General features: G+C 34.5%; 5 protein-coding genes and 1 long non-coding RNA gene across 21 annotated transcripts in view; all 6 read right to left on the bottom strand.

Moving 5' to 3' along the window:
• LOC128234730 (uncharacterized) overlaps positions 1-45448 on the bottom strand; it is a 49657-nt gene extending 4209 nt beyond the window's left edge. The window contains exons 1-9 of one of the 4 annotated variants that reach the window (XM_052949175.1): positions 45313-45448; positions 26744-26935; positions 26523-26632; positions 22989-23136; positions 21828-21971; positions 7169-7357; positions 6274-6378; positions 4747-4866; positions 3598-3690 (exon numbers count right to left, since the gene is read on the bottom strand). In XM_052949175.1, coding sequence (XP_052805135.1) covers positions 3598-3690; positions 4747-4866; positions 6274-6378; positions 7169-7357; positions 21828-21971; positions 22989-23136; positions 26523-26632; positions 26744-26935; positions 45313-45361 — 1150 coding nt within the window. In that variant the 5' untranslated portion in view covers positions 45362-45448. Of the gene's footprint in view, positions 1-3597; positions 3691-4746; positions 4867-6273; positions 6379-7168; positions 7358-21827; positions 21972-22988; positions 23137-26522; positions 26633-26743; positions 26936-42050; positions 42182-45312 lie in introns of those variants that run through there. The other 3 variants (XM_052949174.1, XM_052949176.1, XM_052949177.1) reach the window with 3 other exon arrangements.
• A 15911-nt stretch (positions 45449-61359) lies between these two features.
• On the bottom strand, positions 61360-76807 carry LOC128234731 (uncharacterized). Of its 2 annotated transcripts, none has more exons than XM_052949180.1 (10): positions 76551-76807; positions 70887-70999; positions 70428-70573; positions 68462-68600; positions 66625-66768; positions 65126-65314; positions 64818-64931; positions 64036-64173; positions 63393-63483; positions 61360-63246 (listed from the first exon to the last, which is right to left on the bottom strand). In XM_052949180.1, exons 2-10 carry the CDS (start codon positions 70966-70968, stop codon positions 62568-62570), a joined length of 1722 nt encoding a protein of 573 aa, XP_052805140.1. In that variant the 5' UTR covers positions 70969-70999; positions 76551-76807; the 3' UTR covers positions 61360-62567. The 2 variants fall into 2 exon arrangements, with proteins under 2 accessions (XP_052805140.1, XP_052805139.1); XM_052949179.1 differs by having other exon boundaries at positions 61361-63246; positions 70887-71078.
• Positions 76808-87479: 10672 nt separating this feature from the next.
• Positions 87480-95931, bottom strand: LOC128234732 (uncharacterized). Of its 5 annotated transcripts, none has more exons than XM_052949184.1 (11): positions 95816-95931; positions 95215-95437; positions 93519-93695; positions 93050-93210; positions 92788-92911; positions 92117-92263; positions 91459-91647; positions 89917-90036; positions 89596-89736; positions 89126-89216; positions 87480-88978 (listed from the first exon to the last, which is right to left on the bottom strand). In XM_052949184.1, the coding sequence occupies exons 2-11, from the start codon at positions 95291-95293 to the stop codon at positions 88309-88311; spliced, it is 1899 nt and encodes a 632-aa protein (XP_052805144.1). In that variant the 5' UTR covers positions 95294-95437; positions 95816-95931; the 3' UTR covers positions 87480-88308. The 5 variants fall into 5 exon arrangements, with proteins under 5 accessions (XP_052805144.1, XP_052805141.1, XP_052805142.1 ...); XM_052949181.1 differs by having other exon boundaries at positions 95706-95904; XM_052949182.1 differs by having other exon boundaries at positions 95711-95904.
• A 2446-nt stretch (positions 95932-98377) lies between these two features.
• Positions 98378-123441, bottom strand: LOC128234728 (uncharacterized). Of its 6 annotated transcripts, none has more exons than XM_052949166.1 (13): positions 113773-116099; positions 112992-113105; positions 112575-112665; positions 110277-112441; positions 108029-108205; positions 107112-107218; positions 106869-107010; positions 105805-105951; positions 105347-105541; positions 104872-104982; positions 102366-102431; positions 102112-102202; positions 98378-101940 (listed from the first exon to the last, which is right to left on the bottom strand). In XM_052949166.1, exons 4-13 carry the CDS (start codon positions 110335-110337, stop codon positions 101307-101309), a joined length of 1731 nt encoding a protein of 576 aa, XP_052805126.1. In that variant the 5' UTR covers positions 110338-112441; positions 112575-112665; positions 112992-113105; positions 113773-116099; the 3' UTR covers positions 98378-101306. The 6 variants fall into 6 exon arrangements, with proteins under 6 accessions (XP_052805126.1, XP_052805129.1, XP_052805130.1 ...); XM_052949169.1 differs by having other exon boundaries at positions 105805-105948; XM_052949170.1 differs by having other exon boundaries at positions 108029-108202.
• A 57-nt stretch (positions 123442-123498) lies between these two features.
• On the bottom strand, positions 123499-130987 carry LOC128234736 (uncharacterized). 3 transcript variants are annotated; one of them, XM_052949193.1, is made up of 6 exons: positions 130848-130987; positions 125589-125807; positions 125266-125391; positions 124818-124847; positions 124467-124551; positions 123499-124056 (listed from the first exon to the last, which is right to left on the bottom strand). In XM_052949193.1, exons 1-6 carry the CDS (start codon positions 130906-130908, stop codon positions 123603-123605), a joined length of 975 nt encoding a protein of 324 aa, XP_052805153.1. In that variant the 5' UTR covers positions 130909-130987; the 3' UTR covers positions 123499-123602. The 3 variants fall into 3 exon arrangements, with proteins under 3 accessions (XP_052805153.1, XP_052805154.1, XP_052805155.1); XM_052949194.1 differs by lacking the exon at positions 124818-124847; XM_052949195.1 differs by lacking the exon at positions 125589-125807 and having other exon boundaries at positions 130848-130982.
• A 7632-nt stretch (positions 130988-138619) lies between these two features.
• LOC128234738 (uncharacterized) overlaps positions 138620-144179 on the bottom strand; it is a 6515-nt gene continuing 955 nt past the window's right edge. Inside the window, exon 2 of the long non-coding RNA XR_008261023.1 lies at positions 138620-139221. This is a non-coding gene — a long non-coding RNA (uncharacterized LOC128234738). The remainder of the gene's footprint in view (positions 139222-144179) is intronic.

The raw sequence follows: 144179 nt of genomic DNA, 5'->3' as shown, positions 1-144179 counted from the left end.
TGGCAAGACTTGAAAAATCAAAGACATTTTATTATGTATAACAGTTTGAATGATGTATTGTAGGAACTGTACATAACCCTTCTTTTCAAATAGAATGGCGGTTTCGAAGTCATATTACAATTAACAGTGTGACTATGTATTTTTTGCTATAAAAATATTTAAAAGAATAACTAAATATGAAAATTATTAGTATGTAAAGCAATATGGTATATTTTGCATTAAGAGAGTTTATGTTATGCAAATTTCGTAGTGATGTTGTGTGCGTTAAACTTAGACTTTAATATTGATTTATGGCATGTATATTACTATGATTTCTATGTTTAAGTAGTTTAAACATCTTAAAGTCTTTATGTATTTTTGGAAATATATCACTTTTTTATATAAATAATTGAAAATATTTAAATTTACTTAAGATGCTTCTGTAATACGGGCCTTGTTGTACTTCATTGCGCTCAATACAGTACAGTTTGTTGATTGCAACTATTGTAGTCTTGCTAACTTTTGAGTATACAATCGTGTGATTTTTATTTTAAATATCATTAATGCTCATTTTACCATTACAATTGTTATAATTACTTTGAATTTCTTTTCCTCATATGCTCTTGTTTTTATTATCATATCCCTTGGAAGAGTATAGAACTTCTTTGTATGCTACTCGCAAAATACCTGGCTCATAGACGCAGCGACCGTTAAAGTACACCTTAACACCGGTATCCTTGTCGAGAGAAACAGTCAACGAGGAAAATGCTTCAAAAAAGCGAATTTTCACAATCCCTAGCCAGTCACTCAACACTTTCCTATTGACTATCGGTGCCTTACCAGGGTTCTCTGCGTCGTTGATGTATTTCATAGTCATAAGCTCCTTTATAGATTTGTCATGCATCTTGTCGCTATCAATTATGAATATTGATTTACATACATATATAAGGTACGTTATGTACATGTATAGTGACTAAATTTCGAAGTGTTCTTTGAGCGGAAAAGACATTGTCATGGTTTTCTTTTAAGCGTAAAGAAATACCTTATCGTTGTGGATATAACAAGAAATGGTAAAAACTAAATTTTGAGGAAAAAATACAAAAAGCAAAACAAATTATACAACACTAGAAAAGAAGGAATCTAACATCTTTCGGCAAAATTGCAGTTTAAGAAACAATTATTTTACTTTTGGTTATTAATTTATTAACTAATTTACCGAATCATAATGACATGATTCACGAAGCATTAACACATTGATTTTAAATGTTTCATGGGGCAGCAATCAAAAAATGAAAAATACAATGTTGTTAACAAAGATTACACTGAAGGTAGACTGAAAATAGGGGGTTAAGGCCCCTTCATGAAGAAATCAAATATTTGTTAGATTGAAAAAAACTTGAAAAGCTTTACTACATAGCATATGTAATTTTGTTGATGCCATTTTTAATTTTAATTTTTAACGCCAACAATCAAAAAAAATATTTAAAATGTTTTCTTTATTATAAAGTAATCTTGAATCTAGAAGTTGTAGTATAATCTCACAAACATAATAAATTAACATTATTAATGCTAGCGCTTTTTCTTCAAGTTTTCATATAAATATTTATGTGTATGAACCTTATGATATCGCTTGGAGACTGTATAACTATGAAAAATGATGAAATATAAATATGGTTAGTTAGACAATATCAATACCATATTGGTTAAAAAGAAATACACAATGACACAGTAGTGCATACTTGTATATGAGTATCTAAGCAACAAACAGTCGAAGTTGAAATAACTTACCCATCTATCTGAACCTCTATGGATCTAAGTTTCACTGTTATCTATCTTTGATCTATCGAAGGGCATAATAATTAAGAAAGCATGAGTGTAAAATACAAATACTCTAGAAAACATGCAAACACTGAAAGGGGAATCTATTGATCTACAATTATTTATGGTTATTTAGGTTACAGTTAAAACTGTTATCCCGAGGTGAATAGGATGACATCTTAAAAGGCCTCGGCCAACAGTTCAGAATTCCCAAACACCAAGGACACCGGTTTTGACCGTTAACCCAATAAACATCATATAACTGTTATATTGCGTGAAAAATAGTTATTCAAACACAATTTTAAGAACAACATGTATATGTATGTATTCATCTTAAAGAATTTCAACAAAATCAAAAACGGAAACCGTCGAACCTTAATGATATGCCGTTTTAAAATCATATTTAGAAATTCGAACGACGTTAGAGCGCGAGATTGGGAACAGTTCATAAGGTTGACCGGGGAGTAGCTCAATCCACGAAAAATATATACATTTCTTGTTTTGCTTTTAAACAGGGAATCAGATTATAACTTGTACTAATACTCAAGTTAATGCATGCTAAAATCAATTTACTTTTAGAAAGCAGACACCACTCTAAAGCAGACAGCACAGTGTGAAACTAACGTGCCAGTTGAAAATCAAGGGTAGGTGAACCCGGAGCGTACTCTCTGTGTTTCGTGAACATGAAGGTTGTTGCTAATAACGCCCACTACATATTCTATGTTTTTACGGTAATGTAACAATTGCAATATAAACAGCTTACTAACTTCAGAAAATGCAAAGTATATGACGGATTAAATAGCCGACAAGGTTACCGATAGTCTATGTACAAGCGTCAAGTGTTAGCTGGTTCCTGTCCTTCATTAGCTCTCTCTTAAATCGATAAAGGCGAGCGGGGTTCAACGGCATTTTGACAAGAAATGGTTAGCCAAGGAGTAGGATAATTCGCTTTTTAAAGCATTGTCGTCGTTGACTGATTCGCTCGACAAGGATACCGGTGTCAACGTGTCCGTAAGGGGCCACTGTATCTGGGAGATATTTTGCTAATAGCTTACAAAGATGTTATAATATTCAACGCGAATTGGTCTTGATAAATGGATTATATTGATGATATACATGTCCAAGAATGTGTAAAATATTATGTTTGCTAGTTGAACGAATTCATTACAGCTAGATCGACTTAAATGAGCTCCTATCATCAAGCCACTGTGTGATAAACAGTACCACATAATGGTTTCTACCGAATGATGTTAAAGTGTTTATTTAGGTGATCATAATCTTAATTTTGACCCACCTGTTATATACTTAACTAGAAATCACTAAATATTTGAATTCGACATTTTAAGAAAATATTTGATAATCAAGTTACTTTATGATGCATTATTGTTGATGAATATGTATTCTCGCTTTCTGTCCAAAAATAAGATCTTTATTTTTTTTATAACTAACAATGTTTTTCTTTTGCGCATAAATGTGAAAGTGTGTTTTCTGGTCATACATTATACGTCAACTTTATCTTACATTTCAATGACACATATGAATTAAACTTAAAAAAAGAATAATGAAGAACATGATTTTGATAAGATCACCATAAGTGTCGGAAAGGTATATACAACAAGGGGTTTGAAAATATTTTATCGCTTGTACTCAAATATGTGTGTAAATGGTACACTGTTGAACAATTTTACTAGATAACTTTTTCAATGCTAATTTATGGTATCACACTATGTAATCCCATCACACCATTTATAATCACTTTGCCTTAAGTTGTTTCATGAATACGGATTTCTATATAAATACCTCCTGCGTCTTTGTCTAGGGTCGATGATATATCAGGTACAGCAGCCGTTAAACCTGTTGATATCATGCGAGATGCAGGTGTCGTAACATGGTCTACAATAGAAAACTGTATGTTTAATTCCAAATATAACATTTGAAATGACGCATGTAATGCATGAAAACATGAAACCAAATATAAAATAATTATGCTCGGAAGACAAACACATAATTCGTCACACGTCGCTTTTTTCCTTTTTTCATTTGTATAACCTCTAAGTCACTAACGTCTGGGATCAAGAATTCAAAAATATATATCATATGTGTATGTTTGTGTGTGTTCAAATTAATGATTCTCCGATACCCATGTTGGGTATCATATTCTAAATTTAAACATGTATCTGTCGCCATTTCATTTATGTTCATTTTATATTTCTGATTTGCCATACATTATGGTATGAGAGAATAAACGTTGTTTGACTTCGACTTGACTTGGATCTGGATCGACCATATTGACATTGTTTTATGATAATGAAGATACAATATTATTAACCCGATCGATATTTTTGTATCTACAGACCGATGTAAACGTGCCAATTGAGGTGATTAGAATTTTATTTTTGGCCCTCATGTTAGATGATCACCAAGAGTAATAAGAATAACTGAATATTTGTATTTGAAAATCTGAGCAAATGTTTGACATTCAAATTTCTTTTGATGAGTTATTGGTGATATATACCGTTTCCAGTGTCTTTTCCAAAATATGTTCTTTATTGTTAAACTAACTTTCTTCTCGTTTGGGCAACTGAATATGTGAATCAATAGTGTACTTCCTTGTTTTACATTTTACGTAAATTTTATCATAAATTGTAATGATTTTGCGACAAACTACGAATTAAACTTTAAACACACGAAGCAGAATATTTTGATAAAATCACATATATTGATCTTGAAAGTTACATTCGACAACAGGTGTGAAAGGCCATGTTTCATCACTTGTATTGAGCTATGTGTTTAAAGAGCACATGTTTGCATAGTTTTACTGATTTATTTTCATACTGCTTAATTATGGCTTAAAACATGTTCAATATGCTTACATGGTAATCATCATAACATTTAAAAACACTGTGTCTGAAGTTGGTTCATGAATACGAATTACAATGAATATACGACCTTCGTCTTTACCCAACGTCGATGTTCTGTCCAGTACCGGAGCCGTTGTGTTCAGTGTTGGTGATTGCGACGTCGATGTGTAGCTTAATGTCGTTTGGGATGAATGTGTCGTAGCATGGTCTACAAGAGTAAGCTTGTCGTAATCAATTTAGAATGTTACATAGTTTTCTGTCCAACATAAGCACATGGAAGGACGACCCTTTGTGGAAGTCCCTCGACGTCAATGACGTTTGGGATCTGGATTGACCCAAGCTTGCCAATGAACGCTGTTTTATGTTAAAGTATTAACAAAAGTCATGAACGATATATAAGTCTTAATCAAGGCGATTAGAATTTTGATTTTGACATTCTTGTTAAAATATAACCAATATGTAAAGGAATAGCTTAATAAATGTCTTCGAAATATTAAGCAAATGTTTGATATCTCAGAACCGCTTTGTAGAGTTATTGGTGATGAATATCTGTTCTCGTTTCCTGACCAAATTTATGTTCCTTACTGTCTTTTCGGGCATGTATGCCACTTAGCACACATAAGAACTTACTCATTGTAATAATCAGAAACGACAGTGTATTTTTAATTTACATTATACGCCAACTTTATCATGAATTTAGTGATTGTAGGTCAAATGTAAATTAAGCTTTATATTTGGTATATGTCTTTCGTGTTTACCCTGTTCCATTAAAAGGGAATTATATTTAAACTTCTGGCTACTGAGCTAGATTCTGTAGTTCTTCGTATAAATATCAAACACAAACAAACGAAGCTTTATGTTTTGAAAATATCAAAAGTACGCAAAAAGAATTATTTTATGACTCAATTTAATTTTCAGGACCAAGACCATAGGCCACTAATGTACTATGACATAGTTGTGCTTGCATATCCCACAATCAAAATACATATATAAAATAAACCAAATACATACAATCCACATCATTGTAAATTGTGCCCGTTTTGAAGCGTTGAATTAGTTATGTGGCTTTTTAAATTATGAAGTATAATGCTGTCAATAGGGTATCACAGTCGTTGTCACATTCATGTATTACCTAAACTCCTTATGAAACGATCACTCATGTAATATCCTTGAAAATATAGCACAATTAGGAATTACTGCTATCAAAACTATTAAGTTATAGTTCAATGCAACATCAAAAAGGGAAAGTCAACCACGATCGACAACATAAAAAGGACACCAAATTATGCAAATCAACAAAATTATAAATCAGTGATTTGAATCAGAATGCTTTTTTGTTCCTTTAGCGCGTTTGTTAAAACAGTAAAATCGCATTATGTGTCTCAAAAAAACGTTTTGTTCTCTCGACTGATGCTGTTGTTAAGCCTGAAAATTTGTTTGGATGTGTTTCTAGTGTTAATATAGTCGCTGTTATCACACACAATTTCAAATATATTCATTGTAAGGAAAATATGGAATTTGATTAAAATGAAATGCTGTTCTTCATCGCTGAAATTGAATGTCGTCTTCAAAATGTGTTAAATTAGTTCTCACAATTAACAAAGTGTTTACTTACATTGTTGACATAATGTTTGTCTGTATTCAGGATCGTCTTTAAACACCACAGTACCATTTTGCAACAGAATAGCGACCGAATCAGGTATATATGGCATGTTGCTGTCTGTAAAAGTATCTTTAGATGTACATGTTTAGACTGTTTTATGATTTCGAATTTTGAGAAATCGAACTCTTGTATTGGCTATCGTTTATAATAAGACATTTTGCAATCAAGCATATAAAATAAAAAATCACTTCATCCATCAAGTCCCAAATCTTCTTGAATATTCAATTACTTTTGTTGTCTTCTATTTTTTTTATTAATATAAACATTGAAGAATATGGGAAAAACGGATTTTTTTTTAAACGTGAGAGCATATAATAGAACTTTACTTGATGAAATCAATACATGCAATCAACGTTTGAAAACAGACGCCGTATTTTCGGTGCTGTAAGGTTATATTTTTTTTTTATTTATGTATTGTTGTTTTGCTGACATATAAAACACATCTGTTTTGGTGGAAATGTGTTTCAGTGGTGCATTTAATTTACTAATTAAACCCAACTGCTAATCTTCGGAAGTGCAAACTTCGTTACGTAGTAAAAAACGAAATACTTCTTTAAAACGTACGTTATAACTGTCAGTGGCATATAATTGTGGTCCATATGTGGTCTAAATCAAATGAATACTTAACGTCATGTCATTTAGTTGTTAAACATTAAGCCATCTTGCGAAAAACTGGTATTTTTGAAGCGTTTGAAACGAAATTGCATATACATGTATCTCATACTAACCCTTTAAAGATTCAAGATACAAGATACAAGAATCTTTATATAAAGTCGGGTATGTGTTAACAAGAAACATTAGCTCAATGAGCTATTTTCCGACGAAAATATATTCCCAACATTCATACCGTTTGTGTTTATGATGGATATTTTCCGAACTATCCCAGTCCACTGATCAAAGAATTCCGCGGGTAAGAACTTTTTGTTGATTATGCTTTTATACGTTGCAGGGTATAGATGTTTCCTCAAACAAAATGTAGACGCCGATATCCAATTCCCTTCGGTTTGTTGTAGAACAACGGCCGTCTGGGCGTCATCTGAAAGATTTTTAATCTAATGATATATCGTTAAAGATCATAAAGTTAATTTCTGATTGCAGAATGGCTATAAATCTCTAAAACTTGTTGATGCATTTGTGCAATTTTAAACAAATTATATAAATTCGATATAAATGAATAAAAAAATACGTTTTTGAAAAGCGTAGTTACACTGACAATAAAACTTGTTTTATTCGTGTACGTAAATAATGACTACTAAAATGAGGATTGGTGCGCATAGAAGGCAAAGGAAAACGTTTTTGTGTTTATTTCTAGGGCTGTTTTTAAAGTTTTAGAACAGATTTTGTTGTAATATATTCATAATATATTGATGAACTACTGGATTAAAATTTAATAGAAAGACTCTTTACGTTGCATTGAAAACACCTTAGCAAAGGAAACTACGGGTCTAAAGTATGGATCCATTTTGGCTAATAACAATCCTTAAACAATGTTAGCATGTAAAAAAAATGTTTTATATACAATACAACCTATAATAAAATTGTTATTTTATTATCAGAATCTCTCGACACACTATTTACGATAGCAATAAAATCAAAGGCGCCACACACGAAGCAAAATCCTTACTATCGAATGTCTTCGGGGTTCTATTTCGACAGTATTGACTTGCAATTGAAAAGTTTAAAGGGACTGTACACCAGATTGGCACCAAACGTAACGAATCTCAGGTCAATTATCTAATAGAATGTGTAACGCTTTGATATCATAATTGTAAAAAAAAAAATGCTGTCCAGCGTCGTATCCACTGAGCTAAGACGGCTTACTCTAATTGGGTGACATAATTAAGCTATACACCTACTTTGGTAATATCACGTGATAACACCGACTAGCCAATCACGCATAAGGAATCAAATATACCTGGTAGACATACACAGTAAGCTTTTTTAATGGAAAAATACAAAATAACTGCTAAACTTGAATAAATTGTAAACTATGTGGTACTTCAGTTAGTAAGTTTCAATGCATTGAACACATCGATGCCAAGTTTATGTCAGTGTTCAACAACTTTTTTTCGCTATTTTATCATACGGAGTGCATCCCCTTTAATGTGTGATACGAATGTGTATATTTTTTTCACTTGTTATATATAAAATATAAGTTTTTGTTTATATAACAAATAACGACCTTGAACCTTTTTTCTAAATTCATATAATCATTTTGGTTAATTTCATGTAGTCGCCTGTGAGAGTCCTCAAAAATATAAGACTGTTTCTGTTGGAAGTTAAACATATTTTGTAAACCTTTGCTGAATCAATTTTTATAGAAAAATGTGGTATCGTTTTGTTCGCTTATGTTAGTCTCCATCTGCCTTACTATCCCGGGCGATAACACATTTTTCTATACGAATTACTACAAGGGCTGCTGCCTAAAGGCTTTTTTGGTCTGGGACTACAACGTTTTTGAAAAATGACAAAATTTAAATTGCCCAAAATGCAATAAAAACAGGAAGCAACTCACATTGAACAACTCAAAAGTTTGTTTTATTCGCGTTTGAAAAGAAAATCATATTTTGTTAAGCGTAGAACAAAGAAGCAAACGTTTAAACTCTAATGCTTAAAAGTGGTTCCCCGAGTTTGCTAGTGGTGAGTTGTCTAGCGCAGATGGTATATAACAATAATTGCAAGCGTTTGCAAAATCAAACAACGGCGTAGGTTTTGAAAATGAATGAAAAGATACCAGCCCAGTTTTTCCCGACCCCAGGATGACAGTTCGAAATCAAAGCTTTTGGAATCCACATGAACTGGTGTAGGCTACTTGTTTCCATGAAGGTAAATAGATATATTGAAAATAGCCAATGCCATAGCACAGAGGTGCTTAAAATTATCGTATGAAGAACGGGTGTATCTCATTGATAACATTAAAGTGTAAGTGTCGTTTTACTAGTTTCATAGGATTTCATCAAAGGTGTAATTGTTGTAGTTTAGGCTGACATGGATTTGGTGGAAGCTGTTCACGTGTAAGGGTTAGTGTAAGTGGCAACAACCATCATCTAGAGCGAGCGAGACGACTAATCTGTGTATCAGTCACTGTAAAATACATCCGTCGACATTGCAGCAAAGCTTAAGGTAAACGTTTGTTTCAATACTTATTTACACGAAAATAAATATTTTACTTCATAGAAGCATATTACTTTATTAAACAGTAAACGAACAACTTTCACTATGGTCGCACATTCTTGTATCTACATACTTATGTACTTTGAGTTTTGAAAATATGTTTGTCGTTTACACAGGTCCTGAATGGTATCTTGTAGTCATTTCTAATTTAGAATTAACCTTATTTTGATATTCATTAGTTATATTATTGTTCTCATATATGTAGGTCGAGGTACCCATGGTTCATTCGGTATACATATATATTGAACTATGGGTACCTCGATGGGCCAAAAGATCGTGCCAACTATGGCATCCGGGCACCCGAGGATTACTAGCGGGTGCACTTATATAACGACTTTCTGGACCATCAGGTCGCAGAATTGAAGATCATATGAGAAATAGCGGTCACTCGGTTTTTGCGCAACAACTCATACCTCACAGTTGCACCACTTAACAGACGGACGGTTTAACAGTTTTTGAGGTATATATGACCGACCTGACATGCCATGTTGAAATGTTCCTCGATGAGATAAGACGCTGGAAGGCCCGATGACCTACACGGGAGATTGACCAGAAATTGACCGCTTAACCATGTGTACAGCTTTTACTGTGTACGTTAGTAATTATTCCCGCTACATCCGCAACAGGCTAAAGATTTTTCAGTTGTCTTTTGCACACCAAAACCTATTTTAGGAAACTGTGTTTCCAGATTCAACATCTCGTCTTCTTCTGCATTCCTAAATGATGATCTTTTCAAACCGTCAACAATGCGTACAATTAGGCGATTTTGGTAGTGAGTGAATATTCATTACTTAAGGAGTGCCTCAGGGATCAATTCTGGGTCCTCTGATCTTTAGTATTTCTCTTTATGATTTTCTACTTTGGGAAAAAGGCCAAATGTTTCAATTATGCAGATGCTACCACTCTCACCTACTGGAACAAAAGTATCGATAATTTGAAACTTGTTCTAGAAGGTGAGAGTCCAGTTTTCATTTCATGGTTTAAAGCAAGCCATATGCAAGCCAATCCTGAAATGTTTCAGGCAATATTTATTGGTAAAGAAAAAAGTGATTGTATTAAGGTTTTTAAAATTGATGACTCCATTATTTCATGTAACACTAGTGTCAAACGTCTTTAATGCTAAGTTTTGAACAACATGTGTTTTCTGTTTGTAAGAAAGCAGCAAGACAATAAAGGTATTGGCACGATTGAATAATCATTTAGACAGGTGATATTAGACTTCTGATTAATACATGTTTTATAAGATCAAATTATAATTATTGTCCACTTGTCTGGATCTTTTGCAGTAACGCCTTGAGATTTGCTTTCAATGATTTTACATCTAGCTTCACACAATTGTTAAATATGGTAAATATACCAGCACTTCATGTCAGTCGCTTGAGACAAATTGCAATGGAAGTGTCAAAATGTCTTCAGGGAACTATCCTATGTACAATATGTACAATAACTTGTAGATGCACAATCTAAACATTATTCTTACATGTGTAGCAATGCTCATGAGTTCCCTCGATTCAAGACTGTAGCCTATGGTAAGAATTGTTTTCGCTATGGAGCCATTCAGGTATGGTACTCTCTTCAAAATGACATCATAACGATAACAGACAATGGTGTATCTAAGAGATCGAAACCAACCTGAATCGGTTTCAAGTGTGGCTGTTCTATGTATACATAGTCTGTGTGGTATGTGTGTACCTGCATGTTTGATGTGCCTGTAATATATATGTGTGCATGAGTTGTTTAAAAATGAAAAAAGTAGCTGCTGTCTCTGTATTTCGTTGTTTCGTTCGTTGCTTTTTATGTATGCTTGCTTTCCTTTGTATTATTGCACCATGCTTTATATATATATTTTTAGGTGCACTATTTTTTTTTCATAGCTACCTGTCAATGCTGCTCTTTTATTCTGTCTTATCTTATTCAAGTTAATGTACTTAAGCGATTATCAGTTACTTTAGCTATGCCAAAAGTTTTTTTTTTCTTTTTAATATTTTATGTTTTTTGGCATATTTTTACTTTTACCATGTAAAGTTATCACTTGTATATAGGTTTGTAGTATGTGCCTTGCATATATATACTTAGAGTTTCTATGACAATTTTATGTTTTAATCAACTTAACTGTACTCTTGTGATAAATATATTAATATTACTCCTCTTTTTACAGGACGTTTGTTTACTTGTTATTGGATAATCTTGTTTGTCGCACAATATCTTGTAGCTTATGTTACCCTGATTGAATGTAACCGAAGTAAAAAATTATATTATCATATCTTCTTCCGTAATCTTCCCGGATTGCACCATTTTGCTTCTAATTAAAAAGAAAATCGGGGCTTACAACTCTTTTAGGCCTAGCTACGCCCTTGTTGATCTAAATTTATTCCTAACTATAAAGTATTTTTCACCGCTATAAGTTACACTTGCCCATGATGGAACAATTCCAAGAAGGAATTGTAATTTAAATTTAAGTTTTAAGTATATATATTATGCTATGATGTCCTTTCCAAATTGTTAATCATATTTTCATATAAATACTTCTCTGTTTTTATGACAAAAGTAGTTTAACCCAGCTAGATTTTATTGCACATTTAAAAACTTCCATTTTTATAATTCTGCATAATTTGATTTCGCGAAACTGTATCAAGTGTTTGCTCCATGAACGATTTCTGTTTAATATCATTTTAAAATTGTGATTGTGACTATAGTACTTCCATTTTTCTAAACAGGCTTCTTATGCAAGCATTTTATCTTGAAAAGTTACTTCAGTAATGACTTTGGTATTCTTACTGAATATAATTCATAGTTCATTCGCTTGGTTTATGTTCATTTTTTATTTTCCGAGGTAGTATTTTATTTATTTTTTATCTTTCAGAGATTCTCAAAATTCAACACCTCGATTTGCCAAGAGGTAATATATTACCATAGTTATCTAAAGTTTTAATGAGAGTGTCGAATTATGATTTTGATCAATCTTTAAAACTAGCATCGTCAGCAATTATTGTTTTATTTAAAATCATTTTAGTTATTGTTTACCATATTTTGTTTGTATTTGTGTATGTGGTGTACGTTTGTTTTTGGTGTTTGTATTTGTGTATTTGATGTTAATATGTTTTTGTATATAGTTCATTGTGGTTTGGCCCCTTGCCCCTTGTATTATTAATACCTTTAAAATTCTCATTTGTATTAACTTCAACAGAAAGTAAGTCGATGCTCCCCGTTGACCGGATGTTAATACAGAAAAAGAGAGCTTGTGTTCAAGTACCAATATTTTATCAATGTTGAAAGAACGATACTAATGTGTGCTCTTTTTGCATAGAGCTTAACATCATTTGACATTGTACTGTAAAAACTGATAGTTTACAAAATCATTGCCTTTGAACCTGTGTAAATTGGTTGTTTATAGCCTTATTCCATCTTGACTTCAGGTTCATGTATTTCTACTCAAGTTTGTGAGACACTGAATGGGTGAACGTTATGTTTTCTTGTGATTAAATTCAGTGTCTTGGATTGTTCTACAGCAGCCAGTTACTTATTTGATTTAATTGGGACTGTTTTAAAGAGAAAAATCAGGTTAGTGTCTATATGAAACATATTGTAAAAATAAAATAGATCTAACGCAAGAAACGCTACTTCAGGTTAATATTTTGCTCATGTCTAATGTAATGTAATATTTTATACTTTGTATCAAGTCTAAAACCTGCAATCAGAAAGAAAAAATATATATAAATGTCTCAGAGATTAATATATTGTAGGCCGGACTGGAAATACGATAACTTTAAAGAAGAATGACTTTTCTTAGGAGAGAAATTATATATATTTTCAGTTGTTAAATCAATTTGATTTTAACTGTGTTTAAAGGAAATTTACGGTTGTCACATACGTCAAACACCAGAAATGGCATTTGTTCCAGTCTGAAGTTTGCCTTTTTCCATTGAAATTTATAAGAAAATTAACAAGAAGTGTTTAGCCTGAATAAACTGACCCATAACCAATACAATATTTCATCTATTTATATAAGTTCCTATTGAAATATTTTACTGGTCATGAACATTATAATGGATGGTTTGGTAATGACAAAGCTATTATTGATGTTTGTGGTTTGACCTATATATGGCAGAACCAATATTATTCTGCTTCAAAGCAATCTTTGTTGAATGTAGTCAAAAACTGTTTAAAAGACATGGACTATTGATGTTTTTAATTCCTCCAAATGTTCCTATTACAGAATTTATCAAACTGAATTGGAACTTAAAAATGTTTTCTTAATGTAAATGAAAACCTTATCCAGTCTCTAATACATTTAAGACTTTGTTTTAACCATTTACCAATTTAAAAAGGAAGAGGGCTCGGTATAGACGGTAACTATAGAAAATGTCAAATGTACTTCAAATGAAAATTGGGGATGAATTCCACAATCTTTAATTTTGTCCATATTTCGTTAATGATAGTTCAAGATATTTCCTGTAAACATGCATAATACTAACATATTTACATTCAAAAATGTTATGTGTGAAAATAATCCTTTTAAGTTGAATAACCTGAGCAAATTTGTCAAAATTTTATATTAATATTTATGCGAAAAGCTACAGAAACAAGTTCAATAGCAGCAAAGAGTTTTAACATAAACGCAGTTTAATGGCACTGGGTAAACGCCAAAGACATGGAAGATAAAATCACAAACATGAATCATGGAAGAACAGCACAAAACTCCACAAGCAGCACAGTGCATACAAACTATATACCAAGCTTTTAAAACCCCACCTGACAACCCTTTATCATAATTACTTGAGTTTTCACTAATTATAACATCCACTGTCCTTATAAATAGTTATGTTATATTTGTACCTACTCAGTACTGCATTTATGGTCATACAGCGTGGTTAATACACATGTTACTTTATATAGTAACACATTTGTACAGGGATTTCGCGATTATTTGCATGACTCAGTGATTATCTGTTTTGCGGTCCGGGCCGATTTTCGATTATTATTTTGCGGCCCGTAAAACGTTCGCACGTTAATTCAATTTTTGCCTTAAAATCAATTTTGGCGACTGCAATATAATGTCTGGACTAAATAAATAGAATTTTATTGATCTGCTTGAATTTATTTATTATTAAAATCCTAAATGGAGGCAAACGCGAACGCAGTTTGGGGAGATATGCAAGTGTTTGATAACCAGTGTGGACCGTTAGGGCGGCGTTTTTTATTCTGCGTTGACATTCAAAAAACAAAACAAAGGAAGCGGCAAAATTGAACTCACTTGAAAAACAGCAACTGTTTATTCATGTTGACATCATTAATACGAGATATTTGTTTATCTAAGTACAAACAGTCGTTCTACTTGCTAAGTGTTTATGTTTATTGAATTGAATTCAGTTATTCAGGACATGAACAAACAATGTCAGTGATTCGTACAGAAAATTTCGGATAGACGTGTTGTGGAAATTTCAAAGTGATCAATTGAAATTGGAATGGGGACATAAAAGTGACAACAAAATGTTGTTTGCCTGTTTGGCTCACTCTCAAAAACTTAATAATAAAAAGTAAATTTAACTTGAGAGTGAGTTATCTCATCGAAGTCAAGCCATAGCGAAGTGAGAATGCACAACTGGATTGCAAGTAAACTTTAAAACGTAAACTTTAAACTTGCAAAATAAAACAAAAAACATATGTATTAAAGAGGTCCGGCCACGCCGTGTATTAACCTCTAATTTATATATATTATTGTTCTTTTACATGTGTATATACAACATTTTGCATTGTTATTTGTGTTGATGAACCCAAAAAACATATTTGTATTATGTGTTGAGATTAAATAAAACTGTGAATTATGAAAATTAAATTACACTTGGGCAATTATTCTAAACATTGGGGCAATTATCAAGAAAAAGCCATTGTCAACAATGTAATATTCTTTAAGTATGTGTCGTTAATAAAACGCGCTTTTAACAGTTTTTCTCTTGTTATTTTATGTTTAACAACGTCAAATTTTTAATTCACCATTACTTCCTTAGATAAGCATCCAATTTTTTGAATAGCATTTAAATTTTGAAGAACGCAACAACTTATCTTACAAAAGTGACGTTTAATTGCGTTCAAAAATCCGAGACGGCGATAAAACGTGTAACCTCAGTAACGATCCAGCTTTGAAAGGAGCCGAATTAATACAACTACTTATTATCAGTTCTTCAGCGATTATCTAAGATAAATAAAAAATTAAAGTGACACACTTATTCAAAAGCAATACATACAGGTGTATTAATTTAACTCGGTATCCTTCCAAAGAACCATTGTTTTTGACATTTATTGATCCTTTTTTTAATATTAAAACTAGTGATGAACTTTCGGCTTAGATTTTCATAATCGATAAATCGGAGACCCTGATCGATCGATTATCCGATTAATCGGCTGTAATCGGACAGTATCACAAAAGCATCTTTTTCTGATGTATATATCAATAAGGACCTTAGTTTTCATGTGTATTTCATTTCTTATTTGCTTCAGTCGGAAAACGGGTATTATTTCTGGCCTATTGAATAATTCTAAAAATAATTCCAAAGTTTCTGGAGTAAGACATCATTTCATAGTGAGGTTTACTTAAGTTGACTAATTAATTAATATTATTAAAATATTATATTATTACATTATCTTATTTATAAAATAATACATGGTTGACAATGGCTTTTGGTCGATAGGTGCGAAGAATAATTGACCGAGGGTAAATTTTCATTGGGGAAACTATCGACCATGTCTTATCCTGTATGATACATATGTTTTGTCATTTGGACAAATGTGTCAATGACTTAATCTCGTTTTGAAAATTAGATTCAAATAAATGATACAGAACAAATTGGTTTTGGATGGCATTGGCTATTAAAATTTACGCGTATTTGGAAATTAAAAGAGCAAAACTTGTCTCACGTATTTTCGGAGTTGGACGGCAAACATTCCCATTCTTCAAATATTTCTTGTTGTTACGTCGACTCACAGATGGGGTCGATCAAGCCTAGTTTCCTAAGAATCTGGGCTTGAATTATCCTCATCATTTCGCTGGAATTATTTGCACTTTTCCTGCACCTAAACGACCGATTACCAGGGTAATCAAATATTTTGAGATCGATGTCCCCCCCCCCCCTGACAGCCTGCCATCATAAAGCGATTTGAACAAAGAAAAACCAAATGAAAGTACTGTTAAAACTCAAAGTAGCGGTAACTTCCTTTAGCTCTAAGTTACTGCGCTTTATAAAGTTTGAAATTGACTAGACTCAAGCAAACTATTTTTTTTCGATTTTTCGATTATGGAACGATGAGGTCACCGATCGCCGAGTTACGAATGTCTGCCGATATAATCTATTATCGGCGATCATCGGCCCATTAATAATTAAAACAATATTATTAATTATGGTATCTCTTATCTGAGAGTAAGAGTGCATCTTTAATATTATAATGAATTTAAACATTGAATATCATAGTTTTGCAGTAGATCTGTTTTGGTTAGTCCTTCGGACTGAACGTACTCTACACTGACCAAATAGTTAATCAAGCGATTAACTGCAATGAAAGATTAAAAGTCAGGTTAGATTTAAGGGATTATTGTCCGAAAACATGGTACTTTTACTCAAAAACAGACATACAAAGTCTCGAAAAGGTATTGCATTTTACATATTCTAGTAAGAGCGCATTCAGATTAATGGATAGCTGCAAAGGTATCTCTAAGACTATTGTCAATGTGTTAATTTTCTAATGAATTTAAGTGCCTCATTTATGACAAGACAATACTCTCGCAACTGTGAAATGTGTTATCTTAACATCTCTGCCAGAACATATCATGTGCTACTGTTATAGGATCGATCATGTGGGAACATCTATTTGACCTTAAAGTTCGGGTTTATTTTAGAAAATTCATGACTCTTAGCTAAGAATGAAATACTCTTCATTAAATTGAATTTCGTGTCGTTGTTGTTGTTATTGCTTCTATTAAAGGGGCTGTACTCCGTATAATAAAATGATAAATAGCGAAAAAAAATTGTCAAAAACTGACATAATTTTTGCATCGATGCGTTCAATGCAATGAAACTTACAAACTGAAGTACAACATACTTTACAATGTATTTAAGTTTAGCAGTTATTTCGTATTTTTCTATTTAAAAAGATTACTGGGTATGTCTACCAGGTAGAATTCATTCCTTATGCGTGATTGGCTAGTCGGTGTTATTATGCGATATTACCGAGGTAGGTGTATAGCTTAATTATGTCATCTAATTAGAGAAAGCCGTTGAAGCCTAGTGGATACGACGCTTGACTGCAATTTTGGCGACACGGGTTTGGACCCGGTCTCCGACCCATTTTTTTTATTACATTTTGGTGCTTTTTTTACAATTATGATATCAAAGCGTAACACAGTCTATTAGATAACTGTCCTGAGATTTGTTACAGAAAAAAACGTTTCTTGGGGCCAATCTGGTGTACAGTCCCTTTAATGCGCAATAACTGTAATAACTGCTATTTTGTATTGACTTTTTATCTGAACATTTAGTTTTAGTCTGCCACATTATTCAACACACAGAAATCTTGAAGATATATACGAGCAATAATACATCAAAATAAGTTAGGTAATACAAAGAACTTCAAATTGTTTTAACTCAAATAAATAAAATACTATTTCACATTTGTATTTCCATTTTAATTTAATCATTTACATTTGATTCTCATTACGCAGTTTGGAATTTAGAATTTTGCTTTAGACTCTAGGTTTCAAAACACTGCAATTATTATCAAATAAAACATACACCTTGAGCAATTACTCATTTATATTTTAGTTTTGATAATTTAGTAGTTATCTTCGAATACCTTGCGAGTATAGGTTGCTGTATGTATGTTATGCTCTACACGAGGGAAATAAAAGTTATATATATTTATCCATCTATTGAACACTCTGACTAAACGCACACATCACTAAAATATTGATTACAAAAATTAACTTCTTTTGTACTTCCATTTGTACGTCAGCTTCCAACTTGTACTGTCATTTTCAGTTAAGTAGAATGAGGTTGGAATGTGCGCATTGTAAAGCCCTGGTCGTTCTCCTTATCGAAGCACGGTTAAGGCATAGTTGGCAAAGAATTAGACGAAATCCAGCAATACATGACGCAATGGCTAAGGTAATTTACCTTAATAGAAAACAGCGTACGGTAAGAATGTAACGATGACTTATAACAGTCACAGAACATTTTCTATGAAAACTATCAGCGTTAGTTTAGGCATATTGTAATATAGAAAGCTTGAATTATGAGTGTCATTTCATTGTTGGCCTATCTTTGCCAATTCGTGTTCTCTGTAATGTGTCGGTGGAGCGGTTATGGTGTTCATCACTCTGTAAATGAGGGACGTGTCTGTGTGTTACACTGTTTATTGAGAAAATCACAGCTATTTTCGCGAAATAGTTTCGTTATTTAAAAAAGCATCTGACGATATTTGCCAAAAAGCGCACCCTAGAAAAGTGCAAAAGCTTCTGGGTTTGTTTTTTTTACAGATGAAGCGCAGCTTTTGCAAGGAACTTCGTTTTTACTAGAAAAACACCTCGCTCATTACAGCTTTAAAGGGAAAACTCCCAAAAAAATATTTTAAATAAAAAAAACATTTAATCAACATATAGCAATGACATGTATTATCATTGTTACAATACTTCAAATATAATATGAATAAAAATCATAATGAAAGCCCTTTTATTGATCTGTAATGAGAAACTGTGAAATACATTTTTCACTTATTAAGCTCAATACACAACGGGAAAGCATGTATTTTATAACTCAATATTTTATTTTATTAACATTGAAATAACTTTTAATACATATTATAATAAACATTATCGTTTTAGTAAGATTTCTAAATTGTGAAATAATTGATTAAACTTTAATCTACAAATTATAAGAAATGAATGTCCTCACATTTTGCCTCGCGTTGCCTTTTTGTTAAAATTCGAGATTCTTAACAGCTCTGTTATATTACACCTTTTACTTTTTTCAAGATACCAAATTATTAATAGGGAATCTGAGAATAATGCTCTTAGAATCTTTATTGATTAACCCAATTTCTAATAACTCGTGGGACACTTGAGACACCAGATAACAATTGTTTAGTCTCTATAACACCAACACTCTAATTAGTTGTATTGCTTAAAGCGTAAATGTTATTACTGATGATCTTTAAGCAAAGTCAGCATTATCTTGATATTTTAATCAATTTATAATATTTAGGGGCAAAGCAATTTCATCATTAATGAGATTTAAAACTACATATTCTACATTGCATAATCATTTTTATCACATATATGAAATGGATAACAATTTAAAACAAGAATCCAACATGCAAACACATGTCATGAATGTGGTTGTATACAAATAGTGAGTATTAACTTCAACAAATGAAATAAGAATAAGAAAATATACCAGAACTGTCATGTTCCAAATCATAGTGCCTGTTCACCTGATGTTAACTATTGATAGTTAAGTCATAAATTATTTCACAAATCGTTTTAATTATCAAAGGTTGTTATTGGTGTAAATTCATTTATTCATTAAAACATTATACTTCATTCCTGAAACCAAATAAAATGGCTGCTTGACTTGCTTGATTGTATAATCAATATAAAATAATTATAATGAATTAAAACTATGAGTTTTTAATTGAATAATTAATTAATATTTTTATTGTGTATTAAATCATTGTTAATTTGTTTTCGTCCTATTTCCCGTCTGTCCGTCCGTTCCTTCGTAAGTATGATAGTTCATTTGATTCGTTCGTTCGTTTGTTCGCTCATTCATTCCTTCATTCATTTAAAATTTACTTCATTTATTTCGTATTTAATTAATTCAACCACAGATTAAATTAGTCATTTATTTATGCATGGTAAGTAAGTTTGAATGAATATTCATTAATGCTATTGTTTCAGTTTGTGTATTTAACAATGATTTGTATTGTTCTTTATTGTACAAGGATGCCCTGAAAATACAGTTATTTACAGCTGATCAAAATTTACCTAAATTTTAATATGCACTTCTTAATACAATAGAATCAGCTTCGATTTCACTGTTTTCTTCATATAGGTGTTGCTTTATTTCATAAGGTCACCCAACAGACTATTTAAAACATATTTTGTTCATATTTATTAATGGCGTTTCTTGGAATATCAGGTCCCGGTAGTAAAATCGTCATATTTCACTTACTGGCTGGTGAAATATTTTAATACTTTGAAATTTTAATGCAGTAACTGTGGAAAAATGCACTTAAGTTCCGATGATTGACTCAATCTTTCAAAGGCTCATATGGAACTCCGCATTAAAGCCGGATTTTTTTTGATAATGGCATTTTTAAACAGGATGTTTTGTTAGTGGGCAGTAGTTAAACGTTGCTTTTTTATTACCGATTATTAATCGCAGCCCCGAGGGCGTGTCTATAGAGTTACATGTTTACAATTTCAAATGAACAAGTGTCGATAGATAACGTTTTAGATTGTAGAAACGCGAATACTTATCAATAACATATTTCTTTTAAGTTTCTTAAAATGATGTTGTAAAGGAACCGGGAATATAAAAAAATGATATAAAATATGTTTTTTGTAAGGAATATTAGCTAGACGGCTGTAACGAAACACAACAAAGTATTCTATTATTCTTTTTATTGAGATTAGTCGCTGGTCAGATGCATTGGTTAAATCCGTTTGTCAAGGGAAAGCACTGTGTTTAAAAATCACGACATATTCACAGGCATACCTGTCGTAAGTTTAACGGTAAGAAACACAGGGTTCAAGTTTAGCGCTTACCGCGATTCTCAGATTGCTGATATAGGCAAACAATTATTAACTAAAATAAGGCGATTAATCACTGTATGAAACATGTTTCACATATGTCCTAAAATGTCTCGCAGACATGCGGATTGACTTTTTGGTTACCATTCGGGTAGTGTTGGCTTACATGTTTCTGACACCATGACACTCTCTTGATGTAATATGTTTTACTGGTGTATATCAATTCCTGTCATTTCTGTTTATTTCCATCAGTTGTAAGAACGTTTAAACTTATGCTTACCTTCATTCGATCTATGATGAAAAATATATACAATCAACTGCGTCTTTTATGTGTCTTTTTAGTTTGATCTTATGTTTAAACTTTCGACTACTGAACTTGTTTCTGCCACGATTTCATCATTCGTTTCGATGATTAACGGTTCTGCTGATGAGTACAGTGTATTTGTTAAGAAGAACAAAATTCTAAGACCAAGCTGATTTTGAGAAGAAGCATGATAACAATGAGTTAAATGACATGTATAACTAAACATACCTGTGAAGTTTCTATCACTACACATAACTTTTATGTACTGATTTTCGCATGTTGTCCATTTAAATTTGCTTTTCACTTCCTCAAATTTCGGATTGAAAGACAGACAGCTGCTGTTAGTCCAACTATAACGACTGTTGTCAGTAACTGAAATATAAGTGATGTTAAAATACCTTTGGGAAGTAATGACATGCAGTTATTGTATCGACTATCTTTACTGCTACTGCTACTAGATCTAGAAAACTTTGTTTGTAAGAAGTTACCCAAGCCCCTCGTCATCCAGATGTCATTTACTGATAACGTGATTTTAGAGCGTTCCAGATACTGACTTTGCGTCGGACATAAACGACCAGAGTTATGGCTAAAACTTAACTTTAACATAGACTATGACGCTGCAGCCCTGACGTTTAATTTTATAAACGTTTAATTATAGTTACACTTATACCCACCTTAAAAAAGACCATATTACGCATCAGCACATTTGAAAAAATCGTGGACAGTGACTCGAATAAATTTGAGAAGTTATCTTATTTTTACATCTTCCATTTTGTTTCGTTTCATCATCATTCCTTACTTCTTCGCACGGTATTAAGACTCTCAGTCCTTTGAATTACAAATCAATGTCTTGGTTTGTATTGCAAACTATTCTTGTTGCGAAGTATATTTACTGTATGTTAGTTTGTTTGACTTTTAACCGTGTATTTTTCAATGCAGTTATAATGTTGTTGTTTTTGGTTTGGCTTGTTCGTGTTGATTCATGTTTTATTTGAATCAGGTTTACGTTATATAAAGCCTATAGAAATTAGCAATATTTGTGATTGAAGCAATTATTCATAAATAGGTATGATTTATGATTGCAGCAATTATTCACAAATAAGTATGATTTGATGCTATATAAAAATGAAAAACTTGTTTCAATTATAGCGTTTCATATTCTATATATGGACGGCCTTCCCTCCTAAGGTAAGGAACTCACGTTCCTCTGTCGACAAAATGGATTTCCTTAAACATTATTCGTATATATAAAAAACTACCACTCGTCCGTTGTCATAACGCTAAAATTATAAGTAATTGTTTAATACATAGAAAACACATATAGTAGTTGCATTTTCCCGGCCTGTTTGTAGTATGAAGAAAATAATCTAAATATGTTTTAAAACATACCTGTGTCAGTTTCTGTGTTATATACTGATAAAAGATTGGCTGTCTCTGAACCACAAGGATATGTTAATTCCGCATGGGTACAAGATGTATTGCATTCTGTTGCTGCTGAAGTTATGTGCAATCCTGTAGCACACATACATTTAAGGCCCTGAAACATGAATGTTCACATGATAAATCGCACATGTAAAAAACAATCTCTACAATTAATCGTGCGGACACTGAGTTCAAATGAAAATTAGTCTCCAAAGGATCGCCAATAAAAAATATGAGCACAATTTCTATAAAAAAACGAAAAACGAAAAATGCAGTATTTTTCGACTGATTGCAAATGTTATCGGAAACAGTTTTGTTCTCTACTCTCCAATATCGGTATTGAATGAAACATTTAAAACTGAACGTACGCGTGACGTACAGCACTCTACAAAACAATAATTAATGGTAAAATGTTCAAAAGCCAAAAGACGAACAAACACAACCAAATTTAAGACACAACACACTGTTTGTTTAACAATCAATATCTTGTTATCTATTTAATCATATTTTCGCTAAGATTTGAAACCTACAAGCCCGCTTATCGACCGAATATTAAAATTAATGTTCATGCAGGACTTAAAATGCAAAAATAATCAGTATTCGCCGTTTTAATATTTTAACGACGGCTTATTTGACGTCATATTCTCTCATATATATATATATATATGCGCTTTTCTGGTGACCTGTATCACGTCTCGTTCGATGAGTAAACATGTATCCGTCTCGACCTGCGGTATCGACGGATACGTGTTTACACACCGAAATCAAACAGAAAAGCGTTTTATCGTAATATTCGATTTATTATATACCTACCTATTTAATTATTTCTTTTTATTTTTCGGTTTCAATTTGATTTAAATTTACCGCCATCTGTCAAATGCGCGTATGGATTCGAATGTGTTACGTAGTTTTGTATAATGAAGTCAAGGGAGGCTATTACAGCGATACGAAGTCAGCAGTTACAGAATTAATTTTATTGGGCAAAATAAGAACCAAATATGATGTGTTTTAGCAAAATTAACAAATTGCTTATACGAAAACAATTATTAAATGTTACAACACAAAAAAACAACAACAAAATTAACGGTACTTATTTTACGAGTATACACTAATCGCCATTTCCTGTAGACGTAACGCGGCCATTTTTAACAAAGTTAATATATTCGTGGAATTTTTTGACGTCGATCATAATACGCAGACTTGAGGGAAGTTCGTGATTCAATCGCTATTCTTATCGATGACGCGAATTCGCCTTCTTCTTTGTGTAAGAGAGCTGCTGTCATTAATGATAATAAAGATGGAATGGTTTATGCAACAATTTATGAAGTTCGAAATGGCAAACAACTAGTTCAGTGAACTAGCTGTCTAGATAGATTGGAATTGTTCTCTCCTTCGTGCTTATTCTCATGGTTCTTTGAAGAACATGAGAACCATGTTCCTGAATATGTACATGCTTCTGGAGCGTGAATAAAGTTAGATAAATTAATGTATTTAAGGGTTGACAGCTTTCACCAGTTTTTTTGGTCACGCTATTTTTAGCAACGCGAAAGTAGTTCCGAGATTACACATGGTACTCGCATGATACGGAATCAGAAAACGGCAGTATCATGATACGGATTTTTCAATACGTCGTGCTGTATTTTCACTGTTGGATAAGGAAAGGGATTTTTATAGGCATATAATAATACTTAATATCATTAATGATCTCAAATTGCATTGGTTTGTTATGTTCCTATTCTTATTCCTGCTTTAAATATAGCACCCGTTAATACTGGTATCAACATATATAAGGAAACTTATGCACCAGGTTGGAGGATATATCGGGGATAGCGGAGGAAATGGGCCGTGTTTTAACCTTTCAGGTGGCCCCGCAGTGCCGAGTGCATGCGGTGGTTTTATTTTCGCGCCTAAAATAGCGGGGTATGGGACTTACTTGGGTATCCCGGGTGCGGGGGCATTTCGCGGGGATTTTAGCAGCAGTTTGTCCCCGCATGACGGGGATTTTACCCGAAGTTGGCAAAGTCCCCGCTATTTCCCGGACCTAGGTCGGCGTGGTAACAATTGACTGGTGCATTAGTGCTCTCAGAGCTTACACGAATAATGTCATATCATGTCCGACATGCATTTGACTCTTACGTTTAGACGTCATAAATCCCTTATTACGGAAATGACGTCATTCTTTAAAGAAAACTATGTTAATGGAGCGTTTTTTCTTATGTCGTTTTTAAGAATTGCTTATGATATTCTCTTCCTGGTTATCTGGCGAATTTGGATAAAGTGATATTGGCATGTAATAAAACATTGACTAGAGAGCAAAAAACACAGACCTGATATTCCCTTGCCGTCAAACATATTTACGTGTGCTGTCCTAACGATCAGATCATTTTAATGTTTCCGTAGTCATTACCTCTATTATCTAACAACCGTAAGAATTGTGAATATACAAATGTGTGTGTGTGTGTTTGTGTGTATGTGTGTGTGTGTGTGTGTGCGTGCGCGCGCGCGCGCGTGTGTGTGTGTGTGTGTGTGTGTGTGTGTGTGTGTGTGTGCGTGTGTGTGTGCGTGCGTCTGCGTGTGTGCGTGCTTGAGTGCGAGGGTGTTTCCGTAAGAATCCTAATCTAATAGCAACGGGATTATATTGGCATTCATCTTACAATGTTTTGCTTTATTTTTATGTTTAACAATCATATTAAAATGTTATTTCAAAATACTCACCACTGTAGCATAATGGCTTTTGATAGATCGTATTGAACTTGCACGATATCTTATCTACAACAACTGAATGGCTTAATTCTTCTAAACATCTTCCATTTACCTTTTTGTACAATAAAGTTTTATCTAAATGTTTGATGACGTATTTCCATTCAATCACATATTTTGTTCATTTCCACACGAACTGTATTTGATGTACATGTCGCAGTGTCATTTGTTTATGTGTATGTTAGTGTTTGTTTGTCTTTATATATAAAGAAAAAATAACACTAACAAACACATGATCAAATGTAATAGTAATACCATACCCTTTTCATTCACTTTCACTTTTATGTTTGTCTTCATAATGCTTTACCTTTTATTTTCACTTTATTCTTAGATAACCTTAAACTGTGTTTGTTTGTTGTTTTTTACTTTGCATGGCTTTTCTTCAAGTACATTCCATTTTTTTATTCTACATTCGTTTTGTGTCTTACATTGTGTATTTGTATCTTTATGGGTACATGTATATTACATTTTGGACAACACAGACGTGTTTTGTTTGTCTGTTTTTATGCTTTGCGTGGATTTTCTTCAGCACCCCTGGGTTTTGAATCTTCCTTACCTTGAGTACCACAACATATACTACTTTAACACAATAATAATCCTGTATAACACAGTTTGTTCGAGAGTTTTCTCCTCTGTAAAGAAATCATATCCGATCAGGTACTGGAGCTAAACTAGCAGAGCATTTCTCTATCTTTAAGCTCTCATCTTTGGAAAATGTTGGTGTCTTAGATGTACACTTACCATTTTTGAATTCCATATTCCAAATAGTTTGCAACCGCTAGCAGACATACAGTCTCCAAGGCTGGTCACATTAAATATACCCCTTTCATCCCGTATAATGACACTGCAACCTAGAATAAAATAAACAATTCAAATTCGTTATTCTCTATCTACTTAATAATATAATGCACGCGCTTTTAGGTGAGGCAATACATACAGTAACAGCTCGAACAAATACTTACCGACGTATGTGTAGGTCACCCGGGCTTGAAAATATCCAATCCAAACACCATGTCTTGATATGTTAAGATTTGAAATGTTTTCGGTTGAATCTAAAGACAGGGTGTTGTGCGAGTAGTTGAGACTTGGCACCGCTAATTGACACGTATTGTTTCCCCATGGCGTTTGTTGTTCATCAATGAAATAACTGTGAACTAAAAAAAAAAAACATGTAATACTCTCAGCACTCACAGCATGAGTTCAAATCATATACGAGCGCTTCACAATTTTATTGAGTAATTATCTTTCTGATTTTTAAATACAGTTGAACACCGTTAATCCGCAATCGTACGGACACAAAAAAATATTTCGGAATAGCGATATTTCGGATTAACAATTTTTAGAAAATGACAGCGTTCGCGATTTATAGATGACATGAAATATTATGTCGTAAAGATTGTAATGTCGGTTACACGTAACCAATACGATACATTCGGTTTGAGTGATTTTTCGTATACAAAAATATCTGTTGATTTATTCTTTCATAAATGACAAATAATTCGTTATTATATTAAAACCTTTAAAACAAAATGACAACACATGTATGCCTTCGGAACATAGCACGGATTGTTCGGTAGCGGGTCGAGTGAGCAATGCGGCAATCAAATCTGATGAAATAGATATTTTCGAATGATATTCAGGTTGTCTTAACTCAACTCAACTCAACTCAACTATACTTTATTGTTAATAAAGGCCTCCAGCCCAGAATTCAACATAACATTGTATATAGTATATAATTGAAACAGTGCCCCCTTGCTATATCGATTATCTATCGGTTTTCAATAGCAGACAGACAGACAGACAGAAATGTTTATTGTCGTAAACATGTTATGTAACAGTTTCTTGACAAAAATATAGAAAATATAAACACACATATAAATATTCAGTATGGTCACAACGATTCATGGCCTAAATACAAAGAAAAGAGAATACTATAAGTGAGTTAAATTAAAGAGCGAACAATAATAATAAAAAATAAGGTATCAAAAAAAGGGAAACAAGATACATATCAAAATCAAACTGTGGGGTATATATTAAATACAGTAATGAAGTATTATGGGAGGCTATTCACAAATGTCATAATACTTGAAAGATCTAAACGGTGTTATTAATTAAGGAATTTCTTAACAGAAATGCTTGTTTTATAAATTTACTTAAGCTACTTAGTATGCTTACGTTTTTTGATAACATTAGTTCGATAAACTTGTACATACTTGGGTTTCTAATATAATATCTTTTAATCAATTTTTTTCTGAAGTCATTATATACCGGACATATTATGATGAAATGATATTCATCTTCTAAATCATTAGAGTTACACACAGTACAATAACGTTGGGCTCTATCTGTTCTATTTCGGCCATATCGACCGGTTTCTATATGCAGTTTATGAGATGACAATCTTAGCTTAGACAAAGACATTCTTAGTTTCTTTGGTAAATACTCTAGGTATAGTTCAATTTCAAAATGTTCCTTAATAAGTTTATATATGCATAAAGTACTACTATTGTTTATTCCTTCATACCATGATTGCTTAAACACATCGAGCACTCTATTTTTTAACATAATATGAAAGTTTTTCAAATAAACTGAGTTTGGATTTAACCACACATATGAAAAACCATACATATCTAACAAAGATTTTACCTTATTGGCCCAGTTGTTACGATAATCAAGGTTCCCTAACATGTCATTATATAATTCTTTTGTGATAATGTTGTCGGAAGAAATAGTTTTACACCAAAATTTTATAATCCTAGCATTGACGTATAGAGGGTATCTACCTATTTCACCGTAAACGGCCATGTTGCATGAACTCGTATTAACACCTAGAATATATTTACAAAATTTAAGATGAATTCGCTCGATCTCTTTCGATTTTGAAAATCCCCATATCTCAGACCCATTATTCAACGTGGCCCCAACAAAGGCGTCAAACAATTGACAAAGAACGCAAGGCTTAAAATTGTAATGCTTTGTATTATTCATAAGTACATAAAGAGCCTTAATACCTTTCCCTGCTATGGATTCTTGGTTTAAAACAAAGGACCCGGTGTAGTTAAAAACTGTTCCAAGGTAATTAAAATCATCAACTGTTTCAAGATATTTATTGTCATATGTCCATTTTTCATTTTCACGTAGATTGCCCCTTTTCCGAAATACCATTATCTTTGTCTTTTCTATGTTAACTTCTAGTCCCCATTTCAAACAATAAACATGCAACAAATTTAAGCTATTTTGTAATTCATCAACAGTATTGCCAAAAATTACCATATCGTCGGCAAATAACATTAGTATAACAGTGATATCATCTAAGGTAAGTCCGCTTACAGGATTATCTTCTAAAAATAGCTCAAGATCATCGACGAAAAGTGCAAATAAAATCGGGGACATTATTTCCCCTTGTTTAAGGCTGACAGCACAATCAAAGTAATCAGACAACGAGCTACATTCGCATACATATTCCTGACTATTCTAAGCATTTTCCCATCAACTCCTGCTCTAAAAAGCTTTAGCCAAAGGCTATGTAAACTGACACTATCAAAAGCACGTTTCATGTCAATAAAAGAGCAGTACAATCTTTTCTTATCATGTAGCAGTTTTTGTACAATTGCATTTAATATGAAAATTACATCTGTAGTAGACCGACCCCTACGAAATCCAAATTGAGAATCGCTCAGTATATTATTATTTTCTGCCCAGTCAGTTACTCTTTTATTTAATATTCCGGTAAAAACCTTTGCAAAACAGCTTACTAATGTAATCCCACGGTAATTACTTGGGTTGCTTGAGTCGTTCTTTTTGTATACAGGAACAATAATAATAGCAATCATTATTTTGAAACATAGTATGCTACTTGCTTTAAAGTGTATGCATCTTGGGTACTCATTAAGTTAATAAATGTTGACTGACATGTTTGACAATTGAACCAATTAAAAAGGTAATTTGTTCTTATTTCAATGATCTGTACGTTCAGACGTGTGAGACATTAAAAACAGATGCGATCATTACGCTGAACATTATAATGTCTGCCTAATTCTATATTTTGTTTACAGTTAGAGCATCTAAATCGCGCTAGTGATCGTCTTATCTGAAATGGTATGTCAGTGAATTATTACTTTTCAGGATTTTTCAGGATTCAATAACGATTTAAAGCATTTACAAGTATTGCAGCGCGAAGAGCTATCGATATCGTTATGCCAACTTTGCGCCATACAGTCTGTAACGCGCTGTTTGAATGAATAAGAAGAAGATTTAACCTATTAACTATATGCTTACAGCCCATCAGTTACATATAATATAAACATGTACAGTATATAAACATTTCCGATAGAACAACTTTCAAAATCAATCATAATATATAAACAAAGTAAAGTTATATCACATTTGCTTAAAATACTGAAAAATAGTTAGTCGAGAAAAGTGTCTAATGTCTAAACTGACGCATTTCAAAGCCCTTATAGACAAAACAACATAGTTTTCTAATAGTTGTTACATTTTCGCTCGAAATCAGTTCGATAAATTTAGGAATATTTGGATTGCGCCAATAATATCGCTTAATGTATAAGATTCTTAATTCATGATATAAAGGACATTCTAAGAGAAAATGGAATTCATCTTCAAGTGTATTACAAAGTTGGCATTTTCTTTTATTTCTTGGAATTATTTGGGGCTTGTGCCATCTGCCCATTTCTATTTCTAATTTGTGTGATGCTACTCTTAGTCGTGTTAAAGCTGTTCTGAATTTATTGTTTTGTCTGGTGTCTAAATATGACTGATAATTAAAATTTGCAAATAGTATGTATGTTGACGCTCTTGATGACTCTCGTAATTCTTCATTTCATTTTTGCATGAAACAATCTCTAGCCCTCATCTTAAAGGTGTGTATAAAATATTTTGTATTTACAACCTCTTGGTTAAGCCAGACTTCAGCGAATCCCATAGATTCTAACAGATTTTTAACTTTAATTGCCCAATTTATTTCCGTTGCGTTGTTTTGTATATCAGTTAACATCGAGTTATATGTAAGTCGGATGAATTTTCTTTCATCCGTCATTGTTATTTTCAACCAAAAGCGGATGATTGATGTCAATCTATGGACATACAATGGGACTCTACCTAATTCTCCATATATAAAGTTGTTTTGCAATGAAAGTTTAACGCCTAATAGTGTTTATAAAAAATGGAGGTGGATTTTTTCAAGTCCATCTGCTTTCGAAAAAACCCATACTTCTGAACCATAATTAAGTATTGGAGTTATTAATTTATCGAATAATGATAAGACGTGGCTTACTTTCAAATTTGTAAATGTTGATAAGTATTTTTTTAAGTTTAAATATGGCTTTGAGCGCTTGATCTCCAAGGGCTTCAAACGTTTTATTAAATGAGCCCCCAGTGCAAAAAGTTATTCCAAGGTATGTAAACTGATTTACTATTTCTATTTCTTTATTATCATAAAAGAATTTTAAATTATTTCTCAATCTGCCCCCTTTCCGAAACACCATGTTTTTTTTTTAATAATAACAACTAATTTCCATTTCTGACAATAATTTTGTAACATATTCAAGCCATTTTGTAGGTCTTCCTCTGAATTTGAAAATATAGCGATATCATCGGCATACAATAATAGCAGTAGTTTGAGTGTGTTAATAATAAGACCTTGGAACCCTTTTAGTAAGAATTCTTCTTCTAAGTCATAAATATACATAGAAAATATAAATGGAGACAAGCAGTCCCCCTGACGTGTCCCTATTGAACATTTAAATGTCTCACTTAGCTCATTTTGAAATTTTATGCTTGATTTTACATTGCAATATAACGACTGTATAGTATTCATCATGTTGCCATGTATGCCGTATTTAATTAGTTTGTAAAATATATAACCCCTAATAATAAATCAAATGCTTTGGTAAAGTCAACAAAACATACATACATTTTTTTGTTTTGTTTAAGAATACTTTCAAAGATATTACTAAAGACATATATATTGTCAATCGTACCCATATTTTTTCTGAAACCGGCTTGTGACCCGGTGTAAACATAGTAATTTTCTGCCCATGTATTCAATCTACAGTCGAAACTCGTTGTCTCGATATCTCATGGCTCGATATCCTCGTTGGCTCGAACCAAATTAAAAGGACCGATTTTTATTTACTCTTTGTTCATATAAATTTCGATCGGATGGCTCGATATCTTGAGGGTCGATATTTCTCCACGCTCGAAGTCGTTTTCGCGGTCCCAAACAAGAATTTCACACTTTGATTTGGTTGCTTGGGTCGATGTCATTTTCGCGGGTTCAGTTAAGAATCTCACGCCTTGATTTGTTTGATTGGCTTCATTTAGCACAAGGCGCTAATCGATTAAAATTGCTTGACTGATATTATAATTATTATCGAATTTAAATGGTTTAACAGTTTGAATAAACATGCCATCACTTTAAGTTATGTCTCTAATTGTTATCCATCCCTAAATTACTATGCATTTTGATATAACTTTTAAGCTATGTTTGTGTTACCCACTGTTTACAATTGCTTGTTTTCGCATAAATGTATTTTTATTATAAATAAAAAATAAAATGATATTTTCTAATAATCGAATAAGTCATATTACGAAATTTAGGGTGCGTAACTATGCCCAATAAATACTCTTCATTCTCTTGCGGAGATAGCGTAGCTAATAACAAACGAGGTAAATAAGACTTTATGTATCAAATGAAAAAATAACATTCTGTTAGCTATCCCGCTTGGCTCGATATTCTCGAGGCTCGAAGTACTTTGGCCGGTCTCTAGAATATCGAGCCATCGAGTTTCGACTGTATTATTAATTATACGGGTAAATAATTTGCTTAATGTGCTTAAAAGAGTTATACCCCTATAGTTTTCAGGCAGATTTGGGTCCCCCTTTTAAATAATGGTACAATATAGCCCTCTGTCCATTGCGAAGGGAAATAACCAAGTTTTAGGACACTATTAAATAAAGCATTAAAATATCCCGATAAATGAGGAAATCCATGTTTAAGAATTTCGTTAAAGATAAGATCAGGTCCACCAGAGCGACCGCTGGTTAGTCTTTATTTCTTTAGTTGAGATATCGATGTCTAGTTTTGAGAACATGACTTGTAGTTCCCCATTTAAGAATCTGTTGTTAAAATATTCGGTTTCTTCATCTTCCTGATAGAAAACCGAATCTGGATTATTGATGGATTTAAAATATTGCTCAAACTGCGAGATTGATATATTGCCTTATGACTTATTATTGTTATTATTTTGCCTATTTTTGAGCATATTCCAATATAGTTTTGCATTTTTGTATCTTGCTTGAACCAGTTTTTCTGTAGCATTTTTATCATGTAGGTATCGTTTTGTCCTCAAAAGAGTTTTATATTCTGTTCGCGACTTTGTTAAAAGTGATCTATTTTCATCCGAGTCGTTATTTCTGTAGCTATTTAATTGTGAAAAGAAATACTTTCGTTTTTCTGTACAGTCTCTATCAAACCATTCGTTTTTGTTTTTACTTTTGTTAGTCGAGGTAGTACCATGCAGTATATTTCTTTGGAATAGCGGATTACAGATACTCCCCATTTCCTCATAAAATATATCCAAGGTGGCTTCTAGATTTTCAGTAGTGTTAACATTTTGTAGATTATTTGTTAACGAATCTAATTTTAAAACAAACGAGTCTTCAATGAGATTGCTTTTAAAGGTATCCAACATTTCATCATTCCATTTGTATATAAAATCTACCGTTCGACTTTCGTGATTACTTTCAGCAAAATTATTATAACTATTTATTTCTACCTTTTTTAACAAAGAAAACGATATTTCACAATGATCGCTTAAAATATTCGGGTCATTTACTTTAAATAACGAGAAATGGGGTATTCGGTTTACACAATACATAATCCACAACGCTACGACCCTGACCTTTAATACAGGTAAAATTTCCAATATTTCAATCGTTTCCTACCCTGCCATTCATTATGCGTAGACCCGTCAGCTTACAAAAATTAATAAGTAACCTTCCGTTTTCGTTTACCGTTAAATCTTTAGTGTTTCTCGGAAAGATATAAATACATGATCATGTCCCCGACATCTTGTGTAACCCAAACACACCCAAACCCAAACCTAAACAGCAAATCTTTAATACAAGTTGCCCATGTTTGTCTTCCAATGTCGTCTAAGGATTTTAACATTAAATAACAGTTTACTGGAAATCTATGGTTTTGCATTTGCAGCAATGTACACCAATATTTGATACATTTATAATAATATATAGTGCAAAATGGAAGACGTCCGCATTCATCCAATACCATGCTATTATTTATACTAGAATTAACACCCAAAAAGTATCTGCAAAACTCTACATGTAATCGTTCAATTATTTCACTGTGTTCATAGCCCAATATTTCAGACCCAAAGTTGAGTATTTGGGTGACCATGCTATCAAACAATTTAAAAATATCGGAATGGGTAAAATATCCAAATGGTTTTTGGTATTGTCTGATAGAGAGGCTAGCCTTGCGAACCTGTGATGCCAATTTTGTTTTAGCTGCGGTCCATGATAATATTGGTGTAAATAATAACCCCATGTATTTATAAATAGACACAGTATTGACTTCTTCACCGTTTAAAAACCATTTATCGTAATTGACCAATGGCACCCCATTCCTAAAGACAATAATTTCTGTCTTTTTTAGGTTTACTTGCATCCCGGTATCATGGCAAAATCTTGAAATTGCATCGAGTTGTGATTGAAGGTTCTTTGCTGTATCCGCACAGTTTGCTATATCGTCAGCATACATGAGACAATAAATATCTGGATTATTATTGGTAATGAAAATGCCATTCCTGCATTTTTCTCTTATATATGCAACTAAATCATTAATATAAAGAGAACATATTAATGGAGAATTCAAATCACCTTGTCTGGTGCCTATATTACATATAAATCAATGAGTAATAGTATTTCTGTCAATTTCAACATGTGCACGTAGTTTCGAGTACATGGATGTCAGTACTACTAATAATTTCCCATTCATACCTTTCCCTGCCAAACTAGAGAACAACTTAAAGTGTACTAATAAATCAAACGCCTTTTTAAAATCGACGTTAAGAACACAGAAACGACCACGTGGCTTTGTAATATACTTTTGAACCATACTTTTTAGGCAAAATAAGTTATCCACGACCGAATACCCCGACCTAAATCCCGCCTGTGATTCCTCAATAATATTCTGAGTATCCGCCCAAGCATATATGCGGTCATTTATTATTCTTGAGACTACTTTATACATAGCATTTATTAATGATATGTCCTTATAATTGTTTGGGTCTTGCTTGCAACCTGATTGAAAGATCGGGACAATAATACTTTCACTCCAAGAATTTGGAAATTCACCTGCGTCAAGAATGCGATTGAATAACATATTGAAAATCGGTGTTATACTAGGGATAGTGTTTTTATGCATTATAGTATCATCCCCTTGTTGTGCACCATCAATTGGCTGCTTCTCAACAAATGCTAATTTCGAGTATAATGGATAGAGGTCAGATATATCATAGGTTTCAACATTAAAATATGCGATACATTCAAATAATTTTGAAGAGACTATGTGATAATCAACAATACAATGGCCTTCGTTTGCAATACAAGTGAAATTGCCATCACAATCGCCGGGCAATCTACCATTTACCAGGTGTATATTATGTGTACAACCTACATCAATTAAAGTCATACCAAAACGGTTGACCTCCGCATCTTTACTTTTACGTGGCAAGTCAAACTCATCTTGACCATAATCAACTTCCACATTATACAAATAATTTGAGTTAACTGATATAATATAATCATTTTGATCTTTCGTTGGAGCATTAAAATCTCCCGCGAAATAAAAATAACCTTCCGGAAATCTATCTTTTAATATCGTAATATTACTTTCAAATAGTAATATGCCATTAGTCTCTCCAAGAGAATGGTAAATGGTAGATCCCTCCGGTGAGATATATTCAAAATATATGATAATATCCTTAAATTTTTTATAAACACTAGAATTCAAATAAAGTACTATACAGTCTTTAAAATCAGTGCATATCTGCTTGCTAAAGCCTGATATAATCAAACTGTCTCTTACAAAAACACTTACTCACCCGCTATTTCTAATTGCATTATAATGCTTTTCTCGTACACAGTCAAAATGACAGTAAGATGAAAGAAACGAATCGTACTCCGATTTAAAATTACTCCATGTCTCAAATAACCCGATAATATCATATGATTATGATACATTTCTGGCAATCTCGGGTTTTCAGTCTATGAGCACGCTCAATATCGACATGCTCTAACTCAGGCATGTTAAGGTCGTCACGAATGAATGATCGCACTTTCTCTTCGGTATCACTCCGCTTTTCATCAACATATACCTTCTATTCCACTAAATTTCAAATTGTTTCTACGAGAATGAGATTCCAGTTTATCAACTGCAGTTTTCAAAGAGCCAATCTCTCTCCGTAACACATTATTTTGGGCCTTAAGATCTTCGTTTTCCAGCTTCAGTTGATTCAGAGATATATTAACATCAACAATGTTCTGATTAATGCATGAAAAGTCATTTCTCACCTCTGCCCTCATTTCCTGCAAGTACGAAATCACATTAGCACTCCCTGGATCGGACCTATTTGTGGTGACTGACCCAAAATTAGGTGACGGCTGTGGTACGGTATACGATGACATTGTCCGCTGTCTAGTTGTGACCCCCTCCTGGCGGGAGGGTGTGCCATCTACAGACCCCCCGCTTGCACCTCCCGTATTCTACTTTTGTGCGTCCTTATTCCAAGACGGGTCATGTATAGGCGGTCCGGGGTTACTCTCAATATCTCCGTACATGAGAATCAAAATGGCCGCGCACGTGCTCATCCGGAGGAGAAAAGAAACATTCTTTTTAACACTCCTGGTAACAGTTAGCACCCGAAAATACTTCACACATTTCGCCTTTGTAATATAGATAATCTATGTGTGCACGATTTTTGTACCTTGCTTTCCGACGTTCATAATCCAGTGAGCCTTGATCTCATATTTTGTTGTAAACAAACAATTAGTAATGAACGTAATGGTTGCCAAATACATAATGCGAATTTATGGGATAATACCAAACCAAACGAATTTGAAAATAACATAAAAAGAAATGATATATACAATATTATACATGAATTAGACCATTTGCAAGAGCAAAATATTGTTAACCATGAGAATATAAATAATGTTGTAAATAAAATTGGACAGGTCTTTCACGACAGTGCCAAAACGTATTTCGGTCCGACTAACTTATCTAGACAGAATATAACCCAAAACAAAGGTAAAAATAAAATTTGGTTTAATAGCGAATGTAAAAGCGCAAGAAAGAATTTCCATAGAGCAAAGTTTTTGTATAAACTTCGCAGGGATCCCCACCATAAACAAAGTTTTAATATTGCAAGTAAGTAAGAAAGTATTAAACACAAACTGTAAAACAAAACAAAGATTAAACGCTTCTAAGTTAAAACAGCTCAGCAAGTCTGACCCTAAAAGCTTTTGGAAATATTTAAACGCTCGAAAGCGTAACAACTGCTCTGCATCACTAAATGTAATGTTTGATCATTTTAAAAACGCCAACTCCGGCGATATAACTGAAAGTGCTGTTAAAAATTTAAAAAATAACAAGGCATCTGGCGATGATAAAATAATAAATGAATACCTGAAATATTCCTGTGATATTATGAAGATTGTGTATCTTAAGCTATTTAATATTGTCTTTACAACTGCAACTATACCCGAAAATTGGACAATTGGTGTTATTAACCCAGTGTATAAAAATAAGGGTGGTATGTGTGATCCCGCTAATTATCGCCCAATAACACTGCTTAGTTGTTTTGGTAAGCTATTTACTACAGTTTTGAATAATAGACTATTAAAATGCATTGAAAAATACGATATGTTAAGCGAATTTCAAACTGGTTTCAGACCAGCACATTCAACAGTCGATAACATGTTTGTTTTGAATATGCTTATATAACACATGTACACATCTCGCAAGAAATTGTTCTGTGCCTTTATTGACTTAAAAGGTGCCTTTGATTCCATTAATAGAAACATGCTATGGTTTAAACTGCATGGACATAAGATACAAGGAAACTTTTTAAATGCTGTTAGGAACATGTATGAACAAGCAAAAAGCTGTGTTAAGGTGAATGGAACTAAGTCGGACTATTTCCCTTGTTGTGTTGGGGTCCGGCAAGGAGAAATTTTATCTTCTTTACTGTTTTCATTCTTTGTAAATGATTTGCATCAATATTTTCTAAGTAGCTTGGTTGTAAATGGTATTGTTATTAACAAACATGAACATGATTACAGGTTAATTGATTTTTTAAAGTTATTTGTTCTCCTTTATGCGGACGATACTGTTATATTGTCTGAATCTGCTATAGATTTACAGAATGCACTAAACCTGTATGTTTACAGTGGAATTTAACTGTTAATACCTCAAAAACTAAGGTTGTCATTTTCTCTAGAGGTAGACTAAACCACCATACGTTTTCTTTATGTAATGATACAATAGATGTTGTTACGGAATATAAATATTTAGGAGTTATTTTTACTAAAAGTGGCTCGTTTTGTAAAACAAAGGACTATATTTCAAAATAGGCAACAAAGGCAATGTTCTGTTTGCTTAAAAGGTCAAAATATTTATGTTTATCTATTGATTTACAAATAGATTTGTACAACAAAATTATCAAACCTATATTACTATACGGTTGTGAATGTTGGGGTTTTGGCAACAATTACATACTCGAAAAGGTCCAATTGAAATTTCTAAAATATATATTAAATGTTAAAAGTAGTACGCCAACATGTATGATATATGGTGAAACGGGTGTTAAGCCTTTACAAATAGATATAGATTCACGTATGGTCAATTACTGGTCCAACTTGATCGTTCCATCATGTCATAAACTCTCAATCTCAGTATACAACGTCACATTGAGTTAATTCATGTATTCTGCCAATGTTAGAGCTAATGACTTCAAATGGATTAAACATGTTAAGAATATTTTCATCAAATGTGGTCTTATTAATGTTTGGCAAAGCCACGAATTTCCAAATAAAAAATGGTTACAAAAGAGTGTTAAGCAGAAATTGTCTGATTTGTTTTTAAACGAATGGTACACTACTGTGAACTCTTCAAGTAAATGTGTAAATTATAGATTGTTTAAAGAACGTTTTGAATTTGAAAACTATCTTGTTAAAACACCGCCAAAATTATTGAACTATGTTATACGATTCAGAACAAAAAACAATCATTTTCCCATTGAAGTAGGTAGTTGGAGGAATATAAATATAAATGACAGAAATTGCCACCTTCGTGATTCAAATCGTATTGGTGATGAATTTCATTATTTGTTAGAGTGTAGTTATTTCACTAACGAAAGGCGACTTTCATTGATAACTGTAATTTTAGAACTCCGAATATATTGTCATTTAAACGTGTTTTGAAATTAAACCCAGAATGTATTATGTTTTCAAAGTTGTGTAAATTAATGAAATGTATCGTTAAAAAAGTCAATTATAGAATATAATGTACTCCTCTTTATACCATAATGTTAATTATTATTATGATTGAAGTTCATTTTTCAAAGCCTCTTTATGTGTAACTGTATAATATGTTCATTGCAATTCTCATTTTGTCATGCATGTATGACATGAGTTTACTGAATAAACTTAAAACTTGAAACCTTAGGTTGAAAGCATCCAATTCTCACACGCCAAATGTTAATATTCACTCCCATTATCCTCAAATATTTAATTTCCACACCTGTGAATTTTCACCTGCCATACTATCCAAGGGAAGCAACTCTTAACCAGCTATTACATACACGCTGCATCACCCAGATGAATCGCTCAAGTTCTGACATCGATGTTGGTAACATACGCGTGCATTCTTGTGTCCATTGTCACCTCAAGCCGATGCCAGAGTACAATCGAAGTATGGTGTGAAAAATTATGACATGATCGAGTTCGAAATAAGAATTGATAAATAGGTGTGAAATACCAAATCGGGACCGTAATTTTTATTTCGGATCAGCGATTATTTCGGACTAGCGATTTCGGTTTAAAGATTAAAAATTTAAAAACGAAGAAGGAGTAAAATAATTTCGAAATAGCGATAATTTCGGATAAACGGTGTTCGGAATAGCGGTGTTCAACTTATTATTGATTGGATAGTCTGAAACATTTTTACACAAACTTTTAAAATCGTTTCGATATGGACAAACCTTGTTACTAATGCTTTAATTATTTCCCCTTCGAAATCATACATGGTAATGGACTCACATTATAGGAACTTTTTTATGTATTCATTATTTTATTTCACTTTCTATATTTGTATTCAATTGTAATTTATTTCGGCATATTCATTTCACCGGTACTATAAATCAATAATTCCGCGCTTAACAGCTCTATTGAATCATGTTTGTCTTTACGCCTCACAAAGCTATTGATTTAATGTTTGTATCTCATCACATTTTATAACCAAACCAAATGCCAAGTGAATTTTGATTCATTGTATGTGATAACCTCTATAATAATCTTTAATAAAATGCAATAATAGGCTCAACAGCCGACATTGGCCGTATAAGATGATTCCATTGCAGTACATTATGACATATTTATTATATTTAATGCTTGCATTGTGTTCATGTTTCAATATATTACCTTGATTACCGACAAAATCAAACAAATAAAAATAATAACAAGACAATAATTACAAGATAACTTTTAGTGTAATACTAAGTTTTGGCACTAGTGGTATACCGATTTTCTCTCATATTTCTTCAACGCAGTATCTGGTAGTTAGTGCATACAATATAGTTTCAGAGTTTAAGCTAACGCCATTTTGTCATTAAAAGAAACAAATCAAACGCCCAGAGAAACATTTCCTGAGAGTTATACTGATACATATTTTCTATTGGTGTAATAGTATGTGTTCTCGTGCCTGTATCACTGATAATTGATTCCATCATATGAATCAAAGGTAAAATTACGGCCATTAGCTTTATAATAACATTATAATAACACTGTAATTATTTTATAATGAAAAAACTCACATGAACAACACTTACTACACACTACTATCAAAATTGCAACTTAAAAATAGATACTTCATAATCTAGCAAAATATATTTCCTTGCTAACCAGATAAGAGAGACTGATATGAATCGATTTAGAAAACACATTATTAGTATTGAGCAATACACAAGACATTTGTTATAATCATGAATATTTTTGAAACATTTACTAACACACGCATACTAACTATAATAGGATGTTATAACATTTCAATCATTAGCTCCTGAAAAAATGTGTTTGTGTACTTTTTCTCCATTCATTGATTTATTTGATTATATGCTATGAACATTGTATAATGTTTATGCAATAAACATATCGTTTGATATCGAATCATAGTAATATATAAATTAATGTGGTGGTATATGTCTTGCTACTTTTTTAAACTCACTTTTCTGACCGTTTTTGCTTGGTTTGACTAGTTTAGCACATTCTTATGATGAAACCTCTAAAGAAGCAGTGGTTGTGAATTAAATGATAAATTTAGTTGAATTTATTTTGTATCAAAACTACATATCTACATTCCGTGATAAAAAAAGAGAAATAAAGTAAAATGTATTGCCCACTGAAGGTATGCGTTATAGTATACTATCGCGACTATTTTGAGTCAAAGGAAACTACAGGAACAACCCAGCAGCCGACATGTATACGGTAAAAAGCTTTAAGTATCGGAAATATCATTGAGTCATGCTCTCATACATTACAAAATACAAGACACAAGATAAAAGGATCTTTTTTAAGTCGGGTATATATTAACAAGAAACATGAGCCCAATGAGCCATTTTCCGACATAACACCTTTGCATAATTCGCTTAATATTTTCGAAAATATAATGCCTTTGATTGACAGTACACGCTCTTTGCTGGACAATAGTTTATTGATAAGTTAACATTTATCATGTCCTGCGTATGTCGGCATGATTTACCATTAAAGAGAACAGCTTTTTGAAACAGAATTGAACTATTATGATAAACCATGTTCAAACTTTCAAAATGTTTAGAAACTCAACTACTTTGATTGTTTTGGTTTTCACCTCAAACAAATTTTAACTGTGTTTCTCTAATCTTAGGTGTTATTTAAGACATATATAAATTACAAACAATGTAGCCTACTCACCTTCAATATGTACACATGTTGCAAAAATTAAACAAAAACATAACATCCCTTGCCCAGTCATTTAAAGTGTTTGAGCTGCTATACACTTAACATAAAAACAATTTTTCTTCAAACTCAGCGTAGATCTGCTCAATATGGTACATACGCACAGGTTTAATTTAATTTTATCTTCCTTGTCGACAAATACGCTTTTTTGCATGTTAACGAATAAGGCTCTATCTTGTTGCGGAAGTAAATGAAATATTTTTTGTAATACTGTTTGTCTTTTTTATACGATTGAGTGAACTCATCTTTATGCTATAATTTAAACATAAATTACCATAAACAGTGACTGCGAAATCACACGCTGACGAGAGTGTTTTGGACAGTCTTAAACAAACTGATATTCTTTCAATAAACATGTTAATATAATAGTTTGATTGTTTTATGTAAGGTAAGATGACCAGTGGTGCACCTACTTGTGACAATACTGTTACACAACTTAAGTTCCTGGCCCCAATTTCTCGAAACTTCTTAAGTCCCTTATAACAGGATTAAGCTAAACTCACTATTTTTGTTGTTCTATAATATGCGTTATATTTTCTTCTTTGAGAGTATTTAGAAATTATATAAGAAAATTCTGTATGCTTATTAGAAGAAACCATATTTCATTTATCAAAATCCATTATTAGTATGTATTTGGCCTAATTGAAATAAGCGACTTAAGCCTGTTAAGCTTAAGAAGTTTCGAGAAATTGGGGCATGGTATATTTGTTAATATTTATTGGGATAAGTGTAAGGTTGCAAGCCCTCATAACATATTAACGACCCTAGTGTCCAAAGGCGGTTACGAGGATATGTTAAATGATATTTTGACATTGATGCGGACTGTTTCTTTGTTAATTTGCGTGTCTCGTGTTTAAGGTCTTACTAGCTATTGCTAACAAACAAGATCAAGTCAGATCATGGCTGCTTAGCTGGTTTCTAAATGTCTGAACAGGTTTTATAGTTAAAATGTCATTGTAGTTGCAGGTTAGAATGAAAATACTATATAACATGCCATATATTCACAGTGCTCAAGCTGGCTGATAAAAATAATGAAAAGAATAAAAAAAACTGTGGTTTCGATCAGGATGCATTACTGCGGCGATATTTGGCGAATTTGGTCGTTACTCATTATCAGTTATTTGTAAGGTGGGTTATCTGAAAGGGCAAAGTTATGAATTCGGCACACATTCGCCGCATAAAAATAATTAAAACACATACTGGTACAATAGTGGTTGATACTTTTCATCAAGATCGGACTTTGAACTGGACGTTTAGAGGGGTATTTAGTAAGATCGGTTTAAATGTGAACCAAACCAATTGATCTTTCTGCGAAAAGGTTTTAAATGACGTTTGGCCCGACTGATGTACATGTGATTTGTAACAACTGCACCCACCCCGGGGAATATTGGGGCTTTTGAACCAATCCCTTTTGAATATTATTCTGAAATATATCTTAATTTTGACTGAATCAAGGACCATAATTATTTCGTTACTGGAACAATAGAAATAAAATAATTAAAGCAGGTACACAGCTTCATACACCAATGAATAAATGTAAGTGACTCTGGTGACTCCCATGTCACAAGGTTTCGGGACTGCCGGACGGACATCACATCATCATCATCATCATCATCATCAACAACAACGTTATCAACATCGTTTATGTTGAAATATTAGAACTCTATTTTTTAGCTTTATAATAAATGGTTGATAAAAAGTTAATCCTCTTTATGTGGCACAAAGGCACAGTTGCGCCAAATATAAGCAATATCTGCTTTATACGTTGAGCGTCGCCGCATAAACGCCCCTGTTTATGCGTTGAAAATCATCGATAAAAGAAAAAAAAACACGTTTATGCGGCGATGCTGTTATGCGGCGTTACATAGAAATACCTGTATTCTTTGGTGTTACATTTGTATTACTTAAAACATGTACCTTTTCCAATAGTTCACTCCATTTTTGCATACGTATTAAAACTTCCAAATGTCTCGGGACTTTTAAATGTTTACTTTAATGTGTATTATATAATTATTCGAACCGCGACATGTAGAAATGGGTCTACTGTGTAATGTCATGGGTAATTTTACGGTCATATCGTTTCAGTTTGTAGACACAATTTGAATTTTATGCTAAACGACTAACATTTTCAAAATAAATAATTCGCTATATGCGATTTTTCTTCATAAAGTTTCACATCTTTGTTGAATGCTTCTAATTTGCTTACAGTGATATTTATTTTGTGTGTTTTTCTTATCAAGTTTTAGAACCGATCCCAATGAATTGTGCATTTCGATTTACTTCATAAAATAATCCACTGAATACGTTTTAATAAAATGAAATATGATATTGAAAAGCCGGCATTAAATTGGTACTTAACATTTTATGATACTATTGCAACAATTGTGTATGTAAAATCACGTTTTTTACACTGGTGACACAGACAGCCCTTTAGCTTTATAGATACATTTCTACTGGGATCAAATTTGACACACACACACGCACGCACGCACGCACACACAGCACACACACACACACATTATTACGAACCCTCCATCGAAAGGTAGTGAAAATGAAAATATAACTGTAGTTTGACGGAAGTGTTATAAATACAACTTGTATACATTCCAAGATAAAATAACAGTTATAGAGATTGCCACTTAATATACTAGTTATAATGTTTACTGTTAAGAGCTGCATATAAAGGAAATAACAGTGAGTCATTCCTTCATGCAAGTATGTGTATTTCTTATAAGCTTAAATATGTTATGGCATTGATAATAGTATAGTAAATGCACTTTGCATGGTTTAGTTTTATCCAATTACAAAATAACTTATATCAGTTCCATTCCCGGCCTTGGCGCATGTGAGTTTGGTTTGTGGTCACCAAGCCAGACAAATGGATTTCTTCCGGGTAGTCCGGTTTCAACCACAACACAAGACCACACTCTCGCGTAATATCGTGCCAACGAGAGTGATTAATATAATGATGTAATAACTTGTTTCACAATCGTTAATAAATAAATTTAACTATTAGTCAGTTAATATCACCTTTAAAGGGAATAGCTTATTGTAATGGTATTGAAGTAATGATAGACCGATTTAAATTCGCTAAGGAATTAATTACTTTTTTATTGTTTTAGTATTCACCTCATACGTATTTTAACTGTATTTATTATATCTTTGGTGTTATTTTATACTTATGTAAGACAAATGACAAACAATGTATTTTACTCACCTACAGTGTTTACACTTGTCGCAAAAATAAACAAAAACAAAACATCCATTCTTCAATCATTTAAGATCTCTGAGCTGCAATACACTTAACATGAAATCTCTTCTCAATACACTCAGCGTAGGTCTGCCCATTATGGTAGCCAACACCGGTTTAATTTAAGCAACTTCCTTGTCGACAGATACGCGGTATTACATGTAACCGGCTAAAGCTATCTCGCACTATCTTGTAACGGATAAATAATAATAATATAATGAAACAAATATTGTTATTCTATTCGTCTTCATTCTTACGTTTGAGTCTACATGTAATTTGTATGAAAGAAAAGCCATGTGGCATACTTTTAACATAGGCATAAATTTATTGTAAACTCATCTGTATGCTAACATTTATACATTAAATAACAAAAACAATAACCGCGGAAATCACATGCAGCCAGGTGAAAGCGCTGCCTTTTGATAGTGTTTTGGACTATCATAAACAAACAGATATTCTTTCAAAAAACATGTTAATTTAGCAGTTATGTTTCTTTCCTTTTCCAGCTAAGCTTGCCAGTGGTGTACACGCTTGTGACAACACTCATTCTATGTTCTAGTAATCTTTGTTACTATATATTGGGATAATTGTGATAATGCACGCCTGAAAACATATTAACGACCCCAGTGATCAAATGCAGCTACGAGAATATAATATACGGTATGTTCTCATGGACGCGGACTTTGTATTTTTGCATGTCTCGTGATAAAGGTCTTACTAGCTATTGTCAACAATTTAGATCAAGTCAAGCCATGGCTGCTTGACTGGTTTCTAAATGTACGATTGCATAACTGAACAGGTGATAAAATGCCCTTGTAGTTGCAGGTAAGAATGAAAATACTACAATGACATGCTAGAAAGTTTTTACAGATTTTCACAATCCTTAAGCTGGCTGATATAAATAATCTTGTAAAATCAAACTGTGGTTTCGATCAGGATGCATTACTGTGGCGATATTTGGCGAATTTGGTCGTTACTCATTATCAAGTATTTGTAAGGTGGGTTATCTGAAAGGGCAAAGTTATGAATTCAGCGAAATCGTTCATAAGATGTGTATATGGTAATAAAACAAATAACAATTGAAAATGTTTATCAATGAAAACTTAAGCTGTAACGTCTACTTGATGGATGATTTGATTAAAGTATTTTGGAATTTCCAATTAAAATTACTTTCTTGCTGTCGTTTCTCTAATGCCTTAATGCCCAGCCTAGTGTTAATGCACCGAAATCTGACCACGTAAAGGACAACGGTACACGTTTAACCACTGTTAAATAATTCGAACGTCAACCAAGCAAACAATTTAAGTTAAAAACATTTATGAAACCCGGTGCCTAGCGTGTCCATGTATTAAATCTCACACTTGTCCATCCTACCTTTTATTGGAGAAGAAACAACATAACAAAACTGTTGTGTTTTTTTTAAATGAATGAGATTTTATCCACGGGCTAAGTATTATTATTTTTGTTTCTATTTCAACCCAAGAGGCTCACAACCATGGCTTTTAAGTTCAAAACACCCGTTTAATACCATGCCCTGTTAATATTGCATAACTTAATGACATATTTAGTTGAGGTTTTTCTTCTGGTAATGCTTTGAGTTTTTTACCTCTCGATTTTATCGTTTGTAAACTGCTCGTTGTATCTTTACTTCATCATGACTTCCTTGTTTTAATGTTATATCGCATGTCTGAAGTGAGTACATGAAAGATAATATGAGTGATACATTGGGGAAAATACGAATTGATTAAAATGTAAACATTAGCGGGTGGTTTAGAGGTTATTTATACTCGAGTGCCCCGATAAGAATGTTAGCCATATTAGTTTTTTTAGCATAATGCACATATAGCCGTATAGATGTAGCCCTGGTTAGAGCTACCCTTTAACGTGTGCCAGTGTTTAGCATTGTAACGCGGGACCACCATTTAAAGTCTCTCGCAGAAGACAATTAGTATTTTATTTAGTGGTGCGACGGGGAATCGAACCTATGACCCCTGGATTGACACTCAAGTGTGTGTTACTACTAGACTTAGGATCCGCACCTTAGACATTAGCGTTTTTAATCTTTATACTCTTCAAAATAAGTGAGGACCTTGTAAAGAAACGTGTATAACTGAATAGTTATATAACGTTAATCATTGCATTTCAGTTAATTGTTGTTCCTATCGTTTTCAAACGTTTTAAAAAATAATACTATTAAGCCGATCGATTAGGCAAATGTTTTACAAATCATAATCAAAATATTGCATCCATTTGTGTGGGTTTATAGTTTGCATCTGGAGCAAAACCAGCAAAACCATTCGAATATGACAACAACATGTTAAACATGTATGTTCATAACCATTGAATCCATCTTCGTTAAAGATTGGAGGCGTGAGACCAAGGTAGAATATAACCATATTCAAAGCTTAAGAATGGTTACTGAGTGTTGAAGTCATGATCGACTGTTTATGCTCATTAAAATAGTTACTAGGTTTGGTAAATAATGCATAAGAGAGTTAGAGAGCGTTAAGTAAACTTTCGAAGGGCTATAAGTGCCGATTTGCGTGTGCTATCTGGCTGTTTATCATCCTATGTCGAGATATCATTTTTATACACATTATGACCTCATATGGTAAAACTTGGATAAGAAAGGCTTAAGTTCAGGTTCAGACATAAACATGAGAAGCTACGGACGATGATGGCAATGCAAACTACGACGGCGCAGTACAATATGACACTTGTACGTCTGCCATGGTATACAGGCGACAATAATTTAAGATCATCTCTGATCATATTTAAACTTTAAACTTTATAAAAACTTTAAATTGAAAAAAGGAAAAGATAATGTACAAAATAGCTTTAAACGATCGATACATTTCAAATTGCCAACATAGGGGAAGTTTATCTGGAAAGCTAAAAAGATTTGGCTAACACTATTTCGGATACTTTAAGGACATTTCATATTCCGCCTCATTTTGGGAAACTTATTTTAAAACCTGCCTTTTGTGTTATTTGCCAGAAAACATTTGTAGAAACGTGCCCCTTTGTTGAACCATGCATGTTTGTGAGTCCTACACATATGCACACGAATACACATTCTGTTGATAGGGGCGTTGGTAATGTTTACACATGCATAACGAAAAGTATTTATATGAACTTGACGTTGCATAAAAGATGTCTTATAAATATTTTACCAAAAATAAGGTCAAACATGCTTAAAGCTGTACATTACTTACAAATAAAATATAAATAAAATGCACTAGCATTTAGACTTAACATTTATTTACAACCCATACTACTTAAGAACGACACAAATGGTACTTAACTCTAGATTTATATGAATAGGTTCAAACTTCCCGATGTACTGCTGCGAAAATGGGTATTTCTTATGCAGCTTAATCCTTTTTTAAGATTTTTTATCCAAGATTGAATATAGCAAGGGAGATAAAAGTCAAACATCGAAAATGACAAATCTTCTATTTAAACTACTACTCGGACATGCCCGCAGCCACAATTATAACGTTGGCTTTGTTTAAAAGTCTAACATAACAGACATACGAGAGAAACTTCGTTATTGTATCGTTTTAAGAAAATGTTGGGTAATCGGCCTGGGCATTAAATAGTGCAATCATAACCATACTGTGGACATAAATAGTTTAACAAGTACTTAACGTCATACTTTGCCCCATTAGTGATTCTCCCATTTTGAATAATGTATAATGTGCCCATTTTTTTCTTCATTTGATTTTTGTACAATATAAGCCGTCTGATGATACAGATTGACTGTGTTTGCATACAAGAGAAATGTGACTAATTCTAAAAGAATTTTATCCGAATGTACGATGATTCACGCGCAACGACGCCCCAATTTCAAATAGTTTGATTTAATTCTGTATAACTGTGGCATTGCTAAAAACCAAATTCAGATTAAAAAAACAACAACATACTTTTAAAGAAAAGAAAGGTTTTTAAATTAAATTTAAGGTTTTTTTAATTTGGTGAAATAATTCTTAGGAATTCTTAGTTTGTGATTTTATGTTCTATGTTATTCGTGTTTGCCCAATGCCACTAAACCGGGTTCATGTTTAAACTTTTTGCTACTGAGCTTGTTTCTGTAGCTTTTTGCATAAATATTCAAAGGTGATTTCAAATTATGTCAATTATCACGTTACTAAACAACGGTGCATGTTCTTTTTGGTAAGAAGACAGTGTTTCTGAAGTCAACTTTTATCACGTTTTAAAATTTAATGAATGCAAAAACATAAATACCAATCACTTGGAAAGTCACGGTTAAGATTGTTTCAATTCGAAATGGAAAAAAGTAAATATACGTATGTACATAAACTTATTATTCATTAATTAAATAAAGGCCCACGTCTGCAATATTGTCTGGAATAGAGAGATGGTTGCAAGGGCGGCAGTCATGATTAACTTTTCATAATTAAGTGCCTCAGTTTTGTTTCCATGAATGTCGTTGTTAGCTGTGTTAACATATTCAACATGTGATGTTACTATGTTTGTGTCTATATTGCATTGTCGTTTGGGCCCTTGCCTTATGCCCCTTATCAGGGTTTATTTTTTAATTTTTGACTACTGGGCTTGTCCCGGTATTTTTTCATTATATTATCAAGTCTAAATTTAATTCTAAAATTTTGTTGTGGACGCATCGAAGAGTTCTTAGAACACGATGTTGCAAAAATATGGAGCTGCTGCTACTTCCACAAACTCGAGCCTTGAAATAGAAAGGTAACAAGCCGACCAAGTCATTCCATTTGTTGCTGATAATGTCGCAATTTTGCTGCCGTTGATGGCCATAACACATGTCATGGAATGAGAATAATAGCCACCATAACAACAGGAGTCAAATCCAGCCGGGTTATTTAAAGAATCTCTTCAATCACTGAGGATTTGCTATCAGTCGGCAAGATAAAGGTTACATTTTATAGCCTATTGATCAACAACGTTGATGCTTTAACATTTAAATATCTTAATGAGGTGAATGATGTTACCGATCAAAACCTTGATCAGTTAGAAAATATATCAAGACCGTTGAAAACGCAATGCCCTAGCTGGTCAGGCTTCATGCAAACAATACAAACTGGACACAATCTGGGACAATGAACTCTTTTTTCCCAATGATCGACGTGAATCCCAATATTTGATGGTGTATTCAATCTAATTTGGGAAATCATGTGTGTCGAAATCTATATTAGGATTAAAGAGATTAGAAATAGTTAAAATTCTCCCACAAATAGGCCAATCTTCGGATCTATTTATTGCTATATGTATGTATAGAAAAATGGAGTTGTTGAGATGGCCCTTTTTATGTTTCCTGTTACATTGCCATAAGTAGGTCCTAAAATTATTTTGCTTTTGAAGTCATTTGAAAACATCCGATTGCACAGTTTCCAGATGCATATTGTAATTTCTTTCTTCATTTGCATTTTTTTAAATACTGATTTTTAAAATAAGCTTTGTTCCTTTTTAAACATGTGTGAACTGTAATATTCTTATGCATATCTTTAATACACTCAGAAGGAGAACTAAAATATTTGACTATAAACGCTTTGTTAAGTATGAATTTTATGCTAACGTCAAGTAAACTCCCTGTTTTTATATTCAATAATGCATCATTAAGTTCAAATTTTCATTTTCCAAGGTGGTGCGACTGCCAGGCAACCGAAACCCAGTATGTGTTTAATATTTTCAAAAAGCATTATCAGACATGCTTATCGATCATGTTTCTTATCTTGTATATACATGTTTTTGCCAACCGGTTTGGTTTCATGCTCTTCGAAGAAAATTATAATAACAAAATGATCATGGATTATGTTCATGCATTGCACTTTTCCTCTATATGATTTTTTAAAGTTTATTTATTGTTTACCGTCTCCGTGTCATATCAAAAGACGTTATAAGTTGGTACAAGTAGCTCCCTTGTATGGCGCTCGGCATTTATAGGGCAGTGCTTGTAAAAGTGGTGTAATCAGTACTGGTTTAAGCCAGGAAAGTTGTTACCCGTATATCGGTGCTTTACACCGAGCACGTAAAAGAATCAAGGGGTCTCTTCGAAAAAGAGCTAGGATATAGCATCCGGACTACCTTGTATCCCACCACTGTCTTTTCAGCGTGCTGTCCCTTCAGCAGAAACAAAGGACCCCGTTGGAAATAAGTGCTTTCACTTTCACGGGTTATCCTTGACCGCAAGGTCTAAGGAAATACATACATACATACATACAAAGTATGAAGTTTGAAGTTGTCAAAGGATCAGCAATAGCGCAGAGCGGGGGGGGGCAGTCAAATAAATAGAGAAGATCCACAAACAATCCAAACAAAAATGTTTTTTAAATAATAAAATTATTGTTAAAATATTATATCATACAATAATGTGCATACGTAATAAAAATAGAAAATAAATGAAAAGCTACAGTCATTCAAAACAATAATTTTGCTTCTTTTTGTAATATGTTTTTATTCTGTGTAGAGATGAGATTTTAGTCAGTTCCTGAGTACTTAATATGGTTAATCCTGGTATAGTTAACAAGCATCATATAATGCCGACACAGGCCTGAACAATTACAAGGATAACAAACACTCCGACGTCAACAAACATACCAATGACGATCGCACAGCGTCCCCTATTCCCATACTCCGATGTCACACGAATGTTGACGCTCATGGAAGCCCAACTTGAAACCTGTTTATTGAATTAAACGCATAATTCTATAAATATACTCAATGACGTTGTACACGGTAATGTAAACAAATATAAAATCAACATCAATACAATTTCATAAAACACACGAAATATACTTAAGACAGGTAAATGCGACATTAAACAAATAAAAGGCAATTGTGTGAAAATAAAAGGAATTAGTTAAATTAAAACTTATGTGTATCTACTATAAAACATGAAAGCGTCATACCCCCAAGCGTCATATACCACTATGTGAGTACTGTGTGGCCAATTTTAAAGATTATCATAGAATATATTTCCAAAATATGTATGAAGGGATTAAATGATACAAAAATAAATGCTGAACAAAACAGAAATTGATTGTGATTAAAACACCAACATTATGTTTATTTAGAACAATGCATAGTAGTCCCTTTTATTGAATAATATTTTATAACATCCTGAAGATTGTGTTGAGCGTAGATTGCGCTTGGGTCGTCGTTCTTCAAGAAGTTCGGTAAGGTACCCTGGAGCGTTTGCAACTGAGCAGCTGTACAAAAAAAATTGAACGTGATTCTAGCTTTCACGGGTAACCAGTGCAGATCGTAGTAAGCTTGTTTGGAACTATCATATCGAGAGCAAGATAGAAAGAGTTTTGCGCACATATTTTGTATACGCTGCATTTTTTGTGTATCGCACTGGGCTATCCCATAGAGAATGACGTTGCAGTAGTCAAGGTGGAAAATGACTAGGGATAACACTTGCATTTCTGTTGCTTCTTTCGTCAAAAACTGTCTAATGCTCTTTATTTTAATGTAATTCAAAATAGCGGTGCGGCATTTTCGTTTCTCGTATTCTTTAAAACTCAATATTTCGTCAAGAAATGCCCCTAGGTATCTAACACAGTTTTCTGATTCGATGTTATTACCAACAACTTTGATTGAATTTGTTTCGCTTTTATTTAGTTGAGGTTGACTACCAAAATTGATAAACTCCGTTTTGGAAGCGTTCATCTTTAGTTTGTTCTGATGCATCCAGTCATTGATTATTAAGGAACATTGTTCGAGTTCGTGTTTAGCATTTTCTTCGGTGCCAGGATCGCTCGGACAGAATTGTTTATCGGCAGTGTGATCATCTGCGAAGCCACTCACTGTGATAGATGGCGGTATGACGTCGAATAACGTCCCCGCATATGCTAGGTACAGCCAAGTGCCGAGACAGCTTCCTTTTGGACCACATTCAAGTGCACGTAACCTGGAAAAGGCTGAACTGACATTGACCCTACAATTTCGAGGACGCAAATAGGAGTCGATCCAGTTCAGTGCTGTAGAACAGATTCCATACAGTTTGTTCAGTACGTCTGTTAGAATGCCGTGATCGACTTATCGAAAACCGCACTCAGATCGATCGCTATTAAGGCTGCCTTCCTGTCTTTCCATGCCACCAAGTATGCCATTCACCAGACGCAAAAGCACAGATTCACATGAATAGAAACGTCTGTAAGAACTTGTTTGGCAATAAGTTATGTTCGTTGACATGAAAATTCAATCTCAGTAGCGCAGCTTTTTCGATGACTTTGGGCTACTAAGCTTGTTTCTGTAGCTTTTTGCATAAATATTGGAGAGAAAAGAGAGATTGCTTACTGGTCGATAGTTGGAGTATATCAATTCAAGACCAACCTTCTTAAGTAAAGGTCATACAACAGTCCGCTTCCATTTCTCAGGAGAGATGCCCTGACTGAGTGAAAGATTAATAAGCTTGGTTATTAAAGGTAATAGTTCATTCAGGAACATTTTCAAGATACTGGTTTGAAGAATGTCAAGTTCACATGATTTTGATTGCATTTGATTGATCAGTTTTCGTATTTCATCATCAGCAAAATTTCAAATGATTCTACATTTTTTTTTTCTGGTTTGTAGTTTTCAAATGTTTTAAGCGAATCTCGTATTTTACTTATTTTATCCATAAAAAGTAAGCAAACTTGTCTGCACAAGTGGTGTCGTTTCGCCGCTCGGTATTAGGTTTTCTGTTTTTGAACCAGTAATCTCAGAAACAAACTTGTATAACCTTTTTAAGCCCTTTAAAACCAAGATATATTTTCCTAAGTGTTTGTTGTTTTTCCTTTTTCAATTAAAATGGTTCTTATTTCGTGCATTTTTAAGCAATTTAAGCAATTGGTAGTGGTCTGGCTGGTTGTAGCGTTTCCACAATATTTCAGCTTTACAGAAATTTTCTTTTCATTTCCTGAATCTTTTCATTAAACCATGGTTTTGGAACGTGGCATATACGATTTTTCTCTTTGGCCGGGGCGTGCTTGTCTACGACTTTCTTGATTTCAACTTTCAAATTGATCAACGACTGTGTCTATATAAGTTTCATTAATGTTCTTAAGGTCTACAGCAAAATCATCATTATTCATGTCTTTCAAATTTCGAAAAGACACAGACTTGCTTTTAATGTCTTCCTTTTGAACTTGTGTTACACAACACAATGATCCGAGATAAAGGGACCTTGTTCACATGAACGTATATTAACACCATTTTCTACTTCAGAGATGACAAGATCAAGAACATTGCCTTCATCTGAAATCAACGTGTTGTTCAAGTCCAAGTGCATATAAAGAGTTTGTGAATTCAGATGTTGCATGGGTTCCACCATTTAAATGTTAATTGAAATCTCCCATTATCATCAAGTTAGAATGTTGAGGTATTATGTCTTCTAAGAATTCACAGAAATCGGAGACAAATTGAGACTCTGTGTAAAGGGACGGTGATTTATATACGCCCACGACGGTCATTGAGATGTTCTTAAATATGACCAGTTGGTCCGACCACACAGACGATCACACAGCGTAACGGGCTCCGCAGGACACGTCCTCCGACGTCAATCGATGTAAACGTCCATAGAAACTGGCATCACCGACGACCACACCGCGTCACCTGCCACTGATTCCACCGTGACAAAACAAAACTTCCAACATCAACGTTAAATTCTACGCTGACGTCCCGCACACACAGACCGGAAATACGTATACTCAATCGCCAAAGTAACCTGATGTTTTATAGGAAGCTATAAGAACGTTATTGCCTGAATATCAAAGAATGTTATTGACAAGAACATATTAAGATCTTGCAGGCTAGAATGACCTTTGAAAATTATTTCAACGTTATATTTGTGATATTATATACAAGAACACAATTCCTATCGAAAATGTGTATACAATAAATGTTTAGAAGAAACAACCAAAACATTGAAATACAATTCAATGCATAACAAATATCCCAAAATATAACAATATACCAACAATTATTAATAAAAATAAAGTATTCAATTACTTTTGAAAAATGTTCGTTTTAAACATATTTACCTCACTGATCAATGATAACTAAACAAAATAAAAAATGTAATAAAACATTGTACTTATCCTGGTGTCAGGTGTTTTTAAATTTTAAACATTTTAAATCAATTCTTCAGACCCCATCCCACTTCACAAAGACATGCTCTTTTCAAGATGCCCAACAACTTGTCCGTTCAACTGTAAGTGTAGTTCTCCTTCTATAACCTGTTCCTCGTCCATTTTTTATGTTCTACTGTTTAATGGTCAAACTGACCAATCAAACAGTACTGTCCAGTTGGAAGTACAGTGATATTCAAGTATAGTGATCAAGTATAGCCAAGGAAATCATTAAATCGGTAGATAAACCTCTCTACCTAAACAATAAAATTAGTAATTTAAATTCACTTTAAATCATGATTAAATAAATGATTCCCTTATAACTTAACTAAAAACAAAACAAACAAAATGCTGATAAAAAACGATTTGTGACATTCGCTCAACGTTAAGTAGGCAGCAATTCTGAAGCGGTAGGGTTGTAGAAGTATTGCCCATCGCATAAATCTGGCATTAGCAATCATAGCCTTACCCATAAGAATCAACGGCTAATAACACGTTTCCAACGTAAATTCTCGGCCGTACAGATACCTTTGAAACTTCAGTATAGCCAACACACAAGCCAAGCATTCCTTCTCAATTGTTGAATATGACCTCTCCGCGTTGTTCAACTTACGACTTGCATAAGCGACCGGCATTCTGTCATCGCCGCTCATCTGCAACAACACTGCTCCTACACCTGTGTCACTGGTGTCTGTCTTAAATATGGGGAAAGAACAAAGGGCCCTTTTTAGTGAAACAAAAGCCTTCTCCTGTGCCTTACCCCACCTTACCTTGTTAGGTTATCCTTTCTTTGTCAAATCCATAAGCGACACCGTTACATCTCGTGCAACTTATGTAACTATAGTAACGATGTAGCTTACTTGTCGTGCAACATACATAACTATATTAATGATACAGCTTACATCTCGTGCAACTTATGTAACTATAGTAATGATATAGCTTAATTTTCGTACAACTTACCTAACTACAGTAGTAATATAGTTTACTTCCAATGCAACTTCCATAACTATAGTACTGCTACAGCTTACTTCTCGTGCAACTTATGTAACTATAGTAATGATGTAGCTTACTTCTCGTGCAATTTATCTAACTAAAGTAATGATATAGCTTACTTCTCGTGCAACGTACCTAACTATAATAATTATATAGCCTACTTTCGCGCAACTTACATAACTATAGTACCGATACAGCTTACTTCTCGTGCAACTTACCTAACTATAGGAATGATATAGCTTACTTTCGCGCACATAACATAACTTACTTCTCGTGCAACTTACCTTACATAAGTTATGATACAGCTTACTTCTCGTGCAACTTACATAACTATAGGAATGATATAGCTTACTTTCGTGCACATAACATAACTTACTTCTCGTGCAACTTACCTTACGTAAGTTATGATACAGCTTACTTCTCGTGCAACTTATCTAACTATAGGAATAAAATAGCTTACTTTCGTGCACATAACATAACTTACTTCTCGTGCAACTTACCTTACATAAGTGATGATATAGCTTACTTCTCGTGCAACTGACTCAACTACAGTAATGATATAGCTTACTTCTCGTGCAATTGTTCTAGCTAAAGTAATAATATAGGTTTCTTCTCTTGCAACTTACCTAAGTATAGTAATGATAAAGCTTTTTTCTCGTGCAACATATTTAACTACAGTAATGATGCAACTTATCTATCGTGCAACCTTACTATAGTTCTGATATAGCTTACTTTTCGTGAAACTGATTATACTGATACTTATACTTATAAAATACTGATATAACTTCTGATATAATTTCTCGGGCAGTTTACCTTTATATAGTACTGTTATAGCCTACTTCTCGTGCAACTTACCTTACTATAGTACCAATATAGCTGAGTTCTGGTGCAATTTAAAGTAATGATGTAGCTTTCTTCTCGTGCAACATATTTAACTATAGTAATGATATAGCTTGCTTCTCGAGCAACTTACCTTTCTTAAGTAAGGATATAGCATTCTTATCCGTGCAATTTACCTTACTATATTAATGGTAAAGCTTACTTCCAGTGCACAAAATTTAACTAGTTAAAATTAGTTATAATATTGCTTGCTACTCGCGCAACGTATATAACTTTAGTAATGATAAAGCTGACTTCTCGTGCAACCTATTCATTTCCGTGTCAACATATTTAAGTAGAGTAATGGTATAACATACTTCTGGTGCAACTAACTTTACTAAAGTATTAAAAAAACTTACTTCTCGTGCCATTTACCTTAATAAAGTACAGATATTGTTTACTTCTCGTGCAACTGACTTAACTACAGTAATGATGTAGCTTACTTCTCGTGCAACTGACTTAACTACAGTAATGATGTAGCTTACTTCTCGTGCAACTTACCTAACTGTAGTTATGATATAGCTTATTTCTTGTGCAACTAAGCTATCAATAGTAATAATAAAGCTTACTTTTCGTGCAACATAGCTAACTAAAGTAATAACAAAGCTTACTTCTCGTGCGACTTACCTTACTATAGTAATGACAAAGCTTACTTCTCGTGCAACTTAGCTAACTAATGTAATAATAAAGCTTACTTCTCGTGCAACATAGCTAACTATAGTAATAATATAGCCTACTCCTCGTGCAACTTACCTTACTATAGTAATTACATAGCTTACTTCTCGTGCAACTTAGCTAACTAATGTAATATTTAAGCTTACTTCTCGTGCAACTTAGCTAACTATAGTAATGACATAGCTTACTTCTCGTGCAACTTAGCTAACCATAGTAATAATAAAGCTTACTTCTCGTGCAACTTAGCTAACTATAGTAATGACATAGCTTACTTCTCGTGCAACTTAGCTTACTATAGTAATAATTAAGCTTACTTCTCATGCAACTTAGCTAACTTCCCGTGCAACTTAGCTAGCTAAAGTTATAATATACCTTACTTTTCTGGCAACTAACCTTTCTATAATTGTTATATAGATTACTTCTTGTGCAATTGGCCTAACTCTGATAATGATATTGCTTCTTTACGTGCAGCTTAATTTACTATAGTTATGATGTTGACGAATGAACATATCTTGAATAAATCGTCTTGCTGCGGTCATTGTTTGGTGCTTTATTTTTCTAAAATTTATCCAAATTAAATATTCAGTTATACTCCTTATGTTGACGTATCAATTGAAAAAAAAATCATTAATTATTCATATGTCCAGTTACGTTATGCATACACAAGTCCCTTTTGCCCACCTAATTGTTTAACTAAATTGTATATAAAGGCTTTTAGGATTTAGTGTTGAGTACATTTATACTATAATATTAAAATCTACTTATTCTTAGATATAATACTTTGGTGTAAAAGCTATTGTTAAGACATGAGTGTCACTGTACATCGAATGACGATTTCTCACACCCCGCTGCTTAAATACTAGCCGTGCGCACGTAACTGACCATGTTCATGAATGGTCATTAACGTTACTGTTCGTTACTCATTCATTTCCGTTACAATCCAAAGTGAACAGATATAAAAACAAAATATGTTTTTTGCTAAGCTCCTTCATCCAAACATATTTTGCTTATACATATACACTGAACAAAATTTCTAAACGTCCACTTCATGAAATTCATTAATATGAAAACTACACAATGTATCGACTCTATCGGTTTTTATAAAGAAAATCACACCTTACGGTCGAGGTTAGCCATGCGAGACGATAGGTGCGATTTCCGATTTTTTGACAAAAAAATCACGAGGATTGTGAAGTTATCGTTAATTTTCATGTTAACGCAATACATGGCTAGAATGACCTTTGAAGAGTGGGCAAGGGCCATCGGCATAATTGATGCAGTTACCCCGATTCGGGAGGTATAACCAATTTTGTAAATTGATAAATAAATTCCGATATAATGTGCAAACAAATATCAAAAATGTTCTGTTTAAACCAATGACGCATAATAATAAATGAATTTTAGATTATGCGGCTGTTTAATAGTCGACATTTAAGTATCCTTCAGCTGTGGGAGAAATTTAGAAGAACCGGAAGTGTTGATGACACCGGAGGCCAAAACGCAGAGTAACAACTCGCCACCAAGATAGATATATAGTTTTTTCTCACCTACGTAATCGTTTCACTCCCGCTACGTCAACGGCACGGCGGACCGTTGGCACGCACAACCAGGCAATTTGCCTACAGACCGTCCGCATCCGGTCCGTCGGTAATCGCGCCCGTCGACCACGGAAGGTTCCTGTCCTTACTGGGGGCACGGCTAGCATGGGCGAGACGGAATCTACGTTGACAAGAGCTGATTGGGCTAATGTCTTTTGTGGATGAAACCAGATTGAAGCTCCGTGGGTCAGACGGGCGCGTCCGACGGAGTGAAACAGGGAATGTTGTTTGATTGACGCAGACCAGTTCGGTGGTGGTTCCGTGATGGTCTGGTCAGGAATTTCGATCAGTGCTCGATCAACTTTTTTGGAAAAAAATTGAAAAACGCTTCAGAGTGATAATTTTTGCATAAAAACAGTAAAGACATCATTGTTTTAGAAGAACAGGCATGTTTAATGCTTTGAATTAGCTGACTGCTTTATCGACGTTTTTAAAAAATAATGTTGATAATCGCTTCAATGTGTTAATGTGTGCATTAAAACAGTTAATATGTCATTGTTTTAGACGAAAATGCATGAATACATGCTTTGAAATAGGATTCAATTTAGGCCGCTAGGCCGCCAGGCCGCTTATTTCACGACACTAGGCCGCTAGGTCGCTGAAGTGCTTGATCGATTTTTTTGAAAAACGAGTGATAATTTGTGCATGAAACAGTTAATTTAAAATTGTTTTAGAATAAAAGGTAAAGAAAAATGTTCTGAATAGAAAACAATCAATTTAAGGCAGCTATGTAACTGTATGAATAAAAAACTATATTTTTAAATCAATAAATATCATATATATCAAAATAAAAGGCGATAGGTCAAACTGTGCCACAGAAATTATGGTCGCGAAACATTTGACTGCTTTTAAAACACTGGTGATATCTGAAATTACACTTACATTTCGAATTTTAAACACTTAGATTTATTTTGCTGTGTCTGGCATGCATAACTGTTGTTGTTAATGTGTTAAAACGGAAATAAAAACTTAGGAAGTAAAAACCATTCGAATGACGTATTTTAATGACGACGTAAACCAAAGCAGAAGTATTTAAAAATAAAATCAAAAATTAACACTGGTTCATCAAAAGAACATTTTTTCGTTAGGTATTATTGAATGTCTTCATCAAATAACAATCCTTGTATGTGTTTCAGGTTGACTTTAATTACACAATACAAGTCGTTATTACGTTATATCTCAGCCAAATATATTTTTGGCACTGACATATTCATTGATATAATTAAGGAATGAATTGCGGGGTCGATGTCATTATTGGGGTATGAACACAATTGGGTTGGTCAAAGTGTGTGGAGTCCAAAGGACTCCACGCGTACTTTGACCAGCGATTTATTACTTATATTTGCACCAATAGTTCCTTATTTCATTCAAGAATTGTTAAACAAATACTTCATTTAAGGAATGAATTGCGGGGTTGATGTCATTATCGGGGTATGAACGCAATTGGGTTGGTCAAAGTGTGTGGAGTCCGAAGGACTCCACGCGTACTTTAATATAATACTTTAATATAATAATAATTCAATATAATCATCGACTGATGAACGCAATTGCCGAAAGGCAGTCCATTTAAGGAATGGAAGTTGAGGTGTAAATATTTCATTTAAGAAAACCATTCATTAATCCTTTCTTACCCATTCTGTAAATAGAACAACCCAACTGTAACTGGAAACATTATTTTCAAATGACGTCACAATAACGTGGGAAAAGATCAACCACTTGAAATCACTTTTTAAACGTAAACTTTAAACACTTATGGCAACAATACATTTAAAATATAATAAATTAACACTTTCTAAAATGTTTATTTATATTTTACGGGACCTGCTGACACAATACAAACAATAACAAGATCAATAGTTTTCATGTATATTGTTATGCGATGAATTGCGATCCGAACATATCCGAAGATGTTGCGTTCATCGATTGATGAATGCAATTGCTGAAAGGCAGTTCATTTAAGGAATGGAAGTTGGGGTGTAAATATTTACTGATAATGACGATTTTTTGGCGTTACTGTCACATTGCAATGTAAGGGGTTTTAACCTTGCATTTATGCCGGGTGTATTTCTCCTGAATCGTCTTTCTTATTCACACGAACTATTTCAAACACATAATATAGTTGTCTCTATTCTTAAGGAGCTAATCAGATGTTTTACAAAGGCAATTCAATATAAAATATTTTAGTGTTTTTGAAACATAAATGAACATACTAAAACAGAAATCAAAACCAATACATTCGACCAATAAAAATAACACACTGTAATTTGTTTCATAAAGGAAACAAGTGCATTATGTCAATCATATGAATTTTTTTATCGATATTAAAAGTAAGAACATCTTAAACAAGATAATCACAAGCAGATGTCCAGACTTATGTGAAAAACTACAGAAACAAGCTCACTAGCAAAATGTTTAAACATAAACCCGGTTTAATGGCACTGGGTAAACGCCAAAGACATTGAACACAAAAAAATAATCACAAACAAGAAATAGGGAAGAACCGCACAAAACTCCACAAACAGCACATACATACTATATATAAACCAGTTTACGTGCACAAACCTCACTCTTATCCTATCAATCCTAAATAAAAAAATAAAAATAAAACAAACGTAAAATCTTTTCAAAATATCCATTTACTTAAGGAAATTTAATAATAAAACAAATATTAATAAGGTAAACCCCAAGTTCTTCAGTCCGTTTTGCTGTTCAGACGACAAGGGAACATTCTTTGATAATTAATAAGTTGTGTGGCAAATGTTAGATTTGTCCACACTGCAGATAACGATGCTCTTCAACTTAAAGACATCTCGCCCTTTGTCATCAAAACATAGTATAACTAAAATGCGTTGAAATGTTTTATCTCAACATTGATGCAATACCTATATACAGTACACTTTCTTTCAACAGTAACGATATTTGTATACATAACTCATCTTCCGTAGTGTTTAACTGATACACATGAATGTTACCGTGATGACAAATTAAGGTGTTCCAGTACCACTTTGTCGTAATTATTGCCAGTGATTTCGTTAAAACCATCAACATTACCTTTTCCAGCGGTGTCAAACTCATCGCCATTAATCGAACTTTCTGTGACGTTATATGTGTTTTCTGCCATTCCCTTTTCGAGCGTCATCTTCGATTTCAAATGACTATACGCTTCGCCATCATTTTTTGTTGCATTGTAGTTATATTCAGTTTCAGAACTTTTCTGCGACGAAAGTGATTTTCCGCCATTGATATGATCATATTCATTATTGCTTTCATCTGGTCCCCTTTGTTCCATTCTGTTGTAAACGTTAAAGCTTTCTCCCCTTTCGTCGTGGTTCGCATTTTGGGTGTGTGTAATTTTCGCAGTATCATAATCTTGTAGAGTGTCATTGTACGACTGATTACAATCGCCAGTGTCCTCTATATAATTATACTCGTTTTCCTCAGTACTACCTTCGGTCTCTTGGCATTGTAAATGATAAGCTTTAGATTCATGCGCACATTCCAACACAAAATAGCAATGGTCTGTGGGCGTTTCATTCTGCTGTGTGTTTGTTGTTGTTTCCAAGAATGGATCAGAAATGACAGTAGAGGGTTTTACGACATCAGCCGTTCTGTTTTTCTCAGTTTGCCTACCGGTCAGTAATAAACCACTGAAAAAATATGCGTTGGTTTACTTTTATTCAATTTTAGGCATAGTAATTTCAAATGAAATGCATTTCAAAATTAAAATTATAATATTGCTCATGGCTGTTCTGCCTCATTAACTGACAAGATTAAAACAAAGTATATAGTTTACCGTTTTCTTAGAATTATCAAAATGATAATAACAACAACCATCAAAACGACCAGGGACACGCTTACACCAGCTATCGTTCCAGCGGGTACACCTAAAATGCATTATATTTTTATTATTTTCATAAATATTCATTGATATAACTTTACTTAGTCAGTTTGGAGAAGACACGTTACATATAAATACAAGTAGAACATTCAAGTTTGTTTTTTAATGTCTTTGCCGAGGGCAAAACGGAAAATAATCCATGTTCTTCTTCATTTTATACCATATTGAACCTCATTGTACATAGAGCGACAATTTTATGTAAATAATAAAATAGAAACAATAGGACAATATCAATGCAATGGACTTGACCATTTTCTAGCAGAAGTTGTTGTTTTACAATGCGATCATTCGAAATCAACACATTTAATGGATAGAAACATTACAATTATCAATTTATTAACTTTTCCAACTGATTTCTTTCACACCTCTTTCTGTAAATACACTTTACTGAACGTTATAATGCCGTTATATTTCATTTACCACTAAGCCGTACACTACTAAGATTTGCCTGAACAAACAAATACTGGGATATGGTATTTAGGTAGATCCACATAGCTAAGATTTTTATAATATATCGTGTGATAATTACAGTAAATACCTTTCGCTGAGTCTGCATTTCCTACAGTAGGTGTATATTGATTTGACGGAGTTGTGTCTGTGGTGACACTTTCAATGACCGTTGTCGTTGGCCAAGTTGACGGCAAACAAGTTTCGATCTCCTTCACCGCATGTGTACCTGAAGACAAAAGAGAGACATTTAAAAAATGAATTTCGGTCTTGAAAAAATCATACCTTTGGTATTTCCTGATACATTATCCTAACGAATCATTGATATGAACAACCACGTGGACACTTTAAAACAGCCTTTACAATATTTTTTTTAAAAAAATAAAAAGGCATTGATAGTGGTAACTCAATTTCAACAATTTTATTTACTTTGCACGCCTTACTTTCATATACCATTACCAATATTTTTCATTTTTTTTTTTATTTTTTATTCATTTATTACTTTTTGGAGGAGGGGGGAATCATGTGTAAGTTTTTGAATGCATTGACTCATTAATAACAATCGCTATTTGCGATTCCTTAACTTGTGTGTCTGTTTTGCCTTGACCTGTGTGCCTTTTAACATGATCAAAGTAAAGGTATATCTGGTATCAGCGAAATAACTGTTTCAGATATTAAAGGCAACTATACTATTTTATTGGATGTAGAGCTTCACTAAATGCGACATTTGATGTGTAAATAAACATCAGCATACATTGTGTTTGAAATAAACTATCCTTTGAAATAATCGCAGTGTATCTTTGATATAAAATTGCCAATATTAAATGCGTGTATTTATTTACAAGGCATTGTCTGTATCTGTTTAAAACACACCTGGTGTGCACAAACTGAGCATTTGCGCAGTGTCAGTGAGTTTTTTAAACTTTATTTCATTCGAGTCCTTAATGATGTATCCAGCCATAATAGGAACGCATTCAAAACCCGTCTCTGAAAAAATCATATAATTATAAATAAACGTTGTTTTGTTTTGTTTTGTTTTTCAATATTTATATTATCACGAAATGCCATTTCTTCATTGTAGTAACCGTCTTCAATGAGATGATTGACGTTGATAAAAGTATGCTGGTTGCAAAATTATAACTGTTGTTATGATTATGATATTATTATAGTTATTGTAGAACCATTCAATGTAATTGGAGACAATATCCTTAAAACTCCTGTCCAATGCAGTTGATTATCATCCCCGTCATATTTTCCATTTCGAAGGCTTTGATAGGATGCAGGATACTTTCCGTCTTGAAAACATGCTTGGACTGACTCAATCCAACTGGCGGCATACTTTCCAGAGGCATTTGCGGTTGCTGTTGAATCTGCAATAAATACAATTAATTAAATTAATTAGTGGTATTATAACACTGTTGCAATACTTAACGTTACTATTTATTAGTTTAACACTGTATGCAGTTTCTTTTAATATTGAAGGATTTCAGCTTGCAATATTTACTGACACATGCATAGTCGAACAGAACATTGTTTGGCTGTTGATAATTGGTATCATTGAAAATGGAAAAGGCTCGTCCGCCTTAAGGACCAACTGAGTATGGGTGAGATGGACACTATGTCCTATGTTGATGCTGTCTCACAATAAGTTAAATAACATTGAATGTGCTTTATGTATAACATTGTATAAATATTAGTTATAATACCTTGGACAATATGTTCCTTACTGAAATGCTATTACGGCTAAACTGTTTTAAAACTTTTTAAATAAAAAATGGGACCAGTCTAGCATGTTCACCAATTATCACTTATCAACTCTATTGTTACCACAAACAATACATCCCCCAACCCCACCTTCAATTTATATAGGAAAAATTATCGGTTGGCAAAGTGGGAACACATCAATGGATTTATGTGTTACGTATTACGTGCTGCACAATTATCTGTTCACTTGTATAATGAAGTAAAAAAATAAAATCGGACAGTGCTTGAAATTGTATTTATAAAGCATATCCTAGTTCAGTACGTCATCATGTCTGATATATTGAAGTAAACATCTTGGATGTTCTTAGTAGGTTGCTAAGGAACACAAGTGAAAACGAATACTGGCATTTTAAGAAACCAATTAAACAAAACAAAACTACCTTATTCAGCCAGGTATGATATGGAACCAGCGCGATAAAAAGCGGAAGTTGACTGGAGGCTACATTTTGCACTTAATTTTGAAACAGTTGTGTACTGTTTCCGAGTTTGTCCACGAAAAAAAGTCCGCTGTTATCATAACAATTAATATTATATTAAAACAAATTATAATGATCATAAATACGTTTCATTTAATTACTTATCATTTGAGCGCCAATTCAATCCCCTAAAGGAGTGTCAAACAACATCGAGAGGGATAGCAGCTTTGCGAATACAATATAATAAAACAGTTTGACAAATGTTTTAGATTGTTTAACTACTAATCTTATAACTGAAAACTATAAAACGCGTTAGATTTGAAATGTTTAATTACTTTTGCGTGATGAAACGGCAGATAAACCACGGTTCGTGGTCCAACTTTCGTCATTAGATTACTAGACACTGAACTCCAACCCTTGATCTTATCGCCTTAAGATCACGAAAAGGTTAAATAAATTGCTTAACCAGGTAAATAATTAGAATTGTATTTGTATCTTACCGTAAAATGCCTTATGGCTGCATTGGATGTTTAAAAAAGAATTTTGCGTGCACGTGTTCCAGTTAAGAAGTGTTTTATTTGCGTTGTTGTCATATTTAAAGGTAAGACAATGGCCAACTCTACTGCATCCATCGCACTCTGTACCTAAAATGGATGGTTTAATGATTCTACATTATCCTGATATTTTACACAACAAATGCCAGATTAAAGTAATGTGTAATTCCGCGATTTAGTTGTGGAAGAAATATATTCTGAAGGAGGAGCGCAGGTCAAAATGTTACGCCCCTAAGGTACGCCCTCTCAAAACCTAGATCTGTCCCCGCACGTCCACGTTTTAATAGTTGGACATCATTTTTTTAATTTCGTGTGAAATATTTATAAAAAGCTTGTTTCAGTGATAAAACATCATCAAAAGTTACAATTAGAGCTCCTTTGTTAACAAATATTTAAAACGACAAAATGACAAAAAAATGTTCTATTTTGTCAAGAAGTGAAAGTAACGCTATTGACGTTTGAATGATGTAGGGTTTTGATTCACAACATTCTGTTCAAACGAGTATTTGGCAATTGCTGTTAGTTGTGTGTTCATAAAATGTGAGTTTTCATATACAGTCGAAACCCGTTGGCTCGATAGAGCTTGGTTCGATTTCCTTGTTTGCTCGAACTTAATGTAAAGGACCGATTTCTTTACTCTATGTAAGCATTCCTGCTTGGTTCTTTATTCACAAGTCTCGAACATGCCTGATAACATCAATACATTACCCTTAAATGGTATTTATATACAACTGTAGGTTACACACCACCATTGTTTTTCCCTATATAATTCAATGTAAAATTATAATTTTTAGACAACATTTAAAGGCATTTCGAGCGAATGCAGGCTATGATAACCACATATATTCTAAGTACAAGCTTTAAATTACATTTTAAGCCAATAAAAAAGGGGGGTCAAGTTATTCCTAAGAATAATCACTCCACTTGAAAAACAAACTCTAAAAATTGCACCGTCCGCCATGACAGTTCTTCCAAAATGACCTTTCAACTATAGGGCAGCGGTTTATGCTTAAATCTCTACTCTAAATGATAAATCAAGCAAGAATAGATACTTAAGGTATAAAAGTTTCAGGAATAATGATAGTTCTGATTTACATTGTATTGAGCATGTGAAAACATGTCTATCAATCATAAGAACATTTTTTTATTGAGAATTTTCCACAAAACGGAAGTACATATGACGTAATGGTGACGTCATTCCTGTATTGCATTCTTTTGTCATAACCGTTCATAATAATTTCAAAGAAAGAAAAACTCAAAGAATATTCGCAAAGAATGCATCAGAATATATGTAAAATATGTACTTATAAAAGAAGTTGTGAAACTCAAACATCAGACCAACAGTTTATTATGTATTTGAGTTATTGTCAACTTGTTCATCTTATCGCAAACTACAAATCTGTAGACGATAATCATCGAAATAAAAAGAATATAATTTACCATGATGTTAACAATATTACAAAGACGGCAATTACTAGCGATTTCTGAACAGCAAATTATCCTGTGCATTTTTATGGCAATGATCTACTTCCAATAGTAATATATCAGGGAATTAACGTTAAGTCGTAAGTGTAATGGGATAACTTTTTTTAATTGACAAATATTTGATCTTAACGTATAACTATCATATCTTGAAAAAGTTTAAATATGTAATCATTTTGAAATTAAGTACACGGGACTTCCAATGAACATCGAGAGGTGGCTGCTTAGGTTCTTTTGAATAACACTGCCTTATATATCATAATATCCTGAACATTCTAAAGGAAAAAATGCAAGTAACTACCTTTCTCTGTTGTGTAGAAAGAGTAATAGTCACCGGTTTCTAAGCCGCAGGCATAAGTAAGTTCATCTGTAGTACACAGGCTAGTGCAATTGTCATTGTTCGTTAAGCTCAGGTTATCTATACATATGCACTTCATTTTCTGTAACACAGTATCGGATACGATATTTTATTCTAAAGTTAAAATAAATCGTTCAACAAATATAGGATCTGACACGAGTTGTCATTTAATACAAGATTTTATTAAACGAGTTCATGAAATTTGTTAGTAAGCGAGCCTCTGGCGAGCTTACTAACAACTTTCATGGACGAGTTTAATAAAATTCTTGAATTAAATGACAACAAGTGTCAGATCTTTTTTATCACATGCTTAAAACGGCGTTTTATTACCAATTCAGTTCCATTTTCTGAACCGATTGTTTGACAGCCAAAGTACTCAGAGTAGAATGTCAACGATGCGTCATATAAATAGTTCCAAATTAAAATGACAAAAGTAACTAGCAGTTATCAAGTTTTAAAAGCTGATAAAGCGCTTAACAAGTCACAAATACAAAAGCGTGTAGTAAAATATCCAACAACATGAATAACGAACAATTTTAACCAAAAATCCCAATAAGTACACAATTTGATGACGTCACACTCAGAGTACATGCATTTACGCGGTTTATGTGACCTACATCGGTCTGTCAAGTTTTCTGTGTGCACGGATTTAAAAGTTATTCGCTGTCGCTTTCTACGATGATTTTGCAGCGTTTTCTTGGTGTATATGGCATTTCACAACATGCAGATGATAACGGCGAAGCCTTACTCTGTACTGCATGGATGTTGCTGTTGAAAAAGTTAATTTCCACCAGGAATTCATGTTTCCAGAGAACATGATGTTCTAGCCGCCATGGGATGTGTAATGAGATGTCTGTGCTGCGGAATTCGTATTTGTGTTTTCGGTAACCGACAGCTGATTAAATTGGCAAGCAAATGGCATTGATTGCATATTGCTTGTGTTGGTCAAGATGGAGATGTTTGAAATGTTCTTGTGGTGTTTGTAACTATTGTGGCTGTACATTTGTTGACTGACTGGATATTTCTGTGACTAGTAATCTGCATTATCTGGTCGGCGGAACATTGTTATCAGAAAGTTTGTGTACAAGATGCTTTCTGGCACTATGATTCGTTAGCCATTTCTCTCCCGAAAGTCTTACAGCTTCATTATTACGGTAAGTATTTGCTGGCATTTAAACCATTTTGTTTACAAACAATGCGGAGGGATATCTAGGTTGCGTGTGATTAGTCTGGCCAATCGAAATGTCTGATAGGTTATCTTACACATGTGTAAGATAAAAATATTCGTAATGGGTATATTACACGGAAAACAAGGGTAAGCATGTGATAAAAGAATATACTAATACCAATTAAAATATTTTGCACTTCACGAATTATAAAACGAATGAGGAAGGATAATTTACAAAAGTTATCAAAATCAACTAAACTGATCTAAAAATACAACGGAAACCGGTCATGTAGCACCAACAATAAGGATGACCATATAAAACTGTATTGTTTAAATGCCACAGAAAAAAACGTACATGTTAAGCATTCTTCTGAAATAACACTTCAGAAGGTAATGTCCGTTTGTTAAATCGGTTATCTTTCTAAATAAAATGTCAGACATGTTTTAGCAAACAAACAAAAAACTCTATAACGATTTTAATCAGATTCTTAAAAAAGTAAATCGTCAACCTAGTGCAATTATCAATAACTGCATATAGTAATTGAATCAGGTATTGAGTTCTTGCACTAAGGTGAAGAAATGTGCGGTGTTGACATATATGTGGCTATAATCACCTTGACAGATACAAGACCTAGCAAACTTAGACACAAATGTATGTCGTAGTGTTTCAGGCTACACCAAAACAATTTCTCTTACTTAAATATGTTTCATAGTATGAGATAAACCAATCAATGTTCTCACATTTTCAATTTTCTTTATTCCAATTGTTTGACAGCCCGTTAAAACCCTGCAATCTCCGATACTTGGCACTTCGTACTCCGTAGTAATATATTGGTAGTCAACATTACTTTCCCCGCTGGAGTTAACTTCATAGACCCGGATGCATCCTGTAAATATAGCATATATCTAACATGGCAGTAACATAGTCGGAAGTAAAAGTAGTTAAAAACACATTCAGGAGGTATGTGATACGGAGCGACTTTTCACGGACCATTTGTGCCATTTAGATTCATTGTAACTTTTTATATAGTTGTAATACCACATTCTGGTGTTTTTTTACCTGTTAAATATCATTGCTTGATGAAGACAACATAAAAAGTAAACGATGAAGTGTTGTGCATAGGCTCATGTATGTAAACATGTCAGGTGAATTAGTTTTAAGTAGTTGAATTATTTTGGAATCATACAAAATATACAAACCAATATACGTGAAACTCAGCATTGTTTTGTAGACACCAATCCATAAGTCAGTATCGGAAGTATTCAAGCCGCCTGCGACCATGTGCGTATTATTGTCATCCTGTGTTCCATAACTAAAAGATGTAGGCACAGCTAAACTACAATTATACTTATTCCAGCCGGACTTTACTGTAGATTTTCCATTTGTTATACCTGAAAAGAAGTTACGATATTACCAAATAAACACGATTCGCATTTCATTTTCATTTATAGTTTGCAATGTTTGTTCATTTGTTTCAAAACATTATTCTTTCCATTAGTTGTAGCTAGTTTTTAGTCGAACATTATATGAAAATCACCAATTTTCCTGTTATGCACCTTGTTTTGATCATTGAAACATGCAAACTACTTTGTATACTGAAGTATTACTTGATTGATTATTAGAAAAGGTTTTGAGACTTGGATAGTTTCAAGATTGGGGAAAATCAATTTACACCAGTTTGTAAGATTGATTATAATTTGGAACATGATCTATAACTAGTTGTTTCTGTGCCATCTGGTTTATGGCCTATTTGGCTAGGACTGACTGGGTTAAAGTGATAGTATGCCATATGTGTAAAGGCTTTTAGATCCCATTGTATCGCTAAACAGCTGTTCTTAAAGGGAGGAACAACTCAAATAAAACACATTATTTAAATAGAAAAAATAAATACTAAAAACATCTGTATTAAGTTAAGACATATTTTATGTGAAATCACCTGCACCTTTAACTAGGGTATTCGTTATGACTGTCACTACAGGGTGTGTCCATGTAGTTTCCATTGTATTATCATGTCCCCCGAATGCACACACACTGACAGGTGACAAGACAGTTTACAGAACAGAACATTTATTTCCAAGAAGGTCATAGACCAATCTGGCAAAACATGTACATATACAATGGCGACAAAAGCAGCAATAACACAATAAACACAAATTTATGAAAAAGAATTGATATAAATAAATAATATAAATAATTACATAATTATACACGCATAGAGAGGTGCAATAACACTGTCTACTTCTTAACAAACAAATAGACGACAATTACAAACCTTTACACATTACATGGAATACAACGTAGTATTTCTTAATTCAAATACTTTAAAAATATAAACACTTACATTTTTCAAAATAGCTTCATTTTCGGTATTAAAGAGTTCCATTAATTTATACATACTGTGACGTTGTCTATAATACCTAGGAAGATATCTAACTCTGAGTTCAGTATACAATGTGCACTCTAAAACAAAATGATATTCGTCTTCTAATAAATTACAAATGGTACATATACGTTTGTTTAATGGTGTTGATTGCGGTCTATTCCATCTACCTGTTTCAATGCTTAATCTGTGTGAGGATAGCCGCAATTTAGACATAGACTTACGGAACTTTGTAACATTTAATATTTTGAGGTATGGCTGAAGTCTAAAACTTGATACATTAATATAAAATCGAGCTCTACTCGATGCATTAAGTCTACCATGCCAATCCTGGATGTAATTATCTTTTAGCCGCTATTTCACTAATGACAAAAATAATTCAACATTGCCTATTTCTTGATAAAACCATGCATCAAATAAACCTAAACTACAAAGAAGGTCTTTAGTAAGTGAACACCAACTCGGCTTGTTTGCATTTCGCTCCATGTCATTTTTAAGCATAATATAAACCTTTTTTATGTATTTGTTATTATCTGTATACAATAGTTTTACCAAGAATTTAATTATATTCATATATCTAACTGTTTTAAAACTTAACCTTCCTAATTCTCCGTAAATAAAATCATTTTGGGTTGTCTTTTTGACACCGAGTATACGTTTACAGAACTGTAGATGAACTCTTTCAACTGCATTACCTCGGACAAAACCCCAAACTTCTCCTGCACAATTTAAAATTGGGGCAATAAGTTTGTCAAATAGATCAAGTCTATGCTTTACTGATAGACAAGTGAACTTATAAAGATATTTATTCATTTGGAAAATGGCTTTAAGCGCTTGGCCTGCTAATGTAGTTTGGGCATCCGAAAAAGATCCTCCTTTACTAAACACAACACGCCGGTTTTAACCCTTTCACTGTTTGCGACCCACTTTAAAGCAGGTCTAATGATTGTATTTAACTGTCTCTACGATGAATACATTGCTACTTAGCATAATTCTAACTTAAATACAATTTGGAACCCTCTTAAAAGTAGACCCTTATATGAATTTACTGTCTTTACGAAAGCCCGTTACTAACTACTCTCATATTACTCTTAGATATAAATCTCATACTACCTCCTCTTTTATTTCAACATACTTTGACCCTGAACTTTAGATGGTCAGTGATTATTTTGACCACTGACCATTCAAGGTTAATGATGTGAGGGACTTCGGTGTAACGCTTAGTAATGTAAATTAATCTTAAGACACATTTAGACCGAGTTACGGGTGAGCAAAAAATAAACTACCAAGTATTGATACTCGTATCATTGTTTTTACGAACTGAATTCCCACCACATCAACTTTATTAGGAATGTCTGTTTTTGTACGCTTTAATGTAAATAACCGATTATAAATAGCGCGTTGAGTAAATCGTTTTAACTTCCTCATTTAGCAAAATTTGATATCAACAGGATATTATTGTGTATTTTAAAACCATTGTTCGTTGACACTTAGCATGATGCTAAATTGCTTTTGTAACGCTATATTGGTGGGTTCGCATATTGTGTATAAAAGTCTAAAGGTAAAGGTAAAGGTTAGGCTGACAATTGACTATATATTAGGCTGGCATGAATTCCATTCAACAATATCGTGCCTCAGCCGAAACTTTGATTTCCTTTTATTTTCAACAAGTTCTTTTGATATGCGTTGTTATAATAGTTTTTATCGGCGACCGTTTGGGAAGCAAAGTTTTTAAACGTTCATACTTCACCCAATATGCGTTGTAACCAGGTAAGTGGGGTTTTACAGTGAATATCTGTCTTACCCCGAGGGTAAATGTGCAAATGACTGGATATATTGTAGTTTATGTTCCGTTAAGTATATTACATTTGACTCCGTGGCAGACTTGATCTTAAATCTAGGTCTAGGTGCATTAATAGCAAAGCGCGATATAAAAAAGTATGAAATTCGGAGATAACTATTAATACAACGAGTGTTTTTGTTTTGGTAGAGGTTATGCCCCTTCCTTATCTGTAAACGTTCTAACATTGGGCGATATCCGATGTTTCAGGCATTGAAACACTTGGTCAATACAAAGATGACTTAACTTTCGCTGCTCCACCCCTCTCCGGGCTCTAACCATTCTGCATACCCCCTGATAAATGGAAAGATTTAATACAAACGACTACATTGCTTGTAAAAAAGAAGAAGTCCAGGTTACGGGAATAATAGTATTTGGCTGGTTGACCAATAGCGTAGATGTAACCGCTGTCTGTAATTAGTAGGGTCGCTAGGCTTCTTTTTTCCAATCACCAGCTTGCTTGGTAAACATGCAGTTATTTAAACAATAAACGTTGCTACAGCTAGTCCCTATTACTACAACTTTGTTTTGTACACTTTCTTAATAATATGCAAAGTTTTCAATCTAAAACGATTTTTGCAACTCTTGTGGCTGTTTATGCTGTGCATATTTAAAAAAAACACATTTAAAGTGCGGTCGAAACCTACTAAGCACAATGCATTTGTGATTCTATTTCTCGCAAGCGCTGACACAGGTTCCGTCCCGGCCCCAATACCATAGGCATAATACCATAGGCATTTCTCTTAGTCATCTATTTTTCAACGAAGCTGATAAATTGCTAATCTCCGCACCAGAATGTCCTACAAGCAAGGCCGTGGTGCATATACCCAGGTCTAACACGCACAACACCTTTCGGAATACTGGCCTACCCCATGGACCACGTAGTCTTTTTCATTTTGTTTTATTATTACAAGACAACTCTGATAACATAGCCCGCTTCAGTAGTTACCTACTGTTGTTATATAATGGGTCAATTCGATCTAACATTAAATTTTATAGTGTTAAAGTTACAAGATGACTGCAAACAATTCGCAAGGACCCCCGCTTACTAAGCACGACTAAATGACATGTACTGTTCTAAGTGCTCTTCCTGTTATCTGTTATTTTTTACCGAAATTTCAGTTAAAACCGCCCCCAAATAATACGATAATAGTTGCTTTCTAATATAGTCCTTAATTCAATTTATTAGCAATTTTCGTCATTATCGACGTAGTGAAATCGTCTAGCGATTAATCGCACTGTCAACATTTTTTTTCTTTTTCACTGAAACGTTTGATTGGCGAGTTTTGACCAAGATGGATATACATGTAATGCTAGTCCATCTTTTTCTTAGAGACACGGGTGCATCAATATAATCTTTAACGACGGTATTTCTTGTTTCATGTTTCAGGTCCTTGGTACCCAGGTCAACAGCCATTGCGTTCATAGTGCTTGGTGCTTGACTAATGTTAAAAATGCCTTCAATATCATCTAAGTTAGCTCATGAATACCATACGACCATGGCGTGTTTGCAGTGTCCAGGTAAGAACACCGACTTCACGTTCAACTTAGTTCCGCCCTCTGCCGGGCCTCTGGTGTAGTGGTTTTGTCGCTGGCAACCCCGATTCCCGCGGGTGACGTTATCTGCATTACCCGCTGATGTACGCAGGTACATTTGCACGTGCGTTTCCGTGTGCCATTTTGTACTCCTGCCAATACGTTGTCTGTGGATTAGCGTTTCGTTTGGGTATCGACTTCCCAAGAAATGGTGATGTTTGGCCCGTTATCTGTTGGGGAATCTAATGTTAAAAACTCTGGCGATAACGGACCTCAATTACGTCTTTTGATTATGTGATCTCAATTATTACCACGAATGGCCTGGCCTGGTATAGTACAAACAACTGTATAATGGAGAAAGTCATAGGCATAAAGCCTCATACTCCACGTCAGCTGGCTTATGGATTAGTCAACCGATCAGAAATGGGGTACGTCTTTTTTCTCAGTTAAATTCTGTCGCGTGTGTCCCTATGCGTGCGTGTGTGTGTGCGTGCGTGCGTGCGTGCGTGCGTGCGTGCGTGTGTGTGTGTGCGTTCGTGTATGCGTAAATGCGTGTGCGGGCGTGCGTACGTGTGTGCGTGCTTGTGTATGTGTGTGCTTGTGTGCATGGTATATGTTTCTGTTGTTGTTCCTACATGTTCATTATATTCTTCGTTGCGTTGCAATATTTCACAATTTATAGAGGTTTATATTATTTTGCGGATAGGAATTCAATCCCTGTTGAAAAATTACGCATTAAATCGTGAGTAATATTTAAACGAAGAACCCGTGAAATAGCATAATTTTCCGGTCTTCGCATTTTATACAAGATATTGCATTTGTGAGATAAAGCGCAAGCGAAATTTAAGTTTCAAAAACTGAAAAGTCAAAAGGTTGTGCAAAGGTAATAAAAGCAATGGTAGGTCTTAAATAATGAAATTTCTTATGTATTTACAATACTTTGGTAAAACATTTCTTAGTACAGAAGTCGAAATACTAAATGCTGAAAAAAATCATATTAACGAAGACCATTGATACGGCCACTTATACACTAATCGAGAGACACAAAACGTCATAAAACAATATAAACATAGCACGTAATTTAAGATTTGCTTCTAACTAGATTACCTGCGAAAAGTGATCCCAAGTGAAGGTATACCAGCAAAATTAAAAGGAATAATCGACACATCCTGTTCCTATTCATTGTTTTTGCTCACTAACTTGTCAACTACATGCATACTTGTATATCTTGCTCTCGTCAATCAAAACCAAAACCTCGCTACGACATTAATTCTTCCTGGTTTAAAGTAGGTTTGAAATTCTATTCATTTTACAGGCGTAATGTGCAATGAGTTAAAATCGTAAAATGGTAATTATATAATATAAAGCACTTGAATCTTGAATATAATTCTTCCGGATAGTGTTGATGATTCTCACAGTGTTCACACTTATGGTCCGTGCAACCAATTAAATCGAAAAGATAAAATCTGCAAGTTTTAATGTACACAAATGTGATATGCAGCATTTCTGCCACATACTTAGACAACTCTTCCAGTAGAGCTTGCTTTATTAACATTTATGAGCACATCACAGTATTACACTTTTGAAAGATAACACTGATTTTAATAATTAACAATTGTCTCATTGACACAAATTGCAATTCCATTTTGATTCGCATATTGTATAAAATAACACGCGAACCTGAAAACAATCTACATGTACTTGCGAAGACAAGAAGAATCATATTACATAGAATGCAAAATACTAACATTTTGAACTTGAAATGCAATAAAAACGGTATTTTGAGATCTTACCGTGACCATCATAATGCAAATTGATCTTAGCTCAGTGGTCGACAGTTACTATGGTCATACAGTGGTAAAGTAGTGCAGATTGAAATTTAAAATTAGCAATAATTAAACAAATATTATAAGTCTTCATTTAAAATCATCTAAATTTATATTTTTGCAAAATTAACATAGTTATATGCAACAACAAAAACATGACTCCGAAAGCATTATAAATCTTTTTACCGTGTCAATGATACAATAATTTAAATTCACATTTAAGTTCACTGACAAATTATTTTTTTTCCTTTGTTTCCTCCTTATTTTAAACAAATGCATATAAAACGTACAAAAATATTAACATAATATGAAGACATCAGATACTTAGCAAGGCAGAACAACTAAACAAAGGGAAAACATGTTTCTATATACAAACAAACGCTATATGTGATTGTATTTTATCTGAATCCATCTAAGTTTAGTCGATCATATAGCGAGTCTACATCTTATGTATATCAGATGTATTATATACGTTCAATGCACGTTATATTTACATGGAAAAAGCTTCTGTCAAAATCTAAGGCAACAAATATATACATATATAATTATGAACGTTACAGCAGGTAACCTGACTTATGGCATAGATAGGTAATGCGTTGTAATGCACCTTTACGAAGGTAAAAGAAAGTTTATCACGGCAATGACTTTGTATGCATTATAACAGCGTAAAACACATGCGAAATAATGCAAATAATTGCTAAGCTCTGCAGTGAAAGTCGTGGTAGGGTAACTTAGCAATGCTTAGTCGATAGCTTACAGGTGCTACAGGAAGACTCCTGGAAAGTCCGACAGCTGCACACGACGGTACTAAGAACGGTTCAAATGTGAAAGCGCCAGCACAAAATTGCAACACAAAAATGTTTTAATTTCCCATAATTTAAGAAATTGATATGATGGTAATGTATCGACATATTTGTCAGTGATTTAATACTGACAGAAATATGGAATTCGAACCCGGCGAATTCATCGATCCGAACATACGTAGATAGCGATACAACGCAAAATCAGTAACCAATCTCCAAGGCCCATCAGACACTGAATGAGAGACACATAACGTACAAACAGAACATACATACATTAAACTTCTTCATCAATAATGTTTGGTCATCGTCATTTCTTAAATATATTTTACAATTTTTCCAAATCTTTTTTGGAAAGATTGTCAAATATATTTTGGAAAGATATAATAAAAGAATATATGTTATATATTATAATAGATAAATTATGAATAGACAAAGTCAAGCTGACTTTGCATATGCTTGTATTCTATAACCATAACATTCAAAATGGAAACTATGTATGAACTTATGTATTTTTACATGCCTTATTGAATAAGCGGTTTCACTATGTAAAAGACCTATTTGATTTTAATGGTAAAATGTATGGTCTAAGTGCTTTAGAATTGATTGTTGGCAAAAAAATATCTTTTTATATTATAATGGACTTGGTTTAAACATATTTTATTCAACATATCTATATATCTATATATACATATAATACACGTTAAATATAATTTAAGTATTTGCATTAATATATTGAATCGGATTGAAACGAAAGCATAGCTTATAAAGTTTCTCTCCGTGAGAATTAAGTTACACGTTATGCAGAGTAATGAGAAGGTTAGACAATTTTAATTACATGTATATATGTTGTTAATGAAAACATGCAGAATATTATCTTAAGAGAACGAAAGAAAGCGTTTGAAATTGTGTATAAAAATGATGATTTCGGTAACAAAAGAAGAAAAGAGAGCATGGATGAAAACAAAAGTAGACAGAGCGAGAATATATGTAAGTTTGATGATAGTTAGATTGATGATAGTTGGGTACCAGTACCGTTTGGTAGAAAGGGTCATGTCTGGGAATATAGCATAATCAGAAGCGTTTCGAGTTTTGTAAGAAGTTATGAACAAGATTTTTGACTTGCTCTCGTTGTTAAGGGTGGGATCACCGTTGAGAATGATATCAATGTCAACACGTGTGATTCTAGACATATCACGAATTAAGGTTTTTCGAATATCCGTATACAAGGGACAATGCAGGAAGAAGTGAGTGCTACTTTCAACTTCACCACATTCGCATAGAGCCGAAATTATTATGTTTTTGCAAAAGAGGTGATAGTTAAGGGCACTACAACTAGTACGCAGTCCAGCGTGGAGTACCTGCAAGCGACGGCTACCGTTGTAATAGTACGGAGGGCAGACTGAAGATTGATTTGAAATAGATCTCTTGAAAGAAGCAATAGAAAGGCTGTCCCGCACATCCCGTGAAAGTTCATTCCATGCACGTACAGAAGAAGGAAGGAAAGAGGAAAAGTAAGAACTAGTACGTGACATAACCGTTCTTGTATTAGATGCATTGCGTAGTGGATAATTATGAGAACCAACAGTTTGGGGTGTAAGGGATGATAAATACTCAGATACAAGGCCGTTGTCCATTTTATAGAAGAGACATAGTTTGTGATTGAGTCGTCTTTCTGAAAGAGTAGGCCAGCTCAGTTCCTTGTGAAGAACGGAAATTGATACTAGCTTTGTAGCCCCACAGACGATTCTACCGGCCTCATTTTGAATCTTTTGAAGTTCATTTTTTTCATAGTCTGTACAATTATCCCACACTGTATCAGCATATTCAAGAATTGGGCGAATGTATGAAAAAAAGATAATTTCTAGACATTTTCTGTCCAAACGGAATTTTAGCTTTCGCATGATGCATATGCGTTTGAGGGCCTTACTTCTAATGTATTCAAAGTGCTCGTGCCATGTACAGTCACTGGAAAGGACAAAACCAAGATGTTTGTGCGAGTTAGTTTCTGAAATTTGTTGACCATACATAGTTAACTCGGGATAGAAACAAGGTTGTCGTTTTCGGGAAAACAAAATTGACATAGCTTTTGCAGGGTTAAAGGTTACTAACCATTTATCAGCCCAAGTACTTATGCTATCAATATCCCTCTGGATTATTTCAGTGGCCCTCAGGGGCTCATCAACCAGAATGTACAGACTGGTATCGTCTGCGAATAACCTAATATTACTACCAATATTAACAACAATGTCATTTATGAATATAAGAAATAAAAGGGGACCTAGAATGGAACCTTGCGGAACACCGGCCCCAAGTTGGGCCCAACTAGACATGGAGCCAGGGAGAACTACGCGTTGCCTACGATTATTGAGATAGTCACGGAACCATGATAGTAAGTTGCCATGGACACCTGTTTCTTGAAACTTCACAAGCAAACCCTTGTGCTTAACTTTATCAAACGCCTTGCTAATATAAAAGAATACTGTTCGAACTTCAAGGCCATCATCTAATGCCTTGCAAAAAGTGTTGTAAAGGAAGGTAAGTTGATTAACAGTGGAGTCACCTGGCCGAAAGCCTGACTGAAACGAGGTTAGAAAGTTTATATCACGAAGATGGTTAAAAAAATGTTTATATACTGCCCGCTCGAACACTTTTTCCATTGTATTAAGAAGGACGATAGTTTAAAGGAAGTGTCGGATCTCCCTTTTTGAAAACTGCACATACATTGGCAACTTTCCACTGCTTGGGAAACTGACCGGTAGAAAGAGATGTATTAAAAAGGGCACACAGCGGGCGAGCTAAACAGTACGAGCATTCTTTTAGTATTCAGTTGCTTATTCCATCAGGACCTGAGGCTTTGTTTATGGGGAGGGAGGTCAAAATGTCGGTGATATCACTTGGTAGCAAAGTTATATTATCAAGATTATTATTACCGTAGCGATTGTTTACCGGCGGAATGACATGACCACTATCGTCTAATAAAGATTGGTTTCTAAAATGTGTATTGATCAGTTCAGCTTTATCAGCGTCATCTAGACACAGTTCTCCGTTAGTGGGATCTTGAATTGCATTGATACATGGCTTAGATTGAGGATTAAGAAAAGACTTTAAAATCGTCCACCAGCCTTTAGATTGGACAGACCCAGAACAAATCTTTTCCGAAAGATTAGAATTGTAAGTTTCCTTTGCACTCCGAATGGCCAGAGTGGTTTCGTTTCGAAAACTTCGAAACTTATCCCAAAGTAGAGTTTAGTTTTTACTCTTAGCATTTTTATAGTACCGTTTACGCTTGCGAATGAGATTTTTGAAATGCAAAGTCATCCAGGGAACGTCGTCTGGTCGAATAACGACTGTTTTAGTTGGGATACATCTTTTGGCGTGATTCAAAATTGCGTAAGTTACATTGTTAGTGTATGTATTAATATTTGCATCAGAAAGAGTCCCATTCAGTATTGTCGAGAAGACCTCGTAGCTCCTCGTAGTTACCCCTGTCGTAATACCATACTTGCCTCGGAAACGAGGTTGTCTTACACTTAGCGAATTTAAGTATTCCAAATATAGGACAATGGTACCGAATATTGGATGGGAGAAAAGGATCCCCAACACCCGAAGATATTAAGCTATTAGTGTTTGAAGCGAAGATCAGATCTAGTGTGGATGAGGTATTTTCAGTAAAGTGGGTCGGCTCGGTTATAACTTGCCAAAGTCCATAGACAGAACATAAGGTTTGAATACGCCTGGAAGAACTTGAGTTGCTTGAGTTGTAATTAAAATCACCAGTTATTATTACATCACTGATTCCTGTATCAATGGCAAGTCCCACAGAGTCCTCTATAGAATCACGATACGCGCTAGATGAGTTTGGTGGTCTGTAAAATGTTCCAAATAGTAAACGCTTACGGATTTTCAAAGTAATTTCGACCCATATGCTTTCCAGGCAATTGATTTCTAAGTCTAGGCGGCGAGTGAAGTGTATACTATCCTTGATAAATACACAAACACCACCATGACTGTCGCCTGGTCTATCACGTCTCTCGACCGTGTGATAACCAATGAAAGATATATCTTCGCAAGAGATTGATTCATTAAGCCATGTTTCAGAAAAAGCTATAATATCAAATCCATTCAATTCAGAGAAAAGTATATCAACCTTGTTTTGCAGGCTTTATATATTGTAATGGATAAATGAGATGTGATGTTGTGACAAGAGGAGTTTTGATAAATCTGAACTGGATTCTGTTGAACATGATGAAAATGAATCGGGACCAGGATTACGGTGAACATCACCAGATAACAATATGAGATGGACAATCCATAATTCAAATACAATGGCAGAGAAAACTGAGTAGACGGCTACAAACCATAACCCGTTACAACGGAGTTTTATTACATTAGGCTGGATCTTTTTTCCAGTGGTTGGCGTTGAGTGTGAAACGTGGTATGCCTTAAGAGAAAACAGGGCTAAGACGTTGAATAGGATTGGGATGGAAAATATTAAACTATACTGATTTTCCAATATCCCCCGACGTATAACTTTGTCAAACCGACTACCGACGACCAATTATTACACAGTGCGTTCATGAAACAGAATGGATAAGAAACAGAAACAAAGTCACCGCCGATATCCGGTCGACGACATTAAATGTCACTGGCGAGTACCCATAAACTATCATAAGGCAAGGAGCATGAAGACCAAAGTGTGAAGAAAAGAAAAGTTTACAGAATGATGGAGATCTAGAAATGTGAAAAGTAAGAATAAACAAAAAAAGTGATGTTTAATGTGGAAGAACCTACGAGCGTAATAAAACCTTGATCCTTAAAAATGATGATTATTAGCAAATTTCTGAAAAACTAAAGTGTTAACAGATATTGATGTAAACAACAATATTATGTACGAAGAATTACATATACCTATATGCTAAATTAAAAGTTTCAATAATTTGTAACAAAAACAAATGGACTGTATATGCAGTGAATGATCGGTTCATAATTAGTTATAGTACAAAGTAGTTACATATGTATATATATGTATTAAATAGGCTCTAAACACTTAATAGCTACGACAAAGTAATGATTAAGTGTTGTAACTATACATATGCGCCCACAACAATAAATTGTTAGATGCGACTCAGTCAACCATTGACCTTGTATAGGCACACACCAACCAACAGATTAGAAGCAATGATGTGCATCCAAATAATATTAGTATATGTTATATACTAACTTGATCAAAGGTTAACAATGATACAATTAATTTGGTACGTTACAATACTGTTTCAATAAATTAAATCATACAGTGAACTAAAAATATGCAGGAAGTTAAAGGCACATATTTTAAAGTTATAGTACACTAGATGTTTTGTTAAGAAGCGATATAGACCAGAAAAGCAAACATTTAAATATATACGGAATTAATTTAATATACTACATGTGTGTTAAATCAATTTGTAAATATACTGTTTCCAAAACAAAATTGAAGCAAGAAGTCGGAATATATATGATGTAGGTTATATGCACATCATTAATAATAATACAACAGATGATGGGGTATTCAAAACTATAAACTATGAATTGAAGATATTTAAGTAAAAGCATGCTAAATTGTAAAGATACTACAATGATCATGTTAGTTTGTTCAGTACAAATATTGTTTCAATAAATTATAACGGGTCATGTTACCGTTAAGTGGTTTAGCACGATTTTATGTACTTAGGTGCTTTTACTGACCAAGTGGTTTAAATAAATAAATCCTCGATTTACGCACCTGTGCTAGTTCATAACCTATGAAAGCCTTACTGTTTAACAGTAAGTATCGTTATTAGTGTTTATCGATATAAAAGTACATGGTAAATTTAATGCAATGTATCTAATATACTTCAGATAAAATAAAACGTAACACTAGAGATGGTTAGTCACTGGGAGCCCGCCGAAAGAACAGACGCATACGACTGTTGTTGGGGTATTGGGCGAAGCACTGTCGAGTTCTCAAACTTAAGAAGATCGTTCGCTTTCGTGACTCTGTGGACGTTCATGTCGTTGTCACGAAGCAAAATAGTGCCGTCAGACGTCCATGCACTTTGAATTTGACCTTTGCGTGCGAGGAGCCTAGCTTTAAAGAACACGTTGCTTCGCGCTCTAGATAGATCCTCATTAATAAAGACCTTGTTATATAGTTCCTTGCCCTTTGCATTGGCTCGAATATTAAACAGTTTCTGGCGCGAGCGGTAAGACGTGAATTTTACTATGATGTCACGTGGTCTTATCGTACGAGCAGACCGATCAGACCCCTGTGATGACCCAGGTACATATCGTTTTCCGACCCTATGCGACCTGTCGATCTCATCCAAGGAGATTGAGCCTCCCAAGTCCGACACCATAGATATGACTATATCGTCGGTGACTTCCCCAGCGGCCTCCTTTATGCCCGATATACGAAGGCTGTTTCTCCTGCTATATTGCTCGGAGTGGTCGACTCTTGACTCGAGTTCTGATACCCGTACTTTCAGAAAGTTGTTTTCCGACTTTATGGTATCAAGCTCCTTGATAAGATTTTGATTGATTTTGCTTACTACCTTTGGAATAAGGGAATCAACCGCAGATTCGACTGCATTTGTAATAGAACTCTGAATTTCAACAAAAAAGAGCCTTTAGATGATTTGATATGACAGTAATGTCATGCTGAGAAAGCTTTATGGAAGGACTGACGTCAGCAGTAGTGTCAGTGGAGTGTTCTGGAATGTTCGCAATGTCAAAAGACTCATGAGGCCTTGACTTTTTATTGTCTGTTGGCAGGTCCATTTCCGATGGAGAAAGTGAAAGGTTACGTTTGGCGGCCTGCCCTGAGCCAACAGGCGTGGGCGTAGACGTACAGTGCTCCATATGTATTCATTTATAAAATTAACAATACGTATGTGTCCCTTTTAAAGTTATGCAGTATACATATAGGATCTGACACGAGTTGTCATTTAATACAATATTTTATTAAACGAGTTTATGAAATTGTTAGTAAGCGAGCCTCTGGCGAGCTTACTAACAACTTTCATGGACGAGTTTAATAAAATTCTTGTATTAAATGACAACGAGTGTCAGATCTTTTTTATCACATGCTTAAAACGGTGTTTTTATTACCAATTTAGTTCCACTTTCTGAACCGATTGTTTGACAGTCAAAGTACTCAGAGTAGAATGTCAACGATGCGCCATATAAATAGTTCCAAATTAAAATGACAGAAGTAACTAGCAGTTATCAAGTTTTAATTCTGATAAAGCGCTTAACAAGTCACAACTACAAAAATGTGTAGTAAAATATCCAACAGCATGAATAACGAACGATTTTAACCAAAAAAAACAATAAGCACACAATTTGATGACGTCACACTCAGAGTACATGCATTTACGCAGTTTATGTGACCTACATCGGTCTGTCAAGTTTTACTGTGTGCACGGATTTAAAAGTTATTCGCTGTCGCTTTCTACGATGATTTTGCAGCGTTTTCTTAAGTGTACATGGAGTTTCACAACATGCAGATGATTACGGCGAAGCCTTACTCTGTACTGCATGGATGTTGATGTTGAAAAAGTTCCACCAAGAATGTTTCCAGAGAACATGATGTTCTAGCCGCCATGGGATGTGTAAGGAGATGTCTGTGCTGCGGAATTCGTATTTGTGTTTTCGGTAACCGACAGCTGATTAAACTGGCAAGCAATTGGCATTGATTGCATATTGCTTGTGTTGGACAAGATGGAAATGTTTGAAATGTTCTTGTGGTGTTTGTCACTAATGTGGCTGTATTTGTTGACTGACTGGATATTTTTGTGACTAATGATCTTCTTGGTTGGCGGAACATTGCTATCAGAAAGTTTTTGTACAAGATGCTTTCTTGCACTATGATTCGTTAGCCATTTGTCTCCCGGAAGTCTTACAGCTCATTATTGAGGTAAGTATTTGTTGGCATTTAAACCATTTTGTTTACAAACAATGCGGAGGGATATCTAGGTTGCGAGTAGTCTAGCCAATAGAAATGTCTGATAGGTTATCTTACACATGTGTAAGATAAAAATATTCGTAATGGGTATATTACACGAACAAGTAGTATGTGATAAAATTTGATAGTACTTACATAGAAAACACCAAATGTCCAAAATCATCCATTTGTAAGTCCTCAAATTCACAATTTTCAAACATATACACTTCAAGTAACTTCACAGATTAATTATCACCATTTTTAAGTCCTTAGCTCGACTACAAACTCGAAATTTTGTTTATTTTCATGACCGCGAGAAAACACGTCTGACCATCTCAAGATTTAATCGATCTCAGGATTATATAAAATGAAATAGTTGATGATAATATATGTTTTTATGAACGCTGTGAGGAAACTATGCTTCATCTGTTTGGGGATTGTTATCCCCCAGTAAATTTACATTTTACTGACCGTTCCAAGGCGGTACCTAACAATCCTTGATAAACATACCTAGTGTTTTATATAGTATATATGCACTGTGTTGTTTGTGGAGTTTTGTGCAATTGTTCCATGTTTCTTGTTAGTGATTTTTTTGTGTGTTCTATGTCTTTGGCGTTTACCCTTTGCCATTAAACGGGGTTTATATTCAAACTTTTGGCTAGTGTTTGTTTCTGTAGTTTTTCACATAACTATTGTAATAAAATACAGCTCTTGCAACCGCATACTTTACAAAAAGTCTATTCCATTGATCCAAATATTGTCATAGAGAGTATGTTTTATTTGCTAGGGTCAGGAAATTATTATTTCAGTTTTGACTTACTGTTCCTTGAATTCAAAAGAATCACTTTTGTGTGTAAAAGAAAGAAAACATTGACAGTATCAGCGTTTAAAAATACTGGCTCCAGGGCATTAATTATAAGACAAACTTATCAGATAAGAAAACGTGTAATTGGACAGTTGAAGAAAGTTTTCTATTGTAACTACATAACATAAAAATATACTAGAATCTTAATTTAATATTAAACTAACATTGTCAATATGAGATATACTTGCATGTCTATTTTTTCTATTTTTTTCATTGAAATCATGGATATTTCTTCAGTGTTTAAAGCGATACAATATACAACCTTTAATGATCGAATGAGGTTATATCAATCAATAAAAGAGCACTTAAAATTGTTAGAATAGATAGTTGTTCTGTTTATTTCTTGTATTGTACTATAATAAGACCAAACCAGGTAAGCTTTAAATAATTATGAACTCGACTCAATTATTTCTTATTTAGAAAATAGAATAACCAATTGTAACAAATGCTACTTTGCTTGGTTTGTATATATTTTGTACTAACTGAATAAATTAAATGTCCATTAAAACAATAGTTTGGTAATCGCCTTGGAACGTTTTACATAATAGAAGGTTAAAATATGTGGAGGGGGGGGGGGGGGGGTTGGGGGTTAATATCGTTTATTAGAAGTCAAAATCACATATGTTCAAACATGTAAAAATAATTAAAAATTAAATATAGAAGCCAAAATTGCGAAAGCGAAAACTTAAAAATGTTATATACACATAAAACAACTTTCTTTAAGTACTCAACGACCCGATACAGACATAACCTGTCAAACCATTATCTGATATTTACGTTGTTCGGGTTAAGGCTTTCCGGACCGATCGAACAGATCGAACCAATCAACTGGACCGAATGGAATCTAAAGTGTGAACTAATGCACTATACGTATCTATTAAAGGGACTAGACACTAGATGATACAATTGCCAGAAAAAAAGACAATTGTCATAAGCTTAAATAAAATTGATATCGTTGAGTACAACGCATTGAATCTTTACACCACTTACGACACATTAATATTTCGCAGTTGTTTGCATTTTTTTTTTCAAATCGAAATATACTAGATTTGTTTACCTAGTTATTCCCAGTAAGTCTAAAAATAGCGTTAGTATATTTATCAACAAACATGACGTGATTTCACATGCTTAATATAATACAAACTTAAAGGCTTCCCAAAAGATTGGACAGAGCAAGAAAGCAAAAAACTGCTACGAAACAACGTAGACGTCGAGCCCGACAAATTAACATCGGTAATGCAATTGATCGGTGGAACTTTTTAAAAGAGATGAACAATGTCCGTCTCAAGTTCAGTGGCTTTGAACTTGTGCATTTCAACAGGATGATCGTAATTTGCTCGTGTTTTTCATTATTTTATTTACAGTTTCAGTTTTAGCGTTCCATCGATGTGTATGAATGTAACTACTGCTTCTAATCAAGATGTTGCAGTGCCACTTTGTCGTAATTATTGCTAAAAGTAGATTTAATAGCGCTAGCGTTGCCACTGTTTTCAACGATGTTATAATCACCCTCTCTAGTCGAACTTTCGGTGACGTTGTATGTGTTGTCTGTCATGTTTCTATCAAGCATCTGCGGGCTCAAGTGATTGTACGCATTTTCACCGATTTCTGCTTCAGTGCAGTGATATCTATTGTCAATGTTTGTTTTTTCAAATGTTGACAATGTTGTGGCGTTGACGTGGTCGTATTCATCGTTGTTTTCACCAGATGCATCTTGTACCAATTTGTTGTAAACGTTAAAGCTTTGTTCCAGTTCGTCTTTGTTCTGCTTTCCGGTTTGTGTTATTTTCGCAGTATCATATTCTTCTAAAGTGCCATTGTAAGATCGGTTGCAATTGTCTGTGTCCTCTATATAGTTATACTGATATTCTTCGGGATTGCAATCAATATCAGTGATTTGATTCTGAGAGGTCATATCGACTGGTTTTGAACTTTCTAACACAAAATAACAATGATCAGTGGGCATCACGTTCTGTTGTTTGTTGGAAGTCGCTTCCAAGACGGCCATGGAAATACCAGGAGAGGTTGTAAAGACCTGATCTTTGTTATGTTTTCTTTGCTGACTAATTGGAAACAAACCGCTGAAAAAATGTAATAATCAGCCTTATGCAATAAAACTGCACAATCATTGTTGAAATATTAACACTGTTTCTGTGTTATAAGTAAGTTATTGTGAACAATTGAACGCATAGCAAGGTAACAAGAAAATTGTATATGTTTGGTATTACCGTTTATGTAATACTTTCAGGATAATAACCACTGCCATTAGGACCAAGATCACAGACACACTTACACCAACCGCCGTTTGTGCAGGCACACCTGGAAATAAACCATTTTCAATTTTCAACCATTCGGTACTTCACTCCAGGATCTGTTGCTATCACTTCGTGATTAAACCAGTTCCATAAGACATTCACAGTAATACAATGAGGAGTCGCAATTAAAACGATCTGCTGTTTCCATACTGTTGCGAAAAGCTACAGAAACAAGATCAGTTATAAAAAGTTTAAACATCAACCCGGTTTAATGGCACTGTAAAAACGCCAAAGACATAGAACATAAAATCACAAACAATAAACGTGGAAGAACAGCAAAAATCTCCACAAACAGCCAGTTTATAACGCATATCTTAGTCGCGTTAAGTACTTAAATTTAAATATATGCAGTTATCAAATGAAAACATTGCTAAGGTTTGTACCTTTTGACGTCTCAGTGTTTATGTTGTGTGGGACATCGCGAATTGTAGAGCTTGTGAATAGTCCGGTTGTACTGGTGCAGTTACCCGATAACATTTGCTTGGTGGATGGGCAGTTATCTATCTTTTTTATATTGTTTGTATCTGTAATAAAAAATCATTCTAATTTCAGTCATTTGGCTTTTTTATTTATCGTACTTAACACAATACAGAAAACTCATTAGGTCCGATGTCCCCGGAAAAATTAAACTTTACAATTAAACTACAGTTGTTCGCAATACTTATATGTGTGTTTTTTAATATTTCCAAACAATATAACCTGACCTGATAAACACAAAGATTGTTTGCTCATGTTTCTGAGGTCAAACTGCACTTTGTTCTTGCCATGTCTAATGTAACCAGCCATTTTAGTATTCGTGTCTGAATAGCATGCCGAAAAGTTCTCTGCAATAGAAGTCGTCGATTATGCAAAGTGATTGCAACTTCGACTACAGTGCAAATATTTCCTACAACGTGACAATTTGTTATTATGCTTGACATACAGTACATGATTAAGCTAGTTATCCAAACACTTTATTTTATGTGAGCCGAGGTGAGAGGAAAACTGCAGTGTTGATGATAACTAAACAGTTATATAAAATTCAACGATTTAAATTTCAAATTGAAGGCATTAACCACATCTCCGACTTTTTATTTTGAGAGTGATCTTCTCTGCAATATGGCCGCATTGTTTATCGACTCTGACGGAAAAAGTTTATTACTTCTTTCAAAGAAGGACTTAAAAAAACTTAAATGACATACACTTTTTGTGTTGATTTATGCAATATTATATGGAATAAGACTACAAAACGGTATGGCTTAGAAACTTAAAATAGACTGATCTAATGCATGTGTTAAAACTTACATTGATCTTAGCGGACAGGTTTTTCATTGAATCGTCACATATATTGACACCAATCGAGATAAAGCCGCACGCTCGCGAAATCTTCAGTTATATTGCACAACTTTAAATTGCATCAACTGTATATATACAGAGACGCTTGAAACAGAAACAGAAATGGAAAGCAGCAATTATTCAAAACGGAAATGGAAAAAAACGTCTCCGACTTAACCCGACTGACTGAATCTGAAGTACTGTCTTCCAAAAGCCTAAAATTGGTAATTATAATTATTGCACTTACATTGCAAACAAAGTCATAAAATGCTTTCAAAAGGCATGAAATATTTGCTTCAAGAACGTCCAAATCACAATGATACTATAAACGTTGTGTCTTCTACAAGGAAAACAACCCTAAGCCTTGTATGTTTTTATTCAAAGCAGTCAAGTGAAAAGCCGTGTTATATGTTTATTTCTAAAACATGCAGGATTCCAAGCTGTCACAAACATTGTGTTATGTGTGGCTAGTAAACCGAGCAAAGAACTTATTTAAAGCATGCAATTTTCTTCTACAGTGTCTTGTCTGGTTTATTTATGGTCTTAACAAATGATTACAACAATTAATAGGTTTGACAATAATCAACGACATGATTACTCATTTGAGACCACAATAAAAACTAACATGAATTAATCACTTCACCCGATGCTTTGTCTTGCTACCAGGACGCACATTTGACTTTTACTGCGTAATTTATTCTTCGGCTACTTTCCAATTCTAGCAATCGCCAAGTGTGGCATCTCCGCGCATTCTTTCCTTATTACATTAAGTCTCGCGGCGGTGTGTGTGTGTGCGTGTGCGTGCGCGTGTGCAAGCTTTCAAAATGATCACAACAACGTTTACTTATTTTTCAACACCTATTTTTACTGTTCAAGTTTTTGTTTCGTAAAAGCATTGGATTCAGTCTATCTTTAATGAAACGTTAACTTACCTTTGAGGGTTACTATGGACATTAACCGTATTATCCCTGTCCAATGTAGTTGGTTAAAGGTATCGTTATATTTTCCTTTTTCTATACTTTTCAATGAAGCTGGATATTGTCTTTGTAAAATGCATGTTTCTGCAGACCTAGACCACGTCTCGACGTTTTTAGTCGAGGGTACAGCCGTCAAGTATTGATCTGAAATACACCATGATATACTGTTTGTATCTTTTGAACATCTTCATAGGTTCGAATCATTTGAATCTTATTTTGAACCCTATTACAGTTATTACATATTCATTGGTTGGAACCATTTGAATCTTATTTTGAATCCTACGTTATAAAAGTTGACACTTTATTTTGAGTAATATACCTCTGTTCACTCGGCTCTAAATGTGCTGTCATACAACGATATTATTATAAATGAGTAATCAAACCTAACTAAATAACACTGTTTATTATTTCTCACAAATGATCCGCGTCCATTCAAACCTAATTAACGACCAATGACAAAATATTAACGCGATCGTAATAAGTTTCATTTGGTTTTATTTGGTCCTGAATCCATTCATTAAGTAGGTAAATAAAACGGTTTAATTTGCAGTTTAAAATAATAGTTACTTATCAAACGTAGTTTTATTTCATGTAAGATTTAGAAAAAACTTACCTGTAAACGATGTATTACCGCATATTATTTTTGGAAATGAAGATGATTTAACACACGAGTTCCATTCGTACGCCCTCATTCCAGTACTGCTGTCATATTTAAATAGTAAACAGTTTCCCTCCATTGCACACATTATACAGCGTTTATCTGTAAAACAATATATTTAAATGAGCTGTTGGTGATCCGTCTTAGCGGAAGACTGTTTCTGGTTACGGTCGGGTCATTTTATTCACACAATTGGTGAGATATATTAACTTAAGTTTTCTTAAATGAAATCAAGTACGTTTTAAACATTATTGAAGGGAATAACGAACGAAAGGTGTAAATATAAGTATTTCATTGCGGAAATGTAGTTTAACTTGTTCAAGTACGTGTGAAGTTCTTCCACACATTTTAAACAGCTCAACTGCGTTCATATCCCGACAATGACATCAATATAGCTATTAATTCCTTAAAAACAAACGTCTATCTTCAAGAATACCATTCAGCTGCAAAATCATTTGCTAATTTATAACTGATAGCGCGCTCCAAAGGATATGCTCGCGTGTTATCCTGCATTGTTAACGTATGAAAGCACGTGCAAACATCCCTTACAAAGATATATTTTGCTCATTAAATAGTTCTGATACCAAACTTTTATTTTATACAATTACTGTAAAAGGTAGTATTACTTTCCATTGTATATACAGAGAAGTTTGTACCAACATCGCCACATGGGTACTTGACACCGTCTGTCGAACAAAGCTTATTGCAATTTAAATTGGCATTAAATCCTTCATTCTTCACACAAATGCACTGGAAGAAGAACAAGATCATTTTCAATATGAACTGGCGTACACTCAGAACAATCATCTATCAAAATTGTTCTTGTCTAGTGTAAAAAGAGATATACTCATTGTGACACAGACAAACACTGTTTATAAATTTCGTTACCTTTATGTCCTGTGTGTGCTTCTGTATTCCAACGGTTTGACAACCAGTTGCTAGCCTACAATCTCCAAGACTCTTCACAATATATGCTCTATCGTAGTAAATTTGATCAATATCAGATCCGTCATGTTTAGAACCATTTAGTTGAGAAAAGGACCCGCAGCCTAACAGGATGAGGTTAGAATTATTATTTTATAAAAAGCAAGATTACACATTTATACTAGTTACAATCGTCTTGCAGCGATATGATAAGCGATAAAGTAAATATATAGGTACAGCATGTTCAATATTCTTTTTTTAAAACACAATTAATTTATCATCCAAACCTATTAACATGAAACGTAGTCCCTGGTCTGTTATTGCATAACCTTTCTTTGTTTCAGATTAATGTGTTAGAAAAACGAATAAAGCGCATGTAACACTAAGTAGTCACTTCCAAATTGGTGTCGTCTGTTCTTAACAGGATACAAACCTATATATGTAAAAGTCAGTTGCGTTTTGTATAAGCCAATCCACAAATCCTCATTGACTGCAGGTGAAACGTGCGCGTTCATCTTTCCGTGTTCGTTAAACTCAACTTCCGGAACTGCTAAGGAGCAGTGGTATTTATTCCATCCACATTTCTCAGAAGGCACGTATTGTTGGCCACCTGAAGATATGATTCACCATTGTACACAATCAGTATCCATGTGCAAGCGGTATAGGCTTAACTAGAGTACCTCTCAAGTACAGGAAATTCATTTATATGATTTCGCCATGATAAGTTTGCATTTTCAAAACTTTATCGTGTATCTCTAAACTTTATCATTTAAAAAATAATAATCAAATCAGATTTTCAGCTCAATGTTGACTTTGATTGGACTTCATGTGAATTCAAGAACTAGGAAAATCTGAAATAAAATACTATTAAATATAAGATCAGATAACCTTATACAGACATCTTAAATAGTGTAAGACATTTGGTATGTCCTTTTTCTCGGAACTTTTGTTATCAATTTACGTTTTTCAGAGCCTTTGTTAAAACCAAAAATGTTAAAGATAAAGTTTGACACAGTCAGTTTGTGTTTAAAATAAAACAAAAACACATAACCGTAAACATTGGTTCTAGTTTAAGTCAATAAAACAATGAAAAATACAGGAGCTCAACTTGTAGCCTATATTTAAAAATAAACCTGTTAAGGGACACAAGGCAATGGCCCAAACGACAAATGATCAATAGACACAAACATAGTTACATCACATACACACATACAAACAAACACTAAAAACAAACTTACACCATATACACATATACAAACAACACAAACAAACTATATCCTGATCACAACTGCTTTGCCGTTAAATGATGAGAGTACCGCCTTGTAACGGTCAGTGAGCACGAGTTCACTGGAACTCGAGTATTCTGGGGGCTCAAACTAGTAAACATGACCATAGCCTCACCCTTTTCCTGTCATTTATCAATAATTCCTAAATTCGAATATATATAAGCCTTATTGTATTACACAACAACTTGATAAAATGAAGAATAAAGATATACCATGTCAACTTATAATTGTATATCAAGAACTCAACGACCAGATGCAAACACCGAATGTAAACGAACGAAACAAGTCGGAGCAACAGTGCTAAACTGATGAAGTCGTTCAAAGACGAATATCAGATATAGCTCGCCTGAACGAGGTTTAAAATTATATTATCATGTTGTCTCATAATGAACGTATCATTGTACAGACTAGAAAGAAAATACATTGAAAACATAATGATGCACAAAAGAAACATAAATGCATCGTTATATTCTTCGAGATGTACAAACTTAATAAGGTGATCTATATTTAACAAAAATCACAAGGGAATCTAGCCACACTTTTAATAATTCCCTAATATCAGTCAATGCCATATTTCTTTTGTTTCTAAAAACAATACCAAAATGCAGAGGATTCTCCTGGCAATTCACATACAAATAAATTAATAGATAAATGAATGAACGAACGAACGAACGAACGAACAAACAAACGCACGAACGAACGAGCGAGCGAACGAACGAATTAATTAATTAATTAATAAATTTACATTTTGTTTAATTAATGGGCGATTGAATGCATGAAAGATTTAATAATTGAAGAATGTCACCCAGAAATATAAAAACAGGAAATATAGTTTCTACTTACTTGATACAAATGCTTGATGACAAATTAACGTGAGTGTTGTTGTTATCCAAACTAAAGCCAATTCCATTTCTCCCCTCATAACTGATTTGTTTTGAACGATTCTATCTCAATATGATGAAATGTTTGGCAACTTTGATTGTCCTTGTCATTTTCATTGTATCATGAATTAATAATCTTTATAACTTCCTCCTCGCTAATAACACCACTTGAAGCAACTCAACAACTGCAATTACAGTTAGTAGTGTATCCATTGAAATTATTTCAATTGCTTTTTTTTTACTAGCTCTATGTTTTAATAATACAGTGGAAACTCCCTACAGGGGAAACAGTATTAAAGAGTGTGCTGTTTGAAGGAATATTGCGAAGGTGTAAAGACAGTAAATGAGAGACAATAAATGCGACACACACAGCGTCACATACCAACAAAGACAGACTGCACGTGTTTTAATAAATTTTGGGCTCATAAATGCCTTAAACATCAATCAAATTACCTCACCATCTCCAAATTTCAGTTGTTATTACGCTAAAATTTTTACTTCCTTCTTATCAAAACATTGGAATCATCATTAAATGTACTCCGCTTTCACAAAGAAAATGTTACCTTGGAATAACGTTAATTATGATATAAATGATTGAGCAATAGTTTAAACAAAGCTATATGTCTGAAATAAACCACTGATACATAGATGGGAATAAAAATAGGAAATGTTCAACAAATCACAATCAAGGATAGAATCTACATTTATAATATTCATGAAGAAGACACCAAAAGAAGGAAACTGTTTACAAGCCCTTGACTACTTCCCGGTATCATCTGTTTTAATCAGTAACTGTGTGTGGAGTCCGGTTGTGTGCTTTATCAACCTCTTCCATATTGCCATAACCGGATATGATTTCAGACACATGAACACGCATATACTTCCCGTCAGTGACTAGCATAAATAGCATGAACGGTATTGACTTTTGAAGAAATAGAGGAAAAAAATCGATTTCGTAACATGAATGTGCAGTAGAAGCAATAAGGACAAGCCGGACTCAGTTATCAAAAAAACAATAGTTTGATCTTGCATTGCCTAAGGATCGCAAACGAAAACACAGATACAAACGCCATTAATTAGACGTCATAGAATTTTATCTCAAAAACAGCGAGTCGTTCGTTTGTCCACTTAACTGCACTTGTTTCTGATTCTATCTACTTCTGGTTTGCGTAAGTCCTGTTTGTTAACATCCTTAACCGATAATATACACTCCATAGAAAACAAGTTCACATCATGATTCACATATGTATGCACGTATGAGTAACTGAGAGATATCTAACATTGATTGTAAAGTGCTGTTATTGAACGTAACATGGGTAATATCTAAACTTGAAGTAACATAAATTAATTTTGTTGTTTTATCATTCATCGTACTTCTTACAATTAAACTTACACTGGTGCGCATATGCATCGACTGTGCAGCCTCTGTCATTCCTGTCCATACACAGTCCAAGCGATTTGCAGAAGGTATCTTACACACGCTTTATGAGATGTATTGGTCGCCCGGAGCAACGAAAGTCGAGGAACGAGGATTAAGAACCGGACATTCTAATGGGAAGAAATAATTTAAACCTTTTGATATTTCCAATCTTCAGTCGAATCAGTACATATCGTGTAACGACTCTGTTTCTTGATAACACTCATTGCATTTTAACTGTTCTCCGTAAATTATTTATAGTTTTAATGACTACTTAATACTGATGCTGACACTTTTTCAGTTATAGTTTGAAGATAAAATCCAAGTGTTGCATTGCAATACATTTCACTATATCACAAACCTAAATTTTCTGATTAAAATTTGATGGTATATAAATCGTATGTTTAAATAAAATAAGCATTGCTTCTTATGTCAGTTTCCTTATATGCATTTTTAATATAAATCATGTGTTTAAACAAGTAAACGTTGCTTTTTCTGCCAATAGTTTTCTATGCATGATTTTTCTTTGCAGCAAAATTACTGTGATGACTTGCAGTATATCAAAATCACGCATGCAAAGTTTTAAAACTTGATATTATTTCAAAAAGCCTGTTATGCTTTTTAAAACAAACTTCATAATTGCGATTTAAACATTCTATTTAAAACAGAAAACATGAAAACCTTGCTGAAATTCAACATGTGTTCTTACCTTGTGACAGGGAGCGTTTGTGACGCAGGGAGGGATAACAGCGTAGAGGATTGTTGCCTGCATTATATCGACATGTAGTTTGGTCTAATTCTTAATGATGAACATCGAATATCAGTTTCTTTGTTAATAAGTAAAACTTTACGAAAGATGTTCACTTAAATCGATATAAACTGGTCGTACCTTAGTTTCCATAGATTAGGCTTCAGACAACCAAATTAATGACATATATGATACATAGTGAAGTACAGCAAATACACGCGAAGTTACACTGATTCTAAATCTATAAGGCTGCAAACTGTGACCTTGACCTTTCACCTACTGACCTCAAAACAATAGGGTCAACTAGTAAAGGGGAACCTATTACTGACATTTCATGGCATTGCATCAAACCGTTCTCAAATAATTGTGCGGACAAAGAATGCATTAGACTGTCGGCTGTGGCATAGGCTTTTGACCTACTGCCCACACGAACAATAGAGGTACAGGTCAAGGGCAACCTTAGACAGGATTTCATGGCCCTAGGTGAATGCGTCTTGCGCGTCAAGGTTTCAAATTAATGTTGACCGTCAGCTTGAACTGGTCAAGTAAACCTAAAACGTATTGTCCTATATTGAACCGGTTTTTATGTTAAATGATGACAATTATTTATTGAAAATACGTCCCAAACTGTTTGCTTTGACATTGAAATTTGACCTACTTACCTATAGATAAAAGATGTCATTTACTGGTCAAGGGCAATCTAGCAGTGTAGCATCATGGTCCTAGGCCAATCCGATCTCCAGTTAGTACGCGAACAATTGTTTACAAACGATCCACTTATCCATAAACAATAGGCGCCAAACGCTTCAAAATGTTCTCCAGTAATTGCGCGGACAAAATATGGTCTACCGACCGAACTACTTATTAACAGACCAACCCACCGACCTATCGACATTTGCAAACATATGTGCCTCCTTTTTTAGAGGAGGATGGATGGCATTAAAAAGAAATGTCAAATTGAATATTGAATTTCAAGTTGAAGCTCTATTAGGCTCGTTTATGTCAATATCAAAATGTATAGACATGCATCAAGAAATTATTGAACCGAAAAGTAAAATCAATTCACGTATATATAATTTACAGAAACTGTTTTATTTTTCAGAAGAAACGAACGAAAATGTTAAAACAACATAAACAAATGTTGTTCCGGTAAGATACATACTATGTTACTGTATTCTATGCCGTGGTGTACTATACAATGTTATGTTATATAAGTGTTACTTCTGTCAGTGTGTCTTGGTAGACACGACAACTGTGGGTTCGAATATGATTTATATTCTTTTTAGCATAAAAACAGTGAAACGATAACATACACAAACATTAAGGTAAAAATAAAAAAATATACAAAAATAACACAACACAAAAACGGAAGAGACAAAACATCTAACAAGGCGCAAATTCATTTAAAAATATACAAAAAAAACAAACAGAAAGAATAAAAATAGCCAATCAAACATATACAAATCTTGAAAACACTCGCACCAATCAATCAACAATAAATAAAAACACCTGATATGAATAGGCGACGTAATGGTGTTTTATTTGTAATAAGCATACATGGACTCTTGGTGAAATTGAAAACTAGCAAGCGCCATTGAATAAGATACGTAATATTTAGATGGATAAAAAATTAAATCAAATAGTATGATATGAGAGTGCCTTTATTTTATGCCTATCAATTTCCCATATTGAACTTTGGAAACACAGCATGCCATATTAAAAGTTCCGTGTCACCATGTCGCCGTCTCCTGATTCCGTATCATGCTAGTACAGTTTGTAGTACTAGTATATAAACTAGGGATGCAAACGAATATTCGAATATTCGATCAAACATTTGGTATTCGAATGTCAAAATCGGTATTCGAATATTCGATGCTTTGTTGTTGAATACATGTTTTGCCTACAACTCTATTGTTGTGTTAAAAATTCGTTTGTCTTGTTTTTACAACAATTGTCCCATAATACCAGAGGTGTGAATATGATGACAATACACTATTCACGCGTCATATGTCATTTAGAGACATATCGTAGGGTACTATAAAAAGTCCCCGTAATTTTACAATAACTGGCTGTAAGACAAGTGACACAAATCCAGTTATTTTCGGTAAATTTAAATGCCTCTTCCAAATAAGGAATAAACTAGTTCCCGAGTTGGTTTGGTTTTTCCATAGTTTTTTTAGTAGGTCAATCCCAGAACGAGGCTGCTTTTCCTACGGAAAGACCCTCTATTGGCGTATAAAGCCATTTGACCAGAACTCCATCTAAGTTTACGTTGTTTACAAATATGAAGGCCGCGGAATATAAATTAAAGTTTTTGTTTTTTACTTTGTTTATAATGTATTACAGCATTTATGACACAACTTACCACGTGGTATACACACACAGTAAAATGAGTACCGTTTATGATTTTGTGTGTGCTGAGAAATATTATAATTGTTTTCTTATTAGCAATTTATTTATCTTGCTGAGATATAAACATTTTCTCCTTATTTTTCTAAATAAAGTGAATATTGTAGCCTCTGACTTGCTTCGCTGGTGTAGCCGCCCTGTACACAAAAGTATTCATACGCGCAAGCCATTCCATATATGGACACTTGATAGATAGCGGTAAATTGAAACCGAAAAATAAAGAGGAATGAATAGTAAGGTGAAAAATAAAATGACTATTACGATGTGACGCTTATCTAGTGACCTGCATTAGGTCTTGATTGGTGAGTTAACATGTTTAAACATAGAACTGAACGAAATACAGATCACCAAGAAAGTGTCCTATCATAATACACCCTATTTCTCTATCAATGTTTAACAAATGTTTGATTTACATTCATATTTGAGCTTTGACTGCTGTTTATGAGAAAGGATGATCAAACACGATCATGAAGGAATTTTACTACATAAAAAACAAGTGACTTAAATATGAGTAAGTTTGTGATGCAAAGGTTAAATGGCTGCTTTACGAAAAAAGTGTCACATTTTCATAGTACGAGAGTTAGAAAATTATCGATTTCGACAAAAAAAAAATAGAAAAAAAATATATTACGTAGACAATTGTGTATTAACAGAGTAATTTACTAATATTTCGACAAAAGAAGTTAAAATCTCTTGCAGAATCTTGCGGGAATTCAAATGTTCCTATTGCTGTTCATAAATTTAAGCTGAACTTTTAATTTTGCGAATATCTTCAGCGAACGGACAGTCCAAGGCAAGCAGTGCCGATTTTTTTTATTCTTTAAAATAACATTTTACACATTCCGCTGTCTATTAGAACTGTAACTAATATCACAAACAGTGCTGTGTAACTGAATGTTTACTTCTAAATCCAATGAAAGAGCCACACTTGTGTTATTTTGATTTGAATAAAATATGTTAGCATGTATTATCAAAACTCACTACTAGCTACTCCCCTGCAACACATTCGTCTCGTAGCACGAATTTTGAACATGTCCTTTACGTGATAGGTACTTTGTACTCAAAGTAGGCTATAGTATTGTAAAACGTTGTTATAACTGACTGTTAATTACTCACACTAAAAATGTCAATTCTTTAAACACTCGCCTTTCTTAAAATAATGAACAGTTAATAAAAGATAAAGTATGTTCTACAGTCAAATATCATATTTAGAATTCAAACACACAACGGATAACGTCACAAACTTATTATAATACATGTGATTGATAAAACATAATGGTAATTCCTTATTTTATTCATTTACAGTAAAGTACAGAAAAAAGTCATAACTTGCTACATACTGGTAAACAGAAAACAGCCATTTTTGATAACATCCTAATAGGTATACATACTCAAATCCTTGATTGATCACATCTAACCTATGATATTGTACCAGGTATCAATTTTTCCGTTTTCGAAGTCTACGCAGACACTTTTATAGTCAATCATCACTGTTTACGTTATCAGGAAAGTTGTATGGGTTATCATCACGGTATGCGTTGCCATTATCATTGTTTAAGTTGTTTGGAATGTTGTTTGGGTTATCCGTCTCCGAAGAACTCTTTCTATCTATGTTCAAATTGTTGTAAGCGTCATCTGTCCCATCTGCCGTTTGTCTTTCGATGCCGTTATCATTATCTGAATCTATGTTTTGTGTTGCTATATGATCATAATCATTGCCGTCTGTTACTGAGACTTCGTTGTAGACAAGATCTGCATCTGCAAAATTTACTTTCAAAGGTGAGCCATTCACGAAACGGGCTGTATTGGCATGGTCATGATCTTCGCTCTGATTTGAGTTATTGGATTCCTTCAATGTGTCGTATTCGGCATACATATCACCAGGAAGAGCATACGGTTCGGTGTCCGTTTTTGTTTTAACGAATCCACTGGCACCCTGAATAGGTTTCTCTCTGACAACATGGCTAGGGTTGTTTACACTGGTCTTTAAATCTTGTTCCGTGTTTGTTGTTGAATTGAGTACGGGATTAGATATCTCTTGAGATGGTTTCGATCGACACTGTCTTTCGTTTCGTTCGGAAATACAACTGGTGAACCAGCTCCTCAGTATGTCCCTGGAACCATTTATACAAATTATATTACCTGTCACTTCTTAGAACGCAGTAAAATAGTATTCAGTAGATATTTAATTTAAAACAATCACTTACACTTAAACATGTGTGTGATTTATGTATTATATATATTATACACATCTATAAACATATATAGGAACAGATCGTCCATACCTTTTCTTAATCGCTACTATTATTATTATTATCACAGCTATAAGCAAAGTCATCGGGACTAGTATTCCTGCCAATATTGCTGCAGAGGATTCTGAAATAGAAACATCCGGTGACATTTTAATGCACATATGCATAATGAAATTATAATTACATGAATTTGGAAATTAATTATGGGTAAATCCATGATGTATACACGGGTTGATTATCCTTAATATTGAACGTCAAACAAAACATAACTAGTAACATCAACCTACCTTCTGAGCTCGAGGAATTTGAAGATGATGCATGGCATTTTTCTTGGGAAACATCTGTAGCTGTTTCTGTAAAACATTGTTATGTGTTTTAAACATAAGTCATACATTTGAATTTGCCGTAGTTCTGCGTTTCCTTAGAAGAACGCATAATTATTAGATTACTTGCATTTCTATTCCGATGAGCGTGAAAACCTTCGAAAAACCTCTTGATCTTATCAAAGCGACGATTTTATAGATCGAATGTTTTATTATGGTAAAATATATGTGACGTCGATAAAACCCGTGACGTCGTCGACGATGCTGCTGTTGAAACAGCCGAGTTTACACAACTTTTAATTATATTGGAAGCCTTATTTTTCGGCGCTTTCATTGGATTACGCCTAAAAATCTTTTCAAATAATTAGTGTAAATATAAACATGAACTATTTTAGGTTTAGGTTCATCTGTGTATCAAGATTTCTGGCCATTCCACGAACAATCTTGAAGTCATTCGAATATCACTAACCCTACTCTGACCAAATGTTTTCAATCAACTGCAAAATCAGAACATTGAATTCTCAATCACTGGGTTTATTGGGGGATTAATTCTGGATTTTTTTATGTTTAACATGATTTAATCCATCAAACAATTCAGACGAAAATCCTTATTTTAAGAAGATTTCAGAGAAAATAATGCTAATCTAACTACTTTGGATTGTGCAGTTTTTGTTTAAAATATTCTTTAGAAATGTATCCAAAAAAGAAGGTGAAATGCCGAAAATTGTCCAGTATAGCAGAAAAGGATAGTCTCTTGCACGCTGTTTGTTTTTTTACCATGACGTTATGGACAATTTTAGCCAATTGCCAACTTTTTTGGCACTGACTGAAAGAAAGGAGGCCAAGAAAGTTATCCTTGTTTACAAAGGGTACATTTTTTGCAGAAATGTTTATTACCAATTTCATCAATTCTTATCAAACCCAACATTTTAAAAAGACATGTTTTATAGAATAAGTCTTAAACATCGTGTGTTTTGGAATCTGTCCGTTGCTGAGTGTTGTTTGTGCAAATAAATGAAACAGTTGCCTTTGGAATAGGTTACAAAATAAACAAAAACAAAATATAAATTTTAAATCTAACATTTGTGTTTTAGCCAGGTGCCTTTTACTGTGGAGGCCGGTTGTGTCTATTTACATTTCACTTTGTATGTACTGCAGAACATCTCGCGGAATGAAAATGGACGCTACCGCCCACCATACACGAACAACATAGCACCTCATAGATCCACTTATGTACCTTAAACGGGGGGGGGGGGCGGCTAAATCAAGCTACAGCTACAATGATTAAATGATTTTTTTAATTAATTGCTATGTAGCCACCAATTCCCCAGTTAAAAAAGCGTTAGCTCAGGTTGTCGGTAGCGCAGGTTTTCCTGTAAGCGCACTCGCTTCTCACCAAGTCAACCAGGGTTCGATCCCCGGCATGGGCGCATAAGAATTTGGTTGGTGGTCACCAATAAGTTGATCATGATAATGCATTAAAGGCATAATGGTTTCCCAGTTTAAAGTGAGTAAATCTAGCATGTGAACGTCACGTTATTAGTACAGATACTTATACCGACGCTATTTAAAAACTAACTGTGTTGTACGTGGAAGACAAACTCAGTCAATTTCGAAATGGACAAAATAGCAAGAACTGCGAAAGATACATGTGTCGTAAGCGATGTGATACAGCAGTAAGTAATATTCAATGCGTTGTACACAACGTTATCAATTTTATGTACGTTTTGACAACTTCCTTTTTTTACACAATCTAATAATCTACATGGAGTACAAAAAGTAAAATCGATGTCATTGACGTCACATACATTTGTATGCAAATGTATCAGAAATACATAGGGGATATTATAATAGGACGCTTTTCTGGTGACCTGTATCACCTCTCGTTCGGTGTGTAAATACATGTTTACTCACTGAACGAGACGTGATACAGGACACCAGAAAAGCGTTTTATCGCAATACATTTTATTCCATTTATTATATACCTGCCTATTTAATTATTCCTTTTTATTTTCGTTTCAATTTTATTTAAACTTACCCCCATCTGTCAAATGCGCGTATGAATTCGAATGTGTTACGTAGTTTTGTGAATTGAAGTCAAGGAAGGCTAGTACAGCGAAACGAAGTCAGAAATTACAGAATTCACTTCATTGAGCAAAATAAGAACAGAAATAGTTTGTGTTTTTATGTATGTGAGTAATCAGTCCTAGAGGAAATAGAAAAATAAATACTATTGTAAATATTGGTTGGGAAGAATTGTTGAAATGTGACGATTGTGTTAAAACTCTATGTAAGACCATAATTGTGTTTATCTATATGATGTACATTTGGCATGCAGCAATATACACATACAGACATGAATGACGTGAATCTAAAAGATTATAATAGGGAAGAACTATCATTACGTTTTATTAAACTGAATATCACAGTTTTTCCCTCTGGTACATTTATAAAATATCGAATTTCATACCTTCTTCGCAAAGACTTAATTTGCTTTTTATCTCTCCTTCGAATTTTACTTCGTATATACCATGTTTTTTCTTCAAATATCCAAATTCGTTCGTACAACTCGGTCCATACTCTGAAAATAATTTAACTTACATGCCTTTTCAATCACATAAGCATTTATAGAGACGCATATATTTAATTACGAGTTATATGTGATTTTAACTTTCAAACTAAAATAAAACTCCCAAAGCGTGATTTGTGGAACAAGTGCGTATATATAACATGCTATAACATATATGACATGCTGATTATTTAGGTCATATGAAACTACTTACTTTAACTTTAACTTTAAATTGAATTTGACACGAACTACTTTGTAAGTCAGACACTTCGGCCATTGACAAGGTGGCGACAACAGTCGATGATACAGTCGTGTTAAATACATTGCATTTTACATTTTATTTATTTGCCAAACGTATAATGAGAATATAACATACTGTCCAGTGTTCTCATTGCTGGCATTTTTATTATGCCCGTCCAGTGAGGTTGGTTAGCCAAGGCATTGAACTTTGTTTCAATTATACTTTTGTAAGACGACGGGTATTTTTTGTCCATAAAACATGTGTTTGAAGCTTGTATCCATGTAGAAGTAAAGGTATCCATACCGGGGTATACAGCATGTACTGGGGATTCTGAAAGCCATGCAAGTTATTTTACTGAAGAATAAATCAATTCTTTACAATGCAAAAACGCCCTAATGAGTGGATACACAGTAAGGTACTAGTATGCGTTTATGAAAAAGACTGGTTATAAGGATCATTCAACATATGCATAAAAACGATATATACGTATGGCCTATTGAAATCAATGCAAATGTAGGTCTATACATAGCGGTTATGATAGAACAAATATTTTTATACATGTATTCGTATAATGTATGATTAAAACAACTAACTTGAAAATGGCATGTTGCTACACAAAACTCTGTATGACTCGTCTCGATCGCAGGATCTCCATTCAAACACTCGTTGTTGATTGGTATCATTGTATTGAAAGATCAAACAGTTACCTTGAGTAGTGCATTCGTCGCAAACTGAATCTACTAAACATAAAGAGGTATAAACTTGTATAAATGTATACAAAAAGGTAGGCTTTTGACGAGGGCAATGTATATACAAGCTATCAAATCAACTCGTGTTTAATATCTCGTCCTAAAACAGGTTTTCTACAATGTTTTCCTTCTTAACCATGAACAAGTCTTATGGAGTATTGCAAATAACTACTTGATAATCTCATTTGTCCAGTGGAACATAGAAGGCGGCCCATTAACCACTATTTTGTCATTGTTTGCGTGGCTTTTGTTTTTAATAACACGATGGAAACTATAGTGACAAACCTGGTAGCCAATATTTATCAAACTCTTTTAATGGCAGTCTTAACAGATTCATAACATACAAAAACACAAAACCATAATGCATCAAAATTATTTATCAATACATGTTTTGGCTACAGCATTGGAACGGTCAGCGAATCAGGACTTTACTGGTTTGTATCCAGTCAACACAACCTCACACTTACAGCTGCCCTCACACAAATTGACCGTTTTGAAAACTTCTTTTATTTTTTGTCCTGGAATGAGCCAAATTAGGCGTTAATGTCTGAAAAAAACGGTAAAATAGGACTGCTGATAGCAAATTTTAATATTTACTTTCGGAGATTGATGTTGCATAGCTAAAAGCGTTACTTGAAAAATGATGTTTCCAAACAAATGAAATCTGTTCTATTTTGAGTTATCTTATATCACTGGCCGATCCTGAGACAAAAGAGAAAAAAGGTCAACACTGTGAATCTGTGTGAGTGCAGCCTAAATACTATATTAGGTAACATAAATGAATTTTATTTAGCTTAGTTTTATTTGGTTTCATAAAATGTTAATACAGATTACGTTTGAGTCTAAATCGGTTAGTTAAAATGAAGTAACTAAAATATTAAATATTTTCTATACAAGTTTTCTATCACCTGTTTCCGATTCGGAAGTATATATCGAAAAGTAGGGCCCATTTTCAGCACCACATGCAAACATGTAGCCAGACAAACTACATATGTCGCAGTTTGGGTGAGGTGGTCTGTTCAAGTCATTTACACAAATGCAGTCAAAGTTCTGGAAAAAGAGCAATTCAATATTATATATCAATAGTTACTGTCGTTGCATAATCTTAATTTTGGCATCTCTGTTAGCATATAGTTACCATTACAACATACTTTGTTGTTCTTTCTTATTCCAAACGCCATACAGCCACACGCGGTACTGCAGTCTCCAAATGTTTTCACAGTAAATGATTCCATTGCTTCCTCTGATATATCACAACCTTAAAGGGAAAAGAAGATATAGAGCAGTTCATATGATTGATAAATGTGGTTTTCATCTCTAAATTGTATCATGTATGCAAATGTTTTCTTTGTTTTCTTAAATGTATGAACTCCAAGAGGCGGAGCTTAAAGGTCTAGTTTAAGGAATGTTTGGCATGACAATCCCCTGCTGTGCATCTCCTGTTAATTGCACTGATGTCACAGTAGGGGCCAATTTCCTGTTAATTTGATTATTGGCTCAGGGCCATTTAGGGTCCATTTCTATAATAAAACATCCAAAATTGCACAGCAGGATTCTCAGATCAGAGATCTGATGAGACAATTATGCAATTAGATTAAAATCAATACACAGAGGTTGTGTACAATAGACGTTTTTTTGTTTGTTTGTTTTTTGTTGAGGGTGTATCACTTATAGAAGGATTAAACTAGGCCTTTAACCGATTTACAACTACCGTGTAGATAAATCACAACGCAATTTACTGATACCGCACTTTATTTCTTGACTGTTGTCCTTGACAACATGGTACAAAACAGTTACGTCCCTGGCAACCCTCTTGGTTCAAAGTATACACTCGCGTTAAGGCGTCCATGTATAATTATAAAGACTCGGGCTGTCGGTGCCATAAAACCATACTGCACATATTTCTATCCAATTTATATTATATCAATTACGCTAAAATGTAACAGTATAAACTTCTTATGTCATGGTATTGAGCATAGCCGTTTCAGCTCTAGGATATATACATGGACCTGTACTAACAATATTTATCAAAATAAATGTATGTGATTAGGATTAAAGTAGTACACACCGACATATGTAAAACACCTTGGAGCTAAGTAAACTCCGATCCACATATCTTCTCCAGGTTTTACACGGGGATCGTTCACAATAAGCTTTCCGTCCTCGGCAACTTCAATTTCCGGTTTAGCTAACTGGCATGGATAGCTATTCCATATCGTGGTATTTTCCGACACATATAAACCTGCTTGTATCAATGAAAAAAACAACAATCAAAGTCATTTTTATCTTGGACTCATTGAATGTACTTGTACACAAAATATAAACAAAATTATAACGTTAATGTAAAGGCATTCTTAATTGTACCTAAACGACGGTGTTTGCTCGACGTGTTCTCGGTGTTTCAATTATCTTACCGACTATACTCTGATTTAGAAATCACTAACAAATGATGTCACTGGATTTTACATGGTTTAAACTGTTTTAAGTACATTACGTTTCGTAAATGTTACGAGCATAATACAGAATTACTAAAGTTATTGAATATATTTCGCCTGTTGAAGTAGTGTTGAAGAAGAGTTGACAGTTTTGAAATGTAAGCCAATTATCAACAGTTGAAAAGAACCAAAACTTGAATTTGCTAAATACCTCACAGATATTCAAACACATTCGCGCGTATAGGAACACAGATATAACGTATCATCTATATGCCCACCTTTAGTGTTGGACTGATTTTACCTTCCCACAAGATAAAACATCTAATTTAGCAACCTAAAAGTGCCATCTTCGTGACAGGAGTCATGCTTGCTTTGATTTTAAAACATTGTTTGTTTGGGGGGGGGGGGGTTCTAAATCATGTCTGCTGTGATAACCATATCATTTTGCATTGTCATTAGGTTTTAACAGAACTGTATTAAACTGTCCATTAAATGCGGTGACCTTAACGGTGTTCCGTTAAAGCCATCGTGTCTTCGCTCTTTCGCTCTTTCGCGAAGGAGCGAAGGAGCGAAGACGCGGAGGGACGACGGCGAAGACACCAATGTACGAAGGCGGAGAAGTGAAAGTGAAAATACGAAGGCGAAAGGTCGAAGACACGTCCCTTCGCTCCTTCGCCTTCGGCCGTTCATACCGTTGTTCATTCGCCTTAGTTTTATAACTATTTAACATGGCTGACCATGATATTGATGTTGAAATTCGCAGGTACTTTCATGCAAGGCATTCCTATCAAGAAATCGACGTGATTTTATCATTGAACGAGCGCAGAGAAATAAGGTAAAATACTCTGTTTCCTTTTTTATTATTATCACAGATACAAAAATATTAGCCGATTTTTCAATGTTTAGCTATATGGTCACTAATTCCCCAGTTAAAAATTCGCCAACATATCGCATATAGTTTTGTATCTGTTACAATACACAAATCCATAGCTTGTGTTTGTTGTGATCATAAAAGTCAAATGAGCTGAACATTATCATGTATTAAATTAAAAAAAGATCACCAAACTATATAGTGCTTTCAGTGAATCAGTAAAAAGAAAATTCGGCGGGAGGACAACCTTCTCGCCCACCTGTGCCACTTCATATGATTCGCCGTACGCAAGACAGACAATTCGTACCAATAATTGGTACAACTGTAGAGCGAGTTGTTTTCCTTACATCAACAACGCATTGTTACCGCAGCAAAAATGAATTGACAATTAGTTAAATGAGTGTAAAGCGCTCGGAAAGGCGAAGAGGCGATGAGGAGAATGTACGAAAGTACGAAGGCGAAGGAGCGATGTGACGAAGGCGAAAACTCGAAAGTACGAAATTACGAGTGCGAAGTAACTACGGGGAGAAGGTGAAAGAGCAAAGTTACCTTCGCATCTTCGCTTTTGTTCTTTCGTACTTGCGCGTATTCACCTTTGAACTATGTGCCCTTAAAGATGCTCATGTGATTGTGTTGACTCCTGGGTCCGTCACTGTAATTTACATTGTCATGTAGATCAGACAATTTCAGAATGTAAAACCCACGTTGTTGTCCTTAAAACCGTCAAATATTGTACAGAGCTGCGTTAGCATGTTTATTTTCGACCCAGTCTGGGATAAGCGATGTTTACAAACATATTCGTCGTAATACAAGTTTATTTAACCAAGACCATGACGTATACCTTACTTATCTCGAATACAATCCAAACTAAAATGCCGTGAGTACACAGACACGGATACCACACTGGTTATGATTAAAGACTGTACCAATAAACATCACAAACATACTACAAACATATTATAACTATATATATAAACTAATATATACTATAAACATGCTTACTTCATTACCTGCTATAAGTAAGCTCAAGTGTAGGTATACCAGAAACAGCAAAATCAGTAATCGACACATCCTGTTTCAAATCGAAATGCAACTTCTTAGTATATAACTTGTGAACTAAATGCATATTTCTAAAAAGTATTTTCGTCAAGCTCGCTACGACATTTTCTTTCCTGGTTAAAATGAGGATAAATTTCTATTTAGTTAGAGGTGTTATGCATAATTAACTTCAAAAACGAACATGTGAACAATAACATCCCTATTACGAGTATAGATCGTATTTCCATCTTGAATATTTTCCTTTTCGGGTAGTTTAGATGTTTCTCACCTTTTTACCTTGCAAGAAATTATATCTTTAAATAAAAGTTGTACTTCTCTGGGAGATTGATGGACACACATGTGATCTGCAGTACTTCTTTCAAATTTTGCGACAACTGTTCAAATTGTGATTGTTTTTTCAGATATATGAGCACATTATAAAGTATTTCACCTTTGGGAGTTACATGTAACACGATGCCATTACCAGCGTTGTTGGCTTAAACATAGTTTTAAACAATCGTCACTTGGATACATACTTTTGCAGTCAAACTACAACGATGCAGATATTGTTTAATAGCCAAATTCTAAAAACAATCTACCTGCAAAGGCAATTTCAATTTACAAACGAGAATATCATATTGCATAGAATGCAAAATATTCAACGATTCATACCTTAATTGAATTAAAACGGCAATTTGGTATCTTTACGGCAGTGCCTGGTTTAAACAATATTTATTTCAAAAGAACATTTTAAGAATACACAAGGTTAGAGCACAATCAATAATAAAGGATTTTCTGATGTAATAATACATGAACTGTGGAAAAAAGAAAATATCAAATTAAAACTCAGCGACTTCATCAATCAAAACATGCAAAGGAAGCGAAAGAAAGGAAACTACAGGGACAAACTTATGTGAAAAACTACAGAAACAAGTTCAGTAGCCAAAAGATTAAACATAAACCCAGTTTAATGGCACTTGGTAAACGCCAAACACATAGAACACAAAACAAAAAAACATGGAACAACAACGCAAAACTCCACAAACAGCACAGTGCATATATACTATAAAACAATCTAGGTATGTTTAAAAACGTATGTAGCAAAACCAAACAACAAACAAATATATAATCTAAAACAATTCTTTCTGTTGATGCCCTGGGTCCCTTTAAATTCAAGTTCTCAACGACCACAAACAGACATAATGATATCTTATTGATATATCAGCAGGTATATTAGATGCATGGACAACATATTAGCTTGCTGCTTATTCTTATATAGCGAAGTTTACATAGTTCATAGGATCGTGTTTGGCATGTGTGATGTCTGTGGTGTTTTGTACACGTCTTTGTTGTGTCTCTATTCTAATGCTGCTGAGCTTTGACTTTATGCCTTAGAATCGAATAATTGTACACAGTCCCCGTTTATTTCTTTTTATAATGTTATTGTCTGTTTTAAAGTTCTGTTGATCCATATGAATGTTGCTATCACTTCGAATTAAGTCGATACAGTGCCACTTTGTCGTAATTACTATTAAAAATAGGTTTAATAGCGCCAGCTCTTCCGCTGTTTACAACGCTGTTATAGTCACCGTCACTAGTTGAACTTTCGGTGACGTTGTATGTATTATCTGTTATGTGTTTACCAAACACCTGCGGGTGCAAATGACTGTAGGTGTCACCGGTCTCTGCTTCAGTGCAGTGATACTGACTGTCAATGTTTATTTTTGCAGATGACGTGTCGTTAATATGGTCATATTCTTCGTTGGGTTTATTTTGTAATAATTTGTTGTAAACATTAAAGCTTCGTTCCCGTTCGTCTTCGTTCTTCTTATCGTCGTCTGTTTTTGCATTAGTATCATAATCGTCTGTGCGCTTGTTAGAACGATTGTAATCAGTGGTGTCCTCTGCATAGCTATACTGATCTTCTTGGGGAATGCCCTCAGGTTCACTGCTGCTTAAATGTGATATCATATCAGATTTCGTGGCACTTTCCAACAGAAAATAACAATGTTCATTAAGCATTTCGTTTTGCTGTTTGGATGTAGTCATTTCAAATACAGGTTCAGAAATAAGGAGAGGAGCCTCCAAGACGACTATGCCTTTTTCCTGTCTCTTATGTTGGCAGATTAGCAAACCACTGTAAAGTAAAATTAGTGATGAATGCGTTTATTCTCCATTATCGACTACTGGACCGAAAAGTTCTCTCTTAAAAATGAAAGTGTATAAACAAACTATTCAGTACATGTAAATTGAGACTTAATATACGTTACCGTTTTCTTAAGACTATCAAGATGGTAATCACTGCTATAACCACTAAGAACAAGAGGACACTAACAGCAGCTACTGTTGCAACATCTTCACCTGAAAGTATTGTTTTAATATATACACTATCAGATTGATACTTCTACGCTTAAACAAAACATATTATCTGTACAACAAAATGTGCCCTACTTTTACTTAACCCCATTAGTGTATCCATGTGGTTTCAGTGCCGTTAATTCAACCTTTATACGTTACATAGACGTTCGGATCGACAGATTAAGATAAACATGTGTATGACTGCCTATCCCGTTTTGTGTATTTCTATACATAACGCATAGATAATCAATAAACTCTAAAACAATAGCAAGATAACTGATAAAATTACAAATTATTTTCATATTTATCAGAATGTTCATAAGGCATACCTTTTATCTTCTCGGTGGTGGCGTCTAGTAACAAATATACGGGAGAAGTACCGTTTCTTGTGTCGGTTGTGGTTGGTGTTTGCTTTGATGAAGTCGTATGATTAGTTCCTGTATCTGGTGAAAAATAATATTATTATAACAATGTTTAAACATATATCTGTTATCATATATCAGCGGTTCTGAACGATGCAGACGTACTAGAACTGTAACTTGTAAACATAAAGTTCTTTTCGTCGTATTCTGATCTCCAAACATCACTTCGATTCGATCGCCAACTTGCTTTATGTAGCCAACTTTGCTCTTTTGATTGAATGTGGAGCATGCAAAAACGGACTGCAAATTTAAACGACTTAGTATTTACGATTTTATAGTCTTAAATCTAAAGTTGTTTTTGTCTACATACCGTTTCCCTGTAGATCCCATTTAATTATTATGATTCTATGATTACTTATCTACAACAATTCCAAAGAAATCATGAGAAAGCGGTTAAAAGTATGAAGAATCGGATATTCTACTATCCTCTTGCCAATTCCATTTCCTTTGCGTTTTTTTTTGTTATCGGGAATATTTGCAGTTCATTTATAAAATGTCCTTTTTACGAAATATGTCAGACAGATATTCTTAACATTCTATTTCAAAATGATATTGTTATTTAACTTTAATTGTGGATTTTAGAAGAAAAAAATCTTTATCTCTTAATTGCTTTATACAAAGGATTTTTTAAGATTTATAATTGTTTGCGGAAATGAAACGAGAACACGCCAATACCATTTCTACTTACTTGACGCAAATACTTCATGGCAAATGAACGCAAGTGTATATATCCAAAATGAAGATACTTCCATTATGTCTTTCATTTCCCGGGTATATAAAGGCAACACTATAAATAAGTTGTATGTCAAACGTCCATCTTTTAGTATTGTTTCTCTTCCTCGTTACTCATAACACTTACAGTGAAATTACAAATGTATGAAATGTTTTAAGGCCAGTCTTAAATAAGTGTTCGTTGACAGTAAGCAGAGTCCAAATTGCTTTTGTGAAACTTAAGCTTTTGTTTCACTTTATTATGTGCCCAACGGAAGGCATTTAGTAAGTGCATCGTCCGTCCGTCCGCCTGTAAATCTGTACCACCGTGTTGGGATCTCAGTCATAGATGTGTCATCATTAAAGCTTTCAATTAAACATAAAACGTTAAAGAGTAACATGGAGAGATGATTTGAGTGTAACATGTATGCTCGAATGGTAAGGTCACGCGTAGCTTTCGATCGAAGTTATCTCTAATGTAGAGCAACATGGGAAAGTCTGACGGGCATACCGTCCGTTGTGTTGTATTGTCCTTTGCAATTTTAACCCATGTATCCTAATGTTTATCAGTCAAACACAAGCATGACATTTTTGGGAAGTACTTGATCAAGTGCTTCTATAAACATATGTTTATGTCAATCGTATCCGTAAACAAGCACTTTCAAAAGGCGTTGTCATAATAGTAATTAAAAATGATGCCCCCAAACCCCGATGTCCGGAAATTAATAGGATCTTTGTTACACACATACCAATTATCTTACGACAATTGAATAAGTTCAAAGCATCAATACACTATATGCATTTGGTTCTGATATGTTAGTTCTTTTTGTAAACATCCTTTAGCGACAAATATCACTTAGGTTTATATACGTTAGTCACTGGCAACCATTATAGAAATATCATGTGAGCATTTATGTTCAATGACGAGACTCGGGTCTAACATTGATAGCGAAAGTGTTATTATTTACCATAGCATGACACATATCTTCTCAATCTTAAACTACCATGAATAAACACTTCTTATTCCTTTTTGTTTTTTATTGTTTCTATTTCACAAAAATAAAATGCCGCTTACGATGGTGCTAAGAGGTGTTGACTGTGTAGCAGGTATTGCTCGACGATAGTCCCAATCAAACTAAGACTTGAGATAACTGCAGCGTTTATATTAATAGAGCTTTATGATACATATTCCACGCGAATGAGACAAATCAGCTTTCGAAACGGCAGAGCTGACAGAAATGTGGCTACCTGATCCATGTGGGAACCTTTATTATTTTTTTTTTTTTTTTTTTTTTTAATTATTATTATTATTTTTTTTATTTTTATTTTTTTTTGGGGGGGGGTAACCTGTACCCCAGTGCCCAAGTGCAATCTTCAAAGGGAAGTGCACTAATGTATATACTAAACCACAACCATTATTTAGCAGTTTGTGACAAGTAAAAGAGGGTTCCTCTTAGGGAAAAATGTTCAAAATTGTACGCCAGTTAATTTTTATTTCAACTTCATATACACAATTCAAACAAAATGAACGCGTATATACGCATGCAAGTTATCTAACTATAGAAAGTTTATATATCTCACTGGATAGATTTAAAATCAAACAGATGTGATAAAATATGTTAAAACAGTGTTAATTAAATTAGATATTAAGTGTTTCACATTATTAACTTCGAAGCTTGCAGCGCTCACTGTGCTAATCGCTTGCATCTCGACCATGTACTTTTTATGTTGTGTTCTCGTCCTCTTCATGAATGTACTATTCGGGCAAACGGCGCTAAATGAAATCGGCAGGGACAGTGCCAGCATCCAAACAATTTAATTTTACTTGTCAAAAGACTGCTGAAAAGGCAAAGCCTAACCGGTGTATGGCGAGATGCTCACAATGTCGAGCAACAGACATTAAACAAATATAAAAAAAAATCGTTATTGGTTAATGTTGGGATGGTCAACATAACGTTCATATTCTAGATTGTTTGACATTAAGTGTCATAGTCCCCCTCTTGGTCTAATAGCGGTGGAGGCATATCAATATTCACATTAATCATGTTTTTCGATTCAATGTCGTTTTCGGGAAGTTATCCCATTTCAAAATCAAATCTATTATAGTCCCTGTAACAAAAGCACTTGAGCGTAATTGACAAATATTTGATTCCATATAATGTGTGTTATCTGTTCCAAAGTGGTCAATTCATCAGATAAAATTTCATATCTTGTATCGTTCTCAACTACAATAACATGGAATGGTTGCGGTTCCACTCAGACCTATTTATTTATATTTATTTACATTTATTGTATTTATTTATCTTCCATCCTCACTACAATTTGGGAAATGTATGTCCATCTCTGGACTTTTCGCTTCCTTTGTTTCCATTGTGTTAAAATAATCAGTTTGCATTTCAACAACTAGATCAGTTGCTTCCTCTGTTTCCTCCTCTATTATTGGCAGTGGGGGCATGTCAAATTCTGAGTCACTCGCCTCCTCTATTTCCTCTTCTATCGTTGGCGGTGGTGGTAAATCAAACTCGGAATCAAATAAGTGTCCGTTTATATCATTTTCTATTAGTCGTGCAGTTTTATACACGGCAGTATCTGCTTTACTTTCGCTACATGTGTGTAAAGGCATTTCAACTTCTGCTATTTTCTCTGCCTCGCTATCATTCCATGGTTGAGTTGGAACTTGACACTCGAGTTCGATTGCCTTTTCTGATTCATAACTAGTCGAGCATTGTGATGGATTTTCAGTTTCTATTAAAGCATCGTTCGTTTGCTCTTTTGCGTGTTCAATCAAATGCGGGAGTGGAATGTCAGGTCTTGGACAGATTGGATTTTCGGTTTCAACGACGTTACACGCAGATGGTGGTGTGGGTGGTGGTGTTGGTGGAGGAGGTGGTGATAATTGGAATTCAGCATCTCTGTCATCTGTATTTTCGAGTTGTGATGATGTTAAGTTATCAATCTCTAAACTGTTTGATTCGTAATTACTGGCTACAATTGCGTCATTGTCTACAGAATGTTTTCCATCAATACTTTTTTCTTCAATCTCCGTACTTTTACCATTTACAGTATGGTCATTTTCCTCCGCTTTTACATCGGGAGTTTCTAAAGAGTTTTGAATAACAAAGTAAGTAGGATTTGAAGCTGAGAAGTTGCTTGTGGTTGATACAAATACGGGTTTTGATATATCCGGATGTTCATGGTTAAGATCGTAAGCAATTGTCTCAATATCAACACTCTTTGATGTGTTCGCTATCGTTCTCCTATATAAAAGAACATAAAATATTAAATAAAGGTTGTGAAAGTCTAAACTAATTAACATTTGAAAAATTATATTTAATTGCATAACATTTCATTAACCAAGACATGGAAATTACAAACAATCTAGAAAACAACTTGAATGATAGTGTTGACGTACCGTTTACAAAGAACCAATATCAGGATCAACAAAAGAACAGCAGGAACAGCTATACCGGCGATTATACCAGAGAAGCCTGAAATAATTTAGAAATACAGAAATGACCATAAACCAACTATACAATGGTAACTACTGTGACCTGTTTGATGACACAGGGATAGAAAGTCAAAAAGACAATCAACAATAATTCCATGACACAGGTTGCCTTACTATGAAAATAGTGTTAATCAATACATGTTGGTGTTGCTGGCTTATGGTCGACGAAAACATATTTTACTGGAGGCTATGTTCGCATAGGAATGTGATTTCATGAGAAAGTGAAATATACCTTGATCAGTTCTGTCGTCATCGTTTTTCTTCACTGAAAATGCAAAGTCAGTTATAATCGCATTGTATTTTTACATCGACCAGTATAAACAAATTGACATAAAAGGAGTGTTGTTCTAGCCGATATATATGACGTTACAAAACTTTAGATTTTCCTGCGAGGTTTTGTTTAGCTGCTATCAGTTTGATTTTGGACAACACGTTTTCCGACAAAAATATGTAGAGGATATTTGTTTATTTCAGTGTAAGATCGTATTTTATTTCACGAGTGTCATAGAATAACATATTTTCACGAGTGGCGAAGCCACGAGTGAAAATGTAGTTTTTTTATGATCACGAGTGAAAATAAATACGATCTTACACTGAAATAAACAAATTTTCTGTTTCTTTTATGCTTATTTTCGGAGTTTTATTTGTTTTGTTTTTTATTTCTGAATTACCCCCTTTTTGAAAAGGGTGGGCTTTATGCCGCTACCCGTGTGGCGCCCCTCATGCATAATTATAGCTGTCAACTTTTCTACTTTCGGTTTGCTGAGAAATAGTTCTCTGCTATTCATTCTTATAGCTTAATATTCGCTCGTTTTTTATTGCAAAGCTTTATGAACAGTAAAAAATGAAGTATTATTAGTGCACAAATGTTCCAAAAAATAATGAAAACACTTTATTTTAACCAAATTACTACACGCTATTTATGGAATGAAAATTTGGAAGGTCAAATGTGTTGGCAAAACAAATGTGGATACTCATTGGATTTTAACCATTCTTCTTAGTTTAAGACTGCATATACGCGTGTTTTTATAGTAAGTTAATATTCAGTCATCTTACAGACCAGTCTGTTTCGCTTTAAAATGTTTGTTTGTTTTCCAGAAGAGTAAATGCCACACTAGTTTGTTGACACATTTTGAGATGTGGGTGGGGTAAAAAATATCGGATCTATCTGTAAATTGTTGTGTGAATTCTCCATGAAGCTCATTTTACGTACTACAACGGTTAACAGTTCAAAATACATTTGAACGATGCTATAAAATTTTATTTATGTTCGAACAGTTGTTTTTGTCTGTAATTTGTTTGGAATGAAAGCAAATGTTTGAACATTCAGCTTCAAAGATCAGTAAAATGTTTGATAAACGGGATAACCGGTAATAAATGGTAAGTTGTAAGTTTCCAATTATATATTTATTTAAATTTATAAAATATTTCTTCTTTTTTTTAACATTTTTTGACATAATTTACTGAAGTCCAGTGTTCTGTTTTGACCAAGGCAATTACATGTAATAACAAAGGATTTTAAAAGTAGTTCTGAAAATTGATATATTTCTCTCCTTATTTTGCAGTGAAAATATCAAATTGATATTTTCACTGTTGTTAAAATCCCATATTTCATCGTAAAGCATGAAAGAAAACTAATTATTTTTTAAGAAAGATTTCCGAAAAGAAAGATTGATTTTTATACTATGAAATGAAATACTTTTCCTTAAACAATACCCTACCTTGAAGACACAAACATTTTTTCTTCAATGTATTTCCGTTTTCGGCAACGAAGTCTAAACTGTATGTGTCACCCGTCTTATTTATGAAACCGAACTGCCGGGTTCCACATTTCACTAGTTTGTCTAAAAGTAACAAACGGTTATAAACAGTGAATAAAATTAAAGCAACCTTTGCAGAACAAACAGTTCATTAATAATGGACGGATGTCAACGTGCATTTGATACATGACAGAAACACAAATAAAAGACCTTTGTATACCGTAGGCACTGACTATCGATGGCCATTTGGCTATTCCAGTCCAATAGTGGTGTGCATTGGTAGAGTTTGATGATGCATTTTCTAATTCCAAATCTACGGCTGGAAATGGTACGTGTTGAAAACAATGCAAGCTGAAGTTGTTCCATTTACTTTCATTTGAAGTCTCCATGCGAACATCTGGAAAAATATTATGTTGTCTCTTCAGTTTAACGTCACATTTTCTTTAATTTAACAAATCAGTGATTTATCAATTCTTCCATTGATTTTATATGAAAAACGTAAACATGTTACTCGTGGAATTATAACTGCTGCATGCTATGTTTGAAAACGTCGACCAGTTGCAATCTTCCCATTTATACGCTTCGCTTTTCAGGCTGCTGTTTGTTGCCAGGCAATTTTTGTTTTTAGCACAGTCGCCACAGTCTCCGAAACATTCCGTTTCTAAAACAGAAACATGTTTGTTATTAAAGACGAGTTAACTACGGTTGCTCAAAATAAAGAATAGTAAATCCCTGCATTATTTGTACCTCGATTCGGCTTATATATTCTCTAGATAAACACCCGAGTCGTTCCAATAAGGTTAGGTACTTACTGTTTTCAACTCTGAAAATCGAGAAAGTGGTAGAATCGATCGAGCCACAGGGTTGCGTTTCACATGTTGTCGCGGTACAGTTATTTCCAGGTAAAACTTCATTAATGTCAGCGCACTTACATTGCATATTCTGGAATACAGTTTAGTTTGAGTTTGAGGTATTCTAATATAAATTAGCGAAGTACGTATACGTTTTGAAATTTAACAATCAATCTGACCAGAATTAATTGTTGTGCTGGATGGTGTTGTATTCATAGCTCGTATCTGTGTAAACTAGTGTTTGTCCTCGCGGTTAGTAGTATACATACTACCACAGAGATTTGAATGTATGATGCAGATCCAAACAGTTGCCCATTATTGCATCATATATAATTGACAATTATATAACCCTAGTGGATTTTTTGATCCTATAGAAAGTTGCAATATCGTCGACAAATCATGTTTAATAGTTTAATTGTGTTCCATGACGTATTAAGCAGCCCATGTTATGTTGTATTCTTTTTAGGGTCAATACTGATTTTAACCAACTGAGGCCACAGGCAACTATTAAAAGTCGCCAGGGGCAGCTGTTGGGATATGCATCATACATTAAAGTCTCTGTGCATACTACCACATAGCTAGACATTGTCATTGTATTATTATCTTTTATTGAAGACAATTAAGTCCATGGATACGCGTGTAATTCGAAGTACATAAGAAACAATAAACTGTCACTTATAGGCAACTGTAATGTAAACAATATCATTTGTCTAAATCAAATGGGAAATTTAAATCGCTCAATTTACTATGACTATAAGTATTTACTTACAGGTTCCGATTCTCTGATCCCAAATGTATTACATCCGGTGGCCATTTTGCAGTCACCAAGACTCTTAACAATAAACGAAGGCTCGCTCGTATTTGAAGGCTCACTCGAAGCAGCAGCGCATCCTATATATTGATTAAAGTACCACTATTCTTTTCTGGGTCATTTTTCATACATACCCTGATACATACCCTTATATATGTGAAAGAAACGCCATGTGAGCATATGCGACCTTGTTTTTGTAGGAAACGGTAGAATGGGATTTGGTACACTTGTTCATACTTACCCTGGTATATGTTAAAATATTTCGATTACCACAAATGAGTACGTGCTTCTCTGATGCCTAACGACCTCATACTATTTTGGCATCATTTAAAAAGGGTTTTGGGAGTAGAGCGAAAAAAGTAAAAATTATATAGAAAAAATCTTATAAACAAGCTCTTTGGGGCCTTCAAAGGTTGCAAAATAGGTCATTCCGAATCCGATTTTATTTGAAATAAATAAAAAATAAAAATGCTTTAACTTTATTTATAATTATTTTTTGGTCATTTATTTTACATAATCATAATCAGCAAGCCACACCCTTCCAATGAAACCATTATTTTATGGGGTCACCAGGCATCAATATTTAGCATTACAACCAATAGCACATAACAATGAAAAGCTTAATTGTATATCGGATACCTAAAGATTTGCAGCTTACGTGAGAAAAGTAGTATAAACATCTCAAGGTTTTAAATACCTTTTTGTGAATGTCAAGGATTTAAACATTTTCAGAAATAGTTTCCTGTTCGAGGTTAAGCAATCTTTGTAATCAATAGTGCATGTATTAAGAAGCATACTCTGTTATTTTGTTACTTTTATCAAGCTTACCGACATATATAAAAGCTAGCTGGGCTTTGTACATATTAACCCATACACCTTCAGTAGAAATGCTTGGAATATCTAGCGTGTCATTGAGCACAAACTCCCCATGATCATTAACTTCAATATTTGGTGCTGCGAGCTGACATGACGAATTTTCCCAACTCGTTGATTCCTCCGATATAAAGTATTGCAACCCTGCAAAATCAGACAGTCATAAAACAACTATTTCTTTTAGTATGACTTAGTTCGTCATGTCAGTTGAACAGTATTTCCACCAAGACACAAGAACAAGTTCAGCGGAGGGTATTATACACTAGGAATCGAATTAAAGAAAACTCTTCATAGTTGTTTATTAAGGAGGCAGTATGACGATAATCTCTGTGATATTAAAGATATTAAGGACTAAAGCTTGGAGAAAAAATCACATGTATTGTAAGACTAAAGAATATACGTGATAACTTTTCATTACTCATATCACAGACAAACTAAGCAGAACGAATCACTTGTCGTAAAACAAAGACCGGTACACAAGACCAATTCAAAACTGTTTCCTTACAAATACAATAGTGCAACTTTGAAACAAAGTAGAATAAATAAGATTACCTTGGGCACACAATTGTGTAAAATGAGGCGATGTAATTAATCCGATAATTATGATTCCTGTGCTAAAAAGTTGCATCTTCCTTTGCGCGCGTAAAAACTATGATATGAAAGTTGGTGTTAAGAATACAAATAATCATAAAACATTCCTTCCTCCTAATGTTTATTTTTATTATTATTTTAGTGGACAATTTCACTCTTCCGTGTTAGAACATACCTCTAAAGTTTCTTTTGTTTCCAAGATGCAACTATTGAGATAAGTGTTTAAATCTTTGCAGGAAAGAAAAGGCAATTCAATAGCTTTTGAACATTAACATCCTTACAAGCATGTATTTAAGAGGTTTAAATAAACTTCCTCTTTAAAATAAAACGTTTAGTGCTGAAGTGGTATGATATACATAATCCATAAGTGTTTTCATTTCATTCAGTTTCAGTCCTTTTTTAAATCGGCCTCATTTGTCTTTAGCCATTTTACAACACGTTAGTTAATAGCTAAGATATATCACAACTACATAAAGACTGACAAATATTTACAGGTATAAACACAATATCAATATAAAATATAAATAGTGATAATTGCATGCAAATGGAAAGAACATTTTGTACATCAAAGTATATATTGTAAGCATACAATCATATATTGAATATAAATATAAGAGCATAAATATGCAAAATGTTTTACTAATATGATCCTTGTTTTTGTTTTAGAATGAGCCAATTTTTGCGTAAATTTCTTGGAACCAGTGATAGATGATTGCTGACAAAAGATCGGATCGCAATTGTTTATATCTAGCCTGGCAAACTCATGCTTTATAGCTAATAGCGTTACTTACGCTTTAAAAAAGAGCATTTCGGCATTTTTGCAAAGAACTGAGATCTATTCTTTTGTGAGTTATCTTATATGACTGCTTTGAAGGTTTTGGTGCCAAGATCAGCTGATTCTGAGACAAAAGCATAAAAGTCAAAAATGTCAATCTGTGGGAGTGCAGCTTTAAAGGCTTTAACATTATATTCAACTTAAGAGATATTCTGTAACTGCACCAGTAATTCATTTTTTGATTGATAAAGTATTTTAGCAGCATGGCATGATCTCCAATTATCTGCTTTAATATATTAAGATAGTTTGTGATATAATCAGGATTAAAGCTGCACTCTCCCAGATTAACCGTTTTTCCATTTTTTTTTTGTCTTAGAATGAACCAAGTTTTTCTTACATAATTATCTGCAAACCAGTGATAAAAGACTGCTGACAAAACATCAGATCGCAGATTTTCATATTTCCATTCCAAAATTAACGTTTTATGGCTTAAACCGTTACTAACGGTTAAAGAAATACGCATAAAACATCGATTTTGAAACGGAAATATGAAAATCTGCGATCTGATGTTTTGTCAGCAGTCTTTTGTCTTATATAAATACACGAATGCTAATAATGTACTGTCAGGCGAAAAAGTGTCAACGATCGTCTGTTGTTTCTTCCGCGTGTTTCTCCAATATATAGTATTCATGTTTATCAGCGGTGTTCATTGAGTCTTGGCAACTAACAAGAGGTGTAGCCGTACACATTTGGCCATCTGAGTTCTCAACATTCATTTTAGTTTCATTGCATTCACGGTTTTGTTCTGCAACGTTACTTTCATGCTGGCTGTTAGACCACTGATCAGAAGATTGTGTCGTGTTGCTTAGGATTCCACTCGTGATTTGATCATATTCATTATTAGGTGCGTGTGTTCCTAGATTAACGACCTCGGTAACTCTTATAAGCTCATAAACATTAGCCTTATTCATTGGAGGACCGTTGGTTTGTGTCTCTTCGCCACGAGTGTTTGAAGTAGTTGCTTCTTCGTCTTGGTATGTTGCGTTCGAGACGACTAGAGGACCCTCTTTTGTCACAGATGGATTACTTTTCCTAGAATAATAAGATACATTAATGTTAATGATGCTCCCTTATCGTCTCGAATTGAACACTCGCACTGTAAGGTAATGAGCAATGTTATAAAACACGACACCAAAGGGACTCAATCCAAATAGCAATTTACAGTTTCCCTTTAAGCAGATAGTGTACACTTTTCAAACCGTACTTAATACTCTTTTCGTCGAAAGGAGATTTGTTCTGTTATATTTTTTTTTAAAAAATGAGAAAAATATACCTCTTATTTAAACTTACGACCATCACTCGACTTGTTCCATCAAAAACATACTAACATATTCAATCACCGGCAATAACACGTTTAAAAATCCATTCATAATAAAAAATATAGTCACGGGACTTTTATTCGTATACGTCTTTTGTAATAACTTAAGAATATAATTTCTTACCATTTTAAGATGATAATTGTTACGACCAATATAACAATGATCAGTCCCGAGCCGGAGGATATTGCGTAAATGATAAGCAACATTTCTGAAAGAAAATAAAACGTTATTTTAGTTCTGTTTGATAAATGTACATAAAACTGCCTCAAAATTATTTTGATTACGTAAATTTAAATATCATAAACCATAAATTTGTCACTTAAATTGTTTCATGTTGATTATATTAGACATTAGTTAATTTATTTATTACTTTTAATACAACATAATAACCATGGTGTATGTGAATGGATGTGTTTTATTTTCCAGGAGTTTTCGTATAATGGCTGATATCTCAAAAGAACTTGATATACTTACTTGTTGTAACTTGCTCCAGCTCAGTTGAATCTGCAGAATCATTACCAAACGCACATTATTGATATGCAGAAAAGACCCGAGTTACAAACCTTAAATTCAACGACAAAGACATGACACCATCTTTTCCGCGATCTTTGTGTATGTATATATATATATCATGCCTTTGTAGTAACAATTTGTACATAATACGAATATCACCGTTAATGGTGGAAATAAAGATGAGTTGAGTTGTTAATGGTGGAGAAAAAAAATGAGTTGAGTTGAGTTGAGTAGTAGTACGTTTGCTTTTACAAATCAATATTTCTTTGTAATAATACTCGAAAGTAAGAGTCGTTTTTACATCCAAACATAGATTATTTGATTTTGCGAGCAAAACATCTTACTGGCATAATATATACCCGATATTCTTGGATGGCATTAATGTATACGGTAAAAAACATGTACTCACCTCGTTGACAAAGGGCTGGAAAGCTTTTGTTTGCTGCTGCATCAGTTGGTATAAAAGCAATCACAGGGCGTTGATCGCTGTCGACTTGGAGAATGCCAGCATATAGTGTATGATCAGTATTGGAAACTAAAATAATTATAAAAAAACAAGTACTTTCGGGTTCCTTCATCTTTAGACTTAAATGATAGAAAATACTTTGAGACAATGTTCAAAAGTGTACATAAACTGAGTTTAACTAAGGATGTTGTTAGAAATATATACCATTTTAAATCACAGCTCTTGTTTCCAATGCAACAATGTTGTCATGGAAACAAGACACATACTATTTCGGTAGCCAGTCCACAGTAGATCGCTGTGTGCTTCACGTTGTAAATCATTGATGACACGAATCAGGTCAGTATCCGTAACAGCGTAGTTATACATATTGCCCGTTTCAGGTGAGTCTGAGTAAAGGGGTTCGCCTAGCTTGCAGTAAATTTTGCCCGATTGGAACTCTTCAGCGGTAAAGTTCATCGGCAAGACGTAATATTTCGAATGTGAACCTGTAAGAGCAATGTAATGCACCATTGTAACCACGCACCCCCCCCCCCCACACCCCCCCAAGGTCCGGGGATATACCGGGGATAGCCGGGGAAATGTGCCGTTGTTTTACATTCCAGGTGGCTCCGCAGTGCCAGGTGCATGCGGTGGTTTTGTCTTCGCGTCATATATAGCGGGGAATGGGCCTTACCTAGGATCCCTGGAGTGCGGGGGAATTTTACCAGCTGTTTATCCCCGCAGGACAGGGATTTTACCCGGGCTTGGCTGGACCGAAAGTCAAAACCCCGCTATTCCCCGGACCGGGGGGGGGGGGGGGGCGTGGTTACAAATTTCTGGTGTATAATTACAACTTATGTTTTACAAGTCATCCTGCTCAGTTTACACTGATGTTTTTTCTATGATCTGAACTAATCTGTTTTGGTAAAATAAATATGATTTAAATAATAAAACATAAAACTCAAAATAATGTTTACAGTTTTAGTACGGTATATCATACAGATTTATTAACTACGATACTAACTCACATGTTCAAACTTGAGTACAGCTTTTGTAACAAGATAACTTCATAAACTGTTAAACCCTTAATAATAAATAATCAGAGAAAAAAACATTTAACGAATGGTAATCATTGGTGAGATGTTTGCTTTGTTTAATTTAGATGTGTCATGAAAATATTCTGCTATAAACTTAAATAATAGCTTATTGACTATATATGTGTCAGTTGAAAAGCAGTCTCGGCATGACGAAGACGGTATCACATCTACTAATACAAGCAGTCTCGCAATGACAGTGAGAGTGTTATGCCTACAAATACGAGCAGTATTGGTTTGACTATGACGATGTTCATTTACCAATACAGGCTGTCTCGGTATGACGGTGGCGATCTTAGATCTAACTATACGGGCAGTCTCGGTATGACGGTGACGATCTTAGATCTACCTATACGAGCAGTCTCGTTTTGACGGTGACGATCTAAGATCTACCTATACGAGCAGTCTCAGTTTGACGGTGGCGAATTTAGATCTACCTATACGAGCAGTCTCGTTTTGACGGCGGCGATCTTAGATCTACCTATACGAGCAGTCTCGTTTTGACGGTGACGATCATATATCTACCTATACGAGCAGTCTCGTTTTGACGGTGACGATCATATATCTACCTATACGAGCAGTCTCGGTTTCACGGTGACGATCATATATCTAGTTATACGAGCAGTCTCGGTTTGACGGTGACGATCATATATCTACCTATACAAGCAGTCTCGGTTTAACGGTGGCGATATTAGATCTACCTATACGAGCAGTCTCGTTTTGACGGTGGCGATCTTATATCTACCTATACGAGCAGTCTCGGTTTGACGGCAGTCTCGTTTTGACGGTGACGATCTTAGATCTACCTATACGAGCAGTCTCGTTTTGACGGTGGCGATCTTATATCTACCTATACGAGCAGTCTCGGTTTGACGACACTCTCGTTTTGACGGTGACGATCTTAGATCTACCTATACGCGCAGTCTCGGTTTGACGGTGACGATCTTAGATCTACCTATACGAGCAGTCTCGGTTTGACGGTGACGATCTTAGATCTACCTATACGAGCAGTCTCGGTTTCACGGTGACGATCTTAGATCTACCTATACGAGCAGTCTCGTTTTGACGGTGACGATCTTAGATCAATCTATACGAGCAGTCTCGTTTTGACGGTGGCGATATTATATCTACCTATACGAGCAGTCTCGGTTTCACGGTGACGATCTTAGATCTACCTATACGAGCAGTCTCGTGTTGACGGTGACGATCTTAGATCTACCTATACGAGCAGTCTCGTTTTGACGGTGGCGACCTTAGATCTACCTATACGAGCAGTCTCGTTTTGACGGTGACGATCTTAGATCAATCTATACGAGCAGTTTCGGTTTGATGGTGGCGATCTTAGATCTACCTATACGAGCAGTCTCGGTATGACGGTGGCGATCTTAGATCAATCTATACGAGCAGTCTCGTTTTGACCGTGACGATCTTAGATCAATCTATACGAGCTGTCTCGGTTTGACGGTGACGATCTTAGATCTACCTATACGAGCAGTCTCGGTTTGACGGTGGCGATCTTAGATCTACCTATACGAGCAGTCTCGTTTTGACGGTGGCGATCTTAGATCTACCTATACGAGCAGTCTCGGTTTGACGGTGGCGATCTTAGATCTACCTATACGAGCAGTCTCGTTTTGACGGTGACGATCTTAGATCTACCTATACGAGCAGTCTTGGTTTGACAGTGACGATCTTAGATCAATCTATACGAGCAGTCTCTGGTTGACAATGACGGTGTAAGACATTTCAATACAAGCAGTCGCAGATTAACGTTTTAACATCAAGCTATACGAGCAGTCTCAGTTTGACAGTGACGATGTTACACATTCAAATACGAGAAGTCTTGGTTTGACAGTGACGTTGTGACATTAACTCATATGAGCTGTCATGGTTTAACGGTGAGGACCTTAAATCAACCTATACGAGCAGTCTCGATTGACAGTGACGGTGTTATATCTACCAAATGGGGCATTATACTGTGTTACACTTTCCAATGCGCGCAGTCTTGGTTTGATAGTGAAGGTGTTACACCTACAAATACGAGCAGTCTCGGTTTGGACAGTGAAAATGTTAGATCTACCAAAACGGACAGTATCGGTTCGATACTGATCGTGTGGCACATCCCAATACGAGCAATTTCAGTTTGACAGTGTTACATCTACAAGTACGGGGAGTCTCAGTTTGACTGTGACGATGTTTGATCCCACAATACCGGTGGTATCAGTTCAACAGAAACGGTGTCAGACCTACCAATACAAGCAGTCGCAGATTGACAGTGTCGGTGTTACATCTAGCTATACGAGCAGTCTCAGTTTGACTGTGACGATGTTTGATCTCACAATACCGGTGGTATCGGTTCGACAGAATTGATGTCAGACCTACCAATACAAGCAGTCGCAGATTGACAGTGTCGGTGTTACATCTAGCTATACGAGCTGTCTCAGTTTGACTGTGACGATGTTAGATCACCATATACGAGCAGTCTCGGATTGACAATGACGGTGTTACACCTTCTTATACAAGCAATTTCGGCATGATACCTACGGTGTTAGATGTACAAATACGCGCAGTCTTGTTTTGACAGTGACGGTGTTACATCTACTAATACAATTAGTCTCTGCAAGACAATGACGGTTTTAGATCTACAAATACGCGCAGTATCGGTTTAACTGTGACTATGTCAGATCTACCGATACGAGCAGTCATGGATTTACGGTGACGGTGGTACATCTACCAATACGAGCAGTCCCAGTTTGCCAATACAAACAGTCCCAGTTTGCCAATACGAGCAGTCTCGGATTGACACTGACGGTGTTTAATATTGACATACACCTACCACCATGAGCAGTCTCGAATGGACAGTGACTGTGTTACACCTACCACCATGAGCAGTCTCGAATGGACAGTGACTGTGTTACACCTACCACCATGAGCAGTCTCGAATGGACAGTTACTGTGTTATACCTACCACCATGAGCAGTCTCGAATGGACAGTGACTGTGTTATACCTACCACCATGAGCAGTCTCGAATGGACAGTGACTGTGTTATACCTACCACCATGAGCAGTCTCGAATGGACAGTGACTGTGTTATACCTACCACCATGAGCAGTCTCGAATGGACAGTGACTGTGTTATACCTACCACCATGAGCAGTCTCGAATGGACAGTGACTGTGTTACACCTACCACCATGAGCAGTCTCGAATGGACAGTGACTGTGTTACACCTACCACCATGAGCAGTCTCGAATGGACAGTGACTGTGTTACACCCACCACCATGAGCTGTCTCGAATGGACAGTGACTGTGCTACACCTACCACCATGAGCAGTCTCGAATGGACAGTTACTGTGTTATACCTACCACCATGAGCAGTCTCGAATGGACAGTGACTGTGTTATACCTACCACCATGAGCAGTCTCGAATGGACAGTGACTGTGTTATACCTACCACCATGAGCAGTCTCGAATGGACAGTGACTGTGTTATACCTACCACCATGAGCAGTCTCGAATGGACAGTGACTGTGTTACACCTACCACCATGAGCAGTCTCGAATGGACAGTGACTGTGTTACACCTACCACCATGAGCAGTCTCGAATGGACAGTTTCTGTGTAACACATACCAATACGACCAGTCTCGGTGTGACAGTGACTGTGTTATACCTTTCAATACGAGCTGTTGTTTCGGTATGATGTTACATCTTCCTATACGAGCAGTCTCGTAAGACAGTGACGGTGTTGCATCTACCAATACGAGTAGTCCCGGTTTGAAATGGGCTGTGTCACACATCTCAATTTACGAACAGTTTGATAGCGACTGTGCCACCTACCAATACAAGCAGTCTCGGTTTAACGGTGACGGTGTAATACCTACCAATATGAGCACACTCGGTTTAACGGTGACGGTGTAATACCTACCAATATGAGCAGTCTCGATGTGACAGTGGCGGTGATACATTTACCAATACGAGCAATCGCGATTAGAGCAGTTTCGGTTTTTACGTGTTGCATCTCCTAATCTAATTATACGAGCTTATACGAACAGTCACGTTTTGACATTGACGGTACATCTACCAAAAAGCGCAGTCTCGGTTTGACGGTGTAACATCAACCAATACATGCCGTCACAGCATATAACGGTGACGATGTTACATCTATCAATACTTAATATAAACAACCTCAATCGAACTGAGACTGATTTTCTCGTAACTCATGACGATGTTTTTGTTGTTTTTCATATGTGAGCTCTAAATGTATTGACAGGGGCGTTTGTGACACAAGTGCAACAATGTATCACCCACCTTTACATACACAGAGGATAACAAACAAGAACAAATACACTGTGGATTAAGAAAAACAAATTTACTGCATTTTATTAGTTGACTGTGATTAGGCAACACGTTCATATATTTACAGTATTATGACGAAACCTGATTTAAACACTTACAGCAGGAAATTTGCAGCATCTCTCCAAGAAGAAAATATAACATGAAATTTAAACAGTCCATTCCGACCTATGTGCGGTTTCACTCTATACTATTACATCAAGTGTATTGCATGTGTTAGCGATAAGGAAATATTTTTTGATTTTCTTCTGATTGAAGCGTTGTTATTTGCGGATGTCAATGTTTTCCATACATTTGTTTCCTGCTTGTATCAGATATACGCAGCATCACATGCTGGGGCGGCTCCAGGAATTTATGTTAGAGCGGGCGTAACCTAGGATCACAACATTTTGACAATCGTCTCTCCCACGGAACCGAAATTGAGTGCTCCCTCAAGAATATAACAATATCTAGTCCGAAATGGTACACATTGAGCTTATTTTATTACTTTGTGTGGGGTTGGGTTGGGTGGGTCCGCACGCTGTGTGCCCCCCCCCCCCAAACCTAAACCGCCAGTGACATGTCCCTTGGTACCTTTTTTCTGAGACCAAACGATTCAGGTTATGTTTTCTAAACTAGACTAAAACCATGGCTGACGATGACAGAGTGGCCTGAGGTGGACGAGAGGGGGAGGAGGACGACGAGGAGGGGGATAGGAGGGATGCGGAAATGAGAAGGAAACAGAGAAATTGGAGCAGGACGATAACAATTAAAATATTGATGACAACTATTTATTTCTAGATCTAATCTGGAATTCAAAATTAAGATATTCGCTGATAAAGACAGTACAGGTAAAGTTAGGAACAAGTTGGCATTATTCCATATGAATTAGTACCAGAGGACTTTTACAAGCTACCAAGTAGAAATTATCGGGATGTTATGAGAGGTAATGCATAAATTGCTTGAGCAAAAATACATTTAAAGTTTTGACTTGGGGTGCACAATTTTGCGTGGTTCGGTCAGCACTCAAGTTTTGTACAAATGTATCTGTATACAATTAAACGAAGCGGTCGATCTATCTCACTCTCCAGCATTCATTTCCATTTTTTTTATTTATATTCTTAGGCTCCTTTAAACAATATTTTTCAAAATGTGTATAGTATATGTGTGGCATTATGAAGTGCCATTTTAGGGCGTGCTCTACCTCGTGTGTAACAAAACAAATCCTAAACACTTTGCTTTCTGTTAGATTTTTTAGCAAACTTCCTCATGAGAAAATTACTACTACTTTATCGTCGTTCACAAACACATTATGGAAATGCGATTAAAGCCAAACGACAAATAAGTGGTTTCCTGTCAATTCAAGGGTCCGGAAATTGAACTTAAAACAGAACAAAACATATCGTTAAAGGCAATTGCTCATGCAGTTGTGGGAGTTATAGTTAGAACATATTGTTTGAAATCTTAATGGTTAAGAAAGGCGGAGCGAGAGAAGCTTGCGACCTTCTTAGTCACTATGATTTAATGTTCAAACTGACTTAGAACGTGCTTCATGGAACCAACATTGACTTCGTGTCTGTTTATTTGTTAGACTACAAGCGAGATACTAATTGGAAGGCGATATGCGATTTCATACGCTGGGGATGTAGGTTAAAGGCATTTCTGTGTTGTTTATAAAGAACCATAAAACATAAATGAACTTTGATCAGATGGGTTATGCAGTAATTGAAGCACATTTTATGATCATGGCAATTTTAAACCCACCTGTAAACTTATTGACATAATTAAAATGATGAATAGAACAAACATTAGGCACGACCTTAAAAGGGAACAAGACCCTTGAAGGCAGACAACCAAAGCCCCATATAAAACGCCCCATAGAGAGTCTTACTGTTGGTTGGAGAGGTTTTAGTAGTTGTACTTGAACATTGGTGATACCGACTCGAAAATGATTACAAACAATATGTCAAATCAACTGCTGTGTATTTTGGCCTGCTTGACCAGCGTGTATGGACATCCAGCCGACTCTATAAAACTGGAGCAAATCCAGAAAGACGTTGGGCAGCTCGAAGAAAACACCTACAACATGATGAACGATGTTCTCAACCTGTCAACGACGCTACGGGCCAAACTGGCGGACACCGGAAGAAGCACGTGCGACAACTGTGGTCTGGACGTAGCCGCCTTTACACGCAGGCTGGATGGTATCTCTGGAAGGATCAAGGCTGTCAAAAAATACCTGGCTCACGAGAAGAGAAAAGATTCCCTGCTTAAAACACGATCAGAAGGCATCATTCAAAACATGGCGGCTGAAAAGAACAAAATAAACACAGTCATAGATTCTATGAGGGACGTTGCCCGTGTGCGGGTGGTGGAGTTTGCGGGGAAGATCGAGGAAGTAGACCGTGCGGCACAGGTGGAGGTGAAGGCGGACGGCTCGGTGCTACATGGTGGGGTCGGCAGTCCTTGCGTCCCAGACGCCGGAGAGTGTACAGGTGCGGACAGCGAGTGCCGTGCGAACAAGTGTCAGTGTGTTCCTGGCAAAAGCTTTAACCTGAAGAACCGCAAGTGTGTCGACACATGCGCGAGTTATGGAAGCACATACCAGACCATATCCGGTTACATCATCCGCGGACATAATGACCTGGTATTGAACGGAACCACGCTCGAAAGGTGTACGCGACAATGTACGGAGATGGCTATCTTCGTCTGCCGCTCCTTCGACTACTTCCCGGACTGGCAGCAATGCTTTCTGTCCCGCCACGTAAAACCGGACGTGAATGTGGACGCCTGGGAGTACAGCTCGGTCGGCAACCACTTCCAGAGAGACTGTCTCTGAAACATGGTCGTGTGCTGTGTGACTTCTGTTACTGACAACTGTAATTAAAATATATTCACAGTTCACGTGGTATAGTCAATGGATATGTCAGTGCTAGATAAGAAATGCGTATACATAGTAACTTCATTGTTGTCTGATAATGTCAGTGTAATTAGTAATAAAATTATTTGAGCCGAAAAATGTTCCTTGAAGTGTTCCTTCTTCTAGCCGCATGACTTGTATGTGTGTGCTCAAAGCTAGAGATTGTTTGTTAGCAAAAACGTATGTACAGCACATCTACCTATAATTTTGAGTCACTGGTAAAAAGAAATTAATGTAATCATATTCTGCAGATAACGTGCAGACAAACTAATCACTATGTTCACTGTAAATCTCAGAGGGACATAACACTGTGAAAAATCATCCGAGCGGAACATTCTGATGTAAATGCACAGTTGAACTAGATACTTATCAACCACCGCTTACATCACGTCTCACTTAGCCTGAACTCAGTTCCCTGTAAGAGGACTGATTTCAATCAAACTTCGCAGTATTGTAGAGATGCATGGGAACGTGTGTCTGATATAGATCTCGAACTCCCACCACAGGTCAATGCTACATTTTAAGGGTCGGCAGCAATGCAAGAGTCGATTGTGGGATCAGCATTTTAAATATTTAAAAAAAAATCAACTTCCACATGTATGTAGTTTTGAGATTCAATATTTAAAGATGCACAATAACCCCTAAATATTTTTCCATATTTAATACAATTGTTTTATTTAACAAAAAAGGATTAATAAATGTCGAAAACAATGGTTCTTATGAAGGATACTGCGTTTAATTTGAAAGAAAGGTGCAGGTATTTCTACCTTATGAGACTATAGTAGACCACAGTAAATCTTTTAGCATTCACCAATCATTTAATACTTTTGCGTTTTCAGATATTGAATACACGGTTATAAACTTGTTATCAGTAATTAATATTTTCCATAAATGCATTATTTAGTAAGTAGTTAAAGATTTATCACTTAAAATTTATGTCTGTTATACATGTGTATTAGGTATTGAATTTGAATAAGAGTGTCCATAAAATGGCTATCCATCTGACAAGGCCTATTCGGTAGCATTCATAACAACTCCTGTGACAGCTTGTGTTACTACTCCAACAACAAGAGCTGTTGTAAGACAGCGCGCTCGACTACGCCGCTTTGACTTAAAAGTGAATACAACAAGCAAATTCGTTGAATTGATATCCCCTGCCTGATTGGGCTTAGTCAAGGAATGGTTATCAATTGTTGATATATATATATATATACGAGTGTGAGTTTGATTGCAACTGTTTGAAATAAAATAAATATTGTATATAATGTAACATTTAGAATTAACCACGAAACCTAGTTTATGACTCCATGTTACCCAGTTCCAAACTAATCTAAGAGTTCATCAAGGAAACATTCTGATCAAGTTTCATGAAGATTGGTCCAGATTTATTGCAAAAAATTTAGCCTCTAGAGTGTCCACAAGTTTTTTTTTAATATTTGACCCAGTGACCTCATTTTGACCCCACAAGACTTACTAGTTTCAAACTATTCCAAGATTTCATTGAGGCATTCTAATTAAGTTCCATGGAAATTAGAGCAGAAGTATTACCTCTTGAGTGTTCCAAAGATTTCTGTAAGATATGACCTAGTGACCTAGTTTTTGACCCATATGACCCACTTTTAAAGCGCAGTCCAAATTTAACCCAAAAGAACATTCTAACCATGTTTGAACTTATTCAGACCAATCACCACCATCAAATATTTTTCGACAAGATTTTTGAAAGAGTTGACCTTGTGACCTAATTTCTTATCACATGTGACCCAGTTTAAAACATGTCCAAGAGTTCATCAAGGAAAACATTCTGATCAAGTTTCATGAATATTAGACCATACATATTGCCTCTTATGTGTTTCAAAGATTTGACCTAGTGACCTACTTTTTGACCCCATGTGCCCCACTTTTACAAGCTGTCCATATTTCACCAAGGGGTACATCATGACCAAGTTTGAACACAACCCGACCAATCATTTCCATTCCGGACAAAAAAATCTAAGATTTGACCTTGTGACCTAATTTTCGATCATATGTGACCGAGTTTTAAATAAGTCCAAGATTTCATCAAGGAAAACATTCAGATTAAATTTTATGAAAATTTGACGATGCATAATGCCTCTAGTATGTTCCAAAGATTTTACTAAGATTTGACCTACTGACCTAGTTTTTGACCCATGTGACCCACTTTTTAAGTGGTCCATATTTCATCAAGGGGTACATCATGACCAATTTTGAACATAACTTGACCAATAATAACCATGATATGGTTCTGGACAAGATTTTTCTAAGATTTGACCTAGTGACCTAATTTTGATCATATGTGACCCAGTTTTTTTTACGACCAAGAGGTCATCAAGGAAAACATTCTGATTAAGTTTCATAAAAATTTGACCAGGTACAATGCCTCTAGTATGTTCCAATGATTTTTCTAATATTTGACCAAGTGACTGAAACAGTAATCTTTTTTTAGTAACGGTGACCTTGACCCTAGGGGGCCAAAAGGCAATCCATGAAAGCTCTGCATAAACTTGTCCTATATACCAAGTTTGGTCGCGCTATGTCAACCCTTACTTAAGTTATTCAGTACTATCCATATTTCTTTTTTTAGCAACAGTGACTTTGATCTAGACCATACCTCTCAGGGCCCAAAACACAATTTCATGAAAGGTCTCTATAAACTCTTCCTATATACCAAGTTTGGTCACAATATGTAGACCCTTACTTAAGTTATTCAATACCAAACCTTTTTCTATTAATAGTAACCTTGACCTTGATCGTAGGGGCCTCAAACCTATTCCCATAAAAGGTCTCCATAAACTCTTCGTATATACCAAGTTTGGTTTCTTTATGTCAAACCTAGCTAAAATTATTCGATACATGATGCTGCCCTCCCACCAGCCCGCCAAAACAAAGACGCAAGTTATTCAAATAACTTGTTTTCCTTTATGAAAATATGGTAAAGAAAATAAAAATGTACCTTTCAAAAGAAAGAAGAGATGTTTGTCAAACATTATGTCCCCCCCCCCCTGAGCGCCATTTTGACAGGATTATTTGTACAATTGAATGAAATATGCATGGACCTCCAAGTCAAGTTTTAGGGCCATGGGTGCAGGCAGTGTCAAGTTATAACACAGACAAGCTATTTGCATTCAAGGTCACTGTGACCTTGACGCTATAACCTCTTTAATTAAAAGGGTTCATCTACCGATCAGGACCAAACCCCTAGTCATGTTTGTTGATTATAGGTCTAAGCTTTGTTGCGATATCACTGGGAGGAGCTTTGTTACCTTTTTCGTGTTAAAGGTTACTGTGACCTTGACCTTTCACCGGATGAAACCCAACATCAACAGGGGTCATCTACTGGTCAGGCCCTACCTTCTTGTCAAGTTTGATGACCATAGGTCCAGGAATTGTCATGTTAGCTTTCAAGGTCACTGTGACTTTGACCTGATGACGCCAAAATCAATAGGGGTCATTTACTGATCACACCCAACCTACAAGTCAAGTTTTAAGACCATTGGTGCAGGGATTGTTGAGTTATCACTCGGACAACCTTTTATCATTCAATGTCAATGTGACCTTGACCTTTGGCCCGATACCCTAAAATCAATAGGGGTCATCTACTTGTCAGGCCGAACCTCCAAGTCAAGTTTGAGGGCCATGTGTAAAGGCATTTTCGAGTTGTGACTCGAACAACTTTTTATCATTCAAGGTCAATGTGACCTTGACCTTTGGCCTGATGAACCCCAAATTCAATAGGGATCATCTACTGGTCAGACCAAACCTCAAAGTCAAAACTGAGGGCCATGGGTGCAGGCATTGTCAAATTACCTTTTATCATTCAAGGTCACTGTGACCTTGACCTTTGACTTGATGATCCCTAAAATATAGGGGTCATCTACTGATCAGGCCCAGCCTCAATGTCAAGTTTGATGACCATAGGTCTATCCATTGTTGATTAATCACTCGGACAAGCTTAAAAATCCTTTTATCATTTAAGGTCACTGTGACCTTGACCTTTGACCCGAAGACCCCTAAAATCAATAGGGGTCATCTACTGGTCATGCCCTATCTTCAGGTCAAGTTTGGTGACCATCCTTCAAGGAATTGTCGAGTTTAACTCAGACAAGCTTTGGTCTTCCGACGGACCAACCGACCAACCTACCGACCGACATGTGCAAGCAATATATCCCTCTTCTTCGAAGGGGGGCATAATAAAAATAATTGTTAAAAAAATATTCAAGGGCCATGATTTGTATTTAGGATTAAAATGGAGTTATGTTTCTTATTGCAAGATGGTCGTCAATAATTTTGGATTTTTTTAAGTGCATTGAATGAAAGGTATAGAAGTTTTTTTATTAAAATCCCAACTTGCCCTTAACTTTAACCTAAGTCAATCAGGGGCCATAACTTGTATTAAGAATAATATGGAGTTATCTAACCTCATTATGTGATTGCTCTGAACAACTGTGTGAAGTATTAAGTCAATCGAATGAATGGTATTGGACTTATAAGTGAAAATCCCAACTTGCCCTAAAACTTTAACCTTCCCTAAAACTTCAACCTAAGTCATTCAGGGGCCATAACTTTTATTTAGGATAATATGGAGTTATGTAACCTCATTGTGTGATGGTCCTGAACAACTGTGTGAAGTATTAAGTCAATTGAACGAAGGGTATAGAAGTTATAAATAAATATCCCAACCTTCCCTAAAACTTTAACCCAAGTTCCATAGTCAATCAGGGGCCATGATTTGTACAAAGGATAATATGGAGTTATCTAACCTCATCATGTCATGGCCCTGACCAACTGTGTAAAGTATTAAGTCAATTGAATGAAGGGTATAGGACTTATAAGTGAAAATCCCAACTTGCCCTAAAACTTTAACCGGACACTGACGCAGACGCTGGGGCGAGTAGTATAGCCCTCCTTATTCTTCCAATAGTCGAGCTAAAAATACATAAATGGCAAACTACAGAGCACAGGTTGAAATGTTTTACTAACATCAATAATATTTACAATGTATTCATAATCATGTAATGTAAATTATGGTATAAACTTTAACACAAAAACATACATATATGTACACTGAACACTGTACACTGACATACTGATTCACAATCTTTAGTTCCTTATGCCTGTTTTATGCAGTTCCGGGACTCTCATACCATCTATCACAGACCACACAGTAGTCATAAAAGTCACTGAAGTAAAGCATTACACACATCCATTTTGTAACTGAAATAGGGCACATTTAATTGTAAAATCATCACATTTAACATTGGTATTACAATTGGTCATGCAAGATTTACAACACTTGGTCAAACTGATGATGATGTGCTTTGAGTTTCATTCAGTTTGCAGATGAGCAATAAAATGCCATTAAATATGCTTTCATTTTTTGTCTTATAAAGCACTACCAAAGTAAACTAGTCTGTAGAAATGTTTTTAATCTCCATGTTTAACACAGTGTTAGGATGATTCTTTTGAAACCTCACTCTCTGCCTCCAACACATCTGAATATCGCTGGTCATACTCCGGTCCCATCTTCTCCTGCCTCAAAGCACGAATGGTGTACGCATCTTTCATCTAAGTTAAGGACATCACAACATTTTAAGCAGTTCAAGAAATTATTCCAAAATCACTACAAGGTCAGTATAATATCAATTTGTTTATATAGTACTAATGTTTGATTTTTGCATCCTTTTTTGCTGTATCTCTTTATTACTGTATAATATTAATTTGTTTATATAGTACTAATGTTTGATTTTTGCATCCTTTTTTGCTGTATCTCTTTATTACTGTATAATATTAATTTGTTTATATAGTACTAATGTTTGGTTTTTGCATCCTTTTTTGCTGTATCTCCTTATTACTGTATAATATAAATTTGTTTATATAGTACTGTTTGGTTTTTGCATCCTATTTTGCTGTATCTCCTTATTACTGTATAATATTAATTTGTTTATATAGTACTAATGTTTGGTTTTTGCGTCCTATTTTGCTGTATCTCCTTATTACTCAACTTGCTTGCTGAGCTGAGTTTTTAAAACCTTTTTTTTAACAGTGGTGCCTGATATAACTTATTATTCTGTAGGCTGTAGCATTATCAATTCCTTTTGTTTTCAAAATGCATCTATGATGTGCCGAGCATGCAAGTATATTTCTTCCTATGATAACGAAATTGCAGATAAAAGTTATAGTATAAAAAATATTTTGGTTTTAGTGGGGGCGAACCCACGCCAGTAAAGAAAAATACAGATTCACCTTCACCTGACCAACTAAACCACGAGGCCTTTGATACATCTTGGCAATATTTTAACATATTGAGCATACATTCATATCATCACTTAATAATGTAATTGTAAATCATGCAATCACGTAACAACAAAGCATGGAAATTGTGGCCTTCAAAGATAATATTTGAGCAAATATCAACATTTGCTGTAGGGTTCAAGCTTTTAGTTCTTTAGTTTTAACACTCCTAATGATTTACCACACTTTATTTCAGCAGAAACAAAAAGTGCATTTTACAAAAACATGAGCGAGTACCTATCTGAGATTTTTAACTCAACAACATTCATGCTATGCTTGGCCCACTTATCTGCCTCATAAGCATATAGGAAGTCATTGGACCAGTTTGAAATGTTGTCGGTATTTCCAGGGATGATAACAGAGCCGAGTTGCCAATCCTGAAAATGTCTGCGTGGGGTTCAGGGGGCCGCTTAAGGCCCCCGATGGGTCCAGGGCAAAGCCCTGGTGGGGGACATGGGGGGCGAAGCCCCCCGAAGCTTTCCGTATTTCAGGGATTCTAATACCCTTTTTTGCCTTAGAATAGTGTTCAAAGGAGTACATCTTTCTGTTTGGTAGATAAAATTATGTTCAACAGGAGACATCCACAATCAGAACAATTATCAGGAATCTTAGCAGTGAAGTTTAACACAGTTGTCTTTAAACAAAGTTAAATTTACTCTTTTTACCTGAAGTCACAGGCATTAGACATGTACCTGACATTTTGGTTCAGTTGTCCACTTCCCATAAAACTCAACTGGCTATGATCAAATGCCTGTGTATGAACAGTCTACACTGTGGGATGTTTGATTTATAATAACGAACAACATATCAATTAACATATCAATTATCATGCTTGCAAATGTTTATTGCAAGTGTTATTTATTCAATTTTTATGTATCATAAGAGTATTTATTCCATTTTCTGCACATTTGATGAGAAAATAATGTTATTAATTATGATATATATTATTACAAGTAATATCCAAACGGGACTTAAATGCTTTGGCAGCTTAGCCGTTGTGGACATGGTGGACTTTGACTTATTCTGGTCCCCAAGCCAGATTTTTTCCCCTCATGGTGTTACATGAGTCCAGTAGCACACAAACTAGATTTCCCACAGCAGTTCAAGTCTCTCAAACAGGCTTTCAAATTCTATGAAAATTGATTCAGAATCAGCCCTTGTGATTTTTAAGGAGGCCAAATGTCTCAACACTATTTCTTATTCTATGCCAGAAAAATAGCTGCAACAGTTTTCTCAGTGTTTGTGTTTGTTGACTTGTCTTAGTGGAAACAAAACCGAGATCCATTAACTCCTCCACATGTTCATCATTGAAATGGCTAGCCACTCCGTAAGTCATCTTGTATGATGCTGTACACCTTTGAATTTTAATTCGCTGAGAGCTTTTGTATCTTTGGCAAGTGTCTTAAGTAAGACACACTATTGTGGTGCCAGGGAGCATGTTCAGCCATAAATCCAAGTATCATGGCCTCTGGATTGAATTGTCAGTCATTGACAGGAACAACTGGATGCACTGGCTGAGGTGTCTGTTCAGGTAAACATACCTGGAAATACAAATTACAACAAAAGAATTTAAATCTCACTCAAACTGGGTCCTCAAGAAGTTTTGTTGAACGGTCTCAAATAGATATTAAAATGACTGCCTCTACGTAATATATATTACTACTACAAAATATTTCATTTTTTTTTAAATTTGAACCAAACCAATTATTATGAGAATAATAAAAAAACAGTTTACAGCCAAATAAAATTTGTAAAATAAAAATCGATTATTATGACACAATCCGAATCGGGATGTCCGATATAATGCTACATGCGCAAAATTCATTCTCAGTTTGATCAATTTCTATTCACTCAAAAAGAAACGTTTCGGGAATTTTTCTTAAAAATAAATGGCAAATATACCTTTAAAATCGACAAATCGATGTTTTTAGAAGTTGGTGGTGGTCGTTTTTTTTCAATTTTCCAATACCCGTTTATTCGTCTTCGTCGTCTGTCATATCCGGATACGACCATCCGGATACTGTCTTCTAGTCCCATCGGTAATTTCTGTAATCACCGGATGCTATCTTAACCAATCATACCGTAATTAGGTTTGTTAATTTCCGGCTTTACACTTCCGGAAAACTCACTTTTCGTACCCATATTGTTCGAACTGAGCTCGAATCGCTCCCTGTACCCCTCCCCCTAGAAAAAACTCAACGGATTTACATTAATCTCAAAATCGATCCGCGAGGCCTTAAATCCGGATAAATCTGGAATTTTATCATCCCTGATTTCTCATACGTCTTTTTAGTAATGCAAATCATGTAGACCTCTGGAATTTATCAGACATTATACAAGACTCTATCTAAGTTATACACTCACATTTATTTTTTCTCTTAATTATTTAATCATAAGTGGCACTGAGGCTCTAACTATGAAAAATATGCTAATCATGTCATTTCAAATGTAATTTAAGCTGATATTGTTGATCTATTATGCTTTTTTTAATCTTATGCACAATTGTGCCATTTTTTCTGAGTCAATTTGTACCCATCACACAGTTTCAACATTAGGTAAGATTAGCATACTTAGCATAGCTCCTAAGTTGTTTATGTGTTAACAAACTGCCTATTGTCTTCTTGCAGCTACCTATACATTTGTCCATCTTATACCAATGCAGGGCTCGAATTTAAACTTTTTTCCTAATACAATCTTTCGCAAGTGGGTAACTGTTTACTCGGATTTTCAAAAAGTTACATGCTTTTTTCACAAAATTCTATGCCATATAATAAAGTAACAAAATTCAATACAAGTGAGTTCTAGATACATGTTTAATGAACAAGTGTCAAACATTACTTTTTCATAAGAACACATGACAATATTCTTTTAATCATTAGAACAATAGACTTTATTCTGACATTTAATTGGTTATTTATATCTGCAGTCGACACAATCAGGGAAGAAAACAACAGTTGTTGCTTGTCAAGGGAGATCACTGTGTTCAAAACCGGCACTCGCGATCAGTGTCAGAAGGGCGTTTTCATGCTTATCTGTTATGAGTTGTTAAGCATCTATGCAATATGATATTCTTTGTGTACTCATAAGCGCTCGTCCTCTAGTATTTTGTTTTGAAATATGGGACTCACAAGTTTTAGCAAGTACATTTTTTATGAAGTTGCTATCGGCAAAACTGACTTGCATTTCGAGCCCTGCCATGTTATATGTAGTCAGTCATAAAAGCTCTTTTGAGTTGCATATGTTTTTTGCCTTGCGAACTTTAAATAAAACTTATCAATCTTATCTGAAATCAGAATATCAACCTTGTTACAAATTGGGAATTATTTATACCAGCCAGTGGGATGTAACCATTTGTTTTATATCTTGCTTCAGTTTGCTTGCTCTCTAGTAAGTTTAATTTGAAGAAACAAGCGATTTAATGTTGTAAACACAGATTCTTATGAAAGTCTTACCTAAAGCTTTATTTAAGTTTAGGCTCAAAATGTTGATATTCTTTTTAAATTATATTGAAGGCTTTTTTATCTCCAATAGCAGAGGCCGAAGTTCGGCTACTACCCAATTGAAAAAAGTTATTTTTTTCCCCAATTTTTATATTTCCCAAGTTTGTTTACTTTGTAAATCATTGAATGTTTGTCTGTGCTGATAATAAGTTGTGTTCATTTCTTGGCATGGCCATTGGTCCTGTCAACATAAACTGCTGCCTGTTTTCCCATTAACTGATATAGCTGGTGGACCGACTAGTCCAAATAATTGTACGTTGACTGATTTTTTTTAGATTTTTGATATGGCAAATCCTTCACGTACAAATTGTTTAGTATCAAAAGTGGGTAGTTGTTCCGATCAGGATTCCGGGTTAAAGCATATAGCGTCTATAAAATATCATAAAAACAAGAAATATTACCAGATAATGTTATTTTATATTAGTTCCGTACACATAAAATAAATATCCAACTTATAATTATGAGTTTGACAGCTTTTCTTCATTTCATTCTGTCAAAACATAACAATATATACATGAAGGGCACCTGCAAGGCTTTAGGGCACAGTTTTAAATCGCTCGGAACATTTCGGCCATGGCCGAGTTGTTACGATTGTATAACGAGGTCTATCTCGAAGCTTTGTCGGAGGAGGCCGAGCTATTACGATTGTATCGAGTTGTTCCCCTTCGCATAATTGTTGTCTGTGTCAGTCAACTTTCGTTTTATTGGAAAGGTAAACAACTTGT

Source organism: Mya arenaria, chromosome 5 (assembly GCF_026914265.1).
Source record: "Mya arenaria isolate MELC-2E11 chromosome 5, ASM2691426v1".
NCBI classification, from domain to species: Eukaryota; Metazoa; Mollusca; class Bivalvia; order Myida; family Myidae; genus Mya; species Mya arenaria.
Note: the sequence above shows the minus strand (reverse complement) of the source record. Positions and strands in the feature narration are given on the sequence as shown.

What these genes read in the sequence shown, in the direction of transcription:
- LOC128234736 (XM_052949193.1), bottom strand. Translation starts at nt 130,908, where the DNA reads ATGGACTGTTTAAATTTCATGTTATATTTTCTTCTTGGAGAGATGCTG. An exon ending in GCTGGAGCAAGTTACAACAA is followed by an intron (nt 124,552 to 124,817) that starts GTAAGTATATCA and finishes ATTTTCTTTCAG; the next exon opens with AAATGTTGCTTATCATTTAC. An exon ending in ACAATTATCATCTTAAAATG is followed by an intron (nt 124,057 to 124,466) that starts GTAAGAAATTAT and finishes TTATTATTCTAG; the next exon opens with GAAAAGTAATCCATCTGTGA.
- LOC128234728 (XM_052949165.1), bottom strand. Translation starts at nt 122,226, where the DNA reads ATGCAACTTTTTAGCACAGGAATCATAATTATCGGATTAATTACATCG. An exon ending in TACACAATTGTGTGCCCAAG is followed by an intron (nt 121,743 to 122,150) that starts GTAATCTTATTT and finishes CTGATTTTGCAG; the next exon opens with GGTTGCAATACTTTATATCG. An exon ending in AAAATGTTTGTGTCTTCAAG is followed by an intron (nt 117,569 to 119,024) that starts GTAGGGTATTGT and finishes TTGCATTTTCAG; the next exon opens with TGAAGAAAAACGATGACGAC.
- LOC128234731 (XM_052949179.1), bottom strand. Translation starts at nt 76,626, where the DNA reads ATGAATAGGAACAGGATGTGTCGATTATTCCTTTTAATTTTGCTGGTA. An exon ending in CAGCCATAAGGCATTTTACG is followed by an intron (nt 65,315 to 66,624) that starts GTAAGATACAAA and finishes TATTTATTGCAG; the next exon opens with ATTCAACAGCAACCGCAAAT. An exon ending in TTGATAATTCTAAGAAAACG is followed by an intron (nt 63,247 to 63,392) that starts GTAAACTATATA and finishes ATATTTTTTCAG; the next exon opens with TGGTTTATTACTGACCGGTA.
- LOC128234732 (XM_052949184.1), bottom strand. Translation starts at nt 95,293, where the DNA reads ATGAGGGGAGAAATGGAATTGGCTTTAGTTTGGATAACAACAACACTC. An exon ending in TCATCAAGCATTTGTATCAA is followed by an intron (nt 93,696 to 95,214) that starts GTAAGTAGAAAC and finishes TCATATCTTCAG; the next exon opens with GTGGCCAACAATACGTGCCT. An exon ending in CTCTGTATATACAATGGAAA is followed by an intron (nt 92,264 to 92,787) that starts GTAATACTACCT and finishes ATTGTTTTACAG; the next exon opens with ATAAACGCTGTATAATGTGT.